The sequence below is a fragment of the Scleropages formosus genome, chromosome 16 (genome assembly GCF_900964775.1).
Source record: "Scleropages formosus chromosome 16, fSclFor1.1, whole genome shotgun sequence".
NCBI lineage: Eukaryota > Metazoa > Chordata > Actinopteri > Osteoglossiformes > Osteoglossidae > Scleropages > Scleropages formosus.
In genome coordinates, this window is record NC_041821.1 from 9,302,614 (window position 1) to 9,429,208 (window position 126,595).

Below are 126,595 nucleotides of genomic sequence, written 5' to 3' on the forward strand. Positions count from 1 at the left end.
ATCCTAACCTGATCTGGGTACACCAAACGTGCAAATATGTCTGGTGTGAATCTAAGAAAAAAAGTATATTATAGCAGATCTGTTTGGCATTTAAACTTTTAATGTCATGAAATCAATTTCGGATATCTCACTACAAGAAAATAAGAAAACAAATTATGGTATATTCTTATGTTTATTCAAGAGGTAACTTAGAAACGTCACACACAAATATTTAAATATCAATATGGAATAAGGATACAATGGATATATATTTTTAACTCTTTCAAAAACAGAAAACAGAGTATGAAATCTCTTGAGAGACGTTATCTACAGCTTGGCTAGGAGACAGCTTGGCTACATTTCAATTGATGCAGAAATGGTAAGAAGTACGTACAGTAATCTTTGAGCTCTCAGGGGGATAAGAAAAATTAGCTTTGCTAATGAAATACTGTCGTTAAAAATGACAGAATTCTAACAATATTCTAATTTTTAATCATTTCAATTTTTACCAAGCACAGCGTTGCACTGAAATTGTTCATCTTATTAATTTTTTCATTATAACACATACAGATTTTCATATTATTCTTTTATTGTCTTGTCACTGTACTGTATTAGATTGCATGTTAACTTCTAATAAAACTTGTAAAAACCACATTTTTGTTGATTTACCTGAAAATTATAACTATAATTGAGTTGTCTGGGTCACGTTTGTGAATTTTGTCATAATAACAATAACAATGACTTCTTACGGGGACTCAAAATATTTTACTAAAGATGCATTGTGTATGCATGCTTAGTGTTATTTAAAATAGATACATCTCGATGTCATTTATGCAAGCGAAATAAGGAAATTAACAAAATTAATTAAATTGCAAAGCAGCACATCCAAACTGATAGAACAGATTTCTACGTCAATCAACTTTTTTGATGACTTTTCATAACCCTTTTTAGCTTTAATTTAAGATTCTGAGATAAGTATATTTGTCAAGAAAACGTGAATTAAATTTTCTGTGCAGGTTGATTTTTTCAGGGTTATTAAAGAATACCATGTGGGTGGAACTGATGAAAAAATTTCTTGCTAAGGATAATTGCTCTATAGTCACTTGATGGTTTATCTAAGCAAAAAATTTTATAATAACATACCAATAAACTAAATATATGGCAATAAACTGCAGCAGGTAAATTCAGAATAATTGAAACTGAAAATACAACCTGATCTGCATGCATGTCCTGTTGTCACTCTAAAGTCATGGATGAAAACAGAAAAGTGATAGACTGGTGTAATCTCATAACATTTCTACAAATGAACGGATACTTGATGACATTAAACACTTTTTTCTGCTGAATCATACATTGACTTTAGATTGTGACAGCTCATAATAAAGTAATGACATTTAAAAGCAATCACTGCAGACTTTACTGCCTATAATTAATTGGTAAACATTTTGTTTTGGGCTTTGACAATAAAAATGCAACTTTTGTTATTTTATTGCACCTCTTAGCCAAAGCACTAGATTATTTAAGGTATTCTGGGTATGCATCAGACAAATAAAAGAAGCAGAGTACAGATTGTTATGTAAATAACTTCCAAAAACACTGAGCAATCACAAAAGTCTGTTTTCAAGCCTAGTTTTTCAGTTTTTTTTTTCTGTTTTCCTGACAGAATTCAATTTTTAAACAAATTTTAATCTGCAGCAAACTGAAAAAAAATGATTTAATGAAAACAATGTACAGTACTTATTTCAGGTATAGACTGTGTTGTTCTGTTTTTAGTTGCAGAATGGTAAATTTATTTTATCTGTTATTTACACAATACAACAGAATTTAACTTACATTGCTATATGTTTTGATTTACTGTTTAAACAAAGATCTAAAGATCTAAAATTAATGTAGCTGGAATTGTGTCCTGATTTAAAATTATGCAGTTATAAAAATAAATGTACATTATTTATTACATTTGGTTCTTTTTGGATGTCACTCATTAAATATGGTTTTTATATATAAATACAAAAGCAAGACAAACACTGATGGCATTTCACAGAGTTCTGACTGCCTGCTGTGACATAATTATTCTGACATTTGAGAATGTTTTCAGGATCCGGAATTAAACATTCTGACATCCCACTGAGTATCAAATGAGGAAAGGCAACCTGTTTTAGTTTTAACAACATTATAAACTCTTAGTTCCAACATACTTTTTTTCACTGTTATATACAAAGAACTATAGAAACTAAATTAGTTTTCATCAGCAAAACAGCATATTTCCTAAATGATAAATCACCTGCACTGTGCACGTTATTAACACGGTTAAAATATCTGGTATAGCTACGGTTATATCCGAGTAATTTGCTTAAAATGTGAACTGAAAATTGAATTCTTATAGCGTTGCCTTACCAAAGATAATGTGTTTTGTTTGCATTAAATATAAAGTAATTTATAAATTAATAAACAGGATAAAGGGATATCCAGGGATGTCTAGAAACAGTGTATCAATGGCATGAGACAAACAAGAGGGAAAAAAAAAAAACATCTAAGGTGCAAGTGAAAATGTCAACTTGACAGGAGTACAGGTTTATATTTCAGCATACCCGGCTCAATATTTCATTTAATATTGTGCTCAAAATCAGTATCATTATACTGAAGGGCACTGATAAGGCTGAGATACAGATTCAGTGCATCCCCCATATCTCCATAACAACCATAATCAAACAGTCTTTGTTGTGTGTCCTAAGAAACCTTACATTAGAACTCTGTCCACATGTCTTTGTGAGTCTCTGCCATTTTCCCTTCATTTTCAAGCTTTTTTTATACATTTATGGTTGAGTATATGCATGTAGTTTATGCTACAAAGCCTGTCTTATTAGCATTTTCAAAATATGCTGCTGTCATGCATTTTTCTCTGTTTATTTGATTTTTTTTTTTTTTTTGTAACATCAGGAAGATCTTGTTTAGGTTTCCATCTGCATGAGAGAGGGAGAAAAGAAAGGAGACTGCAAATATATTTATATAGGTACTGTATATTTTCAAATTAACACATGAAAAGCATGAGTCCATTGACATGAGTTATATGTATCCAACTCCCAGCGCGGTTTTTAAATCATTCAGACATCATGAATACTAGATATGATGAAGAGAACATGACTGGCTTTGTTAAAAAATGTGTTTAAACTGTTGTAAAAGCATGGTCAATGTTAACGGCAGGGAACGTGTGCAAGCAAATTCTCCTCGACCTGATTCTGTTTATTCTCCTTGAAATGTATTTTAAACATTTTTAGTAGGTTACCTTGGTTTAATTACCTAATAATACAGTAAGCCCCTCCTCCTCGGCTCACCCGCGTGACACGTGTCAATCAACCGAGCGTGAGCCTGTGGCTGACGTCGAGTTACGTCACACGTAGAGGTAAGAGAAGAACAGACAGAATGGCTACCCAGTGCCGGAGCTCCAAGTGCACGGCGGAGCGCAAGGGATTCCGGCGGGAACTTGACTCTTGGAGGCACAAATTGATCCACTGTGTAGGTAAGGAAAACGCGCTGCAACCTCCGCTTCTCATTACGTGCCCGGTTTTTGGCGCCATGCGACTATTATTGCTTGTGTTGGAAGTTTTTTTTTTTTTTTTTGCACATCCGAGTTGTCACAGCCAGCAGCAGCTACTAGCTTTTTACAATATAGCTACGTAAGTTCAAACGCTGAGGTAATTAATACTGATAGCTAGCTAACTAGCTAGCTAGCATTCTGTCTCCATTTTCTTTGTCCTGAGTCTTCGCTGTTCCGGTTAACGTCCGTAACCCCCGGAGTCTTGTGGCATAATTAAAAATAAGTCAGTCAGTCAGTGATTTGTTAAACATTCATCGCATGATGATTAATCGTCGCCAGTTTAGCGAGTTTCATCGGAGTCACTTTTGGTACGAAGAAAGTACTTAAACATGATTCAAACCGTGCGTCTTCCGAGTTTTCGTAGGTTTTCGGTATGTTAACGTTCGGGTTCCGTCATACTTTTGACCGTTGCAATAAATGGTGTTCTTTTGGCTGTAGCGGTGGGAGGGGGCGCCGCTGTTGTAACGGCCGTTCCTTTGTCGAGGGTCACGTGAGCGGTCTGTTTCCCAAACACCGCCAGCCGACCCTCTGATGCTTTGTGGTCGCATAATAGCCTAGATTTTCGTTTTATTTTACCGAATTAAACAGCTCGGTCATTGTAAAGTATTTTATGCTCTCTTCACCAACACTCTCTAAAACGACATGTTTAGTTACGCCGGCAAAAATGTGCTTTGTGTGTCCGGCTTGCTTCTTAATCATGGACTGAGGCGAGCGAAGTAGCGCGTAACAACGGCAATTTGCAAGAAACTCCACCCACAGCGAATATTTTGCACTGCTAGTTAATTTCTGCTTTTTAGGGCAAGAACTAAGTATTTCTCCCGTGCTTAAACTTGCATAGCTTTTCTTCCAAAATGGGTGTAATTTCTTCAACTCACGGTTGACACCGAGAGATGTCTTGTGTGACCATCCATTGTTGTTCTAAAATATGTGTTAAATATGTAAGGTGAAGTATTCATATACATTCATGAATGGATTATTTATTTTTTTTTAATGGGATTAAGTGAAACGGTGCACAGACGTGTCCAAAGACCTCTAGTCATTGTATATAAAATCTATCTATGGTTCCATTCCAAAGAATGCTGGTTATATTCTGAGATTTTTTTGTGGTACTTGTGCATTTATAACCTTTTATTTTATTTAGCTGTTATTTTGCTTTGCATATAATAATGCAGGAGTATTTGAGGAGTATTCTTAGAAGAGATGATATTCAGGTACAGGCCACTGGGGCTTGCATTTTTTTGTAGATAATTATGGCTAATATTTACTGTTTATAAGTGCATAAAACAAATTTTTGAACAGTAAGCAGTGAGTAACTCATAGACCAAACTTAAGATTTAAAGACTGTTAGAAAATGTAGCGCATTCTGTTCTGAGTCTGCGGAAATGTTTTTTTTGTATTCAGTTGCTTTTTCATTATTGGGTTTCAGGTATTTGTGCCTTTAGTGACAAAGGAAGGAAGGACGATTCTTGCAATATCACTGATGCCAAACATATTTCAGCAGAAGGTCGCACATTATCGAATGGTACTAGAGGTCTAGAAATGAGTCAAGCTTTATAAATCATAGTAAAAGTAGATGAGAATGAACTACTAAGAGAATCGGGCATCGATGAGATATTCAGTTTCAACAACGTAAGACTGAAACCTATTCCATGAATGGTTTTCTTTCATTGCCATGATTACTGCACAACAGTCAGTACAGCCTGGGTAGACATACATCCATGACTCCCCCCCCGCTTGCTAGTCTACTCTGAGCCTTCTTTCTTTGTGTTACGGTGTCTAGAACTGAAGAGTATTGCCATATTAAAAACATAAGCTGTGCATAAACTTGTTTCTCACTGCAAAATAAAATGATTCAAGAAGGTACTTTATATGTAATTTACTGCACTGGACTCTCAAAGCCAGATCTGTAATAATTTAGATACTCCTTAACAAGCAAGTACGTGCCCTCCATCATTTAATTATACTTATGCACAGAATGTGAGGTATCTGAGAAGTTCTGGGCAAGTGTATATATTGAGGACAGAAAACTAAACAAAGGTCTACATTTTATGGTGTTTTACTACAGGAAAAAATGTTGGCAGTGTGTTTTACTGCTGATTACAGTAAAAGTGTTTCTAACCGCTGTTCCTTTTCCTCAACCTTTTTCAAGGAGTAATAATGTTCTTTGTTCAATCCTTTGCTCTTTATCCTGTCCAGTTTGAAACTGTTGTTTAAAGTCACCTGTTTGCTCTCATGTTCTTTCTATGTATAGCTACTCTACCTGAGGGTGTGATGGTATGAGATGACTACTGTTTTCAAGTCTGATGTAGTTCTGTAACTTACTGTAATCCAGTTTCAGCAAAAGATGTATCTGAGGTATGCTCTGAGTTGCTGCAGTAGGATCAGTCCTGGGACTAACAAAAACAGTACTTTGTACAGACAACTAAATGTATTATCAATGACACATTTACCATCAGACTGCTCTCTGCTTGGCAGAGAAATACTGCTCACACTCTTTAAATATTAATTTTTATTTTTTTCTGTGCTGTGGTACTTTGGCTGAGCCTCTATGCTCAAAATATTATGGTGCTATACATTTAGAACCGGTGTTAAATATATTTAAAGGCAGAAATGGTGACAGCAGCTTGTATGAGAAATACAGTAAGTACAGCAAAAGCACCTATGCTCTGACTGTTGGTGCCTCAGAACTGGTTGAGTGACTGCATATGTGTGTGATGAGCAGCTGTAGTATGGCTAACATCTCCCTTGTTCGTTTCTGTTTCGCTGTTGGTGTGGGTAGTGTGAACAAACACCCACACCCTTTTTGTGACTGGTTCAACCATTATACATTGGTGAAACAAATGTCACTTCACTTTGTCAATGCCTAAAATACATTTTTGTGTGTGTGAGACATAAACCTGAGTAAAATGAGTACCTGTAAAACCAAATTTGAAACATTGTCTTTAGTTTTAGTTCACCGTTTTCAACATATGAGCATTATATCTGAAATGGAAGTTTTCCTTTTATTTTGCAGGATTTGAAAGTATATTAGAAGGAATTTATGGACCAAGACTACTTAGAGATCTCAGCATATTTGATGGTAAGATGTATGCAACAGTTCTTTTGTTTGTTTGTTTTTCCCCATTTGTAATGTACCGTTAGAATCTTAAATTTCTAGGTGAAAGCGTCAAATCCTTCTATAAAACGAAGAGTTCAAAAATTGTAATCTATTTCTTCAGACTGTGAACCTGATGTGGTCAATGATTGGTCAGTGGATGCCAGCTGTTCTTTTTGCAGTCTACATTTAGAGAAAATTGGGGTAAGTTTTATTTGTTGTGTCTTTTAAAAACTGCACTCACTGTAGTGTGTCTAAGTGTCTCTTCCCCCTTTTGAAATAGGACCATATTCCTGTTGTCTGTTCTTCACCGTCAAGTCCAGTAGAAGAAACTCCTCAGGGCAAGTCAAACACTGAGAAAATTGAATACCAGGCTGACAAATTTCTTCATGCAATCTTTCGAAAGAAAGGTATGCCTCCATATTTTCAATATGCATGGCTTGTTCTGAGTGCTTTTCAATCAAGAATTTCACTTACTGGAAAGTATTTAAGACAGAAAGTAATCCTTCCTGTCTGTTAGAAATTGGGCTGGGATTTAGTGTTTACAGTGAACCAATATCACGTGCTACTTCTGCCACATGTTGTGTGGTTGTGGAGACCCTACGCCTAGTGGCTGCCTAAGAGGTTGTGTGCAGCCACGACACAGCATGCAGCTTTCATTGTGCTCTTTCAGTGTTGACTTTCTGTTGCAGTAGCCCTTTGAGTGAAGTTCTTTCCCTTGACAGTATCAAATAATTTGACCATGAGAAACTTTCAGCTTAACTGATGATTGGGACAAAATGGTTGTACTTTGGAGCTGTAGTTTTCCCCCAAAGTATGCTCGTTAAGGGTTTCAGTTGTGGTTTAGTGCTTTGTGTTATGCACAAGGGAATTTTTTTCAGTATTAACAGACATTTTCAATGTTGCTTTTGTCCCAGACCTTCCTCAGAGTCGTGATCCGAACATTCCCTTAGTTGCTCAGGAATTAATGAAAAAGATGATCCGCCAATTTGCCATTGAATATGCTTCAAAAAGTCAGATTCAAGGAGTGAAAAACGGGTCATCCCAGGATGCGGATCCAGTTTGTGACAGTCTCCAGCATCCCTGTGATCAAGATGGACCCCTTGATCTTACCGTCAGTAGAGAAAATCTTGATGCTGACAAAGGTAAATATCTGTAGTATTAAGAGCAAGTAACTTTGTGAAATGGAAACGAATGCTAATTTTTTGAACACACCATATCAGGAAGGGCACATGTCAAGTGCTTTATTTTTCCTGTGCCCTTAACCTTTCTAATGTTCAAGAGCTTCAAAATAAGTTTTGAAAAGCAGTAGTTTTTAGTATCTTTCTTATTCAACAGATGGAGTGCTTGATCTCTCTCAGAAAAATCGTGCCAGCTTTATAATGTCAGCATGCACAACTGCATCCAGTAATCAGGACACTTCAGGGTAAGTACTGTTAAATGTTGTGTCTTTAATTTTTTCTTATTGTCATTTCACAGTGAATTATTCTGAAATGTTTAAGAGCTATTTTAGGCACTCATGCTAGCCAGTTTTAATCTTATGTTCCTTGGTTTTGAATTAATTGGACATGGAATTCCTTCTGAACTAGGACTGGTGAAATGTCACATTTACTGCTTACATGATGCCATGTTGACCTGGTCAACAAAACACACTTTCAATAGCTTGAGTAGTTTTGAACTTGATCACTTGGTTGGCAGATTGTGAAAGGCTGAGCTTGGAGTCCTGTAAGAAAAGTAAATATACATTGATTATAAAGGTATGAAAGTCCTACCTTTCTTTTTTTTTTTTTTTTTTTTTTTCTCTTCCTTGTGAAATGCAATGTTTTATTTAGAACTCATGTTGTTTTTTTTTTTTTTTTTTTTTTTTAAACCTTTGTTTTTAGTGCAATGCCAAGGGTTTGACTCTTTTATTACTTGTTCAGCGGTAACGTCACAATGGTGAACAGTTCAGGACATTATCAGCAATAATGTACACGTTGAGTTTGTTTTTTGGTTTTTGTTTTTGGTCTTTTTTTAACACTAAACCTTGAAAACATGGGTCTTCCAACATACAAAAATTCTGCAGAATTGCAAAAAAAAAAAAAAAAAAAACTACCATGATACCGCATGATTGACAGACTGTCCTTCCAGGACTAATGTTTGCAACTTAAAGCAATTACGCCACACTTCAGAAACTTAAAGCAATGAGAGAAGCAGTGATGTTACCCAAGCAAGGAATAAAGGAGTGGACCCTTCCGTTCCATAGCTGTGTGCCAGTCTGTCATGCGTCAGCTTACCATCGTTTCATTCCATCCATCTTAGGAGACAGCAGAAAGATGACTATGTGGAAAGAAGCTCTGAATTTTCAGAAGGCTTGCTTTCGAAAGCCTTGAAAGACATTAAATCAGGATTGCTGGACATTCACAAAGCAGCCATACTGTACGGCATACCTCAAAAAACACTACTATTCCAGTTAGACGCCTTATCTGAAGGAAAGTTGTCTGTGTTGGAAAACTTCAGCCAGGAGAATGGGAGCGATCTTTTTGCCTCAAAAAGCCGAGAAACTCCACTTGTCCTGCAGAAAGTGGTCAGATGGGCTCGGGCTCAGTCGGAGCGCACATTGCAGGGAGCAGTTGGCCCAACTGAAAAGTTTCCTGCAGCTTCCGCTTACCTCCACCAACTGACTTTGCAGAAGATGGTCTCTCAACTTAAAGAAAAAAATGACAGCCTTTACACTCAGAATTCCAGCAGCCCTGCTGTACATTTAAAAATCCCTCAGGTACGAGCCAGTTCTGTGCCCAAGTCCCAAGTCGACATCTCTAGTCTTGTGGATGCAATGTATCAAGTGTCAAAAGTTTCTTCAATGCCAGACGGCTCTGCTCTTCAAAAACTGAAAAATATACTCCCCAAGCAGAACAAAATGGAATGTTCTGTACCTCTCATTCACTCTGGCATGGAGTCCTGCCTCATGCAAGCTGATCTTTCTCCACTGTGTCTTAACTTGAAGAACGAGTCGTTTGAAGATGCTGAAGACCTGGATAGACGGGAAAAGCAGCCCAGGAAAAAACGTGGCCGATATAGGCAGTACGATCATGATATTCTGGAAGAAGCCATTGCGATGGTTATGAGTGGCAAGATGAGTGTCTCTAAAGCACAAGGAATATATGGAGTACCTCACAGCACTTTAGAGTACAAGGTTAAGGAACGGTCTGGAACGCTGAAAACTCCGCCGAAAAAGAAGGCCAGATTCTCAGAATCTGTGACAGATTCAGGGACAAACAACTCCAAAAAGGTTTAGACTACATTTGAAGTTTACCTTGAACACTTGAATACTCAAACTTTGACAGAATATAGTTAAGTGAACACTTCAAACACAACACATGCCTTTAAACAGAGATATTCAGGGTTTTCACTGTGGATATATTATATAATATATATATATAAACATAGATGTTGTAAAAGCACTGTCAATTTGTGTATAAACTTAGTTTAGTCTGAACTATTCAGGTTTAATTTAAGATTTTTGGCGCATTAATGATTGTCGTGCAGCTTTCACACTGGAAAGATAATCCAGTTTAATAAGGTGACTTGGCACTAATACTGGTCAAACTAGAAAGTTATTAGTACACATTTCACTCAAATCGAGTGCAATTAGTTATGGTACTTAAATATCAATACTGTTAAGGGCACTGATTGCCAACAGTAGGCATTTCAGATGCCATTTTTCCTCAGTACTAACTGCAAGAGAAGTGCAGGAAACATAAAAGCACTTTCTGGTGTGTTTTGTGACCAGAGGTTACATTTTAAAAAAAGACAAATGTGTTGTGTTTGTATCTGAGTTTTGAAAAGATTTTGTTTTTCAAAACTAAAACAGTTGTAATGGTAAGTTGGAATGCGACAATGCATGTTGAAGATGCACAGAATAAGCTTTGAGAATGGTAAGTTTTAGTGAATGTGTGGTGTTTTATTAAAAATGGGTGTTTATGAAGGATTTTATCCATGCTATACTACTGTAAACCTCACAACTGCTGCTGTTTTGTTTTTTTGTTCTACCCCCCTCTAAATGTAGATCATCTCAATACATTTCTAAATATCAGAATGCATCATTACATTGTCCCGCTTATACCAAAATTACACTTCAGGGTTACTTTACTCCATAAACAAGCTGCTTGAAATATTGCTTTGTACAGGTAGTGTATTTTTTTGTACACTTTTTAAATGGGTTTCATTACTGTGGTATAAAAACATTTCAGTGTATACCATTTAATGCTTGTATAACAGTGATCATCTTGGGTAAGCAGAGAAGTTGCACCAAGATACTTAAATATGTGTTTGTGTGTGAGAGAGGGAGAGAAAAAGAACGAATGCTGACTTTCTTAATATGAGAAATGTTTTTTGACTGAATTGGACCTCAGACTACCTTTCTGACCGGGTTATAGATTAATCCCTATAGTTATTTTAATATATGTAACTTTGTAAAGGGCACTTGTTTAATACACAAGACAGAGGTATTACATCAGTCTGATTATCCAGCTTCAGTGTGGACTAACTGTAGCTTATATGAATGTTTAAAATGCTTTTCATAACAAAACAGTGCCTCTGTTTTAGAACTACTGCTCTGCAAACTTATGTAACTAGTAGTTATTGTCAGTTTTGTATTAAATTAGCTTCTTAATTCAGAGAATTTCCCTCTGGGTTTCAGCTGCAGTATTCTCATTGTCACAATCCTCAATACCAGTGACAGCTTTTTTTGCTTTTTTTTTTTTTTTTCTTTTACATACAATTGATTGGTAATGCTAAATATATAGTAATCTATTTATGCATAAATAAATTGCACTATAATGAATTCTTTTTAAAATTGGTATCTGTTTTGTGTTGTAAATGTACTGTGTTTTTCCTTTTTCCTGTGATTGTCCAAGTATGTGAATCTAAAACTTTGGTTGTTTTGTACTTTGCATTAAAGCACTTTGATGCTTTTGCACATAAAATGTGAAGTGTGTTTTACTGCAATTGCATGCGTTAAGTGTTCTTTTCTTGGTACATCATTCTGGTGTCCCTTTAAAAATGTTAGATTGCTAAAATGTTTTTGAGAACAAAACAGGTAAACCTTTTAAAGCCATAAATTTAAGAATGTGTAGAAATTAAATGTAAAATGTTTACTTTTGGAATTGTCCCAAATGTTTTAGTTATGTTGCAGGGTAGGGTTTTTTAAATTTATTAATTTTCAAGGAATATGTTTTATTGTTGCCCTTAAATATTGTGATTTCTCAATGAGCCGTTCATCAAAGGTACACAAGTCATTTTTAAGCAGTCTTTTTTGCTTTTAAAATTGTTCTAGTAACTCTGCCTGGTTAAGAACAAGCCATTTTCAAAAACTTGAATAGGACTCCAAGTACTATTAGAAAATGTTTATCACATAAGGATTTAACTGAGTTTCAGATGTGATGTATTAATGTTTCGTTTAGAATATAAACTTATTTCAATTTTATGAAACATTGCTTGCAAAAATCATTTGCCAGTGTTTTGCATAAATCTGATTTTGTTTTGTGAAAAATAACCTTTGTCTTCAAAGTAGGAATTGAGTAGATATTAAGTCATTGTTTCCCTAGATTTGAGCGTTGCAACAATCGGTATTTTGCCTTCTGCAACCTGTCAATAAAGTTTTATGTTAAATAACCTTTAACTTGTATTTTCATTTCACTTATTGTGTTAAAGTGGATTTTTTTTTTTTTTTTAAAATTTGAGTTGAACTCTTGGCCTTTATGTAATGTTATCAGTCTCCTGGGGTCAGATATGCATTTTTCTGGTTTATTTTGGTCTGATTTTCTCTGACTTAATAGGTGAAGGAAATTGTTCAGCAGAAAGTTTAACGAGCACAATATTTAGGTACGGAAGGAACCATATCTATCAGATGGTATTGGTTTCTGTGGGGTACTTAATGCTACCTTTTCTATGATTGTGCTGACTCAAAGTGAGCATGTTGGGACACATTGAACTATATTTTCTGAATGGCTTTTAGGTAGGTTTACCACATTGGTATATTTACCAGTTTTCAATTTAATAAAGTACTGTGATTCTTAAATATGGTGTTAATTTGCAAATGTTGACCTAACACTGGTCAGCAGTACAATGGTGGTTTTTTTTTTTTTTTTTGGGTCAGTGTCCTTTAGTTACCTGCTCTTGTGAGGCTTTTTAAATATACATATAAAACCACTGAAATATGCCATTGATTTGTATTCAAAAAAAAACTTACCTTTTTTTTTTCTCCTTCTCTCTTTTCCCCTCTTCCCCCCCCCCCCCCCCCCCCCCCCCCCCAATCTAGCTCCCTGGTGCAGGCTGGCAATGAGCAAGTCCATTTGGGCATGGATGAGAAGTTACAAGTGAGGACTACTGTGCTGGAAATGGTCCTTTCATCTTTGTGTTCATACCACAAGATGCTGCTTTATCACATTTTAAAGTGTGTGCTTGAAGATTTTGCAATTTCTGTCACTCCCTATAAAGATGTCCACAGACATTTTTCACAGTCACATTCTTTGTCCTGTCACCTGGACAAGAAACCACATCAAGACATCTTTGGTTTTACCGATTACCAGACATCAGATGGGTGTTATGTGGATTCTTGTAGGCTGAACACCTACTCTGTGGCTCCAGTCTGCATCTGCTTAAAGAATTTTCATTGCTTACCATGTCAAAGCGTGGCAATTGGTTGCATTAACAAAGTCATTCGCTCTTGTGGCTGCTATGCTCGTCCTCAGCAATGTCCATGTTCTTACCAGAGCTTCATTGAGAGTGCGTGCATTGCTCCAGTTGGAAATGTAGCAAACCTTCCTTTCAGTCCTCAGAAAGTCTGTGATTCCTATAATCTTTGCATCAGGGGCTGTAGTCCATCACCTCCACCACTGTCACCCATCCCATCAGATGCCAGTGCCAAAACTTGTGAGAACAACATCTGTTCTTTTGCTGGTGGTAGGTGTCTTAACCAACCTCCATCTCTTTTCCGACATGAAGAGGAAGGTGTTGCTATTTTGCACAAAGAAAAATGTAATAAAGAAGAGGGTTTTAGCACTGAGGAGGCTGAAAGGCATGCCCCCGATGAAGACTGCACTGATTGTTGTACACAAACTGGAAGGCACTTTGCACATAGTCAAACGGGGACTTTATTCCAAGACTTAATGGAGCATATCAATGAAAAGCTGAAAACAATGGAACCACTGGAAAAACAGAGTTTAAGCCTGTCTGCCAGCCAAAGCTTGACTTGTAGCAATGATGTTCGTTTGGGCAAAATTTTAACTATTTTACACAAGGAGAATGATCATGATTACAACCTTAAAGAGCTTCATGATTTGATGGAAAACAAATCCATTGAGACATGTTACAAAAGGAGTCAGAAAACTGCAATAAACTCTTCAGTCTTGGCTTCCTCTCGCCGTCAAAGCTTGCAAATCAAAAGGGAGCTTGCAAATTTTGATTCGTCCCCTTGCCGAAGAAAGTTAATACTTGAAGAATATGGGAAGAAGCCTGCTAGAGAAGAGCCAAATATACATTTACCTGGCACTAAAGTGTTGCAGCCAACCTTAGGAAAGGGGAAGGATGAAATGGCAGAAGTCTCTTGTGACAATCACGTCTCTCCATTTAAAGTTGAACCACTTCATGATCTGCTAGAAAATAAGCAAGATGAGAAAAACAATGGGACAAAATTAGAATGTGGTACTGGTAATGCAAGTTCAGAGAAGCAAATTCAACCTTTTAAACTCAGTGCTGATTTAAGTAGATCTAGAAGGAACATAGTTCCACCACAACGATTTTCTGCATACGTCACTGAGCCAAGAAAAATGTACTTTGCTGCCTGTTTTTCAGAAAGCATTTTTAATAAAAGAGCTCATAAAGATACTAAAGTTATTGGTGGAAATCCTTCCTCCGAACTGGATATTAATGAGTCTTCCACTGAATTAAACCTCAAAGGTTCATATAACAAAAGCCAAACCGGGAAACAGGAAGCTCATGACCACAGTGATAAATCATCAAATGGCAATGTAGAAAATTCTTCGAGAACTAGGTGCAGTAAACTGAATCGATGTGTTCCTGGAAATGAAAAATCTGATGATTGTGAATTCAAACAAAGTTTCCAAAGAAGGCTTAAACAACGTGAAGGTGCTTCTAGATCCTGCGTGAGACTCAGATCATCTGTTTTAAAAACTCAGAAGCATGTAGATTCTCAGGTAGACACTGTGAATTTTGATAACGGTTCAGCTGAAGGTATGAACACTGTTGAAGATGCATTGATTTCAAATGAGTGCCAATCTGTTGCTCTGTATACAAGTCCAATAAGACTAATGTTTGTGTCTCCAGTGATCAGTGGGGAGGAAGTGAAATACTCTCTAAAGTCAGCCATTTCTGGTTCTTCCAGTCAACAGACTTTTGATCCCTGTGAGGAATCATCTTGGGGTGGTGCAGCAAAATCTGTTGTTGAGGAAGATGGATCTTCACAAGTTGATACTCTCAAGCCCAGAGTTACCAGAGGAGATGAAAATAGACCTCATAAAAAGGCTGCTACTTTTGATTTTTCAAGGTCATCAAGTCCTTTAAATGGAGAACATGAAACTCACAAAGAGATGCATGGATTAACATTGACCCCGCCGAAAAGGAAGCCTGGCCGGCCCAAAAAATTAGGTCCACAAGTTGAAAAGCCAGCGAAGAGGCCAATTGGAAGACCGCCTAAACATAAGACTGGGAGTTCCAGTTGTGTTTCTAATAAGGGTAATCATGATACTGTTACTGATTTTATTGCAAGTTCCTGTGATGAAGATGATGAAAAAAACAAAAATCTCAAAATCACAGTTGTTTATGGAAGATCAAGGAGAATCAGGAGACTTGTGTCTGAAGGAAATGGACATTTCAGCAAAAACCAACATGTGAGAGGACTGCAACCTGAATGCATAGATGGTTGTGGAGTGAATGCTGATCTAAATGAGAATATGGAAAGGTCAAACACAGAACTTTCTGGCAAACTGCCTGAAGAACAGACAGAAAAATTTACTTTTGTCATACCCGTGAAAGACAAGTCACATTCAAGCAGGAATATCAAATGTGCAAAACAGAAGTGTTCAGCTGCAATGAGGAAACCAGGAAGGCCACCAAAGGTTAAGATATCGGGCATCTCTGTGACCGTGACAACGGTTTCCCCAAAGCAGAGGAAGATTCACATGAATAAAGACATGACAGAGTTGTATGGTGAGACATCTCAAAATGCAGAGCCGTTAACCTCTAATCACAAGATTTGCAAGGAGCTGACGACAATCAAATCGCAACCTTGTACAGCTGACAGAGAGAAAACGGAGAATGTACAAGATGGAATAATGAGCCAAAAGATACCAGTACCACTGAGACATTCACTGAGAGTAAGGAAGCCTTCGATTCATTTGCTGCATTCAGTGGCTACATCGAGGATCTTCACTCGATCCAATGCACTGTTGCGAAGATCTCGGAAGCTACTTCTAAGCAAACCCAGTGGTGAGTCAAAGCAAATAAAGAGCCATGATAAGGCCATTGGAGAAACCTCAGATACTGCCGTTTCAAAAACATCTTCAAAGAATCCTTGTGGTGAAGACCTAAGCTTTTTGTCCGGAATCTCAGTAGATTCCATTTTCACATCAAATGAGCCATTTAGATGGTGGCCTACCTCTGCCTCATCTGATACATTGAATGAAGAATTTAGTAGGAGGGTTCAACTAATGTCAGAAACATGGATTACAGAGGCTGTCGACTCCAGGAAGTCATTCCCCACAGAAAGGGAAGTTAACAATAAATCAAAACTGCATTTAAAAGATACTGAGTCTGCGAAGAAAGTTTTTTCTCCTGTAAGAATGCTGTTTCAGAAACACTGTAATATGGACAAACTGTGTGCCTGGTTTATGCAAACTACGGAGACCCAATCCCTTGCAATTGTCAAAAAGGCCAATATGCGAAATCCTTATGAGATCGTTCAGTACAATCCTATCAGACCTTCAAGCAGACCCAACTTTTGCCCTAGTCCACAGGCAGAACGTCTGAGAAAACATGTTAAAAAATTTGCAAAAATTGTTCCAATAAGTCCAGCCATGCACGTTCAAGCACAAAAGAGAATTTCTCGCATCAGTAAACTGAAAGTCACAAGAAGGCTGTTTTTAGGACCAAGTCCAGTTGTGAGGTGTTTTGGCCAACGACCTCTTCTGGCTAAGCACAAGATATTGGGAAAATATGGATATACTCTGCTGAGAGTCAAGTCAAAATTCACGATCAGGAAAAAAGCCCATTGCAATCCCACTAAACCAGTACAAAAAGTGGCATCCAGTGTGACTTTTCATGAGACCTGTGTCATGGACACAGATCCTAATTCTTCAAATTTACCTTTGTCTGATGGAGAAAAAGCCCAACAAGTTGAAAAAAGCAAGACTGATCTTCACCAGAAAGAGAGGATCTCCCATAAAACACTGATCCCAGAAACCCTGAAGGATTGTAAAGTGTTTCTCAAAAAGATAAACTCCCCCGAATCAAAATCTACAGTTGAAGAATGTAATTTTTGCACAGCTGTGTACTCTGATGTCTCATCCTCCGGGCACAGTTTGCCTCCAAGCAAGGAATGCGAGAAGAATTGTACGAAAAAAGAGACCACGGATATGGCGAGAATCAAAAGAACCAAGTGCTCCCCCAGAACATTGTCCCCACATTCCCCTAAAGAGCAGCAGCAGCTTTGCTCGAGGAAACAGAACGCGAAAAGGAAAATCCTAGGTGCGAGTGGATCACAGACTCGAAAAATGACTGGACAATCTAGGAGCAGGAGCCAGACAGCAAAGAGGTGGTGTGATTTTACACCAGGTAACTAAAACGTCTTCCGTGTACCAGTCTGCATTTACATGTGTGCAGGTATAGGCAAGAGTCAGCAATATTTTAACTCTTTGCTTAAAAAAAACTCGAGTAAAGTAATCATGCTTAGTTTTTTGTACAGATCTGCTGAAACCTTTTTCAGTGGAACGGGCCTTATGAAATTTCAGATGACTAGGTACCTAACGCTGCATTCACTGATTAGCATCATATTAATTTTCTGAAACTTGCTTTTCTTGCCAGTTACCTAATACAGATCTCTCTCTCTATTCCAGAGTGCTCCAAATAATGGGAAATCCACCAGGGTGAGATGCATTACACAAGATAAGGCTTGTGTTAAAGTACAAGGTGCCTTCAAAATGTCTGCTGGTTGAGAAATCTGACCTTAGTATCTCAGTAAGCGTTATGTAGCATAAGTTTAAATTTAAGGATAAGTTTAAGGTTGCACTATTTTTTTTTTCTTTAAGTAGATAGATTTGTATGCTCATAGAGTTACTTGTTACTTTTTAGTTTGGATGTCATTTCGAAAGGATTCCTAAACTATACTCCTCAAAGTAATTAGAATATTTTGTTTTATTTTATTAGAATGGCCATGTTTCATGAAGGAAATTGATTTTACAGGTATGAGAAACGGCCTTCAGGTATACCTCAGGTCGATCTCTAAGAAAATAATCTTTAAAGGAGGTATCAGAAATAATCATCCTAAATCCTCAAATTCGAAACCAGATGCAAAGATTGTCTTAGGCTTGGATATGGTAAGTGTGTATCCGAGTTGTTCGGATATGTATAGTACTTGGTACATTCAACCGTCCAGTCCAGGACATACATCTATACTGACTGTTTCGAATATAAATTAAATTAACAGAAATTAAACACGATGTGCTCTAGGTGCTTATTTCCAAAATCATTTTGCAGTGATGATAGAAACACGTCCACGCTCTAACTGAATGAGTTTTGCGGGATTTCACTGCATTTTGTTTGTATGGTTACGGTGAAAAATTTCCTTGAATGCTGTAAATCTCCATTGAGCATTAATTTAAATGACACAAAAGACACCTTTGTTGCACTATTCATATTCACAGTAGAACCCCTAGCATTCACTACCACCTTTTTAGTGTCTCTATATCTCTAGGTGCAATATTTTTACTTTTTTAATCCAGATGGTTTATATCATTTTTATTAAAACCTTTTAGGATTTTCTATGATGCCAATCACTTTTCTAAATGTTACTTGTGTTCATTTTGTTTTAAAGCTTTATGATTTATGATGTGGTTTAGAGTAATTTCACCTATTGTCCTTGTCGCAGTATAAATAAGCCTACCTCTTTTTTTTTAATGCATCCTGAAATCCTGGGTCAAAATACTTAAACTGGCAGAAGCCACATTTGTTTGTAGCGTGTAAAGGTTCACGATATTTTAAAGTGATCAGATCGTATAGTATGCAGTTTGAATATGTTCAAATGTGTTCTCAAGCAAGTCTGACAAAACGTTAATATTTTTGGCGTTAAAATATAATTTTTAATTATTACACTACATATTGGAATGTTTTTTTTTTTTTTTTGTTCTTGTTATAGTGTAAATATGTTTGGATTAAAAGTTACCCAGATGTGAAACATCTTTCTGCACCAGGAATTATGGGAATTTTTTTTTTTTTTTTTTTAAGTTTTGAATCAGTTCTTTTAAGTTCTATAGCAGCTGAATGCAAATTTTATTTTTTACATGTACACTTGTCAAAGTTTGGCTTTTCTTACCTTTGATATTTTGATTTCACCTAATCTGTGTTGTGCACCTTGTTGGGTGGAGCAGTGTCGGGTTAGAGAACAATAAGAAATTACAAAGTTTGAGACAGATTTGTGAAAATCTTAATTTTGAAGTTCCTGTAAAACAGCTTTAATAAAAGAAACTAAGTACAGCTACCAATGAGCTCAAGAACACCCACAAAAGGTCATTCCTTATATCTTTTTGTGATCATGCCAACGTAACCTTAATTTTACTGTTCTGACTTTGTCATATTACTGAAAATGCAGCTACAATACACAGAAATGAACACATTTCCTAGGAAAATCTGAAACATATTAGTGCAGTGACTTGTGATTTAACATATCCCACTTAAGGTGTAAAGGGTGGTAGGAGGTGTAGTGGTTAAGGGCAAAGACAGTGACGCAAAGGTTGACAGTTCAAGTTCTCGGAGGGGCCCTGCTTTAGTACTATTAACCAAGGTCCTTAAATTTGAATTGCTCTGGTGAAAATGTCCAGCTGCAAAAGTGGATCATTGGTAACATTGTCACTTTGGATAAAAGGAGTTATTTAAGCAATGAACTACTGTAATGCAATCCCTCCTGGAACTGTACTTGTTTTCTTTAATAGAAATGTGACAGTCACACTGGAAAATGTGTATAAAATACGTATACACTGGCTCCTCCTGTTACGAGCACAGTTGGGGCCAGCAGTCAACAATTCTTTTGTCTATAACACCAAAGGCACTTTTATTCCAGTCAATGAACAATTTATAAACACAGCCCTTGATTTGTGGAATAGGTTCTGTAAAATTCAAGGTCTTAATATTTTTTAACATTTGAAGAGTAAAAATATCTGTCAAATTAGGATTCAGTGCTGATATTGTTGAGCAATTTATCCAAGAAATGTGCAGAATTTATCATCTTTGTTATAGGTCACCAACACTCACAAACCTCACACTGGAGCTGTAAATTCAAGTTCAGTTTCAGGTTCAAGTAAACAATATGGAGGTGAGTTGAACTAAGGTGCTCCCACTTGAGTGCGCTTTTACTGGCATCGCTCAGCCGGGGGTGTATACACAGGTAGCATTCATTCCACTAGAAAAATTGTTGCATGGGAAAGTGATGAGATCTTCAAAAATTTATATCTTAACTTTAACACAAGGAGCCAGTGTACATGTATAACATAAGTGTCACAGAAACTCTCCTCAGGGATGATGGTCACCTTCCATTTCTTTGAAATACTGTGTGAACATTGTAAAGTGAATCTGTTGCTGTCTGTGGTCACCAACTCATGTATTTGCACATTTAAATCAGTTATTGAGTCTCACTTTACTGGCTACAGCTTCCTGATCCTTGGGAATGATACTCCTTTCAAAGGCCTTGACATAGCACTGAAAATTACCTGTGAAACTCAATTACACCCTACATCCCCCACTTAGACACCACCTTATACAAAGCCCTCTGTGAGTCTGTGAAATTAGTTTAAAAAAAAAAAAAAAAAAAAAAGGGGGGGGGGGGGGGGGGGGGGTGACTTTCATTTTTGGGAAAAGTTTTGACACATGTTAATAAAAGCTTGAAAACATGTTTAATATGAGCTGAAACACAGACTGCAATAGTGTTTGTGTTCTGAACAAAAGCTTGGTTGCGGAGAACAGTTTTGCCAAAGCGGTATCACTGTATACCTCAGATGAAAATAGTAGGGCAGAGCATTTAAAACCCCTGTTAGTCTGTTGGACAGGACTATGATCTCCAAGCACATTGCAGCTATGAAAGCAATTAAATATAAAATACAGTTTGGGTACCTTTCACCAATGAACATCCTGTAGGGCAACATGGAATCAATGTCCTAAAATCCATATTGGGTTTGACAATGTTTCAGCTGTTTTTCTTCATAATGCAAAATGGTCAAGTCACCTGGTGCTAATATGCTTTATTCTTTGACATTATGGTTTTTGTATACAACTTGCAAATAAAGGGAGAGTGGACTTGTAACAAAGATAGTGACAATAAAAACTTTTGAAACCATAGTTTTTTTTTTTTTTTTAAAAAAAAAGCTTCTCTAAAGTCAAATGTTGCCACATTCAAATCTGGCACAAGAAATAACTTGGAGGACAGGGTCTTGCATCAGTTGGCCTCGCTGTTCATAAGAAGAGTTAGATCCATCTTGGTTTTTTCCATTGCTGCTGTCTTCGCCCGACGCGATGCCCTCGTGACAGGGCCAGTTTCTGGAACACTCTCTCCATCACTGCAAACACACAACACATTACACCCTAAGTCAAGCTTGTTGTAGCTTTATAAAATGCATTCTACTTAGTGCTGGTACTGTGACCATGTCCGACAAGTTCCGCAAAGTGTCCTGTAACCTATAGCTAGGTTTTTAAAACTAATACCTGAAGCAGAAAACAAGAAAAAGTTACCTGGCAGAAAAACTTTCCTATTTATCAAATTAAACAGGATTCAAAGCATGATCCAATGACCTAATTAACTGTAGAGCAACCAGACCTGTCAGAGGATTCCTGTGTTTTACTTCGTGCCGTTTTAGTGGAGGCAGGTCTCTGTCCTGAAGAAGAAAAAAAAAAAAAAAAACTGCACAAACATGGAAACTTTTACCAAGCAAGCAACAGCATTTCAGGGACCTGGTTTGAATCTGCTGACGTAGAAGCCCCAATGAAGGTACTTATCCTAAACTTATTACAGTAAGAATACCCTGCTGTGCAAACAGGTAAATCATTGTAAACAGATCAGCATACAAACTTAATTGTGACTTACCTTGGACAAAAACTGTCATAAATTAGATAATTTCAGCATTGTGCAACAAGACCCCCAAAAATGCAGAGGTCCACAGCAGTGCAGTAGAGTTTTATTACATTTCCCTTATGTATTACACTTTTGTCTCCTAAATGTAACTATACTGCTACAAATATTCCACCTCTGAACCTTCCACCAGAAACCTGACTGGGTTTTAAAAACATAGCACAATGCCCTCAACCCAACAAATCTGGGTTTTTGTAAAACTTTTAAACATATTACTGCCAGATGACTGATGGTCACAGAATAATTAAGTAGTACTGATGGCAGGAGGAGAGAAAACTAGCATATATTTAACAGGCTAGAAAGGGTTTAACAGAAAAAAAAAAAATACCTTTAAGCTTTTTGATGGTTTTTGTTTCTTCATCGGAGCTCTCTGTATCTATGGAATTCAGAAGCGTAATTATCAACAGAAACCTTTACTTTGGTTAAAAAGTATAGTTTTATTTGTACCCAGAAACAATCAGAATAACCTGAAGGAATATTTTAATTTTGTTCATTAGAACTGCCACCCCCCCAGGTCGCTAAGCAATGGACTGTTTCCCTTGGCTAAAGGCAGATCTTACAAGGACACTCATATGAATCGTTCATGAGAAATGACCTTGTTCGTTATCATCGGGAGCCTGCATTGTAGATGCATCATCCTTGGTCTTTCCCTTAGAGCCTTCTTTTAGTAGATTAATTACTTTCTCCACTGTCCTCAGACTCATCTTGTCCTTTACATCCTATTAATTAAAAGAAAAATCTGGATATAGACACTCAAAAATGAAAGAATGAACCCATGAAACATGAATTTTACTATTTTCCATTAACTATGAAAAAGAACATTTCACACAATTAGCTACCCTAAAAAAAAAACATTTATACATTCAGCAATGAGTCTCACCTTAAGGACCTCATTGAGAAGCAGAAGCAGGTCCTGTTTGGACATGCTGTCCTCAGTGCTGAGCTCCAGAGTGGTCAGACACTTGGCATAAAGCCGTACCTCAGGGGCACTGGGGTCCTTCAAAATTTCATTACACAGACGGACTGCCAAGCAGTCATGCACCGAAATGTCCTTGACAAGATGGAGAAAGGCACGTTTTATGTGAATATTTTTCATTTTATTACTCCACAACCTGTAAATCACAGGATGTTTCAATACTACATCATATTATACATTTAGATATTTAAAATATTTTTACATTCCAAAAATGAATACCCTGTCTAAGCATTAATAAGCCTGCTTTGACAGGCTAGGAACTTACTTGAATATTATCAGTCTTGCTGGGATGACTTAAACTACTGGGCCTTGTCAGTTCAACAAAGAGCTCTGCCACATTTGAGACATCGACTTCAGCCAGGGGTGATGTGGCAGGTGCATTTAACAATGTCCACAAGGTGGGGAGAAAACTTTCCTCAAAGCACTCCTGATGCGCCCTGATGAGTACAAGACAGGTGACACAGCTTCCTTATCACATCCATACACCCTCTATGCCATCTATCCTCTTTGGTTTGTGTTTATAACCTCAAGGCCCAAAAGGTTTTTGGATACGTTTCAGTGAGCTGTCCAAGTCCCACCCCAAACATGGTATATTTTAAGTTAATAGCATGTACAGAGATATAGTTTTATGTTCTCTAGAGTGGAACAAAAATGAATGGCTGGGTCTGAGAAGAGTAACTTTTCACCTGCTTTCACGAGCATATAGCTGGAAGAACACTCCCAGGCAGTGACGAAGCCGGATGTCATCCTCTGTGATTGGGTTGTACCACAGGAGGACAAGGCGGGACAGTAACTTTGCGCTGGATAGCCTTCCAGAATACATCAGTTTAGCCAGACCTTCAGCCGTCTCAGTTCTGAGCTCTGAAATCTTTCAATTTATTAAAAGTAATTTTTCATCCCCCAAAAAATCAAATTCTGAAGAGATCAATTCCACATTTTGTCAGGTCAGATTTGATGATTACCTCACTATCAAGAAATTGTGATAACATCAAGAGGATGCTTTGAATCGTGTCCTGCTCATCTTCAGTCTCTCTGGTATTATCTCCGGTTTTGGCCTCTGACTGGCCTTCACTGATCTCTGGGTCGGAATCATCTGCTGGGGGACCAGGAGGCTTCTCCTTGACCACCTCCAGGCCATTGAGCAAGAGCTGATCGATCACAGCCCTGAGAGCACTTATTCTTATCTTCGGCTCATCCAGCTGAGCGATCTGGCCGGGATTCAACTCATTTACCATCATACGGAACACATACAGCACTCACGTTCTACTGAAATGTTTCCATTAATAGGTAAACAAACGTCCACTGTACCTGTAGCAGAAGCACCAGATGACGGCTTGCAAGGTCTTTGCTGTGGAGTGCACAGGTGCCCAGGCAGATCACAGCCATGTTGCGCACTGCTGGATGAGCATTGGCAATGCCTGGCAGTATCTAGGCAACACATTCAGTATGATACTATTACAAGAACATTTAGCATTTAAAATAAATTTTTGGGAAATTCAAGAGATTTATATGGAAAGCATATTTAACAACATTTAAAATACCACCACCACTTTCACGGTTTCTTTGATTTCAAATTACATTTCATAACTGACCCTGAATATGTAACTTCAAAAAAATTTTAAAAAGGACTCCTGAAATGTGTGAAGCCTTTACAAAGACAAAAGGCATACCAGGGATTCAAGGATCCCATTCATTGTGGGTCCAATGCCTTTCTTAATTGACATCTGCTTTAGGAGTTCGGCACACATGGTGAGGCATTTCAGCAAGGTCTCCGGGTCATTCTTTAAAAGCAAACAAATACAGTGAACAAAACTGCAAATTCCAACTGCTATTGAATACCTAATGTAAAGTATCACTGCAACTGAATAACCATACAGCAAAGTGTTTTAAATTTACTCATCTTATTACATTCTAATTGCCAGGAATCTCTAAATGAGTAATACAGACCACATGAAAAGTAACATGAATACACTTCAGCTGAAAGTGTACCAAAATAACACACTTTAATTAGCTGACAATGTGTGATTTTGGTCTCTGCCACCAACCTTAACTGTTCACCGATTAATTCGGTGGCCTTAACTAGTCACATCCACATATCTGTCTTCTCCACTAGAATTTTCTCTCCACATTCTTTTCAAATGGTTTTGTTCCAGGAAATCATTTTAAGGAAACGTAAAACTACTTATTAAGCAACTGGTTACTGTCAGTATAATTCTTTTTTATTCTTGATGTGTAGTATAACTAAAACTAAACAAAATATACTAAATATACATTATTCAAAAGCACATGAGGAAGAACAGTAGCAAAACAGATGAGTTCAAGCAAAGGAAGCCAAAACAAACTGAAAATATGAAATGAAATGCTGCAAGGTTTACTTTCTCCATGCGAACTTCTTTCATTTCAGGTTGTTCTGCTTCTTTCAGTAGCTGGTTCTTGAGATTTTCCAGCTCTGTGATTGTATCCTTCAGGTCTGAAGCACGGCTAAAATCTTGAGCAATAATACATTCTTCCAGAGTCTGTTTGGCCTCAAAAATCTTGACTTTGACCTCTGCAAGCTGAAAAGGAATGTCAGCAAAAGTTAAAACTCATGCAAAATATCGGTTTATATTCCGGTCTATCCTTGATAATTTGTTATATATTTTTATTCTAAAATACATCAAAATGTGCTCAGATGCACTTTCCTTGAATAATTTTGTAATCAATGAATTATTATAGATTACATGTCCCCTGGCAATAATAAGAACAATAATAATAATGCGTAACTCATTACCCTGACTTGTCTCCTCCGGGTTTCATTTTCATCAACAGGATTGCTGACCGGCACAATGGGTTCACGCAATTCAGAGATTATCTCAGCTACCTATTGAATTGAAGAGAAACCCACTTCAACACTGAAGTTTAAGTGTTTTAAAAAAAAATTTTACTCCTGCCCTTTTTAACTTACAACTTGTATCCTCTTATCATCCTTGAGGATACCAAGGAGCTTCTCTGCTAGCAGCGACACAAGGGAGCTGGGAGTGTTGGGTAACACAAGCATTTCCTGGAGCACAGCCAACACCCTCTTCCTGGAACACCATCAATTATACCATACTTGTCACATTTGAAAATGTGGTCAGTTTTAATCAGTTCTCTTTTATTTCAGGCATACATTTACAATTATTATATTACAAAAAAAGAATGCTGAATGCATTCATGTCAAATGCAGAATTTCTTCAAAGGCAAATGTGGCTCTTACCTTCCACCCTCTTCAGCCGTGTCCAGACAACCTACTAAGAGAATCAACTGCTGACCTATGAATTCCTTTGACATAATCATCTCAACTTGAGAAAAATCAGCCCTTGCTTTTTCATTCAGCTCTGGAATGCTCTTCAGGTATCTGAAAAATTGACTCTTGTGAATAAAACCTCAGTACCACTTCCACCTGCAAGAAACCACGCAAAGCCTATATCCCCATATTGCATCAGCTCAGAACTAATGCCTGACAGAATACAGTAGAGGAATACCAGTGTGTAAAGCTGCTTAAAAACATCTTCTGACTCGAGATAAATATTCTGAAGCAAATTCTAGGCAAAACAACTTTGCATCTGCTCACAAAATCTGAGACACAGAGAAGCATTTACCCATAAAGGTACTCTGCAAAAATGGCTGCTTCAGGCAGAAGCTTCTCCAACATTTCCTCCCCTTCATCTCCTTTTGACTTCATAAATTCACAGAGAGCTCTCCAGTACAGAACCTTCTCACATGTTAGGTCTTCCTCGGGTATCAGTTTCCTACAATGCAAAAGATTTTACTCAGTGAAAAACTACTAATCATCCTTGTCTCCAAGCTTTTTCACTGCCAGGTTGATTATGTACTAATACTGTACATTAGAGTACAACAAATGCCACATAACCCTTTACCATATTTCAGATTAACAATCTGAGATGAATGTCTTGTTAGACCATAAATTCACTTTTTTTCCCTTCTCATTGTCAAACTAATTGCCGGAATTTAAAAGATTCCAACACAACAAGAAAAACTTAAATAGCTTTGTAGTGTAACTCAAAAATCATGCAAAAATTTTCGTTACACGAAATACAATGTTTAAGAGTTTACAAGGAGTGTGGGTATCATTACTATTGTGGATCTTTTTGTACAATAATTTCAGTTAAACTATTACAGACACATACTAAAGATTCCTGACATTAAAAAGATTAACTTTGCCACCAAATTCCCCTTCACCAGGCAATTAAAAAAAAAAAGATGGGAATACAAGTTGGATTATTTTATTTGAGCCACTCATCGAACCTGCCATCAAGGCTCACGCGGTCCTGCAGCAGATCCTCTGGGAGCGACAAACTGAATATGGCATTAAGCGCAGCCACAGCCACCTCGGGGCAGTTCTCCACATCTAGCCTGTGAAGCAGTTCCAGCACGTCGCCTTGCAGCAGCTGCAGCCAAGCAGGCAATAGCTTCCTCTGCACTATTTGTTTCACTGCCTCTGCACACAAATGCAGAGGTCACAGGTCACGGTTAATGTTCCATTTTAATGGTAGCAATATGCATTTAGCAAGAAATTTAAGAAAATCTTACTAGCCCAAGTGCCATCAAAACACAATGCAATGAAGTATATAGATGATTCTAACATCATTACGGAAGGTACATTTACATTACACATTCATTTAGCTGACTTTTCTCCAAAGCAACTTACAGTGTTGAGGTTACAATTATTTACCCATTTATACAGCTGGCTAATTTTTACTGGAGCAATTTAGGGTAAGTACCTTGCTCAAGGGCACTACAGCCGGAGGTGAGGCTCAAACCTACGACCTTTGGGTCCGAAGGTAGTAGCTCTACGCTACCAGCTGTACAACAATGTTACATAAAGCTAAATATGTATGTCCACATTTAGAGATGACATGCAATGCAGTTACAACCTGAAAGTATTAGGGGTTTCAAAAATACTAGAATTTCAAACAACATTTTCAACATTTGCCCAGCAAAAGCCTACTGGCATAAGATTGCCATAAAAGGCATACTGGTAAACAAACTAGTTGCCCAAAAACAGAAATGGTTTCAGCTAAATAGCCTGATTTTCCTCTATATAAGAATATATCAATGCTTGCCTTTATGCTCTGCAATGCAAATTTCATGACAAATTTACCTGATGTGTCATTGAGCCCTTGCTGCAGTAGACTGACACGCTGTGCAATAGTCAATGCTCTTACATGCACTTTCTCTGCAAGGACCTAAAGCAAAGGTCAGCAAATGTGAGTCATTCCTAGAGCCTGCATGACATGTTTCATTTGCAGTCATGTCACCCGGAAGTAGTACCTGGTAGGCCAGCTTTCGGACACTCTCCTTCACATCCCTGGTCCGTTTAATGATTTTGGGAAGAGTCTGAGCACAAGGAGCAATACAGGACAGCACTGCCCTTCTCACCTCAGCGTTGGAGTCATTCTCAAGAATTGAAATGTATGCTTAAAAAATATTTTTAAATGACAAAATGAGGGTGTTAGAAAAACACTGTTAGCCCTGAACATATAGTTGTATGTTTGTTACTCATGACATTTAGGGCACAACACTGGCAATCTTGTGTAACCTCAAGCGTTTTCTAAAATTGACTCATCTAACAAAATATAACACAGGATGTATGCCAGCCTAGTTTGTGCAGGATGCTGAGAAATTACGACAGCTTTCCCTCTTGTTTCACAGCACTGTAGCCAAGTGACTGCCAGCTGCATTCCGCATACCTTTTATAGTGGGACACTCTTCATTCTGTGGCTCCTGCAGCCTGGCCATAGCCAAGGCAGCCTGGATTCTGACATTGGGAAACTTGTCCGTCACTCGAATCAGCATTGTCTCGTGAATTAGATCAAACAAATCATCATCAATCTGGGCATTTTCCGCCATGCTGCCTAGCAATTTGTTGATCAGCTGACAGACTCGAAAGCGCACAGCATGGCTGTTGGCACTGTGTGACTGGAACACAAATACAAAGTAAAATGGTCAAAACAGAAAGCATCACAAAGGACAAATTTTCATTTCATGTATGGTGTAAATGTTCATACACCATAACTTTATGAGCATCCCCAGATAAGCCTTTATACAGTCGCTACTCCGGCATTGTATGTGATTTCGTGTAACTTTATATAATAAAGAAAACCTCCTACCAAAAAATTTATCAGAATTCATCTATCCTGCATTTTATGCACCTACTCGAGCAATGAACATCAGCACATCAAGTGGAAGGTAAACTAGGTTTACTTAAGAATCACATGTCTGCAGCAATATCTCTCTCAATGTAATGTATAAATTGTATTTTTGTTGACATGTACATCGCTTTGGACAAAAGCATCTGCTAAATGAATAAATGTAAATGTATTTCAAGGCTGAGAGGATTTATGGCTGTGCTGCTGTTACACATTTCACAAAATGTAATACCTTCAGCAGAAAAGTGAACAAATAATTTAGGAAGGGGTCGTCATCCTCTTCACCCCCCGGCATAGTTTCGTCATTATCCACGGGGACCTCAAAACTCGCGGCAAACTTGGCAAGGAATTCCATCACGTTCTCCACAGCAGGTTCTCTCTTGTACACGATCATGGCATACTTCAGATAATGAACAAACTCATCGTGGAAGCCAGTCTTGTCTTCCAGCTGAAAATAAGAAACAGAAGATTTGTCTTCTCTCAGTTAACAAAATCCAACCTCTTTACACACCACAAATACAATACACCTAAACACATCAAATCCCAAAGAGATCTCTCATGCACTGCACAAGCCTGCTTCAAATGAATTACAATACAAGCAATAACACTATATACAACGGCTCACCTTCGCGTATCTGTTCTTCAAAGCAGCTACAAGTTTCGCCTTGTTGTTGTGGCCCTTCTGAGCCCTCAGAAAGGCCTCTTTAATCTGGAGGTCATTGGCTGCTGTCATCTTTGCCCGTTTCCTTCAGAAACACGTCAGATACCACTTTATTAGCTTTTTTGTTTTTCATGGAAATGCCAAGAAACAAAATTACCGAAATAAAATGGAAAAAAAAAAAATGTTTAATGCAAACAAAATTACAGGACAGAAAAAGAACATGGGATCATAACTAAACTAAGCATTTGACTTACTTTAGTTAAAAAAAAAAAAAAAAAAAGCAAAAAATAATATTTATTTAATTTAGTCGCCCTTTTCACTAACAAATACATACACACGCCGTATGTTTTTGCTCGGCTAACATGATTTCTGGGAGGAAATGTTTTCAAGAGAAAAATTTGGCATACATAGTGATAGTCTAGTCTAATTCTGAAAGAAAAAAAGGGCCGTCGTCGTTGCGAAATCATTTGCTTTCTGTCTTCAAGACGCAGGATTACGCAAGGCAACAAGTACACGTCTGGAAACTAACATTACAACTAAAAAAAGCGCTTAAATTTGCCAGGCATGAAAAAGCTCCAAAGATAAAACTAGCTGACTGTCCAAATTAGCTACACAGCTGCTACTACTACTACTAGTAAAACAGCGGCGACGCTAATTCTAATTTCTCTAGTCTAGTAAGCATATTTTTCCCAATACAGCAAAGACAAGAATAGATCCCGTTAGTTACTGTTTACTGCAGCAAAAAAAGAAACTCTCCAGTTCAAACTCGCATATAAATTGAAACAAACCTTCTCACTCAGTTTCTATTCCACAGACCGACGCCTCAAACCATCCCGTTTCTCAACGTCTTCATAGTAACCGCCACTTTTCAAACGCAAGTCTCGCGATAACTGCCACCGTGTCACTACCGCCTCCTCTGGCCGGCAGCAGCGCAGCGCTCCGTGTGAAGCCAATGTGGTAAAATACACGTTGAACTCGAAGAGAATTTATGTTTTCGCGGTTTCTCTCCTCATTTCTTTTGCTTCAGTCATTTCCAGTGTGCTTTAATGACATTTTTGCCATATACACATATTCATATTTTGATCAATGTATCTATCCATAATTATATACATATATACATACATATATTAATATACAGTACATATATATTTGTATCATCATGTATACATTACACAGGTGTAATAATACTGTCAACAATAGCACAGAAGTGTGCAGGGATTGTGTATGTGTGTGTCCTTTCCTGTAAGTGTCTCTTTCAAAAGTGCCTAAATGAGAACTGCGTGTTTGTCATAATTTAGATTTCGACAAAGTATGTTTTGTGACATCCTTCCCAAAGTCAGGTTTAAAGTGTAAATAAAGAGTACTGAAAATTCCTACTAATTGTCCACTGATGTATTCTGTAACTATGTGCAAAGATCTTCATTCGTTACCGTTCACGGCCCTGAGGAGCCCTTTTTTACAAACAAGAGTTCATGTATCCAAAAACGTTGGCAGAGGTACATATTTCTGCATAAAAACACATTATGCAAAAAACATTAAAGAAAGTAAAGTTTTCATCGCTTTTGTGTTTTTTACACTTCAAAATAATTTGCACAAAGACCTTTACATCTATTTCAGAATATTCAAATGTCAGACTCTTCCCAGACCGTTTCAGTTTGCTAATATAATAATGTGCCAATATAATAATTAAGTCAATTTTTGGTATTAATTTTAGTGGGATTAAAGTTAATCAAGACAGCCATTTCTTTAAAGCTAATATCAATATTTGCCTCTTGTTTAATACAAGTTTGCAATTCAAGGCAAAAAAGTTTTTGCCATAGGATACAGCTAAAATAAATGTTGAATAGCTTCAGGGCTACTTTCACGGAAAGCAGAGTTATCATCTACATTAAGTTTAAATCGCTTTACTGGGTAAATGCAATTAATGAATTTATACAAAACCTTTTCATTAGTTATACGTTTTTTATTGGGCATCGTCAATATTTTTTTTCCTAATCAAAGAAGGAATTCCAACATACTGAATTGTCAACTTGGCAACTGGGATCTTAAAAATTTATTTTGTCCATAACTCAAAATATCCTATCCCTGTAGTCTGATAAATGTCGTGAATTCTTCCAATGCATCTAATCGATTACCGTTGCAGTCTGAGAGTCAATACTTCCCTTGGAGTGGCTTGCCATGCATTGTTATTTTATTTTGTTTCTTATTGTTTATAACCCTCCAGTTCCCCTCACTCTCGAATGTACCTTACTATAGGAAGAGAGAACAGTAACACAAGATTTTCACTGTTTTCCTCCAGTGACAATAAAGATTTTAACCTGAACATTAATGCAGTGAACTCAAGCCCGCTACTCGGATCCGTTGATTTTACTGCCAACTAATGGCTGGATGTGGAAGCGCAGGTTGGATCGGCTTCGCGACAATTTTTCATAAACAGACCAGTGAGCGGAAAAACACATAAATTAACAGTTTTTTTTTCCGTTTCTTCGAAAACTCGTAACTCAAACGGTCGTAACACTACAATCCATCGTACTCTAAAAAACAAAAACTGTTTTACTATAAGCATTATACTTCTGGTGCTGTTCATTGTCTTTTGGCTTGGATTAGTTGGAAAGTTTAGGCACTAAAACTTCCCCTGCTGGACTCCCCTGGATGAATATGAACTTTAAATAAATAAATAAATAGTATATAAAATTAAACATTGTAATTTGGTTATAAAATAAAGAATAGAAGTAAAAATTGCGTATAATAATTTTAAAAACAAAAATAAAAACTCGCAGTAAAAAAAAACAAAACTAGGCACGGTAATTGAATAAGTATGCATTTTAAACACTTTTTAAAAAGTAGGAACGTGATGAAAAAAATACGACCAGGTAATTGATTAAAAAATAAAATGTAAAAAGTTGCAGTGAAAAAAAAAAAGAAACAAACTGGCATGGTAAAGACAAAATAAATTACAAAAAATAAAATGACTTGTTAGTAATTCAGTAGGCATGGTATCTGCATACTCTTCTTTACTGCGCTGCATTTTGGCCGAAGATCCACGGGAGACTCGCTTTATTATTATATCTGAAATAAAACCTATAGGGGCTCAGCGCGAAGTGTGTCGCTGTGACCCTCTTTTCTCCGCCCTTGTTGCAGAGGGACAGGTGGTCGGAGCTCCTGCTACACACACCCCCCCTGCGCGCGCACACACACACACATACACATACACACCCCCGCACGCACATACTCACACCCCCCCCCAGTTATCAATGAAGCCGCCTGCTTGAGAGCAGGAGCTGCGCGCGCCTGGGAGCCGCGCGTGGCGTCCGCATCTCACCCCCAGCGGAGCGCGCAGCATGCAGCCGCGCGGCACCTTTAAAACGCGTAATTTGCAAGCCATGGAGAGGACGGACTTGCGCGGTCTCGTGTGTTCACTTGTCGTGTTCTGCCAGCACAATGCGGGGGGTCACCTCTGGTGCGGGAAACACGCCGTCTCGTCTGTGATCGCGAGCGGGGATCTCTAGGGAGACTCCTGCGTGGACGCACACCGACACGGCAGGGCGGGGGGGGGGGACATGGCTTCGAGCTCCGGCAAGACGGCGCAGCCGAGCGGAGCTTGCAACGGGACCGCCGCCGACTTGCCCAACATCGAGCAGGAGCTCTACGACTACCAGATGCACACGAAGATGTGCAAGAAAATAGCGCAGCTCACCAAGGTAAGTCAGATCACGCACGAGCCCGACACGTTTCGCATCACACAATGTGAATATTAGCGGCGCATATTTCACATCATCATCCATCATCATGCCATCGCGCAAACAATCGCGCGCAACACACGCACACAAGAGATTAATCACGGGAGCTTACCCGCGACGTATGCGTGTGTGTGTGTGTGTGTGTGTGCGTGTGCATGGGTGGGTGTGGGTGTCAGCTGATGCACGTTTCAAGAGAAGCTTCATTCTCCCACATATGCCCTACATCATCACCGCCTATTGGTATGCTTTCCAAAATGCTTGTTTATAGTTCACAGCTGGATGTTTGCAACACCCTGAAACGCCTGGGTGTGATGATGGGATCTGGAGAAGAAAATGTTCTCGCAGACACTGTTTGCCAGGGGTTTCTCTCCAGAGTTCCTCATTGCACCTCCACTTGCTGAATCATCCGAACAGGTGGAGCAGCTCCCAGTATATTTAGCCAGAAAGCAGGACATGCTGCTTGTTACAAACGCGAGAATCACGAATACCACAACAGTCCTGGGTCAAGTGTCAAGATCCCTCATAGATATTAACTTTTTGTGGAAAAATATGTTTCATCAGTGCTTTTTTTTTTTCCTTTTCACAACACACATCCAAGACAAGACCCATGTAAAGAACCGTCCGAGGAGAAGCCCTTGAGAAATAGGGATGTTGTGACAACCAGAAACATTCGAGTAGTGAGGAAGAACTAGTGCTTTACAATATTTCTGTGGACATATTACCCCCCACATCCATCACCCGACATCATCGTCATCGTCGTCACCGTCGTTACCCGATGACGTAAAAATGCAGGAAGCTCCAAAGCCTGTATTGAAACCGTGGAGGGAAACACAGTTCAGGCATCTCAGTGTCCAACTGGCAATGAAGGTGTTAAAGAGGCATCAGATTATATTTTCAGCTTTATTCCAACCTTATATTTGCAGCTCTGGTTGCGTGACTGGTGTTGAACCTACAGAGAAGTGTGTTTGCCCTGAAGTGTGTAAATGTCTGGTGTTTATCGCCTCCCTGTTGTGTTTATTTCATTCACACCGCCAACAGAACCAGTCTTTCCCGGGGGGCTCGTGGTGTTGGCCTGGACCGTGCCGAGTTCTGCATCTCATCATTACTTTTTCTGCCCACATTTTTTTGTGTCCATCCTACACATGCTCCAGATAAGCGCTCCAACTCTGTGAAAGCATCCTCGGCAACCATAAGCGGAATCTGCGCCGGTCAGAGATGAGACATTATAAAAGACGCTATGGATTTCTAACCGTAAAAATTTTGAGCGTTTTTCTGCGTCTACGAGTGACCGTAAAAAAAAAAACTGTAAGAAGGTCATTTTCAATAATCGCTGCTTTTTCACCAGTACGGATCTTTATGGAGAAAGAATGAGGTTGTGATTTCCAAAAGCCTGGGATACCGTAGTGTTTTGCTTCGGAGAGGCAGCCCATGTTATTTACAGGGAGTGTGCAATCTGAGCCCTCCCTGTCGGTATCACGCATGCGAGACTGTGTATGTTCCAACTGTCACGTCTCACGGCACTTTGCAGGAAACAAATGGTGCATCTCCCTCTCAAGACGTGGATCAAATTTACCAGCGAGCCATGCAAACGCTTGCTTAACTGACAGCATTGTAACCAAGGAGATATGGCCTAATTTGAGCATCTTTGCAGCCCTTTACTGCCTTTCTCCCAGCATGGCTCATGTTGCAAAATACTGCATGCATAATATCAGGGGTAAATCATCCATGCTGTCGTGTTCTGGTACGAGGGGATGCTTTATTTTGGAGGCAGCAATTTGGGCCCCGTGCGGCTCACGATTCCATCCCAAGGTGAGTGCGTCTCCATGACAGCGGAGGCAACGAGCTGCGAAGTGACTGGAAAGAAAATGCACGGCGTATCGCACCGCTACTTGGGTGATCCGTGCAACATGCCAGTCGCTTTGTGACAGCCTTGTTCCGGCACTCCCCGGTACGCAATTCCTGTCCGAAACGGATTGGTAAACAATTCAGGTCTCCCCTGAGAAGCATTATGATGGAGTGTTGTGGAAGAGTGCGCCGGGCGAATCTCTCATGGCTTAAAGAGTATCTCCAAGAGTCAGATAAACTGTGCAGTCTGACTGAGAGAGGCTAACAGTTGTGCCTTGGGCTTGTGTGCTATGTATGTTACAAGCATAAGTAAATGCTCAATTAAAAGCAGAATATAGAATCAGCACATGATACAAGCTGTTCGGTTAGTGTTACGGAGAGAAGCTGTGTAACAGACTTTCACAGCTATATAATGTACACACTGCTATGGCTACTGTGATGCTTCTCATGACAAAGTCCTATAAAGTTGAGCTCTCTTATGCCGAGGATCTAAAGAATAAAAATGATCATAATTGGCGCACGTTGACCAAATTCATTGAAAGATTTTTTTGTGATTCCATTTGCTTTAATTATTATCTAAGAATATCTTGTCTGCTATTTAATTGTACTGTATAATTATCAGTACTGACCTGATTTACCCCCATTTTTAAATTGATCGCCAACAGTTTTGTTTAAAGCTAAAAAGAAAGCAATGTTTATCTTTAAGTGAATACAATATACACACACACACACACACACACACACATTTTCAGAACCGCTTGTCCCATACGGGGTCACGGGGAACCGGAGCCTATCCGGTAACACAGGGCGTAAGGCCGGAGGGGGAGGGGACACACCCAGGACGGGACGCCAGTCCGTCGCAAGGCACCCCAAGCGGGACTCGAACCCCAGACCCACCGGAGAGCAGGACTGTGGTCCAACCCACTGCGCCACTGCGCCACCGCACCCCCTGAATACAATATATAATTTATATATTTTTTTCATCTATTCACAATCAATAATTTCTTGTCCAGTAGGGTCCTGGTGGTCTGGAGCCTATCCCAGAAACATAGAGTGTGAGGCAGGTTAAACCCTGAGCAGGATCTCAAGCCATCCCAGGCAATCACGTACACCTATAGCCACACACACCACTGTGCCACCATAATTTCTAATATTTATATCACACATATCAGTTGTGGTTAACCTGAATCGAAAATCTAAAAGTGTTTCAGCCATCAGCCTGACAAGCTTGTTCAAACTCAGCAATCTTGTCCAACACCAAGAGTGGTCAGAGACATTCTGGCTGGGCGAAACCAGCTGCACTATCATTACACGAAGAAAGAAAGAGTACCCCGACCAGCTGCTGGACTACCCCCCAAAACACATCCATAAACCTATCATCCCTCACCCCTCCCCAACAACGGCAGTTTCTTTTTAGACTCTCAGACGCAGTGTCCCACGTACAGCATTACACTACTAATATCAGGGTACGCTGTGCTGTGCCCTGCGCCCCCCCCCAGACCAAATGCCTCTATTTAAAGAGGGTTGAGACTGAGAGCAGCTGTGTAAGACTGGAATGGCACTGGGGAGGCATTGCTTCCTGCTGGGGTCCAGGAAAAGTCACGCAGAGACTAATAAGTCACTTCTGTGTCGAAACATATATATAAACTGTATGGAATATATCACCATATATAATGCATGACATGTATTATAAGCATAATAAAGTTAATTATATAGCTCTGTATGTCGTGCGACTGAAAAGTGACGTACAGAATACCACCAGTGCTTTCGCTTGTGCTACGAGGGGAATGTCATGGAAATGAGAACCGGAGATGAACGATGCCATGACACTGGAACATATAATAAAGGGCTTTCTATTGTGATGCATTTTCCTCTAAGCATGCATAACATAATGCTCTTTCTCTGAAATCTAACAGGTGTACAGGTAGCGGAGCGTTGATAGATTTTCAAATGCCGTCCAGCTTAGTGTTCTCCAGCCTCTTTCCACCTTTTCCAGTATTAATCAATACAGTGCAGCAGATTTGTACAGCTCATCCATGCATTGAGCAGAGCTGTGTCTTGTTGCTCCAAGCATGAAAGTACCTTAACAGAGAAAGTAATCCAAGCTGAAGACAAGGCCCTGTGCAACTCCCAGTGCAACTAAGGGAAAGGGGGTACCTGTCTCATTCATATTAGACAAAGTCCATGTCTAAAAAGTGCCCTTTAAATCAATAGGTTGCATTAGAAACGATGGATGTCGCAGAGCATGGTGCACACACTGTGATTCATATAATATCAGTGAAATAAAAATGTCATGCATTGCTAGCTTTATATGAATAAGGAAGGTTACATAGCATGCGGAATGTTATTGATTCACAGTATAACCCAATTTGGAATTGGAGCCACGAGGGAAATTAAGTGGAAATTAGAAGCTGAGATTAATGAATAGATGGCTTTGGAATTCATAACACAAGGTGTCAATGAAGAATATGGTTTTTGGCACAGCACCTTGCTTGCCGTTCACCGTTTTGGAATGGAGTTGATCCGCCCGACGTTCTGAGCGTCGCTGCGATAACCACCTGCGAAGTGCCGAGGATGTAGCCACCCTCCCTCTGTGGGGAAGGACCGCTTGCCGAGCGTGGCCTCCAAGCGCTGGTTTTGCAGTCTGTCCAGACTGATTTTGAGGGCAGTCACTCAGCGACCTCCTGTGACAGCAGTTAATAGAGTTACGCAAACTGGCTCGTGTACGGGTGCGCGTGTATGACTTGTGTACGAGAACACAGGGGCCGGAGAGGAGGTCGGACAGGGGAGGCTGCATGGTCAACTGACCGAAGGATTTTCTCTTTAGAACATCCAAAAAAAAAAAAGAAGAATCACCAAGCTGATTGCTCTTCGCTCCTGCTGTTGGAGACAAAATGCAAACACCATGTGTACATTTCGGAGGAGCAGCTGCCGGTTAGCTTTAAGAACGCGGCTCATTATCATCACGCCAGTTTGTCCCAAGGTCCTTTTTAACAAACATTGGACTAATCAGTGTCAGCAGTGTCAGAAAATCTGACGTTAGAGGGCACAAATCTTCGATCTGGGCTCATCTTTGATGCACATGGAATACGGTTTAGTTTTCATTGGAGGTCAGAAATGTTTTACATTTACATTTATTCATTTAGCAGATGCTTTTCTTCAAAGCGACATACATCTCATAGTAAGAGTTTTAGGTTCACGATACATGTGGGAATATTTCTTTTGACACACACACACACACACACACACACACATTTTCAGAACCGCTTGTCCCATACGGGGTCACGGGGAACCGGAGCCTACCCGGTAACACAGGGCGTAAGGCCAGAGGGGGAGGGGACACACCCAGGACGGGACGCCAGTCCGTCGCAAGGCACCCCAAGCGGGACTCGAACCCCAGACCCACGGGAGAGCAGGACTGCGGTCCAACCCACTGCGCCACCGCACCCCCTTCTTTTGACACTCATAACTGAAAACAATTGCATTTTAAACAATTCCCTGCAATAATGTGATATTTGCTCCGCTTTCTCGTTCATTGTGGCATTACTCTTTCGCCTTGATCATTAACATTTCATTGTACGAGTTCCATCCAGATTTTTAAATCAAGCGAAAGTGTCCTGTGCAAGATCAGCGGCTATAAATATGGCAGACAGCTTAATTAGCCGTACATAACGGAAAGACATGCTGAAAAGAAAAGGGAGTTTCAGAGGACTGTATCCCATTCTGGACACGTTGACTGAATTTCAATTAATCCAGGCTCATTTATGAACCGTGGATTTATACGCGTGGGCATCGGCGCGTTTAAAAAGTCTGCATGGATCAATGCGATGGCTAAATAGCGAGGCAGACAACAGGGCAGACATCTGTAAACACCCCCCTTCCGAACTACACTTTTCGCTCGGTAGGCTGACTCAGCTGCGCAAAGCACCCTACGGAACGCTAATAAAAATGTTAGAACACTTTGATTTGGTAACAGGAAGGGGGGGAAGTTCTATATTGAATTACTTAAGTAGGGCTACACACTCTGCAATGAATTGTAAAAGAATACAGAGCTCATCCTGAAAGCCTGAAAGCCTTCTAATGGGAAAGTGACCGGTAGCCTTCTAAAGACATCCAAACATGGATCTTTAACATTAGCTGTCCTTCGCTTGTGCTCAGACTCAACCAAGCAGAGGCTTCATGCAATTTCCTTTAAAGTGATGTCCACTTGTCACTGATCGACATTATTTTTTCTACTTCCTACTACACGATTAAGCACGTACTGTAGTAGGCTTTACGGGGGGTGGTTCATAAGTACGGATTGTACGTAAGTCGGACATTCGTAACCCAGGGACTGCCTGTATACTTGAAAACATGGCTTTCTCTTCCCACGTTTCAATATAGATTCAATATTGATTTCGATAATGTTCCATAGGGCTCCTGATAATGAATCAAAGTTATATCAGCAAGGGCCAAACAAATGATGTCCAGTTTTGCTGTTTTTGTCACCCCGTTGAGTGAATGTCAACTCCGGGCAAACACATAGTGTTCGTCTACAGTATTCTGTCCTCCACTTGTATCATTGGGCTGTAGTCGGGTGTGTCCATTGTCACCGTGAGTGAGTCGACCCATGCGGTCGCTCATCATTCTCTTGTTCTTTTTCATCTAAATTTTCCGGACATCGCTGACTTCGGTCTTCTCATGATGTGTCCAAAGTATGATGACCTCAGTCTCATCTTTTGTACTTCAACTGAGAGCTTTGGTTTGATCTGTGTACATTATTTGTTTTAGTAGCCATCCATGGCGTTGTTAAAACTCTCCTCCAACACCACAGTTTGAAAGCGGTTTTTAATATCGTGGTCTTTCATTGTACACCTTTCACATCAATGAACCAATTTTAGTTGTAGCCAAAGGTCCTGCTGTTATGCCCCCCAGAGCACAATCCCAACAAATTGTTTTGACAGGTAAAAAACACACCTCCACCAATGTACATGCTGTCAGACACCATATTTTTTACACTGTACTGGTTTCTGGCTTCATCAGGTGATGTAATGCACTTGCAGGAGCTTCGCTGGCTCAGTACCATCTGTAGATGGACATCGTTCAGTGTCACCCTCCCAAGGGAGTCCATTTGTTCACAGATGTCTACGGTGTCATGGTGAGATTCAAACCCGAACCCCCACTGTAGTAAACACAACAATTTGCTGATTCATTACTGGGCTGGCAATCACAGACTTTAGTTATCTATGACCTTTTGGGAGATGACACCTATGCATCACTGAATTGAGAAGACCAAGGGAATCTGGCCATAATGGAGAAGAAAGTAAGTGGGAAGAGAAAGCAGGGCTGGTTTGGCAGTTTGCCACAGACCGAGGGGCGACAGCGAACGCAAGCGCTGTCGGACAGCAAGACGGGGAGGCACGTAATACGAGATGATGTCATCCGGAGCATGTTGCCGTAGCACTCCGACATGGATACAAGCCATGTCAAGGCCCCTCTCCTCGTTCTTTTGGTGTCAGTGCCCGAGGTTGGCTTTCACTGTGACCGCCCTGTGGTTATCCAGACCAAGTTTTACTTGCGTGTAATTTTACTTCCCTGAAATGCTGCCGAGCCTGAAATATTCATAGGAGCTTATGGTTCATTTGAAGAAATTTGCATTCTTCTAAACCGGTACTGTTTAATTCACTAAATCTGAGGGAAGAATGTTCTGTTGTGTAAAATACAGAATTTATGGGACTTGGTGTGGAGAGGCACGAAAGTGAAATTATTCTGTGCAATACCATCAAATAATTTTTGATTTTTATGGAATCTGTAAATATTACAGAAGCAGAATTTTCCATTACATTGGTCTCGGGCAATATTCATCCATCCATCCAACAGCACTGGGCACAAGGCTGAGGGGGGGTACATCCTGGAGAGATTGCCAGTCCATTGCAGGGTAGCCAAACGCACACACACACACACACACACACACACACACTCACGACGGGAAGTTTAGCGTCACCCATCCACCGGAACTGCATGTCTTTGGACTGCGGGAGGAAACCAGAGCACCTGGAGGAAACCCATGCAGACATGAAGAGAATAAGCAAGCTCCGCACAGACTGTGTGGGGATCGAACCCATATTCTTTTACAACCCCCAGGAGCTGTGAGGTGGCAGTGCTACTTGCTGCGGTCTCAGGTGATATGTGAAATCATTTTCCCCATCTTAAGATTGATTATGCAGTTTCAAACTTGTTGCCTGACAGAAATAAGCCAAAGAAGAACTATTACTCAAAGGACAAGCACAAAACTATGGCAACCAGTTTTTCTTATATAACTCATTATTACAGAAAGACAGGAAATGGTGAATTTGCAGCAGCAGTAAGTTAACATCTCATTCGAGCTGAGATAATGAGGCACTGGTGCCAGAACCTGCAAACTCAGCAGGTCTTCAGGAGAAGGGAGGAGAAACTGTTTTACCCATATTTTTGGGCAAAACTGTACCAAGTTTTTGTGGGGAAGGTGAGCTGTGGGGTAAACCCCTGTGTCTGTGTTGTTGCCAGGTCATCTACTCCCTGAACATGAAGTATGAGGAGCAGGAGACAGCACTGCAGTCCTTGCGTGAGGCCCATGAAGAGGAGCTGCGCAAGATGGCTGAGGAGGCTCAGGGAAAGCTGGTGCCCAGCAAGGTTCGACCCGAAGAGGAGCTGGAGCTGCACAGGCGCCTGCAGGCCCTGGAGGACTCGCTGGAGGAGCAGCTGCGGCTCAAGGCGGAGATCCTGGACAATTTCGATTCTTTCCGGCAGCAGGTGGAGCAGAAGGACTTGAGGACGGAGACGGAGCACGCCGAGCGCCTTGCCGCAGTCTCCAGGGAGGCGCTGGACATGAGGAAGGAGCTGGAGGGCAGGGTCCAGTCCCTTAATCGGCTCAAGGAGCAGCTGGAGGACGAGAAGGAGCACATTCTCGCAGAGTTAGAACTGGCCAGGCAGGAGTCCCGAGGCTTGCGGGAGGAGTGTCGGGAGCTCCAGCAGACCATCCTGGATGAAAGGGAACACTCGGAGGAGGTGTGCAGAGCCAGGACGTGCACCCTCCAGGAAGAACTGGCGGCGCTGCGAGAGGAGAAGCAGACCGTGGAGGAGCAGTGCCAGAGGACGGTGAGCGAGCTGAAGGAGGCGCAGCAGGAGGAGCAGGAGGCATTGAGGAGGACCCTACAGCAGTCCCTGTCGGAGAAGCTGGCCCAGTGGCAGCAGAGGGAGCTGGAGCAGAGGAACACACTGCAAGCCGCCCTGCAGCAGAAACTGAAGAAGACAGAGGAGGAACTGGAGATCAAGGGTCAGAGGCTGAGCGAGAGCAGGAGGCATGCTCTCAAACTGCAGGAGAGAACAAAGGTACGGGAACGGTATTGTCCGGTCCGTCACTTAACCACATTGCGTCCCTTGCAATGAATCTATGAAGTTTCAGGGCCAATCAGATCAAAGAATATCATTTACAAAAAAAGGCAGATGGACCAATAAAATATACATGTTTCAGATCAAAGTTACAATACAAAAAAATTATAGGAACAATATAACTTTCAGATCAAAGTCTGATATAAAAAAACCTCTGCAACAATATAATTTCATATTCCAGATCAAAGTTTTAAATTTAAATTGTGGAGCAGGACGACTGAGCAGCAACTGCAGACAATGCTCAATGAACAGTGTAGTAAATATCATTGCACCAATACTCCTGTAAAATTTTTTTGCTGCTTAACTCGCATCTAGGACTAGGAGGTGTTGTCCTCAAATGCAAGGAAGAAGACTGAGGAAGCAGGTACATGTCACTACCATTGTGGAAATAGTTATCTGACATGAGGCTCTGTCACATATACCCAATTTTGCCTGAAGCTGATATGCTCCAGAGGACAAGAGAAGGAGTATTTAAGATAATGCTTATCTATTTTCCCATAGGCAGCAGCCGCAAATGAGCGTATGAGAAGAACACATTCCATGTCTTCCTTGTCGCTCATTGTTCTCCAGCAATAGTTTCCAACCCTCATTTGAACCAGTGTATGTTGGGTTTTGTCTCAGCTGAGCTCTTAACTGATCGGCTTTAACAAAGCCCCCCGACAGAATGAACGACCCAAGTCAGCAGACGTTGCACCGCATTTCTGACGAATCAAAGTTCAACCACTTAGTATCAAATCTATTCCTTTCTGGTAAATGCTCCAAATAATCAGACAAATGGAAGCTGGTATTGACAGAAACACACCTGACACTATTTTAGGAACCTAAAGACTTTCAATTTCAGGGATGAACAAGCAGTGGAGAAGTAGTCCTTGGTAGTCCTTGACCAACACAAGCTTGCTAAAACAACTGGAAAATGTTAGGATTTCATATCAATTTCGTGTGACGTTACTTACGAAGAACTGAAGTGTCATCCCTCCTGTTGATGTCTCGGTTGAAGTCGGTTAATTAAGAGAAGAGATGGAACGACAAACAATGTGAAAACATGGAACGAAAACCAGAGTTTTCTAGGGCAAGGACTGGAAACCGCTCTTCTCTATTATTTATGATAGGGATATTCTCGCACCGTTCGCATCTTGGAGGTGTTTGGCCTATGCTGCATTCACAGTTGCTCCTCAGATGATGCAGTCAGATGTATCTTTGTGGGAGAATCTAGTCAACTGGCACAGAATATCCAAGGAGGAGGTGAGAGAGATGTATGCCCTATGGGCGTTCTGATCTACGTAAATTAGTCCTAAGGGCAAGATCACGTCGAGCATATTTCTCAAGGGTCTTTTGGGGACTTGAACAGCATCCTTCAGGTTTAGAGTCTCTAACCGCTTCACTACGTGCTGCTGTAGCTGAATGCTGATGGAGGAAAGCAGCCCTCAACCTCTTCATTCTTTCAACCACCTCTGTCCAGGTGATCATGAAACAACTTCTGTCACAAATGACGGATCTGCAAAGGTAATTGCTGCCTCCTCCGCTGCGAGCGGTGGAAATGGTGGGGACGAGCTGGAACAGAGCTCATCATGAGCCTCAGCTGGCAAACAGGGGAGCAGATGGTGGAGTTTGACTATTCTCTGCTGCGAAGAGCAAAGAGGTTCTTTAGCAAGGCAGCACTGCTTTTTAAAGTCTTGATCTCGTAGGGGAAGGTTATTCACACTTTAGATGTTCATTATATTTACTTTTTTGGGACTCGTCTCTGCGTAAGGGGATTGGAGTCAAAAACTAGAGAACTGCATGACGAGCACTGAAAATGAACAGGAGTTTAGCATTTTTCGTATGCGCCGGTGGACTTCTTACATCTGCAGAAACCCATTTCTCTTTCAGAATGGTTTCTTTAACAACAAAAAATAAATAAAACATTGCAGAGCATTTAATTAGTTTTTCTCCCTGCTTGCTTAGGGGGGTACAGCGAAGACATTTTTTTATAAAGATGTAAAGTAACTCCTGTTAGCGCTTTGAAGATGCTCGGCTAATTAGCGGTGTTGGAATCCGGGCCGCTTGCCGACGTTTCCGAGGCTCGTGACTCTGCACGCCGTCTGTGCCGCTTAGGACATTGAGGGCCAGCTGGAGGAGGCCCGGCGCCGCGTCTCGGAGGCGGAGGCCAGCACGAGGAAGGCCGAGGAGGAGCTGGCTGTGGCCAAGGAACGTCTGCTTCTGCAGGAGAACGAGCTGCAGTGCAAGTCAGGTGAGGAGCCTTCCATTGAGTCATGATTTATTTAACTTGCTTAGCAGCCGATGTTATCCAAAGTGACTTATGAAGCCTACTGTTCCTACCCATTAATGCAGCAGAGTAGATCACTGAACCAGTTCAGGCTAAGGACTCAAGGCTATAACGGACAAGCCTCCTGGAACCTTTGGTCAGTTCTGAAAACGCTGGAGAGCATTAATATTACTTCACAGCACATGCTTAAATAGCTGTTCTCGTATTTAAAGGCTTCTAAAGTTGATCTCCGTCAAAATGATTTTTTTCCCCTTATTATTAAGCCAAGTACACTCATCTCCCATTATCAGTATCTGGTTTCTCACTGATTCATACGGTGAATATTAATAGCACTTACCATTAATTGGTCTGGAATTTCATTTATCTGATGTGCGACGTTCAGTCTGGGCCCGCAACTTGCAATGCCGCGTGATAGACTGACACTGCATTTGAAAACTGTGCCAAGCGGCTGCCTGAGAAGTTTGGCCCGTGCCCGCTGTGCGGCAGGTCTGGGGTTCGAGCCCTCTTGGGGTGCCTTGTGGCAGACTGGCGTCCTGTCCTGGGTGCGTCCCCTCCCCCTTCGGCCTTGCACCCTGCGTTGCCGAGTTAGGCTCCGTCTTGCCGTGACCCTGCCTGGAACAAGCGGTTGCAGACAATGCCAATGCACCGGGGGAGGGGGGTCGGTGAGATGCACTGCATTGTGGGAGCTATGTACCCATGCTCTCAGTTTTTTTCTGAGAGAGTCTAGCTTGTGCACTAATGTGTTTCTCTTTGGCTCTTCTGTTTTGCACTGTAGTGCTTTTATTTTCTAATTAATCACTTATTTAAAGATGAAATATAGCCTTTTTCTTCCTCCAGCAAGTTCATCTGCTTTAACTATCATTATATGTTTTCTTTATGAAATAGTTATTTTTAAAAAAATGATTTTATATATGTGATGGTATTGTTCATCAGTCTATTTCAATGTGTTAAGTTTTTCCTCATGATATTAGGGATCATTAAGGGTAATTTTGTGGTGAACTTAAGATGAGCTTGGAACAAATTGGAATTTTTTCCCCATAAGAAGTAATAAGAGTAATTTCTTTATCTGGTTTTTCTATATTCAGACAGTTTGCAGGAATTAATTAGGACCGCATAATGAGGATAAGTGTAAAATAATCAAAATCACTACAATGTCAAAAGTCAGAACAAAGCAGCATTCTACATAAAAGCAGGAAAGCAAGACTTAATAAAATCCAACACTATTCTCATTATAAGCAATTTGTTACACGTTGATATCTGTGAGACATCTTTCATCCTATAAAACAAAAATTCCCAACCCACACTTCATCTATTTTAAAAATACATCTCAAACTCAAAGTACATTCATTCACTGATATTAATCCAAACAATATTCTCTTAACAAATGTATAACCCACTTCATAGATGTTCAACCAAAATTTAGAGACCTTCAAAAATGAGGCGAAACTATTAATGATGTCATGATGTATAACGTCATGTTTAATACATTAGAAACATTCTACACATTAACCCTGTTATTTCTACTATAAATGTAATAAACCCCACTCTATGAAAGAAAAATACAGATTTAGAAGTCTGACAAAAGAATACCCGTGAAAAGTGAATCCAATGTTCTCCATGGAATTACGAGTAATTTTCATATCCATGTAAGCTTCTCCCAGAGGCGTGACCGTTATACCGGTTGCGCTGCTTGTAGATGGGAGCTTCGAGGGGCGCCGGCAGGTCTGTGCGTACAACGTGTAACTCTTTCCAACAACGCAGAGGAGCTGATGATCCAGTGTTCGTCACAGAGCAAGGCGAACGCCGAGGCCGAGGAGCTGCGGGCGCTGGTGTGCCGCCTGCAGGGCCGCATCGCCGATCTGGAGCAGCAGAGCAGTGGGAAGACAAGTGACCACGTGCGGCAGGCAAAGCAGGTACAGGTTGGACAAGGGCAGAGGGGCCTGTAACAGGTCGGCGTCAGTCCGCACTCACGGCATGGGGTTAGTGTAAAAATTGGGGGAACACTGATCTTATAATCCTGTTAAAGTCAACGGGTATGAAGACGTTACCTTTAAGGTGGCCATATTAACTGTGTAAATAAATATTCTGAGAACCAAATCTGTGAATAAATCAAAGGATTTCTGTATTATTAAGCTGTTATTCATTGTGACACAGTGGTAACACTGACGCTGGATTTACGAACAAATTGTGTTATGAACAGACTTCTGTTCCCAAGTGCGCATGTAAGTTGTGGACCCAATATATACTCTGGGTGTACCTGAAGTGGCCCAGAGTAGAAATACGAACAGTATATCTCGTATATACTTTAAACATGCTGTTATAAAGGATACTTGTTACCCTGAAATAAATATCTATATTATGTAACATATGGGGGTGCGGTGGCGCAGTGGGTTGGACCACAGTCCTGCTTTCCGGTGGGTCTGGGGTTCGAGTCCCGCTTGGGGTGCCTTGTGGCGGACTGGCGTCCCGTCCTGGGTGTGTCCCCTTCCGCCCTGTGTTGCTGGGTTAGGCTTTAGCTCCCCACGACCCCGTATGGGCCAACCGGTTTCAGATAATGTGTGTGTGTGATGTGTACATGTGTAAAAATAAATATGTGCATTTGTGTGTCTATATAAATACAGATGCACATTTATTTATTTATACTTATATTTACATATTGTAGTATTTACATTGTAAGTATTAATATGCACATATCAGACATACTGTAGACTCCTTGCCTCATTCTTTCCCTCTAAAGCCATATAACCAGTGCAGGGTACTTGCCCATGGTAAGTGTGTGTGACAGTCCACACTTGCCATCAGCAAATACAAGTGCGTGGCCTTTGTTGTCTTCTGGAGTTGAGCCATGAGCTCCGTTATGAGTTCAGACACGTGGTGGAAGAAGTGGGATCACTGCAGTGCTGCTGATGGGGATGCCCAGGTTTTCCGCATGTGAGTCGACGGTACCCCAGGTGGAGGGATGACGCCCCCCAGGGTTGCTGACAGACTTGCATCCCCAGCACGCGGAGGCCCTGGCCGCCCAGAGGCAGGAGCTCCAGAGGGCCCACGCGGAGGAGCTGAGGCGTGTGAGGCAGCAGATGGACGAAGAGCGAGCGAGGCTGCGGGAGCAGCTGAGGAAGGGCCTCGAGGAGCTGATGAAGAAGCAAGCCGCCGAGCTGAGGAGCGCACAGGCCTCCGTGGACGTCGAGAGGAAGAAGGCTCAGAAGGTCAGAGCGCTTCCAGTGTTGTGCATGATCCACCAAGTGTAAAACACCCTACTAGTGTGAAAAGGCGGTCTTCTGCCTATGATAATCTGTGTAGCTGTAGCATTCTCAGCCTTGTGGGTTTCATAAATTCGTATTAACATTATGACGATTATTTTCCTAGCTTATGTTTCTGTGCAAAACAGGTGTAAACAAGGGGTTCAGGTTGTTTGACAGTGCGGTAACAGAGCCCCCAGCAGTGACAACTGCTCTCATCCCTCTAAATGTCATACATCAACACGATACCCTGCCTTTACGTCAATGAACATTGTCATTACTGCTTTATATAAAGAAGGTAGGGTGGCGCAGCAAGTAGCACTGGTGCCGCGCAAATCCGGCTTAGTTTGCGTGGATTTTACACATTCCATCGGGAGCCTCCCACAATCCAAAGACATGATTCAGATGAATTCCTGACTCTAAATTGCACTTAGTGTGGGTGTCTATGTATGATTGCATCCTCTCCAGGGTGTGCCCTCCACCTCCAGGTTAGGTTCTGGACCTCTGCAAACTTGCAGCGGACAATGATAACAGATGGATACATGAAGTGTTTCTCTGCCTTCCCCGGGCGCTTTGTCTTTGGCACAAAGCAAAGTCACGTACTGTAAGGTGCAGTCGGTGCAGCAGCACCACGCAGGGTCCCCTTGGGGCCCGGTTTGAAGAACACAGTGAGCTCCAGCTTAAACTCGAAACAGATCCCGAAATGCCTTGCTAATTTGACCTCCGATCCTCTTTGTTTCTGAAACGCTAATATCCATCCTAATTCCAATTAGGCTCATTCTGAACCGCTCCCTGGGGGGTCCCTCGTTAATGAGTGTCATTAAGCTCAATGTCGTCGATGTACGCAGGAGCTCCAGGTGCAGGCCGAGGAGTTCCGGAGGAGGAGCGAGGAGGAGCGCAGGGAGCTGGAGAGGGAGAAGGAGGTTCTGTGCGCTCGGCTGCAGGAGTCCGTCTGCGAGGTGAGCTCCGGGACTCCCCCATCCCCCCCCGACGCCATGGGGCGATACACTCTCGCACCCCCGTTGCCCGGTCCCTAAGGGCCGCGAAAGTAGATCAGCGTACCGTACGGAAACGAGACTGGCGACGCAATGAAAGTTGCAGCACTCTGGTGTATTTCTCCATTTGCCTTTTGTTGTTTCTATTTATGGAGCTGCTTAGTTTATTGTTCGTAAAATTCAGATTTGCACCGTTTTGAAACTTGCTGCAGAACAAAGAAGTGTGGAAAACTTTGAGAGAGAAATGGATGAGGGTCAACCGTGGCTGTGCGTTACATGTGGCATTGCGCTCAGCGAAGAGGCAGCGGCCCCTTTTATTAAAAGCCTTACTTTCCACTTTTGAATTAAAATGCCTGTCGAGGTAAATCATGAATATTGCAGCACGTAAGCGATTCCTTCCTTATGGAGAGGTCAGACATGGGGAGAATCGCAACACGAGCGTGATGGCTCACGCAAGCGGAACAGCAGCATGGACACCCAGCGTTGCAGTTCGGGGGGTGAACATCTGCGCCGGCGCGAGCTGCTTCCTGACGGAACCCGGGCCTCAGCTGTTTCGGGTCTTGGCGCGGCTCGGAAGCGAGCGCCTCGCCGGGACGGGTTCCCAGGGGGCGAAAGAAAGGGCCTGAGGTGCAGTTTCCCATTTTAGATCTCCCGGCTGGAGGCCATCATCGAGCAGGGCGCGAGAGCTTCCGAGCCTGCGTCGGAGGTGGCGCCCCCTTGTGGCGAGCGCTGCTCCGGGTTACGAGCGGATCTGGAGAGGGCGCGGCAGATCGCCGCGGAGATAAAGGTAAGCCCCCCCACTCTCCTCGATCACCCATCCCTTGTCTCCCCCCCCCCACCCCCACCCGCTGCAATGCAGAGGAGAGCCCCACCGCTGCACCAGGGTTGCTGATATGGCAGTAAGTTGTCCAGGGAAAGGAAAACAAGGCCCATCATGTCCCCCTCACGGCAACAGTGGTGTGTGTGTGTGTGTGTGTGTGTGTGTGTGTGTGTGTATATATATATAAAATCAACTAAAAATCTGTCTGTGTATATATACACACACACACACAAAAAAATAAAATCTGTTTCATATATATCCCCTTGCAGCCACTGAGTAATGAAGAGAAAAAAAGACACAGCACTTTAACAGCACTGTTTAAGATACAGTGTGTGTGTGTGTGTGTGTGTGTGTGACAGCAACAGTGATGGAACGACATGCTGCCACACCACGTTCGCCCACCGTATCCAGCCGAGCTAATGCCGTTACGCAGCTCCGAGGGGCGTCTTCCACAAACGGAGACCCTGCAGCAGGGCCAGTTATCAGCGCTATCCGCACGGTTATTTAGGGTCTCAGGTGGCACGTGTGTCTGAATAAAGGGTTTTGTCAAAGCGTGGCGTGATATCAGCTGACAACTGGCCAGGCCCTCGGAAGCTGGCGGATGGCGATAATGCTCTGAATGGGCTTATGTTGCTGCTGCCGCGAGGAAGTGACATCCACCAATCGGACATTTATATTTCATTAAAGCAAATGTAATTTTGGAAATATAGCCGGGCTCCGCGCGTCCCGTTCCGTTTCCCCCAGTTCTCGTTTGTCGGGGTATCGGGGTACCGTGATTAAACGGAGCCGGTCGTCGCTCTTAATCAGATTTCAACGTTCCTCCCAGGAAGAGCACGAGCTGCTGAAAGCAAAACACCAGGCCGAGGTGTCGGCGCTCCAGAAGGAGAAGGACGCTGCCGAAGAGAGAATTCTAAAGCAGGCCGAGAGACACCAGGACGAGAAAATAAGGTGGGATGCGCCATTAGGCGTCTAACAAATCGTTGAGCGGTTCGATCCTCCAGCAACGGAACGCGGCGAGGCGGAGGCGATTCCGAAAGTGGGACACCGAGTCCGTTTGTGCAGCTGTGGTGTGCAGGAATGTCAGGTGGGTGCTCCTGTAAGGCAGCAGGGGGCGTAGTGGTTAGAGCTACCGCCTTGGCACTCGAAGGACCCAAGTTCCAATCCCACCTCCTGCTGTAGTGCCCTCGATCAAGGCGCCTACCCTGAATTACTCCGGTAAAAACTACCCAGCTGCATAACTAGGTAAATCGCTGTAAGTAGCCGAGGGTGGGACCGAGCGGGGCGGTGATTCACACGCTCGTGACTAAGAGCAAGCGGACTGGAACGCGGCTGACGCGGCGGGATCCCGAGATCGGATTGACGTGACCTTTCCGCACACCCTCCCTCCGACAGGGCAGCGTGCGAGAGCCTGAAGAAGGACCTGACGGAGCAGCACCTCCTGGCCGTGAGCCGCCTGGAGAGGGAGAAGGACGAGGAGGCGGAGCAGATGAGCGAAAGCTGGAGGGAGAAAGTGAAAGAGCTGCGGACGCAGGTACCCGGCGCGCGGTCCGACGCGACACACACGCCCCGTCGGGGAGGATGCCGTCAGCAGCATCTTTGCTTTTCACGTTTCAGCAAACATGGGCATAGAGGCCAAATGGAGCAGAGCACATCGGGCGGAACGGCGGCACGGAAAAGACCCCGTCGCCCCGCTTCGCTAATCGCTTGTCCCTTTACAGTTAGAGGAGGCCAAGATCGGCTCGGCTGCCGAAACGAGGGAGCGCGGAGAGCTGCACCTCAGTGACGACAGAGGTGGCCTCAAGTGTCAGGAGAACATGAAGATCAGCTACAGCCTGAAGATGCAGCAGTTGCCCAGTATCCCGGAGAAAGGACAAGTGGCCGAAGGACAAGATTTCAAGGTGAAATAAAAACCACCGTGTTTGAATGTGGCGGAACTACTCAGCGGAGCAGCAAATTAAGACTTCCGTTTTATGGAATAATTAATTATTTCCTTTCATAATAGATATTATTATAAATGATATATGATTATATTTTGTTACACGCACTGTCTGAAACCGCCTGTCCCAACCGGGGTCGCAGCAAACCGGAGCCTAACCCGACAACACAGGAGGGGGAGGGGACACACCCAGGATGGGACGCCAGTCCATCACAGGGCACCTCAAGTGGGACTCGAACCCCAATCCCACTGGAGAGCAGAACCCGGTCAAACCTGCTGTGTCACCGCACCCCCCTCTGTTTTGTTAGAATGTAACAAAAATTTTAATATGTTCATTTTTTTTGCATTTTCCATTCACTTTTGTTAGATTAAATATACTTTTGGCGTTAGTTTGTATTATATGTCACTTTTTAGAAAAATAGCCCACATTCTTGACATCGGTAAATTTTGACCAATTTTAGTACCAGGTTCTAAGCACCGAATATTCCAGTACTTTTTAGGATCTGATGCTCTCTAGAATGTTTAGGTACTTTCTAGAGAGTTCTGGTGCCTTCTGGAATCTTCCGATGACTGCAGGATCCTGTGGCTAAAACGGACACTCTAGAAGAACTAGTGGTATTTTTGTGATCGGTAAACTTCCATCATAAATAATGCAAAAATCGACATAACTGAGAACTATGAAAAATTTTTACAATGTGTCATGAGTGTGTAATAATAATTATTGTGTTTTCTGCAGTCTTTCGTTTCTGTTTCCAAACGATATTTCTCAAAGATCATTCATCTTCTCACCAACTTCTGTCCATCCATTATTAATAACTGCTTGTGTAGTGCAGGGTCCCAGTGGTCTGGAGTGTATCCTGGATGTATAGAGCGTGTGGTAGGGTACACGCTGGATGGGATACCAGTCCGTTGCAGGGCAGTCTCTCACACACACACACACACACACACACACACACACACACACACACACACACGCGCTTTAGGGTTACAAATTCATCAGAGGCCCACCCAACACGTGGAGAACATGCAAACTACACACAACCTGAGCTGGTTTTGAAACGAAGCTGATGTACAAAAAAAAAAAAAAAAAAAAACTGTGAACTAGTTAAAATGTTGTGTAAGCAATGAAATATTACTGGAAATACTGAAATATCAAAAAATATTATCATCCACTCTTCCTCTAAAGGAACATCATTCCTCCCCACACACACACACACACACACACCACACTTAATCTTTTACGATCCACATCCCTCCGATCTAAAAACTGCATAACTTTGCCCCCCGATTCGGTGGCCACGTAATGTATGGTGACAAGTACACCGGTTACCTCCCTGTTGCATCTTAATGGGTTTGAAAGCTTGCGTGAGTGCTTTTAAACTACCATTACATTTATTTATTTTATTTTCCCGCCCCACCATGCAGCTAAAATTATCACCCCGCCGACGGCGCGCGAGAGGCCGCGGTCGCCCATCGGGGTATTGGCACGAGGCGGCGGGTCGGGGGGCGGGGCTTGACAGGTTGCGCTCTGTCTGGTGCAGGAGTTGGAGGAGGCGCTACGGGCCGAGCGTCACGCCCACCAGCTGGCGCTGCGGACCCTCGAAGAGCGGCTGCAGGGGGAGCTACAGGCGGAGCGGCACCGGCAACAGGCACAGCAGAAGCTCCTCTTGGGTAAGCTGATTGCGCTCGAAACAATCTCATTCGTCCCTCTTCTTGATGGGCGGCATCTCGTTGGTGAAAAGAATATATCACCAGCAGAATATCATAAATGATAGAACAAGAGCCCTCTAGGGCGATGTGGTGGTACACTGGGTGGTGCTGCTGCTTTCTCACGCTGCCTAGGTCATGTTTAGGTATAGGTCCGAATCCAGCTCAGCCTGAGTGGAGTTTGCATGTTCTTACTGTGCCTGTGTGGGTTTTTGCCAGCTGCTCTGGTTTCTTCCCACACTCCAAAGACATGTAGCTTAGGTGAACTGGACACTCTAAATTGTTTGTTGTGTGTGTGTGCCCTGCTATGGGCTGGCTTTCCACCCGGAGCCCCCCCTCCCCAAACGAGCATACCCATGTGCTAGCTCTGACATATCCACACATCAACAACGCAGTGCAGCTTGCAAGAAAACTTTTGTAAAATGATTAATATATACTATACCTGCCGTAAGAACTATACATTTCATTGGATAATACAGTTGTACTTCCTGTAGACACACACTGCACCTAAATGAAATACAGTAAAATAATTTCTCAATCTGACATTAAAGTTTAAATATGTGACTTACCATAACTTTTACATGTTGGACCCTTAAATCAATTCACAACAAGGGAAATCCTTACAAGGATTTACCACGATGTGGATGCATGACCAAACTGGACATCCCAGTGTCCTTTGCTGCAATGCTCAGTGCTGTGAGAGCGGGAGGCGGCCGTGAGTGTCAGTCCTCTCCACGCGGGTGTACTCCAGACAGACAGAAAGCTGAGCTGGCGCAGCAGCACGCCGACTGGAGCCGCCAGGTTACGCAGAGGCACATGCAGCAGATGGAGGATCTGCAGGCGGAGCTGCGAACCCACACTGAGCTGGTGGCCCTGCAGCAGGTGGGTGTGCCTACAAGCTTGGTGGACAGACAAGGAGGATCCTGGCTGAGGTTCAGACCATCGTCTCATCTGCCGCACTGACTGATCCAGTCTTACACCAGTGAAACATTACACGGTTGTTGGTTCAAATCCCAGGGGTGCAGTGGCGCAGTGGCGCAGTGGGTTGGCCCACGGTCCTGCTTTCCGGTGGGTCTGGGGTTCGAGTCCCGCTTGGGGTGCCTTGCGAGGGACTGGCGTCCCGTCCTGGGTGTGTCCCGTCCTGGGTGTGTCCCCTCCCCCTCCGGCCTTACGCCCTGTGTTACCGGGTAGGCTCCGGTTCCCCGTGACCCCGTATCGTACAAGCGGTTCTGAAAATGTGTGTGTGTGTGTGGTTCAAATCCCCTCTTCTGCTGTGCTCTGCTTGATGAAGGTACTTACCCTGAAATGCTCCAAGAAAAATTCCCAGCTGTATAAATGGGTAAATCATTGTAACTTAGTATATAATCCTAACATTGAAGTTGCTCCAGAGAAAGGCATCAGCTTTATTTATTACTGTTATTATCGCTATTATAATTGTTATTATTAATAATGATAGTAATAATAATAACAATAATAATAATAGCAGCAACTGATAACATAATGCTTAGAGCTGCTGTCTTTTGATAGAAAGGTCACAGGTCCAAATCCCACTTCCAGCTGTAATACCCTTGAGCAAGGTACTTACCCTAAATTGCTTCAGTAAAATTACCCAGCTGTATAAATGGGTAAATAATTGCAGGTAACTTAACATTGTAAATTGCTTTGGAGAAAAGCACCAGGTAAATGAATAAAAAATGTAAATATAATAATATACTGTTGTCCCAGAACTGATTTTTGGTTCAAAGTTTTTCATTGTCACCAGTTTTTTTAGCAGTTCTCTGGGGCCCTCCGTGCAATAGCCGGTAGCTTGTCAAGCTGATGACTCTGCGTACGGATTGCGATGGCCAAGCCTGTGCAGATATTGACCCATTCTCATATATTTACCGAATCCGCCTTCTGCTTGCTCAGGATTTCAAGCAGCAGAATCAGGTCCAGGCCTTTGAGAGGCAGCTGGATGAGTGTCACAGCGAGGTGCTGGACCTGCGGAGGGAGAACAGCGAGCTGAAGGAACAGCTGGCCACCCTTCGCTCCCAGGTGGACAGTAAGACACAGGAGCTGAACCAGCTGCAGGGCACGGAGCAGCACCAAAAGAGGTACCTCCAGCAAGAAGGCATAAGGCTGCCCAAACACAGTTGCGTGGGATATGCATGTGGGGCTGCGCTCAGCCACGGCCAACCATCCTCTTATCCTTCTTTTATTTATGGCAAAGCTCCGTTTCTGAGAGTTTCTCAAACCTAATTAGCCTTGTGGCATGGTGGTGGTGCAGCAAGGAGCACTGGTGCCTCACGGCTCTTGGGCGGGACATTCGGCCTTGGGTTTGAATGCAACTCAGTCTGCCTGGAGTTCTCCACATTCACACGGGTTTCCTCCAGGTGCTCTGGTTTCCTCCCACAGCTGAAAGCCATGCAGTTCAGGTGCACCGGTGCTTTTAATTGCCTCTGGTATGTACAAGTGCCCTGCAATGGACTGTTGTTCCATCCAGGGTGTACCCTGCCTCACACCCTATACTTCTGGGATAGACTCTGGCTCGGCACACCCCTGCAGGAGACATGCATGTATTGAAAATGAATGAATGAATGAATAAATGTCCATCTTGATGTACATCAGTAATAATTCAGCGTTTGTGTATTGGATTTTCGTTACAATATCCTTTCAGAGGGCTTACTGTTAATTGTACAGAAATGGACCATGGATTAAGCTGAGCCTTTGAAGTTTTTGATATTACGCTTGCTAAACAACCAGATACCGAAGCATGTGGGAATGCGGTTGTGGATAGTTTAATCCTCGATTAATTTAGCTCCCTCCCCCCCTTCGTCTTGCAGGTCCTGGGAGGAGGAGGTAGTGAGCAGGCAACACATGGAGGTGGAATGCCTGAAGCGAGAGCACAGAAAGGAGATCCAGACCATTGTGTCAGACTTCAGCAGTGCCCAGACGAGGATGCAAGCACGAATTGTCGCCTTGGAAACAGAGTACCGCAGTTTCATTTACAATTGACTGATTAGACAAACAGTAAATTGCTACCTCTTCTGCGGTGCTATTAATATCGCAAAGCAGCTTTTCGCATTTGCTCTTTGTTTATTTTTAATGTGAAAACATGAGCTGGTTCGGTTTATGTCTTAAAATGATTAACGTGACGCTCAGAATCTCATGCAAATACATTTTGGTTGGATGCTATGGCTTATATTCCTAATTTAAGAGTGACTAGGCATATGTCTAAAGTACATTTCACAGGGGACTATGATTCTGGATGTTTATATTGAACCTGGAAGCATGAGATTACCAGTGTAATATGTTATAAAAATCTTTAAAAATGTGAACCTTCCATAAAGTTGATGCACAGTGTCATGGTTAGTTTCTGGTAACTTTACTATAGTATTGTACTTATAGAATATTTAATGAAATTTGTTTTCTATTCATTTTTCCCTACTTTCTGCAAAAATTCACTGTTTTTTTTTCCTTTTCATACTATGTTTTTCTAAAGACTAAGGGAAAAAGATGAGAAGTCAAAGAGGCGAGAATCCAGGATCGAGGATCTGCATGTAATTGGAAAACTACAAGAGAAGCTCAATGAAAGAGAGCAAGTAATTAAGCGACTTCTTGTAAGTAGTTCTCTGCGCTATTTAAACCCTTAATTGAGAGCAGTGCCATCTTTACATAATAAAAATCCACAATAACTTCAGTTCAGGGACCATCAAAACGTGTGAAAAATATACTAGTTATGAGCTGATAATGTCGTTAATTTTGAAATTCTGACTTCTGAAATTCTTTAAAAGGAAAGACTAAGGGCAGCCTGGCGCTGCAAAGGGTGGAACTGGTGCCTCGTGGTCTTTGGCTCAGTTTGTGGGGAGTTTAAATGCTCTCCCTAAATTTGTGTGGGTTTCCTCCACACCCAGGCATGTATCTGGTGAATTTATCACTCTAAATCACCTTTAGTGAAAGAGTGCATTTGTGATTGCACTGTAATGGATTGGCATCCCATTCCATCCCATCCAGGGTGTTCTCTGCCTTTATCCTTATGCTTCCAGGACAGGGTCCAGACCCCAGCAACACTGCACCACACAAGCTGTTCCTCTCTGTGTCACACTAGTCATGTTTGTGCCAATCATGTGTCGGTGTAGTTAGTCAGAAGCTCGCCTGCTGTTGTTAAGAACAAACCTGTGGTTGTCTTTCAGGAGGAGCGTCAACATCTTCAGCATATGACAAGTGACAATGCCGCTGTGAAAGCCTACGAAAACAGACCTCAACCAGGCAGCCTCACACCAACAATGAGGGTAACGAACACTGTAATTCTAATTCAGATCAACTACCAGACTGAACTATGCAGTACAGTTTAGCTGTATTTACACATAGTATTGAAAAAAGAATATTTTACTTATTAGATATTAAAATATTACTACAATATTACCATTACTGCATATAAACTATTACTAATATTTTCGGTAGGTCACATTACTGAGTTCAGTACAATGACTTTTTGGCAGAATATTTAGCAGCGAGGCTATTATGTTCCACTTTACTAATACATTAATAGAGTACATTAACAACACTGAGTACTGGAGTGCAGTAAAAATAAACATGGCTGTTGACAGTAAAGTATATGGCACCAACAGGAGGCTATAGCTGTCCAGATACATTGTGTGACAGAAACGTTTTCAGACCTGGTAAGCAGACAGACATAATAGTAGTGTTCTTACCTTTTCTCTACCTGGGCAAGAAGAAGAAGCTGGAGGAGATGCCACCTCGAGTCACCAGTGTTCCAAACCTCAGCTCTTATGAGAAGAGCTTTCTAGGGCCAGAAGCTGCGGCGGGAGTCCGCTCCCCCCAGGCAATGAAGTCCCCCAGCTTCGAGCATGCCAGGAGCATTTCCCGAACCAGCACGCCCACCGCCCAGGGCCCAGAGCTCCGACAGGGGCCCAGGTACAACAGATCACCCTCGGAGGAGGTCCAGCAGAACTTTGACAGCTATACCCAGCCCTCCAGGTTAATGTTACACCTATTCAAAGTTTTTTGTTCCAGTTATCTTAACATGAATGACAAATCAACTGTGCAGAAGCTGGCCAAGGTATGCCTCTGGTATTAAATACGATATCTTGCCTAATGGGGTTCGTTTCTGTTGCAGAATCACCCCATTAGGCAAATTGTCTTTTTGAGAGGAGTAAGACAGACTTTCATGGGTGGCATAGCGAATAGCGCTGCTGTCTCCCAGCACCTGAGTGGTGTGAGAGGATGTGAGTTTGATCCACACTGAGTCTGTGTGGGTTTCCTCCTGCAGTCCAGAGGTATGCTGTTCAGGTTCCCCCATAGTGTATAAGTGACAGAGAGAATGTCTTTCACTGATGTATGGATGAGTGACCTGGTGTAAGTAGTGTATCTAGCAGTGTAAGTCACCTTGGTGAATAAGGTGTGTGGACTGATAACACTACATAGAGTTCACTGGAATTTGTTTGGAGAAAAGTGTCTACTAAAACGTAAACTACAATGAGTACATTGCATCCCCAAAAATCTGCATTAATGTACTGGTTTATTGGCCTTTGTAGATGAAAACTGTCAAAACATTATTCAGGTTGTACCCAGTTAACATTATGATCAGCTATCAACAAAGACTTTCTCCAGCTTATTGCATCTCCTTTCTTTCCCTGCAGTTAGTCTATAAACTGATTCCCATTCATGTCACATCTTTACAAGCGAACTAATAGTGCAAAACAGGATTATAAATTTTCCATTCACCTTCATCTAATTCATCTTCATCTTTCAGGACATCTTTTGAACAGAGACACCCTGAACCTATGACAGAAGCTCAGGAACTCCAGCGGCAAGAGTGGTTCACAAAGTATTTCTCCTTCTGAAGACAAATCACCTGCCTTTGAAAAGCATCCATTTTAAAACCTTTAAATATATATATATATAAAATATATATGCTGGCAAACACTGCTTCCATTTATACAGTTTCTGAATGTTTAATCATGCAGTAACAGTCTTGAACTGTGTCATGCAGTGTGCTCATTCAATGTAGATCCACACTGAACACATGAATAAAAAAAAAGTTTTTTTCCTATGCCTTTGTGCAAAGGTTAATGGGAACTGGAATAACATGGTCAAGGGAAAACACAAGGTTACAAAGCACTGATTAAACTCTTGTAATATATCTTCCACAAAAAATGCTGCATTTACAGTCAAAAAAAAAGGAAGGAATTCAAGAAAATGCAATAAATCTGCCTTTGTACTAGTCAATTACAAAAGGATTTCTTGTACAAAAATTTATTGTTCAAGCATTTCTACATTATTTACATTTGTCTAAACATTTTATACGTAAAAGCAGAACTGGACCATTCTGGAGTTTTCACGCACAGATGAAAGGAAAAATGTCACTTAAATAAACTACTGCCCTCAAGAACACTTGCAGCACATTTGAATCCAAGCACCTCGTGATAAAAGTTGGTCATGTTCTTCTTCAGGACCTTCATTGGTTTTGAAAGGCTCTTACTCTTGTAGTTCATGTGAAGGAGCTTGTCAGCCAGGTAGTGAAGCCACAGGACATTTGTATGCGGGTTATACTCACTCCAACTGTTGCTGTCAAAAAAAAAAAAAAAAAATGCAAACAAAATTTAGATTCCCATCACTTTCTTGATATTTCCTCAAGACTTAGGATATGAGCTGCACTGATAAAACCAAGACTGACTTACTTGTTCTCCTCACGCATTTTGCGATAAATGTCAAACTGATAGTCCCCCTGCCCCATGAAGAGCTCTTCATCAGCAGAAATGTCACAGGAGACCGTGAGTCCGTCTGAACACGAAGACAAAGGATTCGTATCAGTGTATATTCCCTTCTGTGCCACACCGCCTTGCAATTGCATGGGTTTGATAAACAGTGGCGTGAAACAAAGTGCTTTTACGAATGGGCTGGAGGAACTGACCTATTTCTAGCCTGGACAAAGAGTAGTCGATGATGTTGACAAGGACACCATTGGTTTCAAAATTGTGCGGTACCCTGTTCAGAATATAAGTTCCCTTCTTTTCCGTGGTGTTTTTCACAAGGATATTACCCCAGTGCAAATCCCTATAAAATTTTGACACGCACATTTCAGACCACCTGGAAAAGCAGTAGAATATATGTCTTCTATGTTACCACTAGATCCTCATTTTCAACAAAAGTGTTTGCTCACCTGTGTTCAAAACACAGTGCTTGTTCAGCTACAGCCAGCGCAATAGTGACCTGGTGTAGGATGCTTTTGGCTTGAGCCAGAGATGAAAGCTGGAGATATTTTACAAGAGTGAAATTATACGATTAAAAACAGGCAACAAAGACATCATGAGAACATATACAAAAGTCACTACCATTTAGTGCACTCACTAGAAAAAATCCTTTACCTTACAATTTAAGTTCTCCAGGTCACAACCACCAAACTCAAATTCTAAGATAAGGAAAAGCTGGTCATCTGGAAAAAAGTCTGGACACAGAACAGAGTATTAAATATAGGGAAGGAATTAAGCAAACAATTTCACAAATGCAGTGATATGCATTTCAATCCAGAAATCCAGTGTTCTTCCAATTTAGTCTTACCAGGGCGATCATTCTCTGACATTCTCTGCTTGTCAAATTTATCCCAGGCAGCCAGCAGAAGATTGGGGTAAGAACCCTGTACACAGTGTAGGCTGAAGGGAGGGGGGGTAAAAAGCCTATTTTTACAGACAATTTCCAAATTTACACATTTTAAACTGTGGGCCACTTGTCCATTTGTACGGTTTATTTGGCATCATAAGAATTACAAACTTCAAACCAAATTTACTTACTTATTTAACGCTATGAAACCTTGTGTTCTGTTATTCTCTCTTGCACCCAGACTGCTTAGTTCTCTAAAGGGAAATCAATTCAAAATGTTAATTTATCTGTGCACTATTGAGTTACTCAAAGTCATTTACATTGATAAAATGCCTTCAATCTAAATTCGTAAAGCTTTTATCAGCTTTTTATTATGACAATTTTTATATTTTATCAGACAAAATTGTATACCTACTTTGAAATTATTATTTCATGAAGAATTTCCCCAAAGGTCTTCTGGTCTTCTCCATTGACTTTCTGATCACCCTCAATGGGTATGATCTGGTAAAGGGATCATACAATTATAATACCAGATGTTTTTGTCAAATTAACACATTAGAAAGGACAGGAACCAAACAAAGAGACACACCTTCAATGCCACAGTTTCCATGGAGTCATTGACTGTTGAAAACACTTCTCCAAATGTGCCCTCGCCAATCTTTTTGCAGAACTTCATTTTGTCCAGTGGAATGCACTGCTCAAAGGTAATGGGCCCTTCTTGTTGGCATTCATGGTACACTTTTTCTGCATCACTGATGTCCTCTGCGTAAGAGCACAACCCCTGGAAAACACACCAAGGCTTACTGCCAAAACTAAAGACTCTCAAGAAAAGCTCTGGATTCACAGGATTTATAGTTAAATATTCACAACACTAAGCCAAAAATTTAAGCTTTATTTAAAAAAATAAGCAGTAAAGTGGCACAGCAGCTAGGGGTGGTGCCTCACATCCCAGTCTGTGGGTTCAGACGTATTCAAATCCAACACCATCAGTGTGAAGTTCGCAAGTTTCAACTGAACTGTTGTCTACACGTTTAATGTATAAATGAATGTGGGTGTGGTAGCCCTACGATGGACCGGCATCCTAGACAGGGTGTGCTTCCGCCTGCACCCTGTGTTTCTGGGATAGACCACCACAACGTTGCATTAGGATAAGCAGTAATCAATAATGAATCAATGAATGAAATAATAAAATGAGATGAATCACTGTATTTGAAACCATGCCCCTGAGAAATTAAATAACTGTTCTCTAGCTCAAAGTTGCTCCATATAGAGCTTCTGACCTTCTCCAGCACCTTTGAGTAAAAAATATCCCATTTATTCCAAGCCAATTATTTTTCAAATACATTCTACTATGATCTATGTACTTGTACTATTATTTAAATGAGTTGCTCCCAAATTCATTGCATTTTAACAATATTTCAAAAGCTTTTATTCATTTGCCCCTGAACATGCAAGTGACTGAATATAAATGAGAACTCACTAGAGGGGTTCCCGCTGTACTCATTGGCAGGCGTGACATCATGCATTGCAAGAATGGGGTGCATGGAGGACTGGCTGTGAGCTCTCTATTCGTGTCCACCAACCCCACCTCAGATGACAGGTTGTGGGAGAGCCGGAGTTTACGGGGAGTCATGAAAGCTGAGGAAGTTTTTTTTTTAAAAAAAAAAAAAAAAAATCAGCACCAGCTTTCACTTCCTAGCATATTCATCCAATAAAACAGGCAGAAGAATGTCTCTCAGAAAAGGATTTCAATAGCAGTATAAGCAGTTTATTGTGTCTGGAAGACAAAAACCTGAAGTTCCCACCTTTTTTCTTCTTGTGAACAGATAGAGCTGCTTTCAGCTTCCTCCAGGTGTGAGTGGTCATGCAGGAAGGACTGAAGTTGGTCAAAAACGAGGACACATTCATCGGCTCTTTGTGCGTTGGGGTTGCAGGCAGTACATCGGCAGTACTCAGTAAACAGTTCTTCATAGAATCCTAAGAAATTACAGCCTTTTTAAACTATGGAAACACACAATGATGTTGATGCACGCACACACACACAGTGATAATTAAAATAGACTAAAATAACTACAAAACTAGCAGAATTTTAATTTTGTAATATGCTTTACGGCAACAAAAAACAGATACAGCTTTTAACAACAAATCACACTTACAAGATATTTTTGGGTGTTAAGGCCAATATGGAAATCAAACAAAGAGGAATCTCCAGTCTTTGCTATGAAAGATCTGGTAGGACCTCCCGTTTTCCTCTGCTGATCATTCTTCTGAGTCCACCTGCTCACACTAAAACCGCTGATGCAGGCTTTCCTTCCTGTCCCTGGTCTGTCCTTGGGAGGTTCTGGAACTCTCAATCTGCCTGTAGTCCTTTCAACTACTGGGGACACGAGTTCTGACGAAAAACTCGATGTTCCTGCAGCACTTGAAACAAACACAGTTGACAGTCTCCTACGTACTGCACAGTTATTGTTTCCGCCGGTCCTTCTATGTTTCCTTTGTTTGGACCCATCCCTTTCAGGCTGTGGGGCCCTGTCACCCTGTATGTATTCTGACAAATCAAGGCGTTTGAGTGAAACGGTTGGCTGCATGGATATGTTCTTAGCTTTTAAGACCTCCTCAGTTGACTCAGTCTGTAAAGAAATGCAGGATGAGGCAGAAAAATTCTTCAATGAAGCATTATCTTGGCTACCTGGGTCATGATGTTCCATTTGAGAGGTGACAGAGAACAGGTCCCTGCTGTGATCATCTAATGGCTGGGTGTCTGCTTTTAAAAAGTGTGTCCGAGAGACACCATTAACAGTGGCCTCCAGAATTCCCTCTCTTGGACATTCAGGCTCATATTGCAGTGACTGGTCTGTGGTGGCAATGTACTTCTCCGGATCCATAGAGGCACTTGTCTGTCCTAACCTTTCACTGAACCAGTGATCACTTTTCTGACTTTGACTTGCCTTTTTGATGTTGCCAAGGTAAAAAAGACTACGATCGTTCCTGTGAACTTTGTCTCCAGACTGACTGTCATTACAAATAATCTCACAATCAGGGAAGGAGAAAAATTCTTCATCCTGTTTTTTGTCGCTCTGTTCCACTGAGTCACGTGAGATGACAGAATGTTGCAAATGTACCACAGGATTTGAAGTCCTACACCGATCCTTTACTGCTGGAATCAGAGTGTCTAAACATGTCTTGGCAGACACAAAATTACAATCCCTGCTCAACTCAACAGAAACATCTTTACTGGAAAACAATTGGCTCCCCTTTGTTTTACCACTGTTTGCACTTGCAGTATCACAGTCAGTGTGAGAAAAAAGTTCCTTGTTCTTCTGTGCAGCCATTGCAGTTCTCTTGCAGGCACTCAGCTCTCCACTTTGCTCACCGAGAGACAAATTCTCCCTGAATGAGATCCCTTTCTGTAATTTCAGGTGGTTTCCCACCAAACCTCTTAATTCACATGAGTTGGGGAAAATCATGCTTCTGTCTGACTCCATGCTGGACTTGAAGGCATCCTCTCCTTCATCATTGCTAAAGGATATTTCACTGACAGAAGGCTCATAACGCCTAAAACTAGGCTTAGGCACCAGAGAAGGGGTGCTTGATAATAAGGGCTTTCTGTAGCAACTTCTCAGAACCCTGTCACCTGTCATGTTTAAGGATTGCTCTCTTAAAACAATTCTAGCCCTGCTAAGGTCTGAGCCTGTCTCTTCCAAAAACAATTGCTCTTTACAGATTGGCTTCCTCTTGGCAACACGCTGATGAGGGGCACGAGGTTTAATGAAGTCCTCTATTGAATCTGCACTACTTTCAAAAACACAGACCTGTATTAACAAAACAAAAAAAAGAATGTTTGAATTGGTAGCAATCACTTTCACAAGCAACCCAAGCAAAATCTCAACGAGGCAAAAGTCTTACATTCTCTTTTCTTTTAACATTTCTTGAATTTATCAACTTCTGTTTTTCAAGCTGCTTTCTTCTTCGATTTGTGACAAATCTGCCTAAATCTGCCAACAGCTGTGGAGTGTTGTCTGGCCTTCAAGAACGAAGAAAATAAACAAAAGATAACATTGAAATATCTTCATGAACCTTTAAGAAGTCTAGTTTAGAATAAACATCAGCCATGAACAATTTGAAATCTAACCAAACAAAAACACATTAGCACAGACTGCATTTTACATGTGAATTTTAAACCATATATTCAGTTATGAAATAAGGTGCAAGTGTTCCCAGAATGACATCTTGACCCATAAACATTTAACATGTCATGAAAATGTCTTCATACAAAACTACACTCTTACTTTACACTTTTTTGTGCTCTTCCCACACAAGAGCTCTGTTGCCTTTCTTCTTTGCTATTATATGGGCTCTTGTCTTCCCTTTCAGAAGTGCTCAGTATTGACAACTTCTTCCTCTTTGTCACCAGCTTTGGTAATGTGATCTTTAGTGGGTCTTCTCTGTTAACACAAAACCACCTTTTCACTTCAATCCACCTGAAGAAATAAGGAGCACTGCATGCATTCATTCATCCGTCTGGCAGTTTGTCCACTGCAGGGTCAAAGTGGCCCAAAGCCTTTACCAAAACCCAAGGATATGCAGCAAGGGTACACCTTGGGCAGGAGGACAACACACCAGTCCATTGCAAGGAAATCACAAGGACAGTCATTCCTTCTCTCTCTCTCTCACTCATAAACACACACACTCACTAAGCGGAGTTTAACGTTAACAATTCACCAGAAACGTGCCTTTAGACTGTGACAGGAAAATGGAACACCCAGAGAAAACAGGAAAACTTCACAAAGACTGAGCAGGATTCAAATCCACATTCAAACCTAAAGCTTAGAAGGTGTGAAGCAACAGAGCAAAAGAATGTTCCATTATTTCAGCCTTTAGAGGAGCATTTCATTGTGCAAGTATTGTTTACCTGTTGGTAACAGGTGTGTGTTCAGTCACAGAAGTTTACTATATTTAACCAAAAAGAAAAGTGGTTTTTCAGATCTATAATCACACATTTTTTATTGTTAGCCAACCTTTTCTGGTCATTTTCAGAGGGTTCAGAGGGTGGAGGGAAAATATTTTCATCATCATCGTCTTTTTCTTTCAAAGCAGTAAGGGCTTTTTGTTTGGCTGCCCGTGTTGACCTGGAAGAAGCTGTGGACTTCAGTTTCCTGAATAAAACAAGAGAAAAATGTTTAAGCTTGTCTGAGAACCACATCATTACAAGACACGTTAATAGTCATAGCAAGACAGTATGAAAATTAACGTAACATGTCAACACACATATTAGGCATTCAGCAAGCAGAGTGGGAGGGGCGGTAAAAAAAAAGGAAAACCATAATTACATAGCACAGTGAAAATACTGGACAAACCCACTTCTTCCTCTTTGGTAGCTGACTGCTGCTCATCATGCTGAAGGAGAGATCTGATGAGGAAGTGCTTGAGAACACATTTTTCCTGACGTCAGGAGACAGCCACGTTTCCACCTTCCTTTTGTGCTTCCCGTAGGTTTTCAGATACACAGGACCGTTTCCCTTGAACACACTCATCTCGGAGATACTGAAAGCACAAGACAAACCTGGAGATATATCCAAGTATTAAAGTGGATTGAGTTTACACTTTTACACATTTTTTTCATCATTTAAAGCACTCTCTGCATATCTCCTTCGAATCATGTTTTCTTTTTGTGTCACCCAGCTAACTACTTGTGGGTTTCAGAGACTCAGTGGTTACACAAGAACAGTTAATAATGTGCAGCGCATCATTTACTGACATACAATTCTAGCAAATCATATCCACAAGAGAGCTATGCACTGCAATAATGTGAGATGAGCCATTTTCCATGCACAAAATGTTTAATTTTAATCTGAAACTTGAACCAGCAACCTTTCAGTAAAAGGTCCATCTGTTTCACTAGTATGCCACCTGCTGACATAAGTTAACACTCAGCCACAATATTATTATTAGTTATAAATTGACTTAAGTCTTTTTAAATCTAGAATTCCCAGGAGGGGTAGGCAGCCACGTGCACTCAGACCACAAGAGGTCCCCCCCCCTTGACTTTCAGTCTGGAGTTTTTTTGTTCCTTTCCTCCACATCCAGAAGGCTTACTTATAGCTTTAATGACTGCATGGATAATGTATTACTAGTACAGTAGTCCAATATCTTATTTGTTTAGTTAACTAATCCACCAAGACAGCTAGTAGTGTAGTGGTTACAGCTACTGCCTTTGGACCCAAAGGGTGCAGGTTCGAATCTCCCCTCTGGCTAGTACCCTGAGTTGAGCAAGCAACGTACCCTAAATCGTTCCACAATTGCCAAACTGTATAAAAAACTGTAAGTACCTGTAAATTGCCTTGGAAAAAAGCGTCAGTATGATAGCAACTTGTACCAACCGATAATATGAATAATTAACAACGCATAATGATCCGGACTCTGAGACTGACCGAGGTCATGACTACATCATGATCATGATGGGGGGGGGGGGGGAAGTAGCAGGTGGAATAAATTGGTAACGCTGCATATGAAACGTTTTCAGAGGCACCAGTTGGACGTGTTTTTTTAAACTGTCATCGAATATCGTTACTAACGGTTTTAATCTGTTCTTTTTATTCTTTTCCTCCTGCCACACGTTTACAATCAATCATGTGAATGTGAATGTGACGTGACTCACGCCTGTCCCGGAAATGACCATAGAAAATGATTTATTTTTATTGGATTCCAAATCTACGTAACAAATTGCATAATAACAACCATTTTACTAAATTGGACTCAGTGATTTTATAGCACAATAAAAACAAAACAACATGGCTCATACACTACAGTACAGACAGACGAGTTAGAGACTAAGAGAGAGGCGCAAAAAAAAAAAAGTCAGACTCACCAAACTTACAAAACAAAGCCGGGTCTCTTCGACTCCGAGATATGACACATGAGGCTGTAAATTCGTGTACAGTTACACAAGTTAGAATAAAGCTAATAATACCAATGTCTGAATTTCCTAAAACTCTAATTTAGCTAACATTTTGATGCTAATTTTCCTGATCGCAGTGGAACGCGCCTTCCGTTCAAACCGAGTGACCATTCTGATTGGTTCTTTGAGTCACATGGGATCGGTGGGCCAATCACGATCGCTTCCGGTTGAGTTTCGTTTTGGAAAAAAAAATGGAAGGAAGGGGCGGACTTTGTTCGTCAATATTCTTTTAAGATATTTTGGAGATTGTTCGTCTCCGAGACGCTTAAATATGCTATAGGTAATTATTCATTAACTCTTAAAGATATCATTATGTCTTGAGAATGTTAAATTTCTATGTATGCCAATAAACAAAAAAAAAACGAATAACTTCTCAGCTGTTGCTTTCTCTAGATGCAAATTTATTCGAAAATATATTATAAGTAAATTATTAAGCATAGAGCTACAGTAACTGATTCCACTTGTCAACTTGTCTTGGTATGTGTATGTATATTTATAGTTATGTTTATATGTATATTAATACGGTAATCTAAATTTATTTCTGATAAAATATGTTCTCATAGCTTACTCTATCTCATTAGGGTAAAGGTCAAGGTTAACCCTACCTCAGCTGGACAACAGGCAGGTTTGAGGGTGGCTTTGCAGCGTACCATCAGGTATAGCAGCAAGGCTCAGGGAAATGGAGAACCACAATCTTGTTCAGGACAAGGTGTGCACAACATTAGAGGAAAGGCGGATGACTATGATGGTAGCGACGCAGCTGTAGTGTGTTTGAACGGGGGGGCCCTGGAACATAAGGTTTCTTGGAAAGAGCATTGGAGAACAGAACTTTAGTGTATCAAATTCTTGATCCAGGCACTTTATAACATGTTATGTACATGTAATCTGTTATGCTGGGGAAAGTTGGTTCTCCATCGTACTCATTATAGCCAAAGAGAAGGACATGGGAGCACAAAATTGGTAGCTGTATAAGAGTGGACTACTTTTGATTTGACCATAACTAGTCAGGCTGAAGCCTTGACAAAGTCTGCAAGATTTTGTAGAATCACAGCAGGACCTACCAGCAGGGTAGGAGGCTATAGTGTTTGACGAAGAAAGTGACAGTTGAAACAGCACCCTGTATCAGGTTGGGGTTATCGAGGAGGTCACAAGACAAGCAGCTGATAGTGAACTTCAATTTCCAGCCCCTATTACAGAGACGACTAACACCAGATACTGTCCTAGTGTCTGAAATGTCTAGGTAAATCAACATGTTGGAGCTTACAGTACCATATGAAAACACAGAAAATCAATGAGAAGAAGATGGAGTATGGGGATATGGTTGAGCAGTACCACTCAAAAGGTTGGTGGGCAAGGTAAGTGCTCATTACAGTAGATTGCAGGGGCTTTGGTGAGAAGTCTTTGCATAGGGCCTACAGCACATTAGGTATGACAGGCAGTCAGAGGAGTTAGTAAAGCTTTTGGGTATATCGTTATCAAAAACATAAATGTACAGCTAAGATCTCAAATCAAGTGTTTCTTAAGCACACATCAGCACTGATATCTAAAAACAGCTCATACTGCTTCACAGTGTAATCTGATCCAAAATGAAAACATTGCTAACTACTGAAGCAATTCACATTTTATTCAAAAGCTTGTCACTACGAAAAATATACATATATATATGTACAAAAGTGAATGTGTCTTTCAACATCAGAAGGTGTTCCTTTTGTGTCATCTGGAGTCAGTTCTGTTTCATAGGGGCAGGGATGTTGGCTGAAGCTTGTTCCAAGAACGCCAGAGGACCCTGCGGAAGTTCCGTTGGTTTCTTGTGCTGCACGTTGATGTCTTCCAGCACTTGCTGCCAGTGATGGATTCTCTGGAGATGTTTCTGGATCAAAAGCTCTTTTCTCTGCAGCTCGTTTCTTAACTCTGACACATCCTGAAAAGAAAAAAAAATAAATTACACAAAGGGATTGAAAACTTCAGAAAATTATTCGTTTAGCTGCACTTTTCTCAAAAGCTCAATGTCAGGTGTGTATAGTAAACTACTAAGAATGATTTATCAATGTATACAAGTGGGACATTTTGAATGGCATGGTGGCAGCACAACTAGTGTCTCCGCCTCACAGCAGCTGGGTGATGCGAGAGATTGTGGATTCGATCCCCTTTCCTTCTATGTGGAGTTTGCATGTTCTCCCTGCGTTTATACAGGTTTCACCCTAAGACATGCGTATCAAAGCGAATTGATGGCGCTAAACTGCCCACAGCCCCAGCCACCAGTGAGTCAGCATCAATCCCAACCCCAGGTAAATGGTAAGGGTTAACATCAGAAAGGGCATCCAGTAGAAAAATCTCTGCTCCAACACCACCTCAAAATGCCACAGGACTTGGCGGTCAAACAGCCAACTGGGTTGTCCTGGAAAATTCTCCATAAAACTGAGAAGATACAACTGGGACATGTTATTTATTTATTTAATGAAGCGATCAAGGGCAAGCACCTCGCTCAAGCGTAGTACAGAAGGAGCAGAGATTCAAAGCTGGGTTTTTCAGGATCTTTTCAGAGATCTAACGCCTACACCAGCTGCCCCCTACAGAACTAACCGAAATGCATTTTAAGAGTTTAAGTGTGGTTATGAGGCAGCTAAGGAATCATGAACCACAAATGACTTCCTTGATAAGCCATCAAGATGAGGCACACAGAAAATATTACTTAGGATTAAAATCACTTATTAAATCAGTTCAATCTGCAAAGGGACATATATGCTCACCTCTTTTACCACCTGCTCTGGTTTCTGTACTGACAGCTGTAATCTTTTCTGGAGAAAGAAACATTCTGTCTGCCGGGCAACATCCAAGAACTTCTGGATACACTGGTCAACACCTGGGCGCAAACAAAGGTTATATAATTAATAATGTATATAATATATACACACACACACTGTAAACACGTTTTAAATACGAATTATGAACAGAGGGGGTAAATTGGAATACGACGTGCAGTCAGTGAGGAGCCACACTTACCAGTTCGGATTTCCTCCTGATCGGTTCCATTAACATAATCCTGACTTACAAGAGATGCGAAACACGCCTGGGAAATAATGAAACACAAAAAAAAAAAAAAAAAAAAAAAATCAAAATGATTTATCGACAACACTCGTAATATTCACCGTGTATGTAAGGGAATCCGGATATTATTAATATACAGTATCGGAATACTCGGGTATTACGTCATCCAACTGCGTTAATATCATGTTAAAAAAAAACTAATAGAGGTATTTTACCAGAGAATTTTGTTTACTACTTTCTTTTGATCATCATGATCATCATCATTATCATCATGACGTGCACGGGTAGAGGAACACACAACCACCTCAAAAGAAGCTTCCAGATCGTCTACCAAGGTGTTGCCGCTCTGACACCTGCTCCCAGAAGGACCGGGCATCAAGCCGGGCTGTCCAGGAGCTCCGGGGGCGCCGGGAGGATGAGGAACGGACGGCTGCTGCCCAGCAAACATACCGCTCATAGAGGACGCCATTTTGTTTCAACTTTCTGGGGAAGAGTTTGAGCATGCGCAATATAAAAGGAGGGAATGTACTGCGCATGTCCAGATGAGAAAATATTACCGTGGATGAGGGCGGGTGCATTCATCGTCGTTTGTCCACCAAGAAATGGATATTTTTTTTAAGATATATTACATCCGCTTAAGATGCTGTTATAAAGAACTTGGGGAAAAAAAAGAAAACCAGATTTTTCACAAATTTATAATTATTTAATAAATAAAAGTTACATAAAATCCCACATTACCGTTGCTAAAGTTTGCTTCCATGATGATGTAAAAAGAAAGTGATACGATACTTTTCCCCCAGTTTCATCTCAGAATAATTGTTCACGATTGCATCAATTTTAATCAAGTCCATCGTTGTAGTGACACTTAGAGGAGCTCAGTCTCTTTGCATCAAACCTTATCCCATTAGTATTTGACTGAACTGCACGGCACAAGTGTGCGTAGCATTACAATACATGTGTTCAGCACGATGGCGCCCACGAGCAGCTCGCATGTTCTCCTTGTGCTCACGCAGGTCTCCTCCAGATGCTCCCGTTTCCTCTCACAGCCCAAAGAGATGCGTTTCAAGCGCACCGGTGACTGACTATAACTTGCCCGTAGTGCGTCTGTGTTAGCGCAGGAAACGCATTTGCTGCGACCGTCACGCAGACTGGTGTACCACCACGCAATGTGCAGGGTAGGTTGCAGGGCACCATAACCCAACAGTGGAGTGATGAAAACGGATCGATGATTTGTATGACTAAGTGAAGTAATATCACGTCAAAGCAAATGGTGCCTTTCACAAGAAAGCTACTTTTCCGGCATGACATAAACACCCGGCATCTAAAGTCATTAAAAAGTTATTTTATTTTCAATAAGCTAAACATAAATGTTTCAAAGTCGCCGAACGGGTGCTTCAAGGCTCCGTGCAGAGGCCAGCGGCGAACTCCACCAGCGTCCGCGTGGGCCTGCCGGACATGCCCTTGCGCAGGTACGGGATCTCGTCTTTGTTTGACATGACGCCAGCCATGTCCAGGTGGGCCCAGTGTGGGGCTGTGACAAACTCCCCGAGGAAGGCTGCGGCTGTACACGGCCCGCCGGACCTGCAGACCCAACAAACCAACTGGTTCAACAATGAACGAAACGGCTAAAACTCTTTGCCTTTCTACACACAGTATTATTTAATTTTTTGGTTGATCCTTTTATCCCAAGCGACACACCCTTACCCAGCCAAACATCTAAATATTCTCTTCGTCCCTTTGAACTGATGAATCCTTCCCAGAATTTTAGAAAGTCTCAAAACCCATCTCTTTCAGACCCTCTTCTCTCCTGATTTCCTAAAAGCTCTTAGCCCACTGTAAAATGTACCTTTGTCTGATCTGAGTTATATGTTACTTTGGAGATCAGTGTCTGCTAAATGAACATATGTAAATATAAATAATTCATAGGACCAAATAAAGTTAGGTACTTTATTCAAGGGTGCTACAGGAGGACACCTTTTGGCACTACAATCAGCAACCTTGAGATTACAAGTCTAGATTCTTAAACACTACTTCATGTCCTGAATTTGCTTTTCAGTATAGACCTGGCAAAAACACAGAAGACAAACATTTACAGTACATGAAGTTTTTTCTGCAGTGAGGTGATCTTACAGCGAAAGCTGAGTCCACCCTCTGCTTCGGTGACCTACCGGCTGTATTTGCCAATGTTGTTGAGATCTGCCAGCTGAGAATCGGTGACCTGTTTGGTATAGTGCTGAAACAGGGGCATCCGCCAAACCCTATCGCCGGTCACAATGCTTGCCTACAACAAATTAATGTGAACAATCAAACCACATGAACAGGAACCATACGCTGGGCCATAAATTCATTTAAAAGAGAAGTACCTTAAAGAGCTGCTTCCATAGCCAGTCTGAGTTGGTGAACACACCGGTTGCAGCAGAGCCCAGAGCCACATCCATAGCTCCTGTGGAAACAAAGAACATGCCATTCTTATTTTTAAAATGAATATCATGGGGGAAGCAAAATATTGCATGAAAAAGCTGACAATGCAGGAACACCTGCACAGACATCCATACCTGTCAAGGTTGCAGCATTAACTATTGCCTTGGGATTAAAAGTATGTGCATAGCAAAGAGCATCTGCAAGTATGAGCCTTCCTTCTGCGTCAGTATTGTCCACCTGAAACGATAGATAGATAGATAGATAGATACCCATACAAAAACATTGGGGCAGAACAATGTGGGGACAGATACTGAAATCATAATGGAAGTTCAAAAAAAATTTATACTCATACAAGTACACAAGAATAGTCAAATACACATATAAACACATTTTCAAAGTATTCTGAAATGAAGTTAAAGGAATTTAACTTGTCATAATATGCAATAAATTTTTTAGCATAACTACAATACAACCATACCTGGATTGTTTTTCCATTCTTTGCTTTTACAACATCACCAGGTTTGTTTGCCTTTCCACTGGGCATGTTTTCACAGAGGGGTGCCAAACCTGAAAAAGATCAAGACTGTTAACTTTGACAGAAAAAGAGATCCTGAGTTCACGATGATGTGGTCACATTACCCACAATACCCTGATGAATGAACACAGGTGTTTAAGTCAATTGTTTGTCCATGAATATTCAGAATATTTTATTTCTCACCGATGATATTGACTGGAAGCTTCAAGGCCGCAGCGGTGACAATTGAGGAACACACGGTGGCAGCTCCGCCCATATCTGCTCTCATGGCCTCCATGCCTGACGACGGCTTCAGCGAAATTCCTCCACTGTGGACAAGCACATCACAAATATACATACATCCATTATGAATAAACATTTTTCCAATGCAGGGTTGCAGAAGTCTAAAGTGTAGGTCATAAGGAGGGGTACACCCTGGACAGCATGCTAGTCCATGACAGGGCAGTCTCACACACACACACACACACACACACACACACACACTCTACAGGCAATTAGAGTCACCAGTTCACCTGAAACACATCTTTAGACTGTGGGAGGAAACAGGAGCACCTGGAGGTATCTGACAAGAACACAAGGAGAACACAGAAACTCCATACAGATGGAGCTGGATTCGAACCCATGTCTGAACTCACAGTTCAGGAGACATGAGGCGCTAGCGCTACCCGCTGCACCATCACGTTGTCCATATTTATTGAAATCCTAGACATGTTTAAAAAGGCAATTAAATCAAATACACATGAACCATGAGATCTGAGATTTATGCAGTGAGTCAGAGCTCCTCTACGTGTCACTGCAATGATCAGACTCATTAAAACTAATAAAATTCCTTTATTCACAAAGGACACTGGAAGAAAATGTTTATATAGCGTGATTTCAGTTTCACCTACGGGAAACCCACATGAAAATGAAGAGAACACATAAATTCTATACAGACTGAGCCAGATTCAAACCCTCATCTGAACAGGCAGCCAAGAGCTGTGGGGCACCAGCACTACCACCTGTGCCACGATGCTGCTCTTCTAAAACGCACACACTTATATACAGCTAAAAGGAAGTGCAATACACATGGACCTTCCAACCTTCTACTCTTCCAAACCCGGCATGTCATTAGAAAATACACAGTAAAACAAAGTGAAAAAAAGCCTACCTGTCAAAAGTAATCCCTTTTCCCACTAATACTAGGGGTGGTTGACTGGATTCTGCATTTCCATTATAGTGAATCTCCAGGAAGACAGGCGGCTCCTCAGACCCCTTCGACACACTCAGGAAAGCGCCCATCTGTTGCTCCTCAATCCAAGATTTCGGCCTGTGGGAAAGCACTGCTCTTACTGCAGACCCTTCACAGCTAGAAATGCAGCAGTGGAACCAACCATCTTAAAATAAGGAATTAAGAAACCACACACCTTGAATAAGCTGCATTTACATGAGTAGTCAGTATACATAATTTGACAGCTGCTATAATAAGGTAACTAGTTCGTGTAGATGGTGCTTAAAATAATTAGAAATACCTTTTATGAATGATAACTTTGTCAGAAAAAGGTGCAAGTTTCTGCTCTATAGTGTCTGCAAAAAACGCTGGAGTGACATGGTTGGCTGGAGCTTCCATCAAACGTCTTGCGAGATTCTGTCCTTCTCCATACAGAACTCCTCTCTCCCAAGCTGTAGTATCAGAGCTAGAAAACATTGTACCTCTTATCAGATGCATAAATCGACAAGTTTATTATAGCAAGTTGTATACAATTACACTTTTCCAGCTGACATTTTTTTAGCCTCTTCCAAGGCAACTTACAACATAATCGTCCTTTAAATGATTTACGCCTTTACACACACACACACACAGAGTCTGAAACCACTTATCCCAAGCAGGGTTGCGGCAAACCGAAGCCTAACCTGGCAACACAGAGCGCCAGGCTGGAGGGGGAGTGGACAAACCCAGGACGGGATGCCAGTCTGTCGCAAGGTACCTCAAGCGGGACTCAAACCCCAGACCCGCCAGAGAGCGGGACCCTGCCAAACCCACCATGCCGCCACGCCCCCCTCACCTTTATACAGTTGGGTCATTTTTACTGGAGCAATTCAGCGTAAGTACCTTGATCGAGAATGCGACAGCATGAGGTGGGATTCAAACCCAGGTCCTTTGAATGCAAGTCAACAGCTCTAATCACTGCACTGCCTTTAGGGAGATGCATCTAATAACCTAGTCACAAAGTCTTCATAAAAATATGTCTTGGATGAAAAAATGTATAAGGTATGCATAAATCTGTATGTGTATACAATATGTATGTTCATCATAATCCTAATCACAATCAGTGTACGCTGGCAGCATTTGTGCTTCATAAATAGATCTGGCACATCATGCTGTGACACACACCTGCCATGCAGCTGTGTTTTTACCGCAAACGTCTTCTTCTTCTTGAACTCGTCGTATTCAAAGAGGCCAAGGACGGCCCCCTCCGCCGCAGCCTGGGGATCCCCACAGGGGTCCACCTCCACGAGCGGGACCTCCAGATCCTGAAGTGCCCTGCAGCCCACTGAAGCCCCCCCAGAGTCACACACATAAGCATGCGCAGTGTCACGTACGGCTCCGATCTCACCGTCATAGGCATTAGTACCAACGCGCGGAGAGCATTACGGGTGCTGCACCAGCTTAATTAAACAGCAGTGCCAGTCAAAAGTTTGAGTACACTTACTGAGAAACAGTCTTTTGTTCAGAAAACTTCACAAGACAAGACTTACCCTAAATTACTGCAGTGAAATTACCCAGCTGTATAAATGGGTAATTGGGGGAAAGCATCAGCTAAATGAATAAATGTGAATAAGGCATTTAGTTACTAATTTGATCTCTGCAGCAGTTTCCAGAGGTGCAGGACACTTGTGTGTTTACATTTACATTTACCCATTTAGCAGACACTTTTCTCCAAAGCGACGTACATCTCATAGAAAATACAGTCTGTGTATTACATTAGGAGAAAGAGGGACATAATTGCAAATACGTGATTCTTAAGTACAATCAGTTTGTTTCTTTCCACCATATGAACCAATGTTCATCACATGAGTAGCTGTATAAAACTTTATCAGAATATTGACGATTCCTGATCACCTTCCTAGTAATTTTTTTTAAAGATACATATTTTTTTTAATAGAGCGCTCTTCTCACGTAGTGACACATATAAACACACACACACATTTTCGGAACCGCTTGTCCCATACGGGGTCGCAGGGAACCGGAGCCTACCCGGTAACACAGGGCATAAGGCCGGAGGGGGAGGGGACACACCCAGGACGGGTCGCCAGTCTGTCACAAGGCACCCCAAGCGGGACTCGAACCCCAGACCCACCGGAGAGCAGGACTGTGGTCCAACCCACTGTGCCACCGCGCCCCCCAGCACATATAAACATTTACGTTACATTACAGGAGTAGCTGCGTAAAGGTTTATCCAGGGATGATGTTAAAGTCATAGTGTGTTGCTTTGCGTTCACTCTTCTGTCCAATATGCACCATAGAAATATTGCCTAGATTTTTCAGTGTCCTTGGACATTTCACTGGTACTGTGTTTTCCCAAACTTTCTAAATGTTACTATCAGTATGAGTTTTTACCTTTAGGGAGGTGTAGCCTTATTAATTAAGTTAGTTTAAGTTGGTGGAGTGGTGCATTTGCACTTTCTGCTGGCAGGTATGGAGGTAAAGTTGGTGTGTCTAGAAGGTATGTATGGAGCTGTGGTTTAACTGCTGGTTGAGTTGGTGGAGGTGCGGTATTTTCTGTGGGTGAAGGACATCTAAGATGTGTGCGGAGGGGGGTGGGTCTGGGACTCCAGACTGCCAGACTGTTGAGCCTTCCGGAAGTGTCGTAGGCTAAATTCAACAAAACAGCAATGAAGGGAGGTGCTCACTTGCACTTGACATCCTTGATGAAATACTCATGTTGGTACCCTTCTGGTTTGGTTTGTTGGAGCAGGTAGTTAAGCTTCTTGGTCACGGGTTATGGAGATGTATGTTGGCTATGCTGGATGTTCTCTGTGGCTTCATGTTGGTTGGACTGGATCTTTGTGTACAGCCGTTGTAATATACGCACGGGGTACAACGTCTTGTCCTGTGTATCTTGAATGTTACCTGAAACAGCAGCTCTGATGTTCTCTTTGCAGTTGTACCAGTTCTCTTTACTGCAAAACCCAGGTGAGTTTTTACCAAGGCCTACGACCACAACACTGGGAAAGTCCTATATTTAGGGACAAGGGGTACACAGAATATAGATTAGCATTAAAAGTTGAAATCTGGTGCAGGAAATAACCACACAGATTTATTAAAATGTCAGCAGAAAACATTTTACATTAGGTGTCAATCAACTTGGCTAAATATTTTCCATTACACGAAAAGTAGACACCTTTTATTAATCCATACATTTGTGTGTAATGGATAATTATGACAATAACATAATAACTACGACAATGCGATTCTTTGCATACCTCGTGCAGTCCATAAAATATACGGCTTTTCCCCTTTTTGAGCGGTGGCCCGGAACTGGAGAAAAGGACAAAAAAATTGGAACGTTTCAAGACTGAACAGCGACACGAAGCAAATGATGCAAAATCAACGTCTACTGTGGGGAGCAGTCGAGCTCACATTGAGAGCAGCTCTCTGAGCTTCCCAGACAGGGATCCGTCAAAGCTACTGGCAGCCTCTGTGAAGCACACACTGTCATCTTCTTTCTCTTTCTCATACACACCAAGCACCAAGCCCTGTAAATACAGTGACACAACAACAACAACAACAATGCAATCTCGATCAATGGAGTGACACTGCATTGCAACAATAGTACAGTGTGAGTAAATGATAACAGGGAAATTAGTGAAAAATACAGGTTGGCAACAGGATGACTTAAATCTTCCATCAGTAAACAGAAGCTATGATTAAAACAAATTTTATTTGCTAGAAAATAGTACACAGGTCACTTTGCTTGAGCACAGATGAGATATTTTAAAATGATCACTAGTAACAACATGATGATATCATCATACATCGTCAGAGCTAGTAGCTGGCACACTGCATTGGGATTTCTACTTACTTTTTTACAGTTTGACTTTATTCTGGATACCGAGAAAGGCCTACAGCTATGAATCTTCACTCCTGCTAACACTCTTCTAAACGGAAGAAGCATTTTGTGTTTAACCGAACACACCATATAACGGAATCACAGCAGTGAAAGAACCACATGCGCCAAATGTCGTGACGCTATTTGACCCTGACGTCTCGCTTGCCTGCGTCATCAAAAAGCGACAGACGCCCTCAGGGACTGTGGTCAAACTACCACGGCGGAGTCAAACGTAATACCAGCTGTTCGTTTCATGGACGTCTTTTTTTTTTTTTCTTTTTTGGTTTTTATTTTAAATTTCATTACAGAATATTCACCTTAATATTTCATATCAAAACATTTTCAGTAATTTTCATTAATTATTCACGTTCCATCAGAAACATCAACAAAAATGTACATGTCCCATGATGTTTATGCCTTTAACATTAGAAAACTTCAGTTTCCCTTTGCCATCTTCTCTTCCTCGGTGTAAGACAGCGCTCAGTATAGGAGGTCATCAGCCGTAACGGTCGGCTCCTCCGGCTTCTTAATCTGTATTTTAGGGAAATGGATTTTACTCATGGCCACCACAATAAAATTCGCCCCATTTGTGGCAGCGCCCGCCACGCACAGCCAAAAGGAGAAGTCGAACTCTTCGGCCAGGACGACCAACTGGAAAAAGTCCTCCTTAAAGTTGGCCACCCTCTCGATGAGACGGTGATGCCTGACAGCTGCGATGAAACAGACGACAGCAAACGTCCCAAAGAGACCTGGAAGGAGAAGACACTTTCAAAGTAACATAAGCACATCGTGACAAAAAGTGCGCGGCAGAATCATGTGGAGATTTTCCTGTTGCAACGGGGTAGCCCAATGTAGGCCTGTACTAGTCTTTTGGTTAAAGGCCTGTCTGCCAATTTTTGAAAGGGATTCAGCAGTTCTGAGAGAATGAGGGAGTAACAGCACCTTTGCCAGAGTCAAAACAAAATGAAATTTAAGCACAAGGTCTTGCACATTTCATGTATAATTGAGTAAACCATGGTTGATGAACAAGCCACTTTTATGATTCACACACATTTTCTGAACCACTTGTCCCAAGTGGGGTCACAGGGAACCAGAGCCTACCCAGCAACACAGGGCATAAGGGACACACCCAGGACAGGACAGGACAGGACACCAGTCCGCCACAAGGCACCCCAAGCAAGACTTGAACCCCAGACCCACCAGAGAGGAGGACCCGGTCCAACCCACTGCGCCACCCATACTTTTATGATTCTTTGCACACAAACCGAATGCTACACATTTTTCATCACATGCAGGGTCGGTTCAGAACAATTCCCCAGTCACATACCTGCAATAAAATTCCATAAGTATATTCCCGGAGGTCCCTTTATAGACTGATACGGGATTTTGCGGGCATTATAGATACAAAATGCTAAACTGACCAAAGCGAAACCTATGGCAACGAAGAGGAATAAGATGATGATCATGTGAAGGCCTCCATTCAGTTTCTTCACCAGTTTGGGGAAAACTAGAAGGAAAAAAGCAAGAAGGAAAAAAATCAGAATTTTTTTTTTTAATATGTAACACATGAGAGCTAATATGTCTAGAGGCCTGCAGGTAGCGCTCCTCTCCGAGGGTGGAAGTAAGAAGGAGGCTCATAGTACGTATATAAGAGAAAGGAAGTGTGTTCTTGTGTTCAGTCCAGCATGTCTTGGTGTTGTTCTTTAAGTATTGAATGAATAAAAACTGGGTAATTGGCTACTACTCACTTTGCTCAAAAATCAGTAATAAAACTGGAGAAAAAAAACGCATTAATATACAACACATGCAACTTAACTATTTTCAGCGCTTTGGTATAATTTGTTTTGCATCACAGTATTGTTTCAGTCAAACGACACAGGTCCGCTCAATAAATAATCTGGTATAATATAGTGGGGACTTCGTATAACAATATGAAAGTGGCCCAAAAAAACTTGAGTTTTGGTAAGCAGAGCATTATACATGTCAAATTTATGCCTGCGTTTATGATGTGAAGTACACTACGTTTATTTATCTGAAGAGAATTTTCAAGTTTTTTATTAATTTCTGTTGAAGCTAATTCTTTACAGAGACACAATTATGATATTTCAAAGGAGACTTCATTATAAATAACATTTTTCTCAGCCAATAAGCAACTGGGTTGCACATTTCATACATTAGTTAAAAAAAACTTACTATAGATCCTCGTTGTTCTGCTTCCCAAGCCACATTTCTTTGTTTTTCCTCCTTGGAAAAGCCCAAAGTATATGTCTCCTTTAAATTTATCCAACTCCGCATCTGAAGCGTTCACCAGATCAGCTCCAGTTTTGCACAGGATTTTCCCCGTCACCCACTTCTCAGTAGAGAGCGCCACGACTATCAGAGCGACGGAGGCAATGTTGACTACAGAAGCCAGGGAAAAAGTGAGCTTCTTCCAGATCCCCGGCATTTCATTGCTCATGAACACCTGCCCCCATGCTGCTCAGCTGTAACACGACTCCACATGGTGTCAATGATCTCATGTCTGGCAACCTCCATCAGGTATACCTCCACCCTTGTCGCTCCTTCATTTGTTTGTTTGTTTGCTTCTCAAAGCCTGTTTATTGTTAAAAATTTGAGCCAAACAGTGGCTCGCCTGGTAAAACCGTGGGGCAGCTGTGCTGAGATGTGGCAGAGCAGCCTAGAGCACATGGGGAGACCACCTGGACAGGAGGAAATTCTATCTCCTACAGCTCCAGCTCCACCTCCCAGTGTTCACCAGGAGACCTCACATGGTCCACCAGCGACCAGCTGCGCATCGGAGTGGCCGCTACGGGGGGAACACACGTCAGTGTTAAATGTTAATTGAATTTTTAACCGTCTTCCTATCGATGCCCCGTTCACCACCGTTGGCGCAAACGGCCTTAAGTTAAAGTACATCTGCACCTTTGAAATGTCAACCCTCGGCCGGGAAAATGGGAATTTCTTCCACGCCACAAAGCTTCACACCAGAGCCGTAAACCATCAGCCGGAGGCCAGCGTTTAATGGTCCTTAAATCATACCGTTGAGGGAATAAAAACTGAAGTCGGGCACCACAACTAATAGAGGCGACAGTAACAAAGCACATTTAATTAGAATTTCAGACATTGATTGACTTCCCCAGTTGTTTTATGCGATTGGCCAGAATAAATGAAACAGAGACAATATACAAGGTACTTGACAAGACTACTCACAGGCACATACAGGATACAATATGTACCAATGATTAATACATACATTTCATGCCAATGCACATAAACAGTGGATTTAAAAATGTAAAAAATGTCTGTTTCAATTTCTGTATTTTGTCCATTGAAAATGACAATTGAAAAATGATTATTTACATATTAAGAACTAACGAAACGTTTCAGTGGCTATTTATGATGATTTTATTTATGGTTATTTTATTTTATATAGGTACTACTTAAAAGTTAATTGTATGTTATTTGCCCCACGGTTCCCTAACCGTTTTTCTTCAACGCAGCAAAGATGTGTGCGTTTAAGTGAATTTGTGTGTGTGTGTGTGTGTGTGTGAGGGGGGCAGAGATTGAGAGAGACTGCCCTGGATGGATTGTGTCCCATCCCTGCATCACCGAAATCAGCTACTGTAGTGTTAATGAAAACGAGAAAATAGTACTCCGTAAACTTTATTACGATTTAAAAGAGACTATAGAACGAGCTCCGCCGCCCAGCCCGTGATGCCGCTCCACCCACGAGTGCGAGGTGCCCCTCCCTGATTGGTGGCCGTGTCGGTGGGCGTGTCCATGTGTGGGGTTAGTGGCGGCGGCGGATGACGGAAGACTCGGGGTTTGCTTGTAGTCGTTCGGGTCGGACGGGATGGCAGCAGCGGAGGCACAGCGCGTGATCGTGTATGGAGGGCGAGGCGCGCTCGGCTCTGCCTGCGTGCAGCACTTCCGAGCCAAGAGCTGGGTGAGTCCGGCGGGAAACGGAGCTCCCGGTGGCACGAGACGGAATGGAGCGCTGCGCGCAGCCTGACGAGCGGTGGTGTGTGTGTGGATGCAGCGCGTGCACCGCACGGTGCACGTTCTAATCGCTAGTAACCGCTCGATCAACGATTTTCATGCACGCGACACAGCTAATGGCGCTAATTCGTTCGAGTGAAGTCTGGCTCTTCTTTTTATTATTTATTTCCTATTACTTGTTGTTCAGTTAGCTGGCAGTTTTCTCCAGGGCACTTTGGACTTGGTTTTACTGTGCAAATTACCGTACTACCCCGCAGAACATCAGCTCTTTCTTTCGCACGTGATGTGTGATGTTTTTAAACAGCTTGTTTTTATTATTATTTGCAGTGGGTGGCGAGTATTGACGTCACGGCCAACGAGGAGGCGAACGCGAACGTGCTGGTCAAATTGACCGAGTCGTTCACTGAGCAGGCGGACCAGGTGGGGACCACGTTGTGTTGTCGCTGTGACTCTCATAACATAATATCGTAAATGATAATCATATTATTACATTTCACTCATTCAGCTGACTACAGTTATTTACACAGCTTGGGTACTTTGGTACTACATCTGGAGGTGGGATTCGAACCTGTCACTTTTGCATCTAAGGCAGCGCTCACACCACCATGGTATCAGCTGTCCCTGTATCACACATCACACTGGGGGCTGATTTTATGTCACATCTTATTGGCACTGAGCTCTGGTATTATTACATTACATTCATTTATTTGGCTGCCTTACAATTGTTCACACAGCTGGGTAATTTTACTACAGGACAAGTACTTTGCTCAAGGGTAGCAGTACAGCTGGAGATGGGATTCAAACCTGTGCCTTTTGGGTCCAAAGGCAGCAATGCTATCTATTATGCTACCAGCTGTCCCTGTGTTACACATAACGCTGACACTGGGGTCCGATATTATTACACATCACAGTGACACTGGGGGTTTGATATTGTTACACGTTACACTGACAACAGGATGTGTCCGTGCAACACATTTAAAGAGAAATTAATTCAGGAAGATCAAACCATGGCAGAAAATGTGTCTTTGCTATTCTTTCAGTTTCTTTGGAAACCACCTGGGGGACAACAGTTTGAAATGTACTGCACTTTGATGTTTTGCCTCTCTGAGATATAATAACCCAGAATACTGTGACAGGTGACTCCACGGGGGTGTCTGTTGTTCTACTGCAGGTGACAGCAGATGTTTCCCAGTTGCTGGGCGAGAAAAAAGTGGACGCCATCCTGTGCGTGGCAGGGGGATGGGCTGGCGGCAGTGCCAAGGCCAAAGGTACGAACGTCACCTAGGCGGACTAATGCGCCCGGCACAATGTTGGAGCTTAAAAACCAGTAAAGATGTAGGTTATGAACGTGGAAGTCAAAATTAATCAGAGCAGTTGTTACACAGGAGCAACATGAAAATTGCTTAGAAAGTCATTGTTATTTTGTGGTTGATCATCAGCGGGGCAGGGAGTGGGGGTTGGCATTTCCTCACTCCTGTTCTCCTCTGTGATCTTTTACCAAAGCCCTGTACAAGAACTCGGACTTGATGTGGAAGCAGAGCGTCTGGACCTCGACCATCTCCAGTCACTTGGCCGCAAAGCACTTAAAGGAAGGGGGCTTGCTCACGCTGGCGGGGGCCAAAGCGGCCCTCGAGGGGACCCCTGGTAAGATTCACCGTGATTTCCCATTTACCTTCAGCAAGCAGCCCTAGACAGAGGAACACATGTTCGGTTCTGTCCAAATCACCGATGCTGCTCGTTGTTTCATTCAGGCCGTCGATGATGTGGCACTCGGGTTATTTCAGTACAAGCCAAACAAATCGAATGAATGAGTGCGCATGTGGCAGACACACAAACAATGACACAGCTGTTGTCCAGGAAATTAAAAGGATGAATCGCAATCACTCGCTGTCAACGCTGCTGTAATTTATATATTTGCAAGAATAGTAGCTGGTCTTGTGAAGGTGCTCCACTGCTTGTTTTATACCTCAAATAAACTCAGTTTTCAGTATATGTGTGTAGCATCAGATGATTATTTCAGGTTAATAAAAATATCACTTTAAGTACATATGTAAAATTTATTTGAAGGTGAGCCATTTATTACTTTTGAGAAAAGCATCTGCTAAATTAATGAATAAATGTAGAAGTAAATGTACTGTTTAGTGCTATTGCTCTGTTAAGTGCAGGGTTGTTGGTTCAAATCCCACTCTTGCTGCAGTACCTCTGATAAAGGTATTTACCCTGAATTCATACAGTATGAATACACTGCTATATGAACTTGGTTATTTGGCATAGTAAGTTGCCTTGGACAAAGGTGTCAAGGTAGCTAAATATAAGGAAAAAAAATGGCAAGTAATAAAAATAAAAGCACAATTGTGTTTGGGACTCCTTGGAACAGGTCATACAACAGCAATATCTGCAATTTATGGAGCTACTTTGATGTTTTATAGGTGCAGGGTCACGGCCCTGACCTTCCATTGTGGATTAGCAAAGTCTGGAACCTGACAGAGAGGATGCTGACCAGGCTTACTGTGGTACAGAGCGTGACCCCTACCGTGACCCCAGTGTTACCCCCTGCAGATGCACACAATGCTCTTAGCCTCGTGTTCAGCTGCAAAGCGTTGCCGTTATAATTTTTGCAAGAACTACAATAATACATTCAGCTTTACACCTATAGTAACTGTCAAAGTGTACCTTGAGCAAGGTACTTACCCTAATTTCTCCAGTAAAATTAACCAGCTGTATAAATGGGTAAATAATTTTAGGTATTTTAACATTGTAAGTTGATTTAGAGAGAAGCATCAGATAAATAAATGTATGCATCCATTTAAATAAACAGCAGGTGGTGCAGTGGTTAGAGACTTGAAGGGCATAGGTTTAAATCCCACCTCCTGCCGTAGTACCTTTGAGGAAGGTACTTAACCAAAATTGCTCCAGTAGATTAGATTAAATTAAAACAAAGCGGTAGTTAGTTTAACACTGTAAGTCACATTGGAGAAAAGCATCAGCTAAAGAAATAAATGTGAATAGGACATGTGACATACAAGCCTGAGCACATTGTCTGAACGGTCTAGGAGCGAGTCCCCCACCCCTCAGTCTCATTGGTCCGTGAGTAAAGGGAGGGTTTTGTTTGAAGAGTTGGGGGTTGGTGGTGGGTTTGACACGGGGTGCCCTGGAGCCGTTTCGGGAGAGTGCTTGTGATTAAAAGCAGACATCAGCAGCACAAGCACCAAATCTCATTGAACCCACTTCCTGCATCTCTCTTTTTCCTTCTGCTTCATGACATTAAGTTCTTCAGAAAAACACAATATTTGGTGTACGGCCGCAAAAATACATGGCGCAATACCGTATACGAGAAGGTGAATAGTATCGTCTGTTGCTGTTTAACTTGTTTGACTTTAGAGTAAGAGGTTCAGTTTGTCCGCAATGACCGGACCTGTGTGACCGAATGATGAAATGACCGGACAGTCCCATGCGCACTATTATTTCTTTAATGTGTTTTGACCATATCTTTCGTAATATATTTTATGTTTTAAATGCTGATCTGAGAAGAAGGTGTTTCAAATGCTGCACGATGTTCCGATACAGTATTGCGGTCATTCTTCACTTTTGTTTTGGCTGGTTTGTCAGTGACGTGAAGCCCAAGTTGCTATAAAAGTAAATATTTTAAAGTGATTACCAAGGCAGTAACTCTTAATGTGTTAAATAAAACATTTTATTTACAAACTATGCAATTATTATCATAACAAAATTGCATTTTTTTTTTTTTTTTTAAATACAAGATACGGAATATATGGTGTTCTGGAATGAGGGGTCAGTTGCATGACCGGACCCCCATCCCTGTTGGTGGGGTCACATGAGGTTGAACCATAGTTGCATTTGCGACAAAAACCGTGTTGTGCGTAAAGCTGCGGTGACGGCCTGGCCCTGCTGGGTCCCAGTTCTCTCGCCTCGTGACGGATGCTCCGTCAGGCCCTGGTTCCACCCTGGGGTCTCGTGGAGCTCAGCTGCTGTGCCCTTGTCTCCCCGCAGGCATGGTGGGCTACGGCATGGCCAAGGCTGCCGTCCACCAGCTCTGTCGAAGCCTGGCTGCGGAGAATAGTGGCCTGCCCTCGGGCTCCGTCGCAGTGGCCATCATGCCGTGAGTGCTGTGATAACGGGCGGGGTCCATGGGACGGGCTGACCTGTTTACAGAACGAGAGAAACATCCACTCATGTCACCTCACTTATAATTGTGTTGGTGATCACAGTGACACTTGTCTCATTATTTTCAAAGTCAAGCATACGCTTGTGTTTGGTGGAACACACCATGAGGTTATGAGTTTGAAGGCTGGGGTCTTATTTCAGTGAGACGGTGCCCCCCCCGGGCTCCGCGTGGGCACGGCACGCATCTGTTTGCAGTTAGAGCCATGACTTTGCACATTTACCCACAGGAACATGGTTACACAAAGGGGCCATCCTGCATTCCTGCTCTGCCCCCTCTTTGAAGGACTTGTGTGCAGTTTTGGGAAAATAAGTTCTTTTCACACCCCTGAATAATTTCCCTGATTAATAACTGCAATAATTACACCTCTGAATTAATTCCGTGCATTCTGTGGGCAAGCCTCAAACCGTGGTGGCTGTAAACATGCAGGAATCCCTCTCATTATGGTTGTGGACCCTGAAATAACACCAAAGGATGTCAAAGAGGGTTGTAAATAAATGACATTCCTGATCTTAATATCTTAATGTTCTGAGGATTTATGTTGTGCTGTGGTTGATGGTGCCTGGATATGATAGAACGTTCCTGAATGAAACATGTATGATCTGTGTGTAACCCAGCCTCACACTGCTAACAGCCCGATGTGCCTCTCGCAGCGTTACCTTGGATACCCCGATGAACAGAAAATCGATGCCTGACGCAGACTTTAGCTCCTGGACACCGCTGGACTTTGTGGCTGAGTAAGAGAGAGTGTGTGTGTGTGTGTGTGTGTGTGTGTGTGTGTGTGTGTTTGACGTATTGCACTGTGATAAGATCTCCTGCTTATTCCCAGCTTATTGTGGCTGACAGTGCCCGTGGGGGAGGGGGTGATTGTTATATCATCCAACTATATATATATGTATGTATATATAAGTGTTTATAATATACTGTGTGTGTGTGTGTGTGTGTGTGTGTGTGTGTGTGTGTGTGTGTGTGTGTGTGTGTGTGTGTGTGTGTGTGTATATATATATATATATATATATATATATATATATATATATATAGTTGGATGATACACACACATATATTTGAATACATGGTGATTTTTCATATATTTTGCTGCATTTCTGGTAGATTTTCTAAAGAATGAATCAAATGTGTTGATTCTTATTGAGCTCTAATTAGTTCTATTTACATTTGAAAGTAATGATTTGCAAATTTATCATCAGCATTAATCCATGATGTTTAAAAAATTACTACATTTAACCGTAGCATGGAACATTAGATGCAGATGTTGGATTTGGTGGTTAACGATGAAAGTAAATTGCTTGCATCACTTAGAGAAGTGGAGTTCAAATTAAGTATTATTACTATTATTATTTGTTAATTTAATGCTTGCCTCCAATGCATCTTAAAATGTTGGCTTGATATTTTAAAGTACTAATTAGCCATGAAGCAAATGTCTTTTAAGATGTCTATTAACCCTCTATTAAGGTATGATTTAGTATTTATATACTAAATATTTATATAGTAAGCATAAAAATAAATTATTTACAGAAAAATAATTTACAATAATTTGACCATTTGTAGAGCTGGGTGATTTTTACGGTGTCAGTTAAGGATTTGTGCGACGCTCAGGCGTACTACAGCAGGAGGGGGGGACTCAAACCTGCTATGCTACCTACTGCCCTTGTGATCACAATGCTCAGGTTGTCCTCTGTATACTGTAGTACCTGAGAAAACTGCTCCCTGTGGGGCCCAGCGGTCGTCCCTGCGCTCCACACAGATTAGATGGCATTTGATTAAACTCCTAATACTTGTGAGAGGCGTTGACAGAATTAACCATGAGGGATTAGCAGTGCAGGAAGAGAGTGCCCTTTCTTAGGCAGCCACGCCATCTTGCCTGCCTTCCAGAATGTTCTACAGCTGGACGACCGGAGCGGACCGGCCCGCATCGGGAAGCCTCGTGCAGCTGGTGACAGTGAGTGGGAAGACCGAGGTCACGCCCCTGCAGAAGTGAAGGAGGGCGGAGGGTGGAGGTGACAGAGGGAGCGTGAGCAACCCTGCTTTGCCTCGCCCTAGTCTCTAGCCCCGCCCCTTAATTCCCAGACGCTGTGGGTTTAGTTCTCTGCTGAACTCTTAGATGTCGCAAAAACCCTTGAGCCAAAAATCTAGTAAAAATGCTGTCAAGTGTTACGTGTCGAGTGCAGTAGATTCCCACATGTGGCCTTAACGGTGTGTTTAAACCAGCCTGTCGAGTGTGTGTGCCTCACACGGTCATGGGGGTATTTGGTTGCTTGAGAGAAGTAGATTTCTTTCTTTTTTTTTTAAAAAAAAAAAAAAAAAATGGTTGCTGGTGCCATAGTTTACTGATATTTTTTGATCCATAGTGTGTTTGTCACCACATCGTTTTACTCGGAATCTCAGAATGTCTGTGAAACGTTGGAATAAAGGCATCGCACTGCCATTACGTTGTGTGTGTTTATGTTTATGTGTGTGCGTTACAGTCCTGCGAAATTAAACTTGCTGAACTGCACTTTGATCCAGGGTGTTTTTCTGATGTGATCCTGGGCTGCTGACATTTGCACAAGTTGTGTATCAGGGAAGGAAAGGGGAGAAAGTCCAGCTGATATCAATTTCTCTACAATACACCAATTACCACTAGGGGGCGCTTTTACTCAAGCAAAAATATGGGCAGTTTCACCAAACATGAGTTCCATTTCTCAGCCTTATGTTTTCCTTTAATGTAACACTGCTGAAAGTTTACGCTGAAATAAATATTAACTATTAGCATGATGCATTTCAAAGAAACATTTGAACATATTCAGTTTATTTTGCAAGCTGCTTCTTTGGGCCATGTGCTGCAGAGCACTGACCAAAGAGCACATGACACATAGTTGACAATAAAATAGTCAAAATAAAGAAGGTAGATGCTAATGCACTGATCCGAAACAAGCCATCTGGCAACGGAAAGGGAAAACAAGTCCCTGCTTAAGGACTTGAGAAAAATAAACCTCAGAGGGTTCAAGTACCATTGGCTGCCCACCTCTTCTGCTCATAATATGAACATATCCCAAGTAATAGACTGATATACTGTATAATAAGATGTTTTGCCTTTGAAATAGCCAGAAAGACTGGATATTTTCAGTATTAATGCATAAAAATATTGTGATTAACATTATACCATATCCTTACAAATGTTGAATTCAGCAATGTAATTGTGACCACCCCCCTCTCCCCCAACAGCATTTGTTCACTGGGAAATCTATGAACGCAAGAGATGAACTTACGCCACTCAGATGTCCCCAGAAGCCATTGTATAGTCAATAAGTGTCTTCCTACTTCCCACACAAGAACTTATGAAACGATTCTCATTAAAAATACAAGTTCAGCTGCTAAAGACCCCCCCACCCTCAGCCACAGGTATACTGCAGCGTAGACCTCACACCACTTCATACATTAAATATAATCCTCTGGCATGGTGCGTACATAAGACAACAATCATAGTGCTTTACAAAATCCACAGATTTACGGCATCCTTAGGAACATCACCTATTCCCTGAAATGATCAGCAATTTCCCAAAAGTCAAGTGTTTATGCGGCGAGAAGTGATCCTGGGCTGTTGAAGCTCTGATAAACCTTAGTGGAAACACGCATTCGCAAGCAGTTCAGACTTGGAACATGATACTGAAGCCAACATTTTCTGTCTTGTTTTTTATCATCTCGAAAACAAGCTTCAGGTTTTCTCCTTTTTCCGAGAAAACAACACAGAAAAAACATGTATCCCTGTGTCATCTGCATAACATTATTAATTATATTTATTATTAATTACGTGTCATTCATGTATATTTAATAAAATGATAGCATATTAAACTATATAATAAATTGTAACTATATATCACACACACATTTTCTGAACCGCTCATCCCATACAGGGTCACGGAGCCTAACCCGGTAACACAGGGCGTAAGGTCGGAGGGGGAGGGGACACACCCAGGACAGGACGCCAGTCTGTCACAAGGCACCCCAAGCGGGACTCGAACCCCAGACCCACCGGAGAGCAGGACCCAGTCCAACCCACTGTGCCACCGCACCCCCACGTACAATATAGTATATAAACAGATATATATTTTTAATAGAGCCTCCCTTTTTCAGTTCAGTTTCATCAATACACTGATCCTACAAATATTATTCACGTAGGCCCAACACAACTGGATTAAGTGAACATAGATGGATTGTACACAATGAAATTGAGAGAAAATGCAAAAGAATTGTGTCGCATTAACTAATTTTAATTAAGTAAATTGAACAAGCAGTAAAAATCATGTTGAGTGAACACCGTCTCTTAGAAGTTTAAATAGATTGGAAAATTTTTATTACGGCGTGATCGTATCACTTTTTGATGACTGTGTTGAATTTCACTTGGACTTCATGAAACATAATTATGTTCTCATCTCAAACATACATGTATTAAGTCGATTGCAAATGTATTGTTTTTGTATTTTCAGTCGAGCTGCTTTCCATTTTTTTCAGTGTATTATCATGAAGGGTATGTTTTTATGGGTTTGGGATCTGGCGTCGGATTTCAAACAGAGCGAAGGCTCCGAAAGTACAGATAAAACTGACGCAACAATTGTTTACGGATGCAGACATGTGCACCGTTATAAATCATAATAATTCTCATTAATGGGAGAACTTCTGCCTTCTCAAGCCAGGCATATTTCTCAAGGCGCTGCAATTAATTCACATATGTATAATGGCATATTTTACATGGTCTGCATGCACTGAATTACACGAAACCTTGTTGTCAAGCACGCCTCCGGGGTTCGATACAAAAAAGCTTCAGTGCTTATTTATCCGACTGCTGCCTTTCATTTGCAGTAAGATCACATAATTTATGGCACCCAGAGCTGTTTTTGCATGATATTATTTTCTTCTGTCGTTACAACCAGACAAGGAATGTAGTTGAATTTAATGAAAATGTTACGTTGCGGAATTCTTTCTTTTATTGGTGACTTCCATCTTTCCTCAGTGCCGGCCATTCAGTCTTTCAAACGAACGTTTAACGTCAATTTTGTGAAGCAACATCCGTACTGGAATCCGGGAGGAATTCATATTTTTAACCACGAATTGCCTATTATCGATACTGTAGCTGTGGACGTTACAAAATAACTATGAGGGCTTGCTGTTCATATTTGTATTCATTAATAGTCATAACTGCTGTCGTGTACCATCTAATTACAACAGCCACTCAAAAGCAACTTTTCCCAAACTTTAAAAAAAAAATGTTTGATTCTCGCAGCCCAATGCTGCGTTTTGCTTTGGCGATTTAAGGAGATTTAAGTCGACCGGACAGCGCACCGAAAGAAAATGCCTGAAGGGAAACTCCTTGATGAAAGCAGGCCTTTGGCGCAGGCCATGTGCGCCCTTCGCTCTCAGATCACCGGGCGGCCATGTGGAAGCTATTGAGTTTGCCGCGCGGTGACGGCGCCGCGTGCGGCGGGGGAACAGATGGCGCTCGGCCCGTGCTCCCGACGGGGCTCGGGGGCCCCGGCGTCGGCCACCGGGGGGCCGACCCGTGTCGAGACCCGGCGAACCCCGGGTCCGGAGCCGCTGTTTGCTCTGTGGCTCTGGGAGACGTGGTGAGACCAACACCGCTCACTATAAATACAGACAACCTACCTTCAGATCGGAACCGCTGGGGTTTGGGTTCAGTGACCCACCACACCGAAGTGCTTTCGATCGCTCTCTACCTCCAGAACAAACCAGCAAAACGAACACATCGATCATTACCAATAAAGGCTTGAGCAGTGCAGGGTCATGGTGGTCCAGAGCCTATCGCGGGCGCATAGGGCGTGAGCAGGACGCACCTTTTACGAGGCATTCACTCACTCATTCACACACACGGTACAGGCACTTTAGAGTGATCACTTGAGTGGAAACACATGTCTTTGGACTCTGGGAGGAGAGGAAACTCACACGAACACGCAAACTCCACACACACCGACTCGTTTTGATCCCGCAGTCTGATTCCACAGTGGGTTGGACCGGGTCCTACTCTCCGGTGGGTCTGGGGTTCAAGTCCCGCTTGGGGTGCCCTGTGGTGGACTGGCATCCCGTCCTGGGTGTGTCCCCTCCCCCTCCGGCCTTACGCCCTCTGTTGCCGGGTTAGGCTCCGGCTCCCCGTGACCCCGTATGGGACAAGCAGATGGTTTCAGATGGTGCGTGAGTGTGCGTGATCCCACGGTCCAGGCACCAGCACCACCTGCTGCACCGCTGTGCCACCCAAAGCGAGACAGAGAGTAGCAGAATTTCCCTAAACTGTTATCTCAGAGGTTCCCCTGCTTTTTGCGAAGGCTCCACGTGGTCGCCTTTGGTTTACCACCGAAAATCCACACGACCCTTGTCCATCACGTCTGATTCTCTAAAATATTTTATTGCCTATACTCACTATGTTTCTGTACAATCTGTTCCGTCGCAGCGTTAGAAGCAAACGCTATACTGGGCGTTGCTATTGATCTGAGCCTGACATGTTCTGCATTAAAAACCAGCGCCTTTCGCACTGTGTCATCATTGTTTTTGTTCTCGAGCAACAGAAAAAAAAAATTCCCCTTCCCACCGCTAGGTGGCGCTGCCTAATAGGTGGCCTGCTTTGGCTGAGGGAGGAGGTTACGGCTTACACTTTTATGTTCCATGGTAATCAGTTTACCCTTGGACACTAGTAATATTTTCATTTTATGCAAATTTAAGTGGAAGACACTGTAATTTGATTCACAGCCACGCGGTCTCGGACTCGCGCGCGCGCACACACACGCACACACACGCACACACACACTGAGCTCCCTTGCGCAGCGTCGCATGTTAATATGTTTACCGATGGCCAAATGGGAGTGTGTTCCGTGAGCAGAAAGGACTCCCCCCCCTTGGTGTTTTTTCGTTGTAGAGCAAAATGAACGTTTCGTCTGACTGGGCCGAAGAAAGCCGCAAAAGGCCAGGCCTTCCGAGGCCGGACGCGCAGGAGACGCCGCCGTAAAGGAACAGGCTGTGGAATAACAAAAGCGGCGAATGATCAAGATGTGATAAACGTAATAAGCTGTTCGCAGTCTGCATGGAAAATGCCTTTAATGCATTTAACTTGGTCATTCTTATAGGTCCTTAAAGCCTGTCGATGAATGGCGGTGTGATGCATTCAGCGTGGCACACGGCATGCCGCAGTGGAGCCTGCCTGCCTCTATGAATGCTGGGAATTAAAGTGGTCGGGACTGGAAACATGAGCTATGCTTTGCGCTCCTCCACCACCGGGTCAAACCAAAGGTGAAGGCTGGTAACATTCTTGTTTAAGACATAAGATTTCCATGATCTCATTTGGCTCAGAGGGCCAGCAGGTGGCGCAGTGGTTAAGGTTGCTGCCTTTCAATCAGTGGACCCAGGGTTGAATCCCACCTCCTACTATAGTACCCTAGAGTAAGGTGCTTACCCTGCATTGCTCTGGCAAAAATTAAACAGCTGTACAAACAGGTAAAACACTGTAAGTTGCTTTGGAGGGAAGTGTGAGCTGAACGAATGTAAAAAATTGAAGTGAGACCAGGCCCATGTGCGAGGGAAGTGGTTTCAGTGTGTGTTTGTGCTCCACTTGAGAATTATGACAGCCTCACTGCTGAGGGGTAGGGCTCCCTTAAAATTCCAGCAGATGGTTCAAAACAGACTTTTTTTTTTACATGTCATTTAAAAAAAGAAAAAACTGATTCCAAAAGCCCTGGAGAGTTCACCTGGTCCCTGCTTGGTCAGTCAGCGAGTGTGTCGGTGTCTCAGTAAGTCTGCCCCCCTCCCTCGGCATCTGGCCATGCTCACAAGGGTCTTATTATAGCGGACGGTCTAGCGTCCCATCCGAAAGCTCGGGAGCCGCTCGACCCCGATGAAGCGCCACTTGTCCCGCGTTACGTGCGTCGGGACGGCAGCCGCGGGAGCGCGGTGACAGGTACGTCACACCTCGGGGACCCGGCGCCCATCGCGCAACTGAACGCTCAACAGACCATTAAGGATTTCTGCAGGATCTCCGATGGCTTCGCCACACGTGGGCCGAGATCGAATGTCGGGAGGGATCGCCGATCCCTCTTTTACCCCCGCTGGCTTGACTGTGTGGCGGTGGACGTGAGCGCAGGACAGCGGTCCTCAGGCCAGCTGCAGGTCACAAGCGGTCGCGACCGGTCCTCACGGCGACGGCGCGGGTGTTCTTGCGGGCCGATGCATCGAAGGCTTCGCTCTCCACGGTTACGACCGGGAACGCCCGAAAGACCGCGGCAGGGCCCGTTTGCCGGGTGCAGTCCGGGTCACGAGGCAAGTTTGAGGTCCGGCCCCACCCCAGCTCTCCACCCCCCTTTGCGATAGGCCTCTCGAGAATCCCGTGGCTCGCAGGCAAGTGAACCCGGCGGTTTTCCGCGACGTTGGTGCGGTGCACTGAACTCCGGGTCATGTGGGGGAGCCTTCCGTCTTTCAGGCAGCAGAAAAGGACCGTACGATGGCCCGGGACCCCCGCATACCACATGTCCTGCCACATGGTTCCCTTCTCCGGCACAATGGTGCAGTGTGAGAGCAGCGAGGGAACGCTCAGCTGGAGTGAGGTTCCCACCGGAGGCAAACGGAGGAAAACACTCACACTGCCACGGTGCGCGGCGCAACATATGTGAACGTCTAAGGGGTGTTTTCTCAGCGCTGCTGCCTTGAGTTTAAAAAAAAAAAAGATTGACTTTATATTTCATAGTGCCGTCATAATTTATTTGATTTCATTATCTGTTGCAGATCAACAAGTTGTAAAAAAAAATTCTGAACATCCAGAAAAACATCCAGCTGTTGACATGATTCAAATATGACAAGTGATCTGGTGGAGGTATCAAGAAAGATAATAATAATAATAATAATAATAATAATAATATCTGCTAAATGACATGAATATCATATATCATTTCAGAGATGGAAAAACACTGGATGGTCTTGCTTGAAGCAGCAATATCGGCTGCCAAAAAGACGGCGAAATAAACATTTTTCAGCATCCACATTGCAGTTTTTCTAGCCCTCCATGAGCTGGCGTTTTCTTTAGAGCAAGCATTTCACGAGCGCAACTACATTTCCGCAGCAAATTTCAAGTTTGCAGCTCTTTCGTTAGTTGCAGCTCTTCCGCTGGGTGAATAACACCAAAAGTAAAGAATGAAAATGTATCGTCTGTATATCTGATGCATAAATCTGTGTCACTGTAGGAAGATGCATGAAAAGCAGAGTGTTGCATGAAATGATGTTATGAAGTTTCATCCCTTAATATCTACCGTTTCATATGCATTACAGTCCTGGTCTATATGAACATAAAGGAGGACTCGTAAATTGAGGGTTGTTGGTTCAAAGCCTTTTTCTGCACCCTTTATGAGGGTAAAGGCATCAGGTTTTTATGAAAGGACAGTAAAAACTTCTACATGATATACTTCATGTTTTCAAGCCCTGACAAATTCCCTAAATGGTCAAAGAGGATACTCTAAATAACTCCTTTTTTTCACACCACTATTTAGAACATTTATTTGAATGAATTAAATACCTCTCCAAGTCATTAGCATAAGTTCAAATTTCGCAACAGAACGGCACGTATCTTCTGGACAGGTCTCATGTGAGTTTGAATAGCATCCAAAAAATAAAGTGATCAGCAGTGTGGAATATTAATAACATTTTACAACAGCAGAGCTGCATGAGAGTAGAAAAGCATTTTAAAGCAGAGCTTTAAATGAATTGCATTCGAAAAAATGTAGCTGTACCTGTAGCTGCAGCCTTTTACTGCGCTCTGTAAGGATTTCATGGTAAACCACTTGTCTTTGGCAGTTAGGGTCTTTTGAGCAAGACTGAGATTTTTCTAGAATAATAAAAAAAACAAACGAGCAGTATCATTAAAAAACTGCAATACAAGAATTTCATGCGGGTTCATTGTATTTTGCATTAGACTTGTCCCACAACTTCCGTGCTTGTCATATTTTGAGTCTCTCTCTGCTGGTAAATTTTGGATTACCAGTCACACCACAGTTTTGGGGGGGATCATATAATTTGGGATGAGGAAATGCAAATTCTGTAGGCACAAAGTGTGTAAAGTGCATTTGTAATTGTTTCCGTGTTTTTCCCAGACACATCAGTGCCCATCCCATGCTACGCGGGGAATACATCCCGCTGTTTCTCCCCCATCTTCATTTACCATGATTATGTTATCAGGCCAGCCAGGCAAAAGGGTGGAGCAACTATAATTTCAGAGCAGGATTAGGTTGAAATAACGAGGTCACCAAGTTGAGGTTGCCATGGCAACACCACATCTAAGAACACAGGATGCGGCTGCAAAGCAAGACAAGCCTGGAATCTTTGTTTTTTGTTTTTTTTTTTTTTTTCAGGAAATGTTTTACCCAGCGAAACATTTTCAGAAACATGCCCCCCCCCCCCCCCCCCCCCCCCCCCCCCCACTGCATGCTGCAAAAAAAAAAAAGTCGTATTGTTCTCTCCCCAAAAATTTATGTTCCATCGCTGCATTAGCAACGCGTGGGGATTTTTCCGCTGCGGTGTTCGGGGGTCGGAGGGAAATGCCCCACAGTTGCGACGTAAAAAGTGGAAAGTTACACGCGCACTTCTCGGGAATAAGTGGAGCTGTAAAATAGCGGCACGCTTCACGGGACATTAGCATTAATTGCATCAGAACAAAGAGGAAAGGAAAAACAGCGAAAGGACAACCTGCCCACCGAAATGCAAACAGTCGCACCGGCCTGAGCGACACGAGATGGCTTTGCATCCAGGAGTTTAAAAATAAGCGTCCTTCGTGCTCATTAAAGAATGAGTTTCCGGTTAACCCCTTGAGTGTTTGCCATGGTCGCGGCAGAACACAGGTGATCGATGAACAACAGTCTTCTAATAAGGTCTTATTTCCCCAGAGGCATGTGTAGTGCTCAGAGACACGAAGAACTTAAAATAAAGGGTCAAGTCTCCTTTTCTATATATGATACAAGCATGCATTGAAGAAATGTCATATATAGTTACAGCTACATTTGCATTTACATTTATTCATGTAGCCGACACTTTCTCCATCACTAGAATAAGGATGCATTCTTGTCTCTTTCGATGGATTCCGATTTTTCTCTTTGCAATATTGCGTTTGTGCAGACTGGTTTGAAGTGGCGTCGGGAGTTTGTGAATTGATAAAGTCAATGAACATCTGAATACAGGCGCCATTCGATTTATGAAATTAAGGCCACGTTACTAACGCAGATGGAAGGATCTGGAAGCAGACGTGTCCGCTACAGTACAGTCTCGCGATTCCGGCCAGCCTTCGGATGAATTTCGTTACGCAGAGCTTTTCTTCCAAAATTGGGTGTCAGAAGCCAATGGCTATGATACAGGGACAGCTGGTAGTGTAGTGGTTAGTGCTCCAGCCTTTGGCTCTAAAGGTTGTGGGTTCCGTACCCAGCTCTGCCTGTAGTACCCTTAAGGAAGGTGTTTACCCTCAAACCACTTGGGTGAAATTACCCTGCTGTGTGAATGAGTAGACAGCTGTAAATACCTTAACACTGGAAGTTTCTTTGGAGAAAGCTGTCACTTAACTCTATATGGAAGTTTCGGTTAAGTGTTTGTAAATTGAAGGATGCTTGTGTATGACTAAGCATTAAAGCAGTTCTTGTCTGTCACCTGTCAGTTTTTAATATAGATGAAGATGACTGCTGTAAAGGACTAACCACTGCTTTCTCACTCACTCGCTCACTCACGTTAACCACTTGTCCTCATCAGGGTTGCGGAGGTCCTGTACCTATCCTAGAACTGCTGAGCATCAGGCTAGGACGGGTACTCAGTGGATAGGCCACCAGCCCAGTGGGGTCAAAGTTTTCTACTGTATTTTAAAATGTATTTTCTCCATTCTCGTTCTCTATTTCCTTGATGCTCGCAGCCAACGAAAAAGTATAAGCATAATTTTTGGGAAGCTTTTTTTTTTGCCAGTTATAGAAAACAGACCCAAGCATCTTTGGCTGTGGTAAAAGCGGACCTACAGTACACTGAATGTTGAGTTTACAGACCCGACCGTAAGACGCATTACGATGCACACGTATGGTAGAGTGTACACAGACGCTCACCCAGGCCAGCATATACGATATCGTCTAGTAACAAATAAAAATAATCAAACGAGCACGGCTTTATGGAGAAATGATTGCGATGCATCGACACATAATTTATGTCTGGCTTTAATTTCGCTTAAATATCTCCTTTTATATCCTCTTTTGTCCTTTAATTTTCTCCACTCCCAGGCTAAGAACTCTGGTTTTTCAGTAAACGCAGATCCCCTCTGCAATATGAAGACTGGAAACGTCACGCAAGCCTCAGTGAGACTCTAAATGGCTTCTTTCCATTGAATTCATGCAGCGAGATTTCAGTTCGGGGACGGTACGGTTCCTAGTCCGAGACTCCGCCGTCCCTCACACGGGGACGGCCGCGCAGCCTTAGCCGCTCCATGAATGAACTGTAAAAATTGAGATAAGGGTGTGTGGGGGGGCCCCCCCCCCCCTTTACCCGAACGCAACGTGAAGTAATTGGGTTGTCAGAGATGTGCACACACATTCATCTTCTGGGCACAGTCCAGCGCAGAAGCCAGTGCGTGTATGAATGTTTTCAAAACCGCCAGGTACATTCTTATTCACATTTAATCTCAGCAGGAGGGAAAAAATAGATATTTAAACAGCCCGAGGTCTAGCGTGATAAAAAAAAATATAGTCACTGGCACAGCGATTTGAAATGCAGAACAAAAAGTTGTGGAGGGAGAGCGGTGGTCCGGGTCTTTAAGCAGGAGCACAATAACACCAATCAACAGGCCGGGTAGCCGGTTCCGAGGCCCTGAGCGCGTGCGGAGGCTGAAGTCTGGGTTTCACATAGCACGTCAATTGTAATTCAATTACGCTTTCGCAGGCTCTGACTGGGAGCGGCGGTGCGGCGGTGCGGCGGCGCTCAGCTCGGCCCATCTGCTGGAAGATGCTCTTAGCTAATATTTTTGCATACGCTTGACTCCGGGGCTGAGCTCGAACAGCGTGGCGCGTGCATTCCGATCCACTCCGCGCTGCGTTTTCGGGGCTCTCGCTAAGAGTGACTCACGTTTGGGCGAATGAAGTGAACAACATAGTAGAGACGTTACCCCCGGTTCCGAGAGGAGAGATCGGAGGACCCCCACGCTGTCTTGAATTACCAGCCTTGGACTTGCGTTCAGATTGCCGAAGCGAAACAATGCTTCTATTGTATTGCTACCATCTCCCCCCCCTTTGTTCTCCTTTTTTTTTTTGGACGGTCGACATTTTACCAACAGAGGTTCTTTGAGGGAACGTTTGGCTCCTTCTCTCCAAGGAAAACCGCCTTCAGGGAGCCCCATTGTTTGTCCTCAGAACCGCTGGGACCATATCTGGCGATGTGAGATTCTCAGATTCCTACTGGGATTTGGACTGCCGGTCTGGTACCACGGCCCCCCCCCCCCCCTCCCCCAGCTCCCCTGCTCACTCTTAAGATGTGGGAGACGCTTATCGGGGCATCCGGGGCCACTTCAGAGCCGCGCTAAGCCGTCCGCGTGCACTGCGTCAGGGCCGGCGCTGCGGTAAACAGAGCAAAGCACAGCAGGGTGGCAGTAAAGGAGCTTGATACTGATCTAGTGGAAGGGTCCCGCAGCGCCGATGGAACTACTTGCGCATCCCTTTCCCTCATACGCCATCGGGGTCAGCGTCGTCTCTTGTGGCTCCTCGATGGTCAAGCTGCTAAGAGAGTTCGGGTGAGATAGCTCATCCATCCACAACGCCCATCTCCAAGAACTGACTCCATTCTGCTAAGGATGCACCGGAAGCCCTTCTTTCCGGTAGTCTCCCATGTGCTGTTTTCCCTCATTACGTGGGGAAATTATGCTGTGAGGGCTTCGCCAGGCCAGTAAAACAAACCATACTGGCTTTTCTGGGGCAGCTGGTAGCGTATGGACCCAAAGATCACAGGTTTGAATCTGTCCTCCCGCTGTAGTACCCTCGAGCAAGGTGCTTAGCCTAAATTACTCTGGTAAAATTTCCCAGCTGTATAAATGGATAAATAATTGTAAGCATCTTAACACCGCGAGTTGCTGTGGAGAAAAGCATCGGCTAAATGTAAATGTGCTGCTGCAGTCTGTCACTTTTACATCTCTCTCTCTCATTTCAGAACTGAACCATCAGCCGAAACACCTCGCAATATAGGCTAAAGACAAAGAAAATGTGTCAGAAATTTTTAAGAAACAGTATAGAGGAGCTTAAATATTTCATGACATGCAGCCGTGTGGTCAGTAAAGCCTGGGAATGAACGAGCCGTTGAGGTCCAATGCAGGGTTCTGCTCGTAGAGTGAAGTAAGTACTACGGTGTGTCAAAGGTTTCCATATGGGTATTTATGCTATTAAATATCCATATTAATTTAATTGCTTTAAAAAAAGAAAAATATTATTATATTATATTATATTATATATACATTGCACATATATAATTTATCAACTAATTTCTAAACTTTGAATCACGGAAAAATAATTACATTTTAAAAGTAATATTATTTTTAAATATTGTAATTAAGCACTCAGCGACATTCATGATGAGGGAACTGATGAGAGGAGACAGGAAATGCGTTTTTGCTCAAGTAATCTCCTGAGTCATGTGTTCATACGCAGGACCGAATTTGATGCACGCTCTCATTTCACAGCTAAAACACTTCCTCAGCCGCAACCCACGCAGAGTTCCGGAGCTTTTACGTTTTGTGGCAAATCTCATTGCCAAACAAATATGCCTAAGGATGGAAAGACTGGGGATACTGCTGGTATCATCGGCGATGGGATCTGGCGCTGTGCCCCGCCCCCGGAGAACGAGAGCATCCAATCGGGGCCTGCTCCGCAGGCCGTGCCCCACCTTTTATGTTAAATAGCAGTGGTGCTTTACCAACTGAGCAGACGCACGAAAGATCCTATTCGGACTGTTTCAAAGTCGATTTTGATTAAACACGAAGGAAACCGCGTTGCACACGAAGGAAACCGTGTTGCGACAAAAACCGTCACCATTATCAAAGTCATTAGTACAGCAGACCCTACGTATTTTGACAAGTTTGAGTCATCCTTCCCCCTCAGTAAAATTGTTTAAAAGAACCCGAATCTAGAAAAGTCAAGGCGGTAGAGAGAACCAGAAAATGAATAGGTTTAAAAGAGCGTGTGGGCAGGAGCGAGCGTGTATCTCCGAGGTTATGGAGCAGAGCGTAGCTTTGGGTAGGCCGGCTCCTACGTGACGGGAATGTGCGGCGGATCTTCTCATTAGCCTCCGACGTGTTTCCTTCCCGGCGACTTCGGTCCTCGACGTTCAGAAGGAGACCACCGCGGGAGAGTAACGGCCGCCTTCATTAAACAGTCCCCACTTCTCGCGCAGTTTTGATCCAGCCGTTGCGCGAAGAAGCACAAAGAGGACGGGCAGCGCACGCAAATACGCAAGCGTGTCTTTGAAGCACAAATTAGGCTGATCACGAACAGGGAGATGCGCTGAGACTTACTCCGGTCTCCGTCTCTCACATATATCATAGCTGCGCTACACTCCCGTGAAGGGCTGTTTATGCACGCGCAAAAGAGACACGCGGCTTTTCGCTGGGAGCGCGGGCTGGCACTCCAAAAAGGGAATAAACGAACGTAAATATGAACAAAATCAGAAATAAGAAGACACCACAATTTTACCGGAATGACGCGTGCAAAGTTTCTCACGCTCTACAGCACGCGCTCACGCTGGCTCCCTGCAAAGAGACACCAGACCCCCGAAGCAAACCTGAGGGGTCTTCAGAGGAAGGCCTGAAGCCCCGGGAAGGCAGAAACCGCGGCCCTCCCCTCCCCCGCCCCCGCCCCCACCCCCACCCCACTGGCTTTATGGAAAGGCAGTAGAAATGCAGTAGAAAGACAGACTGTATAATTGGCCAAACGAGGCCCCGCCAGCCGAGGGAATCGTGGCGTTGACTGCGCAGCCCCCGCCAAGAGACAGTCCTCCCCCCGCCGTTACGAGCCCAGAGCCCAGGAAGGGAGGGGCCCATCTCGTCACAAGTCAGAACCCTGTCAAACCGACTTAGCGGACGACTATAGAGCGCAGGGGGAAGTGAGCTCGTGTGCATGAGGCTGCGGAGAAGAAGCCTGGTTCATCTTTAGCGCTTTGCTATACGCTGCATGTGCCCAACGAAGCCCCGCTGGTGCCTTTATAAAGAAAACACTTGGTAATGATCATGGATGTATCTACCGAACCTGATTGCCGCACAAATAATGTAATGTCAGAAGTTTAAGATTCTATTACAGTGACAGCAAAGGGAAGTGCACGAAGGCTGCAGGAAGTGCAAGAAGTCGTAACGGAATTTAAGGACTTTTGTTAAGTGTGGAGAACGCTCACACTTACAGAGTCAAATACCTGACGTTTTACCCTACCTGTTTTGTCCGGTTCAACAGCCGTGAAGACGCTAAAGAATAAAACGTTTCAGGTCACGGTTTTTACCACGGTCTGACCAGCATGCTCCTGTACACAAACCCCCAACACATCGCCTTCGGGCTTCTTTTGGGGAAGCGAAGGTAAAGCAGCATCCCTGACTGCAAGGTACTTAGACACATTTCATGTGGTTTCAGAAGGGCTCGGAATGATTTTTCTCGCAGTCGTCGCCTAGAAAGGCCAACATTTTGTTTCTCTCTCCTTACCCAGTTGCTGATCATCCTGTTAGCCCGCTTGTGCTCCACTGAGATAATCGAATAACAGCTCTACTCATCCCCCTATTTGGGAGAGTCTCAAATCTCATAATCGCTCAGACTCAACGGTCGGCCTTGTAGCTCAACGAGGTGCGACTCTGCCCTCTACGCTTCCCCGTGTTCGGAGGCCGAAAAGTAAGCTGTTAACGAAACAATGCCGTCGGCCGGGCGTACGCGGACACCTCCGCCACTGTTTCCCAGGAGGAGCCGTGGTCATGAGCCCATCATTTTCCCCCAATCAGTTTCTGTACAATGGTAGCCGAATAGGCGAAACCTCAAAGTCCCCCTTTCCTATTTTCTCGAAGACTCGCTGAAATCCGGTCCCCTGTCCATCCCGGTCCACATTATAAGATATACTGATTCTTTTGGATCTTCTTAGATGGGGTTGTGTAACCATCCTTGCGAAATCTTGTAACCCTTCCACGTGTTTGCATTATCCCGGCGTATTGATTATGTATTTGCATCGTTGCCACCCAGTTTTGCTCTTTTGCCAATAAAAAAAAAATTGTTCGGCGAAACAGCGCAAACAAAACAGCTACAGAATAGCGGTACGTGGCGACGTAATGCATCCATTTGTGATTGTTTATTTCGTTCAGACTGGGCTCGCTACACAGTCGTGTTCCTCATGAATCTTAATTACTGCGCCGATGCCTTTCTGAATCCTGCCAAACAAAAAGCCGAGGTCTCACGGGCAGAATCGGCCGCTCGTCGCGCGAAACCAGCATCCGCAACCGAGCCCGTCTGCAGAGCCCAAAGCTAAATAGTGTGTTATTTCCCCGAGTTTGGCGCTCGTTCTGCTCGCGATGACTGCCTGAGGACTCAGAGATGGTGTTGACGGAAGGCGAGCGCATCAACGGCGTGGACCGCTGAGGAGCACCGGGCTGGAAAGCTCTTCAAAGGTCAACGTGTCGCAGTGTACTTCTGACCGCTGTCTCCTTATGCTGCGTTTCCCATCTGTCCATTTAAATGGGACAATTAATCATTTTGTTCAGGAAAAACAAAACGCAAATAATATTTTTGAACAGTCGCCAAGGCAACAGTAACATAAACAGCCGTCCCCTTACCTGCGTTCCCGCTCCCTTTCATAATTGCCGACGTGCGCAAGACAATTACTGCAACGCACCTCTGTCGGAAAGGCCCAGGAATGTCATGTGAAATCATGTGATTGCTGCAGGTCATGCAGGGTTAGAGCCGTTGCCTTGCGCTCAAAGGAGTCAGGTTCGAATCCCTGCTGTAGTACCCTTGAGCAAGGTACTTATCCTGAATTGCTCCAGTAAAAATTACCCAGCTGTGTAATTGGGCAAATCATTGAATGTACCGCAGTACTGTAAGTGGGAGAAAAGTGTAATCTGAATAAATAAATGTTAATGTGAAAATCATGTGACACCAGCACAAGAGACACATGATATAGATAACGGCCATTATTATGATGTATGGAACACCTCAGATGAAGCAGTGTTGGAGGAAGTGTTGGTCCAGTCCTTGGTTCCTCGCTCTCTGCAAAGGAAAGCATCTGTGAAACGGCTTCGAACCGAGAGCTTTTCCATTGCAAACCCCTGTTGGCTGGAGCTGCGTACTGCTGAAATGGCTCTGAATCCCCCCCCCCCCCTTTCCCAGCATTCCACAGCATGATGGGGCTTCTCGTCTGAGCCCCAAGGACCTGACAGATCGGACCAGACCGTCTGTTGGGAACTGGAGAAAGCAGTTTGTAAAGGATCGGTGAAACAAACTAAGACAAGCTTTTTCAACTAAGGGGCTCTCCTGGCTGAGTCGTCAGCAGGTAGCGCCCTGTTTTCCACTGATGGTAAATCGCATTTTGAATTAAGTTATTTGAAAGAGATGGAAACAAGTAAAACATTCGTCTACTTTGCGCAACACTTGCCGTGTGTCTTGGTTCTTTGATGAACCTGAAGATGAATCAGAGAACGTTTGTTGTGCCGCATCCACGTTTCCGGCAGCGGGTTTACTGCAGGGTGAGGAATACCGCTCCGCTTAATACGGTACAGGAGGGTAAAAGAAAGTGCGCGCCGCTCGGCCATTGTGGAAAAGATGCGGCGACAGCCGCGGACCGTGTTCCGAGAAGGGTCACAGACGTTCGGCCGTGGCCGCGTGGTTGTAGTTACGCTGGAGGCGAATTGTTGAGCCTGTGCTGCGCTTCATTCTAGCAACTGTTGCTAGGCAAAATCAGAGTTTGTGTTTTGAGTTCAGAGAGTGGGACGATCAACTTTGCACTTTTTCCAAGACACGCTGGTCACAAATACGGTCGTACAAGTATAACTCCGGCTGCTCCCCACTTTGTTAATTTGCAGGAAAAGTCAACAAACTTCTAGGACTTGTCTTGCCAAAGGATTCCTGTTTATCTCCCCTCCTCGTTGCTCTCCATGGGCTTCCTCTGGCTGCCCTTGTCTCGTTCATGACTCTACTTAGCCTAAAACACGGTCGATCCCTCCTTAAACCTCAGCACGACCGTGCTCCTCCTCGTCTGGTCATTGGGTGGTCCCACTCAAAAGGGGTCCCAAATAGAAAGTATCAAAGTTCTTGATTTTGGCTCCGATGTAGAGGAAAAAGCTCCCTCTGGCCCTCGGGGCTGCTGAATCCCTTCCCGCATTCAAGAGCAGTCTCAGAACCCATTTGTTTTTGGACCCATTTTGGATCTCTTAGCAGTTCCTTGAATTTGCAGACTCACCTTGCAGTTTCTTACGTATTTTATGGGCCATTACTCATGCAACGTGTGTCTACGAAAACCCTGGTATGAATAAAACCAACTGTGCTTCGCCAAGCTGTGTGTTTATATCTAAAGATCTTTGAGGTTAAATACACTTTTGTTTACTCTCAGGTGTCTGTCGCTTTTGAGAGAAGTGTCTGTTACATGAACGTGCTTACATATAAATGTAAGTGTCCAGCAGGGCACCTACAGCGAAGGCAAAAGCGATGGGAGCAGAGCCAGTGACTCGGCCCATTCGAGGGTTCTGGTGCTTGTGGAGAACGGAGAACGCAGCGGCTCTGCAGCGGTGGACGGTACCATCTACACGATGTGGAGGGCAGGGCACAGCCTTCAGACCAGCACCCCCACCCCCGACACCTCACACACCCACACACACACACAGCACATGACCTCTGCCATCAGCAGGCCGCTCCAAACCCAACTCCAGGTGAGCCGTGCGGCGAGGGCACCAAGCATATGGAAGGCCAACAAAAAAAGTGAGCTTCACTTATTTTTGTTTGTGTTATTTTAATATATTTTCTGGACTGTTCACATTATTACCCCAAGACTTGATAGGCTCGGTTTTAAAGATAATGGCTTGAATTAACATTTCGGAAAATGAGTTTGTATTGCTGGCTCCTTCCCAGTTTTCACTATTGATTGGAATTTTAATGAGGCGGCCACACTGGAGTGGATGCTTATCGCGGAATTATTCTCCATCCTGCCACGAGATGAAAGCGAAGGGAGGCTGGTCCGCATCACACACAACATGTTGCGCAATCGGGAACAAACTAGAGCTTGATACCGCTTAAAAAAACACAAAAAACGTGCAATCACACGGTCCCGGCAGCTCAGGGTTCTCTCCTCGCGAGCCGGCGCCCAGGACTAACGCGCGTCTTCTCCCTTCGCCGCAGGACCAGCGATTCTGGATTTTTAACATTTTTTAAAAACCTTTATGCGGCGGACGGAACCGGTACGGCTTGGGTTTGTACGCACTCCGCACCCTAGTCCGGGAAGGCCGGCCTGCATCCGAAGATCATGCGGCTGGGGTTCGAACCCCAGCCCCGAAGCGTGTGTCTTGGGCCTTCCGCAGAGGGGTGCAACGGAGGGCCTGGAGTGGGTAAAATTCCATTCTCTCAGCGGGGCAGCATTTTGCATGAGCCAATTCCCAGGAGAAATTGCTCCGCGAGTCTTCCAGACAGCCTGGCTCAGGCAGCCACTCTTATTAACTGACCTAAGGGGGGGAGGGGGGAGGCGCAGAAAGGAAAGGGAGAGGGAGGGGTTGAGGGGATTTGGGGGGGCATGAGGGAGTGTGTGCGCCTGGGTGTAGGAGTGTGTGTGCGTGTGTTTTTCTGTCTGTCCCTGTGTGTGTGTGTATTGCTGTGTGTCTGAGTGTGTGTGTGTGTGTGTGTTTGTGTGTGTGTTTGTGCATCTCTTTGTGTATTTGTTTCTCAGTGCCTGGGTTTTATGTGTGTTGCTGTGTGTGTGTGTGTGTGTGTGTGTGTGTGTGTGTGCGTGTGTGCGTGTGTGCGTGTGTGTTTTTCTCTGTACGTCTGTATGTGTGTGTGTGTGTGTGTGTGTGTGTGTGTGTGTGTGTGAGATGGGGGAGGTGGTGGTTCTGAGATATGTTAACTCTTTCAGGCAAAAATTCTGTTGCGGGAAAATCTGCCCAGTGTCTATGACAGAGTTTAAGGTTTTTCCAGCCAATAAAAATGATGGCAGAAAAGGAAAAAAATGTCCCCAATGAGAGATGTTTTAAAAGCATCGTTCAGATGACAGCACCCAGGTAGAAATTTACTGCAGTTCCCATTCGGATGAGCTCACACACTGTGGGAATTTACTACGTATTGTCGCGAAACAAAAAGGCATCATGCCGGAAATGCGTTCATGAAAAATTACGACTAATTAGACATTAATTAAAATTATTCAGAGGTAAGAGTGTTCCTGCTTTTCGGAAATGTGTTCCATTCCTCATCAGCGTTCTTTTCAAGCGCGGGCTTGGGCTGCAGGTCCCTGCAACGCACGTGTGTGTGCTTCAGGGAGGTGTGCGAATCCCCAGCAATGAGCTCACATGCCGTACAATGCACTTGGTATCGCAAAACACTCTTATGATAACATGTCACAGATTTGCACTGTTCAAAATCCAAAACTCCTCAAATATAAATTGTTGCACAGATCTTATAACCCCCCCCCACCACCACCACCACCACCACCACAGGTTTATTCTGCACCGATAACAATCCTCAAAGCCAATGACCATTATGCATTTCAGATTTTTATTCAATCTTAGTCGACCGTCAGAGTAGTTCTGCTGTATTTCATAAAACGACTTGATGTCATACGTCATGTTCTTTTGCATCAGCGCACGACGCGTGGCGTGGTCTCTCCTCCGAGGACCTTCATGTGCAGCTATGCTCTGGCATTAGCTGGTAGAAGTGAGCGTGTAAAGCGAGGGAGTGCGGTGAGTGGCGGTGTGCGCGAGCCGAACAGTGCGGCGTACCCTTTCATGTCAATATCATCCACTTTCATTTAAAGCACCGTAGTAAAAATTTCCATAGAAAATGAAAAGGCAGAATTAAATTGCGTTATCTTACAACACCACTACTGGAGTGCATTTATTTAGTTATAAATTATGACTGAATTGTATAAAATATTAATAAAGATGTAAACAACTGATAAATGCAGTGATTAAAAGCAACATCAGAGAGAAAATCCATTGGCTTTTATATTTTTTCCAGAGATCCAACTTCTTTCAGTAATCGGTTTTATTCTTATTAACTTTCATTTTCTTGACACCTTTGCTCAAGGTAATTTAAATAGGATAATTTGCCCATTTATGCATCGATGCGTTCTTGCCGTATCAATCCGTGGTCAGGATCTTGATCAAGAATACTACGGCAGCAGAGGCTTTTTGACCCATACATTACAATCGCAGTGGCTCTAACCATTACGCCACCTGCTGGTAAATCACTGTAAAATCAACGCAATCCGAGGGGCAATTCGTCACATCCCATCGACCCTCTGCTCGACACTGTCGAGACACCAAATGGTTTTGGGGCGCATGCAAATTATCGCCTGTTTTTGCTCTTTGGCTATTTTAGACCAACAAGGTAACGTGTTTTTGTGGGAATATAGACATCACAGAGGATTAGCGAGGATTAGAAGCCCTTGTAGGTGTGTCAGGGAAGACCGGTGAAGAAAGACCTTGTAAACTAAGAGTAATGCTTTGAACCAACGCAGTGCGATAAATGCTAAAATACTGGTCTCATATTCAGTCTGAAGCTGCGTCTTCATTTCGGCGAAGATGTGCTGCAGGCTTATTGCTACAATTATTTACTCATTGGGCCGATGCTTTGGTCCAAAGCAACTTACAACATTACGTTTGCCAACTAATCTACATGCAATTATTTACCCATTTATACAGCTGGGCTTTTTTTTAACTACACTGATTCAGGACAGGGGGGCGGGGGGGGCGCAGCGGGTTTGGCCGGAGCCTGTTCTCTGGCACGCCTGGGGTTCGAGTCCTGCTTGGGGTGCCTTGCGATGGACTGGCATCCCATCCTGGGTGCGTCCCCTCCCCCTCTAGCCCTGCGCCCTGTGTTGCCGGGTTAGGCTCTGGATCGCCACGACCCCGATTGGGACAAGCAGTTTCAGACACTGTGTGTGTGTGTGTCTGATTCAGGACAAGTTCCTAGCTTAAGGGGGCTGTACTGGGAACAGGGAGTCGACCCCACGCCCTCTGGCTGCAGAGCAATGGCTCTGAACACTTTGGTACCTGCTGCCCCTGGGTTGTGGGAGGTTACAGTGCACCTCTAGCAATCTGATGAACCGTACAGCAGTTCATTACTGCAAACATATTTAATCACTCATATTAAGTGCTATGAAGACAATTTTTCCAGAATCTGACGATTCCACCGCCTGCTGGGATTTGTAACATTTTAAAGGCCAAGATTATGACCCCTATTCTGAAATCTCGGAAGACAGGAAACCATGGTTATCGCTCTTCTACACTCACCTGATGTACCTGACAACACGGAGCACGAGGCAAATCGCCGCATATCGCTCTCCTCCTGCAGTGCGGAGCCTAAAGGATGCTGCACCTCGCATCACACACCCACACAAGAATATGCACAGAAATGCACCCACCCACACACACACACACACACGCGCACACACAGAGAGGGAGAGCAAGAGAGAGAGAGAGAGAGAGAGAGAGAGAGAGAGAGAGAGAGAGAGAGAGAGAGAGAGTGAGTGAGTCCATCCTGCCACTCCCATGTCCCCCATGGACTATAGGAGAGGGGTCGCGGCTCGCTGGAAGGGTGGTGTCTGAGAGCACAGGAGGCTCGTAGCTACAGCACGCATCGCCAGCAGCAGCCTTTTTCACTTCAGAGCCCCTTCTCACACCTAAGAGGCTCTGCTCGAACCCGAGTTCACCGACAGTACACATTATTTAGCTTTAAATACGCCGTCAATGTCACGGTCTGTTTGAAGGTGGAGAGGAGTGTTTTCGGTGACTCCTCAGCACTAACGTCAAGTACGTGCTGCGCCTTTGGCACATTTGAAATGGTCAGAATTGGCCAAGTCACACTGCCGTGTGACTGACGCATGATACCAAAATTTTGCCGTGGCCAATATTAAATCATTTGCATGAACACACTACCTAGAAGGTGCGGTGTGTTCAGATTCAGTCCGAAGTCCCACTCTATTTCAGTTCTGTTCCATTCTTGCAGAAACAAGTCGAACGTTTAGCAAATACTTGGCGTTATGTACTGTACGTATCAAATATATTGCTTATTTTAGACATGTAATTACATAGAGAGCTTATATTTGCATGTTTAAACGGAAAAGCATATTCATTAATTCATTAATTCCTTCATTCATTCATTTAACAGGTAAAAACACATTTAATTGTACATATTTCATAGTAAAATAATGTTAAACATTCTGTGTATAATCATGCTTGTATTGCACTAAATTTCCTTGCTGCAAAGACATTAATTGTCTTACACTGGGATAGAGGGTCCAGGTTGCCTGGAGCAACCTACTATTTGTTTCAGATCACATCAACTCAGAATTCAGACTCGCCGGACTGGCTGTGCAAATTTGTAAATGGAGAAAAGTTAACTGCGCATGATGTGTACTGTTTTTGACAATAATGCATGTTTTGGATTATTGCTTATTCACGCTGTAAAGTATCAGCTGGAATTTACAATATGTTATTTTTGTCACAGTCAATCTACAATGAAAGTGTTTTCACAAGGGCCTCTTCAATGGGCAACATTTGCATGTGCAGATATCCCAGTGTGGGCTCTCTGGGTATGAGATCACTGTCCTCGCATCTCTTCAGATACTCACATCACATACATCATCTGAAACCGCCTGTCCCATACAGGGTCGCGGGGAGCCGGAGCCTAACCCAGCAACACAGGGTGAAGGGACACACCCAGGACGGGATGCCAGTCCATCGCAAGGCACCCCAAGCAGGATTCGAACCCCAGACCCACCGGAGAGCAGGACCCATTCCAACCTACTGAGCCACTGCACCACCACGCTCCCCTCTTCAGATACAGAAAATAAATTAATTTAAACGTGGACCTGGTACTATGGTACTGCACAAATTGTAGGGAGCCACAGTTTTCTTGAACGCAAACTCCTGAAACGTGAATTTTGTTTCGATGCCTTCAACCTGTAGATGACCATTTCTGCCCAGTCAAGCAACATAATACATTATCTTTCCAGTAATTTATTCTTCATCAGCATTTATGTAAAATTAAACATCTATTCATCACAAATCACAATGTGTGTGAGAGTTGGTCTTTCACATAGCATCTGGTTAGATTTAATTGTCTAATAAAGAAAAAAATCCCAAAATGCCAGTTACAGTGAGAGACAGGAATTTAGAGTAAATTGACAAGTTTTGGTTGGCTGAACAAAATTAACCCTGTTCGGAGTAATTACACCACAAATTTCACCACATGAGGGTGCACATTCACTGGAACTAAGACTGCAGAAATTAAACAAAAATATTCATGAAAACTGGCTGGAAAGGGACAAAGAAACAGTCAGAGTTATGCGAATGTCCATAAAACAATACAATACTAATTATTAAAAACATCTGCCATCATTGATATTTCTTAAGTCTTCTTCGTGTACTCATCTATCATAATGCTTTTCAGAGCAACTTTCTGCCTGTAAGGCTGAAAAAAGTCATTAAAACCCTCAGCGCGCTGGCACGTCTATTAATACCCGGCAGTGAACATGTTATTTCTCACGTTATTCAATATGACATGGTGAACATAGCAACATTTTGCATATTTCTTACATATATAATACACCTGGGTGCCTAAAAGCAACAAGTGATTTTAATCTCATATGAAATATTAAAATTATCCAACAAAATGCTGAAAGAATCCTTTCATTAGTCGGCAGCCCTTAGTTCCTTCAAAAGAGATGTTCATTTTACTACAGTGTAACAGTGCAGTTCATCAGTAAGTTCACCTATTGCTGTACCTTTTTGAATATTTAAATCGCTTTGCATAGGATAAACAAATATATAGAAACACATTTCATCTGAATTCGGAAAGCCTGAGTCTTCTTGCGAAGTCAAATTACCATCAATCCATTACTATAAGCCACAATCCCAAAACTGCTTTCCTAGACATTAATTATCTCCTTGTCTAATATCAATATTCTCTTGAGTGGTCAAGTGACTGTTTTGGAAGCATACGGTGTGAGGAAGGGTACAGCCTGGAAGGGAGACCAGTTCATAAGAGGGCAACCACACTCACTTATTAACAGTCTCACACACACACACACTAAGGGCGATTTAGAGTGTCCAGTTTATTTAAAATGAACTATAACTGCGTACATGTGTTTTGGCTGTGGGAGGAAACCAGAGCACCCCGAAGAAACCGACAGAAGCGCAGCGAGAGCGTGCAAATTCCTTGCAGAGCTGGATTCGAATCAGCAGCCCAGCAGCACGAGCGTTACCCACTGCATCACTCATTTAGGGAAAATCTTGTTAATGAAACATGTTCACAAATATTTTAAGATTAAACATGAATGAGAGCTGCCCAAAGAGCATCAAGACCCTAGAGACAGAAATACATATGAATGACCTCTCAAAATTCTCTTAGTCTATGAAGTGTGTCATAAATCTTACATATTGCGACGCCCGTGGTTTTGTAAAAATTTTTTTTGTATTGCATAACGTGAGATGTAGTAGCCTCTGCCGCCCTTTCATTGGCAAGTGCACGTCTCCCGGATCCCACTGGTAGTAGTTACTGGAGCATGAATTCCTGATGAGGCCCTAATCCCGAGTTCAGAGCTTTCGGGCCTCCGCAGCCGAGACTGCCGGCGCTGGGCAGACGACGCTTGTTTTCAAATCTATTTTTCAGCTTCCGTTAAGTGCTGCAGCAGTGAGAAATGACACAGCGGCGGTTCAAACGACGCGCGCCGAGCCTTCCCGCAAAATAACTTTCGACGTAATTTGCAAAGATGCCGCTCTCCTCCGAAACGGTTTTCACTCCATCGCGGGATCAGGAACGGCAGCCTGATTTCTCCGTTTTTTTTTTTTTTTTTGCCAACGATTAATTGTCTTTTTTTGGATTTTCCGTCGTATATTGAAAAGCCAGCCTGTTAAATGGCAGAACCTAAAAAAGGCATATTTAATAGAGCACAGTCAAGGAAAGACGGTCTTAAGCCGAGATGCGTTTGCAGAATTCCCTTAAAAGACGCTAGAGGCTGCGGGAGTTCAGTTCCGAAAGAGATCTAAGAGATGGACCTGCGAAAAACCGCTGTTCTTGGTTCAGACGTTAATATCGTGCTTCGATGACGTTCCCTCCGCTGATGAGCCTGCGTGTGACTTCAATGCAGATGGGGGTTCGGTGCTCGTGACACTTGGGCATTTTGCAGCCGACACGTGCCGTGTCCACAACGACGCTGTTTAACACGTGTTTATGGTGTTTGGCTCATTACAGCCCAAGTCGGATGGAGTAAAAATGGCCAGAAGCCTTAAGTAGTTACACTTAGTCATTTAGCTGACGCTTTTCTCCACAGTAACTGACCGTGGTAAGGCACCCACAATTATTTGTCCATTTATGCAGCTGGGCAAACATACCGGAGAAATCTAAGGGAGGTACTTTGCTCCAGGGTACTACAGCTGGATGTAAGATTTGAACCTGTGACCTTGGGGTCTAATAGCAGCAGCACTAACCACTGTACTACCAGCTTGGAAGTTTATTGATGTACATTGATTACATTTATTATTTATTCAACAGTGCTGGTCCCACTGACAGTATGTTGCTTTGAGCAGCTCCAATAAACACATCCTACTGTTCTCACACAGTTACCTTTGTGTTTCCTATCAGTCCTATATGTTAGTCATCATATACATTTATTCACTTAGTAGACACTTTTCTCCAAAGCAACTTCCAATGAACTCTATGTAGCATTACCAGCCCACACACCATATTCACCAAGGTGACTTACACTGCTAGATACACTACTTACACTGGGTCACTCATCCATACATCAGTGGAACACACTGTATTGCTCACACTATGTGTCTAGAGTGTGAGAGTAAACCAGAGCACCCAGAGGAAACCCACAAAGACAACATGCAAATCCCACACAGGCTGCACAGGGGTCAAAGCCACATCCTCTCATACCACCCAGACACTGCAGGACAGCAGCACTACTTGCTGTACCATCATGCCACCCGTGGATACGTGACTGCCACCAATTCTGTATGCAGCTACCCATGTAATAGATACCATGCAAAGGAGTGGGTTCCATAGTGTAGTGGTTATCACATCTGCTTTACACACAGAAGGTCCTGGGTTCAATCCCCAGTGGAACCATGCCTACAAGTGTATGTGTTTTTATATATATATCTATATATACACAGCAAGAAACACTGAGGGGTATATAAATGGGGGGTGTGGTGGTACAGCAGGTTTGGCCACGGCCTGCTCTATGATGCATGGGGGGTTCAAGTCCTTCTTGGGGTGCCTTGTGATGGACTGGTGTCCCATCCTGGGTGTGTCTCCTCCAAGCTTCCACCCTGTGTTGCCAGGTTAGGCTCCAGTTCACTGCAACCCCACTTAGGACAAGCAGTTTCAGCCAGTGTGTGTGTGTATATGTACATATAGAGGTAGAAACACTGAGGGGTGGGGCGAACCTCTCCCTCTGAGGGAAACAGGTGGTATAACTAGAGCTGTTGTCTCTGGCTCTGAACATCAGAGGTTCAAGTCTTACCAACCGCCCTTGACCAAGATATTGCCCGTATAAAAGTTACACAACTACATGAATAAGTTGCTTTGGAAAGAAACATCAGCTAAATGAGGAGTGACCCATTTGTAAGTGGTGTATCTAGCAGTGTAAATTACCTTTGTGAATAAGGTATGTAGGCTGATAACACTACATGGCATCCATCGTAAGTCGCTTTGGAGAAAAGCATCGGCTAAGTGAATAAATGTAAATGAAATAGATGTCAGTGACCTGAGGTGGAATGACCGTACTTTTAAAATCCCGTATCTACGCCTCTCCCTCAACTGGTGAAGCGCACTTTTGTTTTCCCCGAGTCGCACGTCACTCTGGGGAACAGCGCCCGCTAAATGTTAGAGTAAATCATCATCAAAGTGTCTTACCTGTGTTGTAAGTTACCCTGGATGAAGGTTTCGGCTAAAAAAGGACGAGCGAAGAGTTATTTAACGTGGCGATCGTGTCATCTTGACGGGACTTGATGGGGACTGAAAAACAGGAAGATGGGAGCAGCAGGCTGTACCGCTGGAGTGCCATGAGCAACATGAAGCTCGCGAGACGTGTAGAACTCCAGCAAGGAGGCACCCAGATAGAACCGTACAGCAACACTCTATTACTGTGCTTCACGATGTCAATACTTCCAAAGCAGATTTTAACGTAAACGCCGTTGCGGAAGTTTCCGGAAAACAACACACCCAGGGAAATGCAAGGAAATGCCTTGTGATTTCTGTTTATTTTGACACCTTTGCCCACGGCAGCTTACAATGCTAGGCTTTTATATTAAGCTACTTACGGTCATTTACCCATTCATAACCCTAACCCTAAGGACCTTTATCAAGGGAGTGAGATTCCAGCCTTAGCGGTGCCTTCCCTGCTATCCCTCTTACCAATGGCTTCAAACGGCGAAACAAGCAAACCGAAGCAGCACTAGCAGCGACGGCCAAAAAAGGCAGCGTCCCGGCAAGTCTCTGCGGTCACGTGACCAAGGCTCACGACCGCACAGGTGATGCTTTATCGGTGCTCCTTTTCTTCAACAACAAACAGTGGGAACCACAAAGAACCGGAAGGAGCGGGCTTATATTTCAGCAGCCAGGGTATTTTTTTTTTTCAGAGCGAACCCACAACTCCCATTTCTGCGTAGTGATCGCCGCCAATCAGGCTCACCCTAAGCGCGGAGTAACGCGCCACGGTAAACATGCATTAATTAAGGAATCCCTGAGCCAGGACCTGTGGTTAAATACGGCCGAGGCCGGCTTCGGAGACCACCTGAGCCCTAGGCCATTCTCCTCCCGAGAGCCTCCTCTCCTTCCTGAAGGAGAGCACGAAAACTGAAAAATGAGACAGTTGCACGAAGCTTCTTAAAATATATATTCGAGGTGCGAGTTTTTTTTTTTTTGCCTTTTTTCCCCAAGCTGTAATGTCACTGTCACTGGGGGATATTTGAGCATTTCGAACAAAGAGCGTGAATAATGCAAATATTCCGATGGTCCCATTTAAAACAATTCACGTGCGTGTTTTTCGACGTGATCCCCCCCATTCACAGCATGCTGCCCTTGTCTGCGTGTAAACGGGCCTTGATGAACCACCTGTCAAAGGCAGATCTTAAAACAGCGCCCTTATGAGTAATGTCCAGAAACGCCGGGGGCCTTGTTCGGATGGGGCGGCATCACGCTGCCTGGAGCGTCGCTACGCTGGCGACGGGAGCGTACTCATGCACCCCCACCCCCCAAGCTGGAGTGAACTTGCGACGGTGCTCTAACTTACAACAGATGTGCTCCTCTGCATTTTAGGCTCGTGCGCACGGACTGGAACGACGAAACGAGCTCCGTGGAACTGCATCGGGGAGTCCAAATTTTAACGGCCGCTGGCTTCGGGAAGGATGTCATGTGGCTTATGATATCAGCTTTTACGGGGCATTTTAGGCACCGTTCCTTTCTTTGACTTGCTATCTGTTTGCACACTGAATGAAAAAAAAAAAGAATCCTGTGGATGACACTAGGAGAAAATGTGAAGTGGAAAAGTGAATAATAAATCCCCTAGTATCTCTTGATATGCACTTAAATATCAAACAGGATATATCAAAATGCATTTGTTAATGCAGCCAAAGGAGCAGTTTGCTCAAAGATGGGTTTTCAATGAAACGTTTTCATTAGACTGTGTCTGTCCTTAATTAGCTGCCGGGTCGGGATCGTGCATAACGTCACTAGTACACACACACTTTCAGAACCGCTTGTCCCATACGGGGTCATGGGGAACCAGAGCCTACCCGGTAACACAGGGCGTAAGGCGGGAGGGGACACACCCAGGACGGGACGCCAGTCCATCATAAGGCACCCCAAGCGGGACTTGAACCCCAGATCCACCGGAAAGCAGGACTGTGGGCCAACCCCCCGTACCCCCACACCCCCTACACATCACCAGCATTACTTCGCCAAACGAATGACATTCACTTTTTTTTACATTGACACTGTTGCAGATGCTGGAAAAAAAAAAAAACATATTGATTATGTTTTCTTTCACTAACTTTCTTAGATCTGTGTAAATATATATATATATATATATATATATATATATATATATATATATAACCATAAGAGGCACATTTTCAGTTACTGTTATTTACTTGAAATCAGTGTGGGACAATTCAGTGTTATAGACGTGTATATATTCATACGCAGGACGATTAACACACAGATATCCGGTTGTACATTTTCTCTCCAGAGCTTCGGTGGGGTAACTTAACACTGTGCTGGGATGAGGCCCCCAAGGTGCGTTTGCCCTGTGCGTCCTCGCAAAACATGTAGCTGCTTCCTGTCTGCCGTGTGAACTTACAGAGCGGCGTGATCCCTGGAACCGACGCCCTTCTGGAAACGGACCCGGCGACCCGGACGAACGTCCGGTCCGAGAGAGGAAAGTTTCACAGCGCGAGGAACATCTTGCGTACCGCGTTTCAAACCTCGGATTTTCTGACACCCTGCAAGCGTTTTGTACATAAAACAATTTGAAATTCAGTCCGGCCAGGTAAAGAAAAAAAAAAAAAAATCCTGTTAAAGAGATTCGAGGAATGCAGCATGTGCTCACTATGCAGTTTCAGTGCTTTGAATAAACCTGGTTCATGTCAGGACATTAGTGGTGTTTACACACACACACACACACACACACACGGAGATGGTGCTACCGGTAACCCATTTACACACACAAATGCAGGTAGGCAACTGACCACATTTAAATTTACTCCTCAATTCAATAAATATTTCTCAGCTCATTACCACACACACTGCATCTCCCGGTGAACCGGAGCCCGACCCTGCGACACAGGGCACAAGGCCGAGGTAGGAGGGGACACACCCTGGATGGGACACGCCCCGGGTGGGACAGCAGTCCACCGCAAGGCACCCCGCGCAGGACTCGAACCCGAGACCCAACACACAGCAGGCCCCAGCCAAACCCGCTGCACCATTGTGCGCTGCTTTAGTTTCTCACCATTAACCTGGAAATCATAAGAAAACATGCCAACACAAATACAGAGAGACACACAAGCAATGTTATTTATAAAACTTGGTGATTTAGCTGAAATGTGTCCATTTCAAAAGAAGGCCTGAGTCTCTTTTTGGTATATTATTAGTATAGTATATAGTATATATAGTCTGTTATAGGCTTACATCAAAATATGATTATAAATGATGGTGTCAGAGTACAGATGTTGTCTGACACCATTATCTGGAATGTTCTGGAATGTGCTGAACTTTTACTAACATTATATTTTCTATGTATTGCTGTAAGTTGTTGGATATGTTTACAGTTTCTTATAACCCTTCGTTCAATCTGAAAATCTGGCATTGGGAATGTAGCAATGAAGCAAAATAGGGATGGAAAAAAAAATTTATACAGGCAGATATCCGGAGCGGTTCCTTCTATATATGAACTGTCGACCTGGAGCCTTAAGAAAAGTGGAGAAAATGAGATGGAAATACAGTATAATGGATGCGTACCATTCCTTTTATATGCATCATTAACAATCAAAATTAAACATCATATAAAATTAATTGATTACAAGGAACTTGTCAAACAAATCCGAGTCTTCAATTTCCTTCAATTCATTACTATGTACAAATACAGGTCGGTTTAATTAAATAAAGTGCTTCAGTATATATTTGCTAAAATGGTCTGCGTGTTGCATGTGTTTTTTAGCAAAAGGAGAATAATTGAAAAGTGCCTTTCAATTAAAATTTTAACTTAAATAATGAAATACAACTAGGAGCTTCAAAGTTTTAGCCTTTTCTCCATCCCTGCAGAAAAAAAAAAAAAAAAAATCACTCAAGGCAAAATGCAAATGAACCTGCAAGCTATTACAATGCTAATGAGATTCCCTCACAGAAACCCCGCTCTCTAGCATCCAGGCCGTATTTCATCCATATTCAGTAAACATTAGCTTGCGAGGAGCAGAGCTGCTCATTTCTTACTGTGCTATTCTGCACTTTTTTCCCCCCTTTCTTGCATTCCTTTTGAAATCTGTTTCTAAAAATGTTTGGTTATTCAGGCTCCCCCACCCCGATTCTCAGAAGGTTTTTTTTTTTTTTTTTTTTTATCAATAAGAATATATTTCACTGCACAAAATCCTTCCCCAACAGATTGTCTTGACTGACAAGCATTTCTGCCAGAATATCCTTCAGTGCTGCAAGTTTGGAAACGAAAATAAAGCCTTTTTTTTTTTCTTTTTTTTTTTTTTTGGTGGATGTTCAATTGTTTTATTTAACTGGATAAATAGCCGTACAGCCCTATTTACTACGGAGCCATCCTTTCTCCTAGCAGTTGCCGTACTGGGAAATTTCTCGCTGTCTTATTTCAGATTGCCATCAAGATGACATTACTCTCAGTATGATGCTTTTTTCACAGCAACGAGCAAAAAATGTGTCCAGAGCTACGAGAAAAGACGGAATTTGGCAATACAGTTAAGATGGACACTTCTATATCACATACTGACTTCTAGAAAGTGTCTCGTCAAAAGGACAATGTAGGGAGTTAATATTTCTTGCATGGATCAGTTGAAATAAAGCAAAAATGAGAACGGAAAATTAACAATAATCAAATGAGCAGAGCATTAATAAGAGCCACAGTCCCTGTTTAAGTATGTGAAGCACAAAAAAGGAAACAACTGTAATTGTGCATCACTTACATATTGTTGATTTACATGCAATAAAGATTTATTTCTAACGACGTACTCGGTATTTCAGATGCTGAGTGCAAGTTCCTGTTTTTATTATACGTTTTAATGTTTTGGCTTTATATGTAGTAGAATTTTATCAGCCATTCATGGCATGTCAGCACCGTGTTATGTATATTTTAAGTGGGAATGTATAATTATTCCGATGAACAGCCCCTGCATTCTCAGAAATGCGTCCCTGCCTCCTGGTTGACAGATGGTAGAGGAAGCCAACTGAGTCTCGGAACAAAGCGCACCTCCAGCAAGTGTCTGCAAATGTATTCCTCTGCACTTCGGGAGAAGGGGACTGTTTCGCGCTGGAGGGAACTCTGTTTTTACCCTTTCGTACCAACTTTCTTGTGTGCCGCCGGGGTACTTGTCGCACGGAAGGGCGGGGGACTTCTCGTCCTCTCCCCGTCTAGGTCCTGTCCAGAACCTGCTGGTGTGAGAAGTATCGTGATGAAGAGTCTCGCTACCCCAACCCATGACCTCAGCATCCGCACCCTAGACACTGGATTCGAAGAACTTCCTGGGGTGAACACGTTACGGATTGTCCGTCAACCCGCGTGGCCCTTGCCGTGGTGGGATGTGAGACATTTCGCCAGTTCAGATGTATTTCTTTTGCTCTTTTTTCTGTGCCAGTACTTGAATGAGGGGTTGCAAATTTATTGTGTATTTTAATGTGACTAGCTGATGTGCTTCACCAATACAGCACACAGTGTTAAACCGTTTACAAGGATTTATCCATTTATGCAGCCGAGTAATTTTTACTAGAGTCTTCAGTGTAAGCACCTTGCCCAGGGCTACTACAGCAGGAGGCTGGATTTGCACCTGGGTCTTTCGACTGCAAGGTGGCAACTCTAAGCGCTCCACCACATACTGCCCCATAATGCCGACTTTGTCTGTGTCACGTAGGTGAGCTGAGCGCTCTGCGCAGCACATTTGCATTTATACTTTTCCCTGAAACTTTTTTCAGGGAAACTGCAACTTACGAAGTTAAGCTACTGACAAGTATCTATTTATACAGCCTTGAAATTTTGCAGGTAAGCACCGTACTCAAAGGTAGCAGAGTTGGAGATGGGATTCAAACCCGTGACCTTTGGGGTTGAGGGCAAGAGCTCCAAGCACGACACTACCGGCTATGCGCCTGTAGCGACGACACGTTATGGATGAGCGCACCAACAAGACCTGAGCTTTGCTCTGTGGGTGATGCAAGCTGCAGCAGCCGTCCTGGTGCTGTGAATGAACTCTGCAAAGCGCTCCATCAGAAAGTACTGTACATTATCAGCCCCCCCCAGACAAACCTAGGATCAATGCCCTACACGTGTTCGGGCCCGAATGTTCACGCTTTGATTCAGAAATTGTAAAATTTGTTGCTCGGTGAACAGATTGTTAATGCAGAACCTCAGGATATGCATGCTGAATATTATTTATTATATTGTGTACAGCTTGCACTACCAAATATGGCACTGTGCAATGTAATGCAATGGGTGGTTCGTTGGTCTAAAATGTAAATCGAAGCTGAAAAACTGATAAAAATTTATTGTTAACCCTTAACTGCTATATTTTTTGCTCGTTACACTAAAACAAGTAGAAAGCAACAAACTTACTAGTGTTTGGCGTGATTTTTTGACATCGGTGAATTGCACTCTTTTATTTATTTCCCAGGGGGTGTGGTGGCGCAGCGGGTTTGACTGGCTCCTGCTTTCCGGTGGGTCTGGGGTTTGAGTCCCACTTGGGGTGCCTTCAGGACTGGCATCCTGTCCTGGGTGTGTCCCCTCCCCCTCCAGCCTTATGGCCTGTGTTGCTGGGTTAGGCTCCAGTTTACCACAACCCCACATGGGGCAAGCAGTTTCAGTCAGTGTGTGTGTTTATTTCTGCATTGACAATATCTTGGCATTGATTGAAAATTTAATAATTATTGCACATGAAAACATAATACCTGATGTAGACACATTGTTAAAAAAAAATGCTTCCCTAGATGTTTCTATGGTCAGATGTTTATGAAAATGTATATTATTTATATAAGGTCAATGCATTTTATTGAAAATTTAACTCAATGCATTGTATGCAGAGTATAAGCACATGTGTATGTATAAATATAATGTGTATATACAGTATATGCATACTATATATACTGTGTGCATCTATATATGCATATATATATTATATACTGTATATAGGGAGGGGTGCGGTGGCGCAGTGGGTTGGACCACAGTCCTGCTCTCCGGTGGGTCTGGGGTTCGAGTCCTGCTTGGGGTGCCTTGCGGCGGACTGGCATCCCGTCCTGGGTGTGTCCCCTTCCCCCTCTGGCCTTACACCCTGTGTTACCGGGTAGGCTCCGGTTCCCTGTGACCCTGTAAGGGACAAGCGGTTCTGAAAATGTGTGTGTACTGTATATAGGAGTAATATGTCTATATACAGCAATGTAACACATGATTTCGGATGCTTTAAGGTAATAATACTTCAACAATACCCATAAAATTATTCTGTAATACTCATGAAATATTTGAGTACCATTATTTCGAAACCGGGAACAAAATCTTTTGTAAGACAGCGTTGACTTGTTCCCGAGAGACCCGGCTGGCTCCTAACAGGTCAGACTCAGAGATCCGCTGCTCTAGACTGGAGGAAAAAATCAATGGTTGAAAAAACATTCCCTGAAAACCAAACATGAAATGTAACCTCCGTCCCACACTGGACATTTAAATAGGGGCCCAGTTGCATGTTTTTCCCCCCCAGTGTGCTTTTTGTTATTTTGCTGTGCAGTTTAGCCAAAACGGTGCATCCGATGCCACAAAATGTGTTCCATTCTTAAGGCAACATCCTTTTCATTTTACACCTTGGACTATGTGGAGGAAACGGTCAATGTGGACAAAGCTGTGTGAGAATTGCGTCGGAGCACGCAGGACATCGACCCAGAAATTCATAAAATTACAAAGCGCAGGTTAGCGTATGTAGAGTGATAACCCAGTTGGACAAGGATTTACAGAACATTCCTACATTGACATCGTTGATCGCTTAGGATAAGAGCACCAGCTATTACATTACGCTTCCGAGGGATGGGAAGGAACAGGACAGGTATGAACATTTATCCACAAAGGATGAAGGAGGCTTTGGCTGGACTTCATATAAGGCCTTTCACGGAGAACCCTAATCTGCAGTTTAGATGGACAGTCCCAGCATTGCCCCTGATCCTTGAACGGAAATCCTAATGAAACAGACCTACTGACATCTCCCTCTGCTCATTAGTCGCACAGAAGTGGGGCAACAACCATGCTCTGCATTAAGCTTCGCCACCTCGCTTCTACCCGTTACCGTGATCAAGGTCATGCGAGTTATGATGCAACGGCTGTGCAAATCATGTGATTATATATTTATATTTTTTTCACAACACGGTTCTCAGAGCAAGCAGCAGGTGGAGTCGTGGTTAAAGCTGTAATTGGAAGAACCTGGGTTTGAATCCCTGATGAAGGGCCATAGAACAGCGTTCTTACCCTGAATTCTATGCCTAATAAAAAGGGAAGTCAAGCCTTGCGTCGTAAATCAGCTCAAACGTAGGTGTAATCCCAATTAAGGATAATTTTTGGATGATAATAATAATTTAGTAGTTGATAAGGAGCAGATTTTTTGCCACTTTTGTATGTGGGACTTTCATTCTCCTTTTGTCTACCATCAGCCATCCAGAAATTGAATGTAAGTTGTTACGCAATCTTGATGTAACCATATGCCGACCACAATGCCGTCAACTCACTCTGGAATTTCGCTGGATGCATTCTGCATTCCCTTGGTATTACAGTATGCCCCCCCACTCCCTTTCATTATTATACCACACAGGTGCCAAAATGCACGTTTATTTACTCAGTGGCTGCAGGTCATTTTATTGCATCTCCCTAAACTGCAGGAGGTCATGCGATCTGGACACACTTTTCCGGCAGCTTTATTGCATCATGTTCTCTGCAGTTTAACTTAATGGCTTGCATATAAAACCGTTTAGCATGACTTGCCTTGAGGTGTTTTGGACATGAACATACATGAAGACACCCATTTTGGCTTCGCCACCCCAGTCCATCCAGTTTCTCTGCTTGAAAGTCATTCATAATTCCATTTAAAGCAGCTCAGAGGGTTAGTTGTTGCCCAGCTGCTGCAGGACAAGGTTCGGTGATGAAAGTGCTCTCAGGTGATGGGTTCGAACAAATAATTGAACCTCGTGCTGGTCGAAGGGTCTCGATCATGTGCCATTGTGTGAGAATGGAGTTTAAGAAAGTAGGCGACTGTATACCTCACCTCCCCTGCTTCGCTAATTGCCCTGATCCTTGGAGGGAAACTTTCCCCATAAAAGGAGAACTTTCTTCTCATTTATTTATTTATTTATTTATTTAATGATCTGACACTTTTCTCCAAAGCAGCAGTCAATGTGAGGGTGCAGCACCAAGCAGTTTATAATGACTTGTTGATACAGTTGGGTAGTTTTATGCTGCTACTCATGTGATGTACACTGGTCCATGTGGTGGAATGTGACAAATGGACTGCACTTTAGAAGCATGTGTTTGCATCCAGATCTCCCATTCTGATGAAGTAGTGCGTACGTCAGTTTGGAGAAAAGCATTTCCTAAACGAATAAATTGCCCATGTCAATTTTTGCTGGACAATTTTAGGCTGAGTACCATGACTAAAGGCAGAGCAGCAGGAGCTGGACTTCAGCGTGGGTCCCTCGACCGCAAGGCAACAGCCCTAACCGTTACGCCTCCTAGAGCCCTGCTTAAGACTTTCGTGAAATTCGGTGCCACACCTGGCTCTGCATCCTCTCTTGAAATGCACAGTGTTCAGTGCAGGTCATTTGCGTCGGTACTGTGGTAGTAACGTGGTGCGGGGGGATGGGGGGGGGAAGGGCTCCGTACGCTCAGAGCACCGATGCACCAGCAGCCTGCAGACCTTCTCCTGGACTTTGCATGCAGGACACAGCCG

The 126,595-nt window shown here is 43.0% G+C and overlaps 8 protein-coding genes and 1 non-coding gene across 14 annotated transcripts; 4 read left to right on the forward strand and 5 right to left on the reverse strand.

Moving 5' to 3' along the window:
* The first annotated feature begins 3,186 nt into the window (after window positions 1–3,186).
* On the forward strand, window positions 3,187–19,030 carry lcorl (ligand dependent nuclear receptor corepressor-like). Of its 4 annotated transcripts, XM_018736069.2 has the most exons (9): window positions 3,187–3,496; window positions 6,588–6,653; window positions 6,793–6,872; window positions 6,952–7,078; window positions 7,586–7,813; window positions 8,007–8,094; window positions 12,970–17,501; window positions 17,632–17,685; window positions 17,783–17,824. In XM_018736069.2, exons 1-8 carry the CDS (start codon window positions 3,400–3,402, stop codon window positions 17,667–17,669), a joined length of 5,256 nt encoding a protein of 1,751 aa, XP_018591585.2. In that variant the 5' UTR covers window positions 3,187–3,399; the 3' UTR covers window positions 17,670–17,685; window positions 17,783–17,824. The 4 variants fall into 4 exon arrangements, with proteins under 4 accessions (XP_018591585.2, XP_018591586.2, XP_018591588.1 ...); XM_018736070.2 differs by lacking the exon at window positions 17,632–17,685 and having other exon boundaries at window positions 17,783–19,030; XM_018736072.1 differs by lacking the exons at window positions 12,970–17,501; window positions 17,632–17,685; window positions 17,783–17,824 and adding an exon at window positions 8,970–10,686.
* A 1,746-nt stretch (window positions 19,031–20,776) lies between these two features.
* On the reverse strand, window positions 20,777–30,749 carry ncapg (non-SMC condensin I complex, subunit G). Its single transcript, XM_018735733.2, has 22 exons — window positions 30,676–30,749; window positions 29,852–29,972; window positions 29,459–29,674; window positions 28,768–28,996; window positions 28,349–28,494; window positions 28,179–28,263; window positions 27,323–27,515; window positions 26,656–26,805; window positions 26,271–26,411; window positions 25,980–26,100; window positions 25,806–25,895; window positions 25,411–25,590; window positions 24,706–24,816; window positions 24,344–24,463; window positions 23,998–24,243; window positions 23,722–23,903; window positions 23,301–23,472; window positions 22,940–23,110; window positions 22,655–22,778; window positions 22,388–22,435; window positions 21,748–21,805; window positions 20,777–21,490 (listed from the first exon to the last, which is right to left on the reverse strand). Exons 2-22 carry the CDS (start codon window positions 29,957–29,959, stop codon window positions 21,370–21,372), a joined length of 3,012 nt encoding a protein of 1,003 aa, XP_018591249.2. The 5' UTR covers window positions 29,960–29,972; window positions 30,676–30,749; the 3' UTR covers window positions 20,777–21,369.
* Window positions 30,750–33,115: 2,366 nt separating this feature from the next.
* On the forward strand, window positions 33,116–59,914 carry fam184b (family with sequence similarity 184 member B). Of its 3 annotated transcripts, none has more exons than XM_029258790.1 (18): window positions 33,116–33,588; window positions 41,998–42,822; window positions 44,977–45,112; window positions 46,910–47,061; window positions 48,148–48,354; window positions 49,236–49,346; window positions 50,029–50,169; window positions 51,029–51,150; window positions 51,595–51,733; window positions 51,921–52,100; window positions 53,680–53,809; window positions 54,597–54,727; window positions 55,754–55,938; window positions 56,668–56,814; window positions 57,327–57,444; window positions 58,018–58,116; window positions 58,560–58,762; window positions 59,601–59,914. In XM_029258790.1, exons 1-18 carry the CDS (start codon window positions 33,448–33,450, stop codon window positions 59,689–59,691), a joined length of 3,258 nt encoding a protein of 1,085 aa, XP_029114623.1. In that variant the 5' UTR covers window positions 33,116–33,447; the 3' UTR covers window positions 59,692–59,914. The 3 variants fall into 3 exon arrangements, with proteins under 3 accessions (XP_029114623.1, XP_029114621.1, XP_029114622.1); XM_029258788.1 differs by having other exon boundaries at window positions 58,560–58,825; window positions 59,601–59,911; XM_029258789.1 differs by having other exon boundaries at window positions 33,117–33,588; window positions 58,563–58,825; window positions 59,601–59,910.
* A 234-nt stretch (window positions 59,915–60,148) lies between these two features.
* Window positions 60,149–65,441, reverse strand: haspin (histone H3 associated protein kinase). The gene is made up of 13 exons (XM_018735675.2): window positions 65,354–65,441; window positions 63,604–65,259; window positions 63,253–63,424; window positions 62,928–63,085; window positions 62,037–62,228; window positions 61,863–61,948; window positions 61,639–61,701; window positions 61,409–61,500; window positions 61,216–61,295; window positions 61,011–61,099; window positions 60,762–60,904; window positions 60,529–60,631; window positions 60,149–60,415 (listed from the first exon to the last, which is right to left on the reverse strand). Exons 2-13 carry the CDS (start codon window positions 65,086–65,088, stop codon window positions 60,211–60,213), a joined length of 2,868 nt encoding a protein of 955 aa, XP_018591191.2. The 5' UTR covers window positions 65,089–65,259; window positions 65,354–65,441; the 3' UTR covers window positions 60,149–60,210.
* A 4,603-nt stretch (window positions 65,442–70,044) lies between these two features.
* On the reverse strand, window positions 70,045–71,943 carry med28 (mediator complex subunit 28). The gene is made up of 4 exons (XM_029259170.1): window positions 71,758–71,943; window positions 71,409–71,475; window positions 71,156–71,268; window positions 70,045–70,326 (listed from the first exon to the last, which is right to left on the reverse strand). The coding sequence occupies exons 1-4, from the start codon at window positions 71,920–71,922 to the stop codon at window positions 70,129–70,131; spliced, it is 543 nt and encodes a 180-aa protein (XP_029115003.1). The 5' UTR covers window positions 71,923–71,943; the 3' UTR covers window positions 70,045–70,128.
* Window positions 71,944–72,187: 244 nt separating this feature from the next.
* Window positions 72,188–79,638, reverse strand: lap3 (leucine aminopeptidase 3). Its single transcript, XM_018735732.2, has 13 exons — window positions 79,476–79,638; window positions 79,034–79,149; window positions 78,877–78,931; window positions 78,524–78,629; window positions 76,784–76,943; window positions 75,921–76,085; window positions 75,560–75,718; window positions 74,593–74,717; window positions 74,353–74,441; window positions 74,009–74,111; window positions 73,817–73,896; window positions 73,622–73,734; window positions 72,188–73,034 (listed from the first exon to the last, which is right to left on the reverse strand). Exons 1-13 carry the CDS (start codon window positions 79,590–79,592, stop codon window positions 72,848–72,850), a joined length of 1,575 nt encoding a protein of 524 aa, XP_018591248.2. The 5' UTR covers window positions 79,593–79,638; the 3' UTR covers window positions 72,188–72,847.
* A 344-nt stretch (window positions 79,639–79,982) lies between these two features.
* Window positions 79,983–81,948, reverse strand: clrn2 (clarin 2). The gene is made up of 3 exons (XM_018735722.1): window positions 81,696–81,948; window positions 80,830–81,009; window positions 79,983–80,251 (listed from the first exon to the last, which is right to left on the reverse strand). The coding sequence occupies exons 1-3, from the start codon at window positions 81,946–81,948 to the stop codon at window positions 79,983–79,985; spliced, it is 702 nt and encodes a 233-aa protein (XP_018591238.1).
* Window positions 81,949–83,301: 1,353 nt separating this feature from the next.
* LOC108924403 (dihydropteridine reductase-like) lies at window positions 83,302–90,127 on the forward strand. The gene is made up of 7 exons (XM_018735721.2): window positions 83,302–83,448; window positions 83,829–83,921; window positions 84,673–84,769; window positions 85,005–85,145; window positions 87,513–87,621; window positions 88,338–88,421; window positions 89,575–90,127. The coding sequence occupies exons 1-7, from the start codon at window positions 83,356–83,358 to the stop codon at window positions 89,678–89,680; spliced, it is 723 nt and encodes a 240-aa protein (XP_018591237.1). The 5' UTR covers window positions 83,302–83,355; the 3' UTR covers window positions 89,681–90,127.
* Window positions 90,128–115,948: 25,821 nt separating this feature from the next.
* On the forward strand, window positions 115,949–116,021 carry trnav-uac (transfer RNA valine (anticodon UAC)). The gene has a single exon. It is a non-coding gene; the product is annotated as a tRNA-Val (tRNA).
* Window positions 116,022–126,595: the final 10,574 nt, after the last annotated feature.

Coding starts and splice junctions, on each gene's coding strand:
- med28 (XM_029259170.1), bottom strand. CDS start 71,922: ATGGCGTCCTCTATGAGCGGTATGTTTGCTGGGCAGCAGCCGTCCGTT. Junction 71,269..71,408: donor TCAGGAGGAAATCCGAACTG/GTAAGTGTGGCT, acceptor GTTTGCGCCCAG/GTGTTGACCAGTGTATCCAG. Junction 70,327..71,155: donor CAGAGCAGGTGGTAAAAGAG/GTGAGCATATAT, acceptor TTTTCTTTTCAG/GATGTGTCAGAGTTAAGAAA.
- clrn2 (XM_018735722.1), bottom strand. CDS start 81,948: ATGCCGGGGATCTGGAAGAAGCTCACTTTTTCCCTGGCTTCTGTAGTC. Junction 81,010..81,695: donor CAGAACAACGAGGATCTATA/GTAAGTTTTTTT, acceptor TTTTCCTTCTAG/TTTTCCCCAAACTGGTGAAG. Junction 80,252..80,829: donor CTTATGGAATTTTATTGCAG/GTATGTGACTGG, acceptor TTCTCCTTCCAG/GTCTCTTTGGGACGTTTGCT.
- LOC108924403 (XM_018735721.2), top strand. CDS start 83,356: ATGGCAGCAGCGGAGGCACAGCGCGTGATCGTGTATGGAGGGCGAGGC. Junction 83,449..83,828: donor ACTTCCGAGCCAAGAGCTGG/GTGAGTCCGGCG, acceptor TATTATTTGCAG/TGGGTGGCGAGTATTGACGT. Junction 88,422..89,574: donor CCGCTGGACTTTGTGGCTGA/GTAAGAGAGAGT, acceptor CCTGCCTTCCAG/AATGTTCTACAGCTGGACGA.
- lcorl (XM_018736069.2), top strand. CDS start 3,400: ATGGCTACCCAGTGCCGGAGCTCCAAGTGCACGGCGGAGCGCAAGGGA. Junction 7,079..7,585: donor TGCAATCTTTCGAAAGAAAG/GTATGCCTCCAT, acceptor CTTTTGTCCCAG/ACCTTCCTCAGAGTCGTGAT. Junction 8,095..12,969: donor AGTAATCAGGACACTTCAGG/GTAAGTACTGTT, acceptor CCCCCAATCTAG/CTCCCTGGTGCAGGCTGGCA.
- ncapg (XM_018735733.2), bottom strand. CDS start 29,959: ATGACAGCAGCCAATGACCTCCAGATTAAAGAGGCCTTTCTGAGGGCT. Junction 22,436..22,654: donor TCCCGATGATAACGAACAAG/GTCATTTCTCAT, acceptor TGAATTCCATAG/ATACAGAGAGCTCCGATGAA. Junction 21,491..21,747: donor ACACAGGAATCCTCTGACAG/GTCTGGTTGCTC, acceptor GTGTGTTTGCAG/TGATGGAGAGAGTGTTCCAG.
- lap3 (XM_018735732.2), bottom strand. CDS start 79,592: ATGGTGTGTTCGGTTAAACACAAAATGCTTCTTCCGTTTAGAAGAGTG. Junction 73,897..74,008: donor TAATGCTGCAACCTTGACAG/GTATGGATGTCT, acceptor TTGTTTCCACAG/GAGCTATGGATGTGGCTCTG. Junction 73,735..73,816: donor TATGGAAGCAGCTCTTTAAG/GTACTTCTCTTT, acceptor AATTTGTTGTAG/GCAAGCATTGTGACCGGCGA.
- haspin (XM_018735675.2), bottom strand. CDS start 65,088: ATGACAGGTGACAGGGTTCTGAGAAGTTGCTACAGAAAGCCCTTATTA. Junction 60,905..61,010: donor GCACTGTGTTTTGAACACAG/GTGAGCAAACAC, acceptor AAAATTTTATAG/GGATTTGCACTGGGGTAATA. Junction 60,632..60,761: donor TTTGTCCAGGCTAGAAATAG/GTCAGTTCCTCC, acceptor CTTCGTGTTCAG/ACGGACTCACGGTCTCCTGT.
- fam184b (XM_029258788.1), top strand. CDS start 33,448: ATGGCTTCGAGCTCCGGCAAGACGGCGCAGCCGAGCGGAGCTTGCAAC. Junction 53,810..54,596: donor ACAGCAGAAGCTCCTCTTGG/GTAAGCTGATTG, acceptor GGTGTACTCCAG/ACAGACAGAAAGCTGAGCTG. Junction 58,117..58,559: donor GCCTCACACCAACAATGAGG/GTAACGAACACT, acceptor TACCTGGGCAAG/AAGAAGAAGCTGGAGGAGAT.